At 30.9% G+C, this 144,179-nt stretch overlaps 4 protein-coding genes and 1 pseudogene across 4 annotated transcripts; 4 read left to right on the top strand and 1 right to left on the bottom strand.

Moving 5' to 3' along the window:
• Positions 1-37,688: 37,688 nt before the first annotated feature.
• Positions 37,689-38,815, top strand: LOC129905799 (uncharacterized). Its single transcript, XM_055981365.1, has 2 exons — positions 37,689-38,054; positions 38,115-38,815. Exons 1-2 carry the CDS (start codon positions 37,743-37,745, stop codon positions 38,745-38,747), a joined length of 945 nt encoding a protein of 314 aa, XP_055837340.1. The 5' UTR covers positions 37,689-37,742; the 3' UTR covers positions 38,748-38,815.
• A 4,614-nt stretch (positions 38,816-43,429) lies between these two features.
• On the bottom strand, positions 43,430-44,433 carry LOC129921536 (mitochondrial import inner membrane translocase subunit Tim21). Its single transcript, XM_056003411.1, has 3 exons — positions 43,955-44,433; positions 43,716-43,898; positions 43,430-43,665 (listed from the first exon to the last, which is right to left on the bottom strand). Exons 1-3 carry the CDS (start codon positions 44,291-44,293, stop codon positions 43,534-43,536), a joined length of 654 nt encoding a protein of 217 aa, XP_055859386.1. The 5' UTR covers positions 44,294-44,433; the 3' UTR covers positions 43,430-43,533.
• Positions 44,434-47,488: 3,055 nt separating this feature from the next.
• Positions 47,489-131,477, top strand: LOC129907743 (uncharacterized). The gene is given in 6 exon segments (XM_055984093.1): positions 47,489-48,703; positions 111,032-111,168; positions 111,350-111,469; positions 125,529-125,693; positions 125,756-125,910; positions 129,629-131,477. Coding segments are annotated over 6 exon segments (2,613 nt in total). The 5' UTR covers positions 47,489-48,500; the 3' UTR covers positions 131,462-131,477.
• LOC129907744 (40S ribosomal protein S11-like) lies at positions 60,631-61,097 on the top strand (annotated as a pseudogene).
• LOC129906761 (uncharacterized) lies at positions 131,462-131,941 on the top strand (the record flags this gene model as incomplete). Its single annotated transcript, XM_055982661.1, has 1 exon — positions 131,462-131,941. A coding segment is annotated over one exon (480 nt), but the record flags the coding sequence as incomplete, so codon positions are not given.
• Positions 131,942-144,179: the final 12,238 nt, after the last annotated feature.

Below are 144,179 nucleotides of genomic sequence, written 5' to 3'. Positions count from 1 at the left end.
TATTTGGTGGTAGTGATGCTCTCGTGAAAATTTGCCACTTCAACAACTCCTTGGAGGCATCAGCCCATCTCCATGCTCCATCTTCTCACCCTATCCCTATGGCGAATTGATGCGCTCCGCAGAATATCAAACAGGGTGAAAGGATGAAAATGGAAGTTTTCGCAGCTTCTTTTCTCCCTTGGTGCTTTATCGGGTGTTGGTTTTTTTTTTGTTTTTTTTTTTGTTCTATTTTATTTCAGTTCGTTTTCTCAGTTCGCTTCGGTTTGCTTTTGCTGCTCACAGGGCATTATCGATTTTTTTTTGTAAGGTTTTTCATCTCACAAGGATACCCATTTTTTATACTTTGTGTTTTTCATGTTTTAGCACAGAGAAGAGGTTACACCTTTAAATCTAGTTTTAAGGGACAAAAGAATTTAAAACTAAGTAGGTTGTAAGTTTTTTCTATACCAAGCCAAATAAGTTTATTGGATGAGTTTTGGTGAGGTTTTTTTTTCGTTTTTTTTTTTTTTGCTTGTCCTGCTTGTGCAAGTTTTTAGGAAGATTTACAGAATATAGATTGGGAAAGTTTTTCTTGCTTTCGAATTTTAGCGAGGGCGGATATGGATGCAATATCTACTATCGAGGAAATTGCGAGGGGAGTTTTGGGGATGGATGGAAGTTTTTAAAAAAGTTTTATAAATTTTGCAGAAAAAAAAGAGAGATGGGAATTTTATTTCTATGCAAGATTTTTATTAAAAGTTTATGATGAACACAGATCGAAAGAATATAAAAGGAGTTCTTTTTTTTTAATGGATATAGGAAAGAAGTGGAAGGAAGTTAGGGATGCATTTTCGCATACTAATTTAAAGAAATTATTTGAAAGTTTTTAAGTTTTAATTTCCGGATGGACTTTTGATTAAGTTTTAAATAAAACGCTTAAAATGGGGAAAAAGAAAACTCTATAACAGAAAATAGATTTGTTTGTCTGCGCTTTTTACCGACTTCCAAAAAGGAGGAGGTATTCAATTCGCCTGTATTTTTTTTTTTTTTTTTTTTATGTTTGTTACCACATAACTTTGGACTGAGTGAACCAATTTTGATAATTCTTTTTGTATTGGAAAGCTGGTGGCTGCAATTTGGTCCCATTTAAATTTCGTTCAGTTAAAGCCATAGGAACTATTAGAAAAACCATAAAACCCAGTTTTGATCCATGGAAGTAGGTTTTGTTTTTTGATAAAAAAGATTATTTTCAATTTTTGAAGAATGAAATAGAATTTCGGGAACGCAAATGGTGAGATTTGTAAACATCACCACTCTTGTTTTGCGCTGTATTTCTTTGTTATAACAATGATCTTCTAACAAAAAAAAAAAAAAAAGAAACACAAAAATTCTCACAAAATTTACACCTTTCAGAAAACGTTTTGCCAATCAAATATAATTTCGACACGAAACAGCCACCGTCATCATCACTTGTGGCTACATTTTAAATTGATCTTTGATATTTCGATACCGATACCTGTAATTATCCTAATTTCTTTAGTTCATCTCCATTTTATCATATGCGGTCTGTCTGGAAGGGTATAAATTAGACAGAGAAAATTTAAATCCTCACCTTTTTTTATCGAAAATATATTATAATGATCTTAATTCAACTTAAAAACACGAGGGATCTTTCACCATATGCATGAATGTGTTTAACCCATTCAATGAGATTCTTTGAATAAATCATCAAAGGATCATATATTTTGTTTTGTGTGGGGAGAGATTAAATTAAAGAATCGAATGGTAGCAGACTCAATTAATTTTGTGTAAATGAACCTGACACGCAAGAAAATGTCAATACATATTGAAAAGAATCTACACGTTACAGATCGAGTTCAGAAAAATAATTTTCAAGTTCTAAAAAAAATCATTTCTACCTATATCGGTGGTTTGTAAAATAAAACATCTTGGTAAATAAAACAAATGATTTTTTAGGCAAAGAATGAATAAATGAATTTTAAGAACATAGGTTCCATTCTTGTTGGGCCTATCTATAGAAAGTCCAGAAAATTTTCCCTAGACTTGACACACTTTCGATGTTTTTCTATCCTCAGCTCTTATAAATATTAAATTGAAATATTTTTGTATTATCTTTCAATAAAATTCTTGTTAGAAATTAATATAAAAAGATTAAGTTTTAATATGCAATATATGGAATTCAATACATTTGGTATTAAATTCTAATATAAACTGTATTATTTTTTAATACAACTATATTAAATTTTAATACATTTTGTATTAACTAAAAAATTTAATATTTGTCATGTATTAAATTCTAATACATTTCTGGTGTAGACCTTTATGTAACCCAAAAAGTATTAAAAAATACTCCAGAATTGTAATGGAAATATTTTCAAAAATCATCTTAATTAAATTTTAATTATTACCTATCAAGGAACAAATAGACGACAAATTGGCATAACGTGACTTCAGCCACAATAGCGAAATATTTCACAAAGTGTATCAATTACAATCTGAATCCATTATTTACTAGCATAGTTACTTGATGATGATAATAATGAACTTAATACTCAAGTATCGGTATACCTACCTAGACCTTTCATGATGCTGATGACCCAACTTGCTCTGACGAACCCACTTTCATTAAATTGAACAACAATGTAATTGTAATTAGAAACACTAAAAACAAACACTTTATAGGTGAAAGACGCATAACCAAGGATATAAAGAAAGAAAGTAGAAGACAAAAAAAAATAACCAAATACCTTTAAGCCCGTGCTGTTGGTCGACCCAATTAATAATAACTCTGTCATTTGATGGGATGCCACCACCGACCGTAACACAACAGTCGGAGCTCTCAGAGGATGACACACGCAGTGGTAATACAAACATATATACAAACAATATAGCCACCATCAGGTTCCAGGATATGGACTCAGGAGTCTCTCGACTCCTGACATTAACTATAAACGGCTAACAGACACACAATTGTACGTGTCTGTATATCTGTAATACACACCAGAATATACAGAAAACAAAGATCTAATTATCCTAATGGGCCCTTTCATTTAGTGGTCCGACAAATTGCTACAAATTGGATTCGACCGACACACCAGGATCATTTGGCGTTTCACAATTTACGTACGCATAGCGGTTTATGGTTGTGTTGTGTCGTCATAGTCACCTATCTCCTGTCCGTCTGTGTCTGTCAGTTTGGTTTTTGGGTGTTTTTTTTTTTTTCTAATGCAAGGACATTCAAGAGGGTAAACATGAAACAAATATATAAAAAAAAAAATAAAATAAAATAAAATAAAATACCTACAACAACGATAAAACAGAAGCAACACAAAAAAAAAATAATAGAAATTATCCTTAGAACACTTAAATGAAACGAACACCTTTGTGCCATTAGAGAGATGGGAGGATGATGACGATGATGATGATGGTGATGGTTGGTTTGGTGTAGGAAAGGAATATTATAACATGCAATCGTAGAAACCACAAACATGAAACCGTTTCACAGAAATGGTAACTCCTTGTTTTTGCTCTTTCAAGTTGAAGTGTTTTTTATATTTTTCTTTTATTGAAAGGTAAAACGGTGGCAGAATTTTACTTGACGTTAGTTTTTTTTTTTTTTTTTTGATACAGGAAACGTTTTTACCGTTGTCGGAATGAAATTTGCAGCAGCACTTTTAATATGCCGACTGCAAAAAAATATAAAATTCATGGCTGATCTCCGATGTAATTGGTCTTATGGCTAGCGAAAATGTTCAAATACTTTATTTCGACAAAAAAAGGAAAAACAGAAAGAAAAATTAGCATTAAATTACATAAGCAAGATGACCAAAACGCAAGGAAGTTCAGATCTGTATTTATTAAAGAAAAAAAAACCGGATTTAATGTCCATTTAAGTTTTCAAATGTTAAAATTTCTTCGGAACAAAACTAACATCCTAAATACACTGGTCAACAAAATTGAACTAGGTATTTTTTTTGCCACAAGAACCAAGATATACTTTTCTAGAGGTTTTTGATATGCTGAACTGGAATCTGAACTCAGAAAAATTTTATTGACCTCCGATTTTGAAATATTACCTTAATAAAATGCAAAAATACGTCATTTCGGCTTTTTTTGAAGTTATGGTTTTAAGTGGGGTAGGTACTTTATTATAAGCAAATTTGTAACGGTCATTATAAGTTTACTTTTTTAAGTTTATTTTTAAATAAGATTTTTTTTTATAAAAAAGACTACTGAAAGTTATTAAAAAAAAAAAAAAACAAACTGAAAACAAACAAAAAAATAATTTTTAAATAAAAAATTAATTTAAATGAATTAAAAACTTTCTATTGTGGTTAAGAAAAGAACAAATAGATAAAATTCACTCAGTTTGTTTATTTTTTTTAATTAGTCTTTTTTATTAAAAAAAAAAACTTATTTTTTTAAGAAAATAAACAGGGATAAGCGCAAAAAACTTTAAACTCATTTATGACTTATAATTGATATGAAAGTGTAAAAATCAACTTAAAAAATACAGAAAATTGTGTTTGATGCAAAATTGCGGAGAAACGGTTGTTTGCAGAAAAAAAACTGTAATAAATTTGATTGGTTGTTACAAAAAATCCTTCGAATCAGACGTAGTTTTGGCAAAGATAACGCCAGTAAAAGAAAAAGAGAGTAAAAACCGTCATAACTCGAAAACGGGACCTAAACGAGAAAATTGCCACTTAAGTTTTTCGACTTAAAATGACCTTAGGAATCCATGGTTTCTATTTTTGGCGGTGACTGTGGGCTACCCTGTATTAATAAAAAGGTCATGTGGAAAGAAATAATTCAGAAGCAGTTCGCCCTATACAGATGTACTTTTCTATAGGTTTTTGATGTGCTGAACTCGAATCCGCAATCAGAAAAATTCTATAAGCCTTCGTTCTTGAAATATTACAGTTATAAAATGCAAAAAACAGGTTTTTTTTATAACGGTAATATTTCAAAAACGGAGGCCAATCAAATTTTTCTGAGTTCAGATTCGAGTTCAGCACATTCAAAAACCACTAGAAAAGTATATCTTGGTTCTTGTGGCAAAAAAAAGTTCAATTTCGATGAGCAGTGTAATTTATGTTGAACATAAACTCTTATTCTCTACTTTTCCCTCTGCGAAAACTGTCACACAAGGATTCATGTTGAACTTAAAGCTTAAGTTTCGATTCAGCAAACGCGATCTAAGAAATATAATTTATTTATTTATATTGTGGTCTCATTTTATAGATAATTATAAATACTATAATTCAAACAAATCAAAAGTTCGTCAGATATATGAACTAATGTCATTTTGCCCCAACCTTGCGATACAAACACGCACTTTGACCGACTATAAAATTTTTTTTTAATCAACTCACGGAATTGTTTTGTATATGATTTTTTAGATAATTTTATTGTTAATAAGTCTTACCTTTGTCAGTTTTTGTTAAAATGAATAACAATGGAGCTATTCAATAAAAACGATACCAATCTCTTTTCCAAGATGGCGACTGTTCCCAACCTCCAATTATCCCAACAAATTGACTTTTATGATAAGGACAACCACCCGAACACATTCCATAAAAAAAATTTTGTCCCGCGAAAAATGCGATTTCATGCCCATATTTTGACTAATTTCCCTGAGCTATTAGTATGCTTTTTGCTTCGAAAAAACACAAAGCGCCTTCAAATTAGTACAAATTTACAGTTTTTGATTTAATTTTTTTTTTAGAAAAGGTAGGTACCTCAAACAATGGATTTTTTTCTTTTTTAAAATGGCTGCTGGCGTCGCACAGTGTGCAATTTTACATATCTAATGGAACTTTATTAAAATTCGAAGTTTTCCGAATATAAATATTTTGATGTATAATGAAAGGTTAAATTCCATACAATGAAATGTTAACAAAGAAACAAAAATTAAAACTGCATGCGGCGTTCTGCAGTGTCATGAAAATAAGTTTAAAATAAGCAAAAATATATTTAAAGTTAGTTGATTTTTTTGAGTGAAACTAATAGTTGTGTATTTTATTATTTATCAAAGCTAGCTGGACAAAAATTTTTTTTTTTATTATTTTTTGGTATTCTATTATGATGTTACCACAAAAAAAATGTGTTGTTAAGTCTTAAAATAGAAGAAAATTTAATTATGTTTCACGACCTTAGGACCTTTATTTCAATTATTTGTTCTGACTTCGTCCAGCGTTTTAAAAATGTATCCGCATGTATCTTTCGCGAAATGATGCTAAGGACCTCGCTCAATATTCTATTTATCAGAATCCGTTAAGGGTTTTTGTGAATAGCTGCGGCCCCCATACAATATTTTTTTTTTTTTTTTTGTTCAAATTTATAGGCCAAAAACGTATTTTCGACATTTTCAAAAATCGTAAATCAGATTTTTGTGAATCCTAAATTACTTTTTTAGACTCCTCATGATAATAATAAGGCAAAAAGATTAAATAAAATTTTTCGATATCTCGCTTCGTTTTGATAAAACTCCCAAAATCGATTGATGTCGGCACTTCCCCATCTATTTTGTACATATGTACTCATATCGGAATTAAAATTAGATATATATATCAGAAAATCAATAAGGCACTTGTAGAAATACATATTTAATATAATTAAACTGGTTTTCATAGCAAAAATTAAGGCTACTTAGAACCACGAATTTAGTTCCGCTAGATTGGGAAAATTGCACACTGTGGCGTCGTTTGATTAAAGTTTAATATTCTTGTATTACAATTTAATACTTTTTATATTAGTTTTTAATAAATTTGTATTAAATTTTAATACAATTATATTAATATGTAGGTAATACAAAAATATTAAAATCTACAAAAAAAAATTAAAAATAATTTTAATATTTTGGAAGTAGGTATTAAAATGTAATATGTTTTGTATTGAAAATTGCTTAAATACAAGAGCTGTATTAAAAACTACTTCAGAATTTTTTAACCGTGTATGATAGCTGTTGCGCTGAGAAATGTATAAAAGCTCTTTCTTTTTTGGAGAAGATCGAAGTCAAGTTCTGATAAAAACTAATCTCAGTCTCTATAAAAGCACTATACAAATATAAAAAAAATACCCCCGTTAGTGTTCTAATAATGTTTTCACAATAATCTCCTCATATGTCGTTAAATTTATAATACCTACCCTTAGCTAACTACCCTTTTTCCACTATTTAATCGCCATAACGAAATTAAGTTAGAAAAATTATCTGCATAACAATTCACAACATGTCAATCCATCTACCCCTTTCTACCAAAAAAAAATCAAAATCATCACACCGCGCCCTCTTTTATCCCCGACAACAATATTTTCGCATGGCATCGTATATTAATGCCACCCCATTCTAACCTCCAGCTAACGGTATAAGTAAACAAAGTATCAATCTTCGATATCAATTCATAATTCATGTTTAACTAATGTTTTTGTGGGTGAAACAATGAAACAGGGGATTGAGAAACCTTGAATCATCTTCACCAAAAAGAGATGAGTTTTTGTTTTCATCCCTTTGGGGTGAATTTCTTTTTGGGTAGAAAAAAAAAACAAACAGAACTATACCTATAAATGTTTTTTTTTTTTTGTTTTTCTTGTATGATATAGCAAACCCAAAGCTTTTCACTAAATTAGCTGTTGTATAGTTGTTGTGTTACATGAGTCTGACATGATATCAAAAGATTGATAAAACCACCCTCGATCATCCCTAATTGGTGTTGAATTAACTTTCGCAACTTGCCATAAAAATAAGAGCGCAGCATCATCAGAACTTTTGTGATGTGATGTCGAGGGGGAGTGAACTCGAACTGTGTATAAGCCAGAGAGATAGGTATAGAGAAGCACTTGTGTGTTGAATGAGCAACGATAGAGGGTGTTTTAACATGTTATTGTGTTTGTCTTCGCTTGCATCCCTTGTTGACTTCAATCTTCGAATTGTTTTTATTGTTTTTTTTTTTTCTCTGCGTTCGAAACAAAAACATAACAGCCCACCCTAATTTAAACACGCGCATTGTTCTTTTTGGAGGTTATATGTTATATCATTACTTAGGGATGATCATTATTAATTTATTATTCTTTACTCACGTTGTGGTGGTGTTTTTGGGAGTAAGTATGCGAGTATAACTCACTTTAGGGGTGAATAATCTATTTTTTTTTGACCGAAGTTTTTGTGTTTTTGTATATCACTCTCTTCATTGTTGAAGATGATACTAATTTTGACACTATACCACCAGATAGATAGATAAATATACTAGAGAAAGTTTACTTTTGCCAATAGGGTGGTGTTCTGAGAAATTATTCTGCTTACAAATTGCTTAACAGTCTTGGGGGTTGAACTGATTGATTTAGATCTATACGAAACATACTGTCAGAAGTGTTGTTTCGTTTTTTTTTTTTTCTTTTGTGATGCTGATTTCTAACGATGTCGTCTGGTTAAAATAAGAAAGTAAATATAGTCCATTGAAATGTTACATTAACCTTCCCCCCCCCCCCCCCCTTGTTAACATTTTTTCTACAACTTTTATTGAAAAAATACTCATGACAATTTTTATAGATCAATTAATTTCCAACAATTTCTCATTTTTCAGAATTCGTTTATATAAAGCTGCTGCAATGGCTTCACAAAAAAAGGTAACAATTTATTTTCGTACTTTTATATGCATATTTTATTTATTTTTTTACTTCAATACAGGCTGATTCAGAAGGAATAATTAGGTTGGATCAAAACAAAAAAAATCGTATATTATAGGCGGGTCCATTCCCTACCGTTTAGCCAGGGGGTAAATTTCCTAAAAAATTGTCTTACTTTTGAAAAAAAAAAAAATTATTTAAAATCAACAGTTACACTTACTTTAACGTTTTACACTTTTTTGTAAAGCCAGAAATCTTTTCTTTTATTCTATTTAAATTAAACCAGTTCCAAAAATAGTTTTTGAACACATAATTTTCAAAAACACATAATTTTCAAAAAATATTTCGAGCTAATTTATTTCAAAAATTTAATGCAATTAAGTACTAATTTAGGTTTCAAAATTCAATGCTGTTATGTGTTTTCAAGCAAAAACAATTGGAGCAATATCGTCACGTGAGTTCTTATTTGTCCTATAGACCATTTTTGCCGAAAATGAGTTATAGATGCCATCTTGTATTTTTGGCCACGCTCTTTCGATTGCTGCAATCAGAATCGTCCTATCTCTTTTAGTTTTCGAGATAAAAAAAATGATTTTGTCCTATAGACAAGAATTTTTTTTTGATGAATTTTATGCTTATTTGTCCTTAATACGTTTTTGTATGCAGTACAACAAATACTGGCTTTATAATTATGCAAAATTTTTGCTTAAATGTCCAATGAAGTCATATATTTCACACAAAATGACTTACGTCCCCATAATAGCTCCTCCTAGGAAGAGGCGAAATACTCAAATTTTGAAGTCATTGCATTGCCAAAATTATCGTTGCTTAATGCTAAGGTAACCATCTCTAATGAAAAAAAGAAGGACATCATTCATATCGTCCCGTTTCTGCGTGAACCACCTATCTACACCGCATATTTTGTTCAGTTTTAAAAAGAAATATACATTTTTCTTGAAATTAAAAGTATGAATTGGATAAAAGGAAATCAAGGTATGTTTAGGACATATTGATTGAGTTGTTTCTAAACTAAAACCCTTGTATAATATTTTCATTTACTTTTTTAAACTCAAATAAAGAATGTATTGAGTTTCGATTTCAATAAAAATATTTGGTTTCCTATATCGATTTTACTACTTTTTTCTCAAACTCAATTAAATCAATATTGAAAAACCCTAACATGTACCTATGGTTGGGAAAATATCTAATCTTTCAAAAAACATAAAAATCACTGTGATTAGGCTCAAAAAAATAAGCAAACCACCACTTTGAAGTTTAAAAACGCTCACCTGAAAAGTTAAGTTTTTGGTTTATAGGACAAATAAGAACTCACGTGACAATATGTTAAAAAAAAATTTTTTTGTTTGAATATTTCTTATAGTTCTGAACATTTTTTCAAATTTGGAAAATTTTCTATCAACTTATTTTTACTTTTACTGAATTTTTCAATAAAACACATCAAAACTACCTGTAATTTATCGATATTTTGTATATGGAAACATTTAGCATTAAGTCGCGTTGGATTAGCATTAAGATGGACTTGAAATATTTTTTTTTTTTTTATTGGAGAATATTTTTTTTTATTTATTTCAAAATTTGATTTTTTTTTTCATGTTAGTCAGGCTAACTGCATTTTTAATTGAACTATTGAATAAATTTGACACATGACGTAGTTACAAAGTAGACATTGTTATGAATAATAAACTCAAATTGCCATTTTTAACAAATTAATCTTAGCAACAACAAAATTGCATCTTCTACAATCTACAGACTTATTAAATACATTTTTGCTGTTTCTTAAGTAAAACTTACTAATAATAAATACCTACAAAAAAATAGTTACTTCAACACTGTTGTTTTGTAGAAAAAACTAAACAATATGCCAAACATAAACTTGTGGTCATGGTCAGTGTTTTTTTTTTTTTTTTTTTTTTTTTTTTGTCATCAATGCCAAAAACCTATCCGATAAATTCATTCCCAACAACCACAAATACTCTACTCTATTATTTTTCAAATACTTTCGCAATTTATCTACAATACCACACGATATAATAAAGAAAAAACACAAAAACAAAACGAAAAAAAAACATCCGTGAACAGTCCACAATTCATAATTCACTCTAATTTAGATCTCTCTATACACAATAGATATACACTTGTGTGCTCAATGTGTATCTATAAAAGGGTTGGTATCCCTTTCAGAGTTATTAAGTCTATTTGCCAAATGCCCGAACATAAAGTTAATCGAAAAAGTTATGAAAACCATCAATGATGCAGGGGATGTAAATGGTAGAAATGTATAGGGAGGTTGTGTTTGACAAAGGTCTAACAAATTGCTTTCATTTTCCACCCCATCGCCCACCGTCACCGTATCCGTATACAATTCGAAAAAGGCTGCTGGTTGATCATTTGAAGAAAGACAAACCGAGCGAGAGGAGGAACAAAAGATGCTAACAACACATGTATTTCTATCACATTACAAAATTTTACAGCATCAACTCTTAAGAGGGTGGGGGTACAACTCTCAATGAAAACCGAAGGAAAACCCAAATGAACAACATGAGCGCAGGAAATGTGCGGTTCAAAACACTTTGCCAACAATATTATTTGTTTCCGTTTCCACTTTCACCATCCATAAGGACCGATATGGTAACGGTGGTGTTGGTGGATTTAAATAACCCGAAGGGTGACTCTGTTTTGTTTGTGTATATAAAACTGAGCACTCTGCCGGATTAAGTTGTGTTGAGATGACATAAAAATTATGCGAATTAGATGACAGTTTATCTTTCGGTGATTTTGACACAAATTGCTTTGGGAAGAGGTTAATTTGTTTGACTTTGACAATCAGATTTATTATCTAAGGGATGATGATTTATTTCTTCGGGGGTAGATATAGGTTTATACATATATAATTATTATTTTCAAACCTTAATAACCGTTTAGAAAGATTACTGTTGAAATATGTTTTTCCCCAAATGACCTTTCTTAAAGGAATCTAATTCTTCTTTCGTTTTTCAAAATGAAAACAGAAAGGCGTAACGAATTATTTGTGGTGGTAGGCAGTGGCTACTGTTCGATTTTTGGACAGAGAATGACTAAAGTGCGCGTGATTTATCGAAACCTTAATCAACTTCAAAGAAAGAAAATAAATAATTAATGCGGCCCAATAATTCATTGCCACCGTATCTCACTGTGACTTGCACACACACACACTTGACTTTAGCTCATTTATTTCACATACCGCACCCATTTGACGTATCCTCAGTGCACAGGCCAGGCACACACTATCCAAATCCAAGTTTTACGCCATACGATTACCATTGAAACATCGACCATCGCCATCACCGTCACCGTTGACGACAATGACTTCGACGACGACGACAACATCACATAGCTTATCGGTTTGCCTCTGACCCTAGGAATAACCGCCAACACGCTCCCAAGCCACCTATATTCCACTGTCAAGAAGAGCCCCCCCAAAAAACAAAATTAAACGAATGAGTTTCTGAGGCAACCCTTTCCACATTTTGGCACATGGATTCGTCCCAAATGCGAGATATGGGGAGGAGGGAGGACTTAGCTTTTTAGATAGGACAAATGAACATTTTGTATCTCATTTCTTTTCGGTGGTTTTAAACAACTGCGGAAGCTCTTGAGAATCAAACTCTAGAGAGCTCATAGAAGAATGAAAAAAAAAAAAAGACCAGACAAAAACCAAACCACAAAGCCACTTTGGAGTGGCTCGGTTTAGAACCCCATTGACAACAAATCAAACAAAATACAACAGCAACAACGTCTATTCCAAACCTATTCCCATCTAAAGGTATAGCCAGCATCACCCGTGAATGACCACAAAAGGAAAAACGATGAAAACACCGCATTAGTCACTGTAGATTCCCTAAAACCCATCTTTTTTTTTTTTGTGTTGGTTGTCCCCTTTTTAGTTCGTTCGGGAATTGTATGAATGGCTTAGGTCTTCGCCTTTATCATCTGGACGACGATGTCGCATTTTGAATCTACAAAATACTCGTATACCACCACGGAAGTTCATATTGGATGTCTGCTGATGTTGGCTTATGGCGTGACATATGCGGCGGTGGCGGTGAACGCGACGGCAGGCAGGTGATATGGTCTGGGTTTTTGATCCCCAGTGGGATCAGCGCATATCTCTTCAATACAACACGCAGTATGAACACTCGAGGTGAAGCGGATGATAACTCTTTTAACGCCGCAATGACTTCCAAGTGCCAAATAATGTGTCACTGATTGTGTGGTCGAAAAGTCGAGGGCAATTAATATCTACATACACACCCGCTCAGGGAATTTGGGATGTCTTTCTCTAGATTTGGTTGTTAGTTTTCTATTTTTATTTGAAAAAAAAAAAAAAAAGATAATAGGAATTTTGAATGAAGTTGGAAATTTTGTTTTTATATATTTTATTAAACTGTCTAGTCTGATTTATTTGATAAGAGTTTTGGAAAAAATTATTTGCGGGTGAAAAGGTTAACATCTGATTTATATGTTTGAAGTTCAGTTATTTTGTATTAACCTCTGTCAGTATTTTGGGAGCTTTCAATTTTTGTTTCAGCAGCTGAGTCGTTTGTTTAAAGGGAAAACATTGATTTTGTATAGATCTTATCTAAATTTAATAACCTCTTTCAAAGTTGAAGTCTTATCTAATAAAAATTGACGTTTTTTTGGGAGGCAGCTAAGTATGCCTCATCCCATCAACAAGTATAGAGTTTTCCTGAATTAATTAATTAAATAATTTTGTTTTTTTTTTATTTTTTTTTTTTTTCACTTCAGAAATTTCCGATGTAGTGAGCTTAGAGCAAGCTACGATCTACAATCAGAGGCTCATCATAAGTGCATGTGTTAGTGGTTAGTAAATAACACATGCACACAAATATATACTACGATACAAAACTAACAATTAACATACATCAAAGATTATAGAATACAAAGATATCGCATCCCATAGAAGTTATCGAAACCAAAAATTTGAAGTGTCGTAGTGTCAACATGTTGCTAGCTGCAAAATGTTGCGAGAGCGAGGGAATTCCTTAAAAAAATGGAATCTCTTTCGTTTTCTTTCTTCTGTTTTTTTTTTTTATTTTGTTTTGCTTCTTACGGCAGCGGTGCCGATGACGATCACTGTGGTGGAGTTTTTTTTTCTTACTTTTTGCCAGTTCATCCACCCAGATCTTCCCTCTTGTGAAAGGATTTTTGCATTCCCGTTTTTTCCTTTTTTTAGATTATTTTTTTTTAATATGAAGACTTTAAGAATTTAATATTTTCTAGAATATTTTTTAGCCGAGGGTGGTTTCTGCTTTTTATTTTTTTGTTCTCTTTTTTTATAGGATGACAACGCACAGGTGCATTGGTTTCAGGTGTGTCTGTGTATGTATCGGCAATCGTCCTTGAAATTGTTGTTTTTTTGTGGTGGAGGATAATTATATAAATTTTTGTTCTTGTTTGATTGCGTCTGGCAAAATCTATAATCTATAATCTTTGCATACATATATTACATTATAAAATTAATACAGACATTGAAAAACAATTACGATAGTGGTGCACTGGTCCGAAAACTTGTTTTCAATCCCACCTTACTTATATTAAAGTCGATATAAGATGTGTTTAAGCAAAGAGTATAAAAGTATTCTATAATCTTTGGTGTAACATAGGGGTCATTAAATTCTTTTGCCCAATGTTTTATAAAACCGAGCATAGAGTTCGCTTTATTTATAATGTAATTGATCCTAAAACGATCAACCCGACAAAGTTGCTGTTGCAAAATGCAAAAATCAAAAACACTCGGAAATCGTTTCCTAGAAAAAGTAATTGTCTGGCATTTAACTGGGTTAAGTGTTAGAACATTTTTTTCACACCAAACACTAAAACTATTAATATCGTTCTGTAAAAGGACGTGATCATCGTTAGATTTAATTATTTTGAATATCTTCATGTCGTCAGCAAATATTAGAATTTCACTCGAACGCATGCATGATGTTACATCATTTATAGCGAGAATGAATAGAAAAGGGCCCAGGTGGCTTCCTTGAGGAACACCTGAGTGAGCAGTGAAAGAGTCTGAAAGACAGTTTCTAAATTTTACCTGATAGGACCTATTAATAAGGTATGATTCTACCCATGAAAAATGGCGGAAACCCAAAAGCCTTAAGTTTAAAAATGATGACATTATGACTAAGCTGATCAAATGCCTTTGAAAAATCTGTGTATACGCAGTCTACTTCCCTACCCTGCTCTAATGCATTTCAACATTTATGAAGAAAGGTGAGCAGGTTTGTAACAATCGATCTTTTTCTTACAAACCCGTGCTGTTGCTCACATATAAGATTTTTACTGAAAAAGGCGATACTCTCACAAACAACTTGTTCAAAGACCTTTGGAATGCAGGATAGTTTTGAAATAGGTCTATAGTTGGTTATCAATGTCCTATCACCTTTTTTAAAAATTGGATTAAGAAATGATTTCTTCCATAGACAAGGAAATTTCCCTGATTTGATGGACAGCTCGAACAAAAAGAGAAGGGGTTGAACTAATGTATTCCTACACTTTTATAAAAGAATTGGGGGAATTCCATCTGGACCAGATAAATGGTCATCTTTTAGCGATGAAAGAAGATCTAAAACTGTGTCATGCTGCACAGGAATATTGTTACAACTTGTTTGGGCATAGGTATGTAGACATTTAAAATAATTTTCATCAACATCAAAAGGTGCATCAACAAAAGAGTTGCGAACATTTTTAGCGAAGGCATTGCAAATATCAGATGGTGTTTGCAACAATAAGTTTTCATGGATGAAATTTGCAGGATAGCCATCAGAGTTTTTCTTCGTGTTGACAAATTTCCAAAACGATTTAGGATCTCCTTTCAGAGAAGAAGCCATTTCGTTTATATAATTAGTATATAGAGTATTTGAGAGAATCTTAAATTCTTCGAAAATTTCAATATAATTGTTGTGATCAGTTAAAGAAAGAGATTTTAAATAGGTTTTCCATGCTCTGTTTCTTTTATTCCTAAGTGTTCGCAGTTCTTTAGTGTACCATGCATGGCTGAAATTACTTTGTTTAGACATTTTGAGAGGGATAGTGTTTTTAACGCTGTTGTTAATAATGCTATAAAAACTTATAACTGCTTCATCAATATTAGTATACGTTGATATAGTATTAATACCAGAATTATTTAAATATTCACACAGCAACTGAAAATTAGCATTTCTGAAGTCAGGAGTATACGAGCAATCGAACGCATTACTGTTTTCAATAATATGATTGCTTATGTCAAGGAAAATATCCAAAGCGGGATGGTAGTGATCTATATTAGTGATTCCTGAACTAGACTCTAGGACAAGAGTACTAATAGCGTCAGAAGAAAAGACCAAATCGAGAATTCGATTTCTTGAGTTTTTAATACAGCTTGTTTGCTGTAAGTCCGCAGTAATAATTTTATCTATAAAAGCAAGTTCAGTTTGTGAAGAAGTCAGAGAAGCTTCTTGACAGGAGCTTTACAATAGCATTTGTACAGAAGCAAAATAATGAGCCAGAATATCACTTTGGGTTTAAGCTTTAAAGGTCAAAATCATGGAGATTGAACATTATCAAAAAATTAACTCTGCTTTATGATTAAAATTGTATGCTTGAAATGTTCGGTATAGCTGTCATTTATCCGTTCATAAATGGACAGAGCCCAAAATAGTTTCTTCTTGAATAATTGCACAACCACAAAAAAATTTTTAAAAAATTTCGGACCTGAGAATGCGACTAGGTAGGTACATTTTTTGGGTCGCTGAAGCTGACTCCGTTTTTGAGATAACCTCAAAAAAAGATGTTTGTTTCAGGGTTTCGGATTCGGTTTCACCGACCCCCGGGTCGGTTTTGCGTGTCCAAAAAATGACAAAAATAAAAGTGCGGAAATTTCGTCAAATTTATTGAAATTAAAAAAAAAAAAATTGTATGGGACGAGGTGTCTACACTGAGGGAAAAACCGCAACGTAAAATGTAATATGTCCAACGTTGATTTAATGTTGAAAAAACTAACATGAAACACTTTTAAAATAAAATTGAAACAACGTAAGAAATTTTTTTATTTTTGTCGGACTTCAGCCTTTTTTCATTTTATCAACCATATTTCCAACAGTGAGATAGCACGTTGGTAAAGCATTCGCCTAGAGACCCAAGAGTTGTAGGTTCGATCCCCAGCGGCTGCCAATTTTTTCTTTTTTTTTTTTTAATTGATATTTTTTTTTTAAATTGAAACAGTAGTTTTTTCCCTCAGTGTATTTAAACTAAAAACCAAAGACAAAACAAAAACCTATTAACTAATATGACACACCTTTTACTTAATGACGGCACTGTAGCTTGCAGGCACTCAGATTTATCTTTGTTGTATTCTTAAGCTCTCCAGTGTGAATCTCTTATTCATGTTTCTTTCCTTGTCAAGTATTATTATCAAAATCAGCGGTGTGTCCATGCTCTGTCATATGCCATATAAATCAAAACTTAATTACATAAAATTAAAAAAAAAAAAATTTCACCTTTTTTTCAAAATTCTGAGTTTGAAAATTTATTTTTCGAAATCTATTTCATTAATAAGCTTTATTTAAAAACATATTAAAATACATAGTTTTCGGATTTAGAAAAAGATACAGCACGTTACTTTTGGTGTAACAGTTGATTGTCTATGATTTTGTTTCCAAATTAAGTAATTTTTTTAGAAAATTGCCCCTCCCGTCTAAATGGTTGGAATGGACGGACACCCCCGTCCCATACAATTTTTGTTGTCTTGACTCAACCTACATGCTTTTAATAGTTGCTAACCTAAAACCCACGTTTCATAGCTTTTGTGTTTATAGTTCTGGTTTTGTAAAACTTCGGTTCTTCATAACTTCGGCTTTTCATAACTTTGACGCTCAAAACTTTGTCGCACAAGATTTTTGTATTCATAACTTCGTCGGTGTCCCTGTTTTCCCGATTATCACTCAAAAATTACGTAATGATCTCCATGTTCCGGAATTTTATAACCGAGTCAAGAAAGTTTTAAAATTGAGCTAATAAAAGCCTTGTACTGCCCTCTCAGAAAATTTCCACGCCCAGAAAGGTAATTTATAAACTATGTACTTTGAGAAAGCAACTTTGTTCTTATGAAACACTTTGTATATTATCGCTTTTCTTCTATTTCATCTCTCCTATGAAGGCTATACAAAATGAAAACAAAAGAGTTGAGAAGCGAACTTGATTTTGAACCGTTTTCCGTTTAAAATGTTTTAATATGCATATTTAAGTTACATGCAAAATATGGATAGCTTCATAATAATATGTGTTTGTTGCAGATATTATTTGCTTGAATATTATATACTTAAATATTTTGAAGTACTCGGTTTCAGCTTGAATTGTCTAAAGCAAACTGGCTTAATTTTTTTTTTTTTTTTTTTTCATTTCACCCTACCTTTTGAATCACTTTTAAACCAAAACAGGGTAAGTTCAAAATGTAAATTTTATTTAACTCATACAAACATTATTTAAAAAAAATATTTTTCAAATGTTTTTTAAGATCTTCATAAACAAAAAGCAAGACAAATGGTCTTTTTTTGAAACTGTATAAAGTAATTTAAAAAAAAAAAAAAAATTGCCATAAATTTACCACAAACACAAAATAATAAAAAAAAAAAAAAAAAAAGAAATCAGCCAACCCCACTGAAAAAAGCAGGAAAATATTGAAACAAATGCTCAAATTATTTAAAATTTGCATATTGATATGCAAACAAATTGTCCTCTCCCATACTCTTCATTTGTTCAGATCGCGTCCTTATTATTATATTGACTCATTTGACACCGACTGTTTGTATATTTTTCACCGCTGCAACTGCTGTTGTGCTATTCATCGTAATCCTTAAATCGTTTTTGTTAAATCAATCAAACAAGGGCGTGCAACATATGGCCGCATGTCCTCTGTACACTAGTTGTGAATATACAAAAAATAAAGTAAATAACGTCTATGAAAACAAACAAACAAAACAAAAGAAAAGAGAAGATGTTTCACAGTGGGAGGAGGTGGTAGATAGATACAGAAAAACAGAATATCGAATCTCATTCCCTTGGGTTTGTTTGAAAAAAAAAAATAAACCAACATCTCTTTAGCAGAGTAGTAACCTGTGGTAGGGGTCGTTTATGGGTTCCATTTTTTTCTTCTTCTTTTTTTTCAAATTCACAAGTGGCACGGAGTGAACCCACAAAATTGAAGAACAATATTCTTTTGCCACCCAACCCAACCGATCTCGTTTATATGTGTGTGCAAAACCCACACAGAGAGCAAACCATTGTGTCCTTACCACCTTTTTTTCTCATTTTTTTCACGAAGGTTGTAATAGAGGATTCAGAATGTGGGTGAAGAGGTGGGTTGAGGAGAGAAGGAAATTTAAAATTGCTCCCCTCGTAATCGGTCCAGGCTTGGTTCAACTCGACTCGGGTATAGTATTTTTACACACATTTTCACCCATGATAAAAACCCATCGTAAAATGGCAGCTTTCGTCCTGGCTGCCACCCACCCTTGTGGATGAAAAATTGCTGAGTTTTCCCGTTGTTTTATTTTTTTCATTTTGTGTCCTTTCTTGGCATCGTCTGTCCTGTGCCGCGCTCCAACCACATTGGATGACATAAAATGGTTTATGTGCGTCTTTGGCAGCGCCCGTCGCCGTGTTGTTGGCGTTGGCGGGCGATTTCCATTGCCATTCTATACCACCGACCGGAATTTTCATCTGTAATTTGTTTCTGTATGTGCAGGCAAGGATATTTGTGTGCGGGTGGTTTTTTTTTTTTCCACCCCTGTGCTAATGCGCAAATAAAAACGGCAAAAAGAGTCTTGTAGCACTCAATTACACGCCCTAGTGACCATGGCGATGTGATGGGGTGGTGGGCTGAGGGTGACCCCATCATCATTGTGATATGGGGGATGTTAGCGCGAGTTTATGCTTCCATATACAGTTTTTAGTTTGAGAGTATTTATTTTTTTTTTCGTGTTTTTGTATTCTTTTCTGGAAATCCAATTTTCTGTTAACGTGTTCAGTTATTATGAGAGCAAGCAAGTTGCCATCTTGTTGATGGGAACAAAAGATACATTCGCTTTTCCCCTTTTTGTGATTGCGGGGGTGCTAACTGGTAAAATGTCAGAGTGGGTTTATATTTTCAGGGTATAGATGTATAGTATATGTGTTGAAGGGAGCGCGAGGTCGAAATGGTTCGGTCGGTTGGTCATGTTCAGGGCCATTGCGGCGGCCTGGGGAAACGAAAAAAAAATAAAAATATTTGCAATTGTAAATAGGTGCTGTTATCTTGGAGGGTAAAGGTTTTTTTTTGGGGATAAATATGTTCATGATGGGGGTTTCAATTGTTGAGTTGAATTTGAAATTAGGTGATAGCGGTTGACACCGTTAATATTATTTTGTTCGCCTTTTCTGACCTTTAAGAAAATCAAATTTTATTTTAAAAAAAAAAGATGTTTTAAGTAAGCCATTGTCAAAATTTAAGTTACTACGTCTAATTTTTAGTGAAATATTTACATAATTACGTTATTTACATTTACATAGTCACAAATCAATAATGCCACAAAATAAATTGTAAATTGTAAACAATATTCGTTTTCAAATGTTAGTCACGTTTTTTGCTCAGCTCTTTTGTTTTTTTTTTCACCCCATAATCTTCAATTTTCCTGACGTATTTTTTTGCGGTATATGTATAACATAATGAGTTTATTGATTAAATAATATATTTAGTGTCATCTCTGATATGTTCATGGACATGAAGGCCAGTTAAATGACGATTTTGGAAAAGAGTCATTACAACGAATCTGTCATCGTTAAAACCAGAAAAAATTTATCGTTAATTCATATTTTCACGAGAAAAAAATATATAAATAGAAGAACCACAATGAAAAAATATTTTAAATTTTCACCGTTGTACATTCAACTATATTTCTTTAAACCTAATCGCTTCTTTCTTCTCGTATAGACTTCATGGGTGATATCTCTGTTGGATGCTCACTTTCAACGTTAATTCTGCGTCTTTGTGATTAGATATAGAACCAAATCTTAAGCATCACATAACAATTTCAGAACTCAATACAAACCATAATAGAACAATATAATCAAATTTGAATTTAAATTTTCTCATTAAGATTATTTCTTGAATGCTCAAAACTGGTCTCTTAGACCATGACAAAATCTTCCAAACAAAAACCACAGATCTTCTCTGTATTTATTGTTATTTCATAACAACTATTATGACTTAAAATTTTTTATATCCAAACAAACCATTAAAATATCTTTGAAAAAAAGTCAAAATTTCAACAACAAAAGATTCGTTAAGTATCTCACACACCGTCAAGTGTTTCTTCAAGCATATTTAGTGAAAGAAGTTTGAAAAAATTCGATGACAACGACCAACAAATAATCAGATCATCCAGTACCTATGTATATGGAATGGGTCAAACAAAAGGTTCCATAAATATCAGACAGGTACATTTTCATTTTAGACCCTAAACGTCACAAACAAAGCGCATACATTCGTGTGGTATGAACGACACCTAAATAACGCACGCACAAGACACCTCAAACTGGTGGAACGAAATCTCCCGCGTCTAATCCGCCTATCATCACCATTCCAACAAGCTTGCGTTTTTCGATCACAAAAATTATGAATGAAAATGCCATTCGATCGAGAGTCTTGAATCGACGAAGAAGCCTGGCTTTATTGAAGATTCATAATTTCATCTTACTCTGAGCCCCCCCAAAGTGTCTCTTGTATAGAACGAAGATGCAAACACAAAACGAAAAACCATTTATAAAGGTATACCTTTGGAACCTGAATCCGTGTTTATAAAGGGCTCATTCAATTCCGGTCCTGAATCTCGGACTATTTCCTCTCCTCTCAAGAAAAAGGGAGATTCTCTGGACAACTGGATTGCAAGTTGCGCGTTGCATGTTCAAAACAACCTGAGGAGGTGTGTAATCTAGTGGACCACCTAGAGTTTTATGTTTATGCTCTCTGGACAATTTTGCCATAAAGAATTGTCAAACAATTCCCCGATCATAAATTGTGTAATAAATATGCTCCAGACGATGGTGTGTTCTCTGCTGTTTGTGTATGTTTGAGCTGGACTTATGAAATATTGAAGTGAGACCACGAACCAGAGAAATCCGGACTTTTGGAGGCTTAGTTATAATTAATATCGGTTTTGAGTGCTACGATCACCACTGGATGCATCTTATTTTATACCCGAAGATAGGGAGAGTTTTGCTTCCTTTAAAAATATACAATGTTCAGATCTGGTTTCAATGTAGATTTACTTATAAATAGAATATACCTACTATATAGTAAGCCAGAGGGACTTGAATAGTGAATTGTGATGTCTGGGGTGGGCTTTTAGTGTGATGCTTGGGGCAAACTACTGTAACCTAATCGGATGTACTCTTGGATGAAATAATGACTGCCATTTTTTTGTGACATTTACACGTTAGAAAGTGTGAAGCAGGACATTTTTTAAACGGTTTTTATAAGACTTAGACATGAAAGGAGATGCAATTAATTTACTTCTTTCTAGACTTAAAAATTACACTATGTTACACTCAAAACATACGCGGGCGGAGACCTATCATGATTTATAGAGCACTGATTACGAAACGTTATTTAAAAACTCCATAACACCCCCAAAATCTGGAGTTAGGGGCAAAAAACGGTTTTTAGGACCTTCACCCATTGAAAAAAATCTAGCTTCGTCAAATTTTTAGATAACAGTTTTAGATAGAAGGAATTTAGACAATAAAAACTATATCTTTCTATGCCTCCTAGTTTTTGAGAAAATTAAAAATAATACAGTCAAATAAGGAGAAAAAAGGGGTAAATCTCGGAATTAATGTTAGTAGAAATTTTTTTTGCTCAATATCTTCCTTTTGCCATTCTATAACATATCTCAAAAATCTAGAAAAATCTCATGTCCGCTTGTCGCGATTTCAAGGTCAAATCGCGAAATGGAGATTTTCAAAATTAGCAAAAATAGGCTATGGTATTATATACACATATGATACATGATTTCAAGGTATTTTTTAATGCTGATTCCAAAAAATCTAAAATCAAGACAATCTGACGTCTCTGGAAAAAGTTATACCTGTTTTTCATCTGTCAACTCATATTATTATAACAGTTGCAAACTTACTGCCGAAAACCCCTTAAAAGTTATGGTAGATGAACCAAATTTTGCATGAAGATTTTAGAATCCATCATTATTAAAAATCAAAACAATCCATTACAAAAAATATATATACCTACGAAATAATAGTATTTTTTGAAGGAGGGGCAAATTTTAGGATATGCACTAAAGAAGCTTCTTGTTCATCTTTGGGATAAGTGGTAATAGGCTAATTTTTTCATTTTAATCTTTGTTTGGATATTCTTTAACTACCCTCAAAAATATAAAAAAATCTCATGTCCGCAAGTCCTAATTTTCCTGGTTTGAAGATAAGGTGCAGATTTTAAAAAATTGAAAAACAACACTTCAGATATTTGTGTCAGATCAACATGAATAAGGTGCATTACTTTTCAGGGATGTTCAGGTTGACTTATTGTGAGTTTTTTTGAATAAGTGTTAAAAAATACCCTTAAATCATGTCGCTTATGTTGGTATACATATACAAATTTAAACTTTTCTTGCTAATTTTTTTAAGTCTGCACCTAACTTAGTTTAACCTCCAAAATTAGGACTTGCGGACATGAGATTTTTTTAGATTTTTGAGGGTAGTTAAAGAATATCCAAACAAAGATTAAAATGAAAAAATTAGCCTATTACCACTTATCCCTAAGATGAACAAGAAGCTTCTTTAGTGCATATCCTAAAATTTGCCCCTCCTTCAAAAAATACCATTATTTCGTAGGTATATATATTTTTTGTAATGGATTGTTTTGATTTTTAATAATGATGGATTCTAAAATCTTCATGCAAAATTTGGTTCATCTACCATAACTTTTAAGGGTTTTTCGGCAGTAAGTTTGCAACTGTTATAATAATATGAGTTGACAGATGAAAAACAGGTATAACTTTTTCCAGAGACGTCAGATTGTCTTGATTTTAGATTTTTTGGAATCAGCATTAAAAAATACCTTGAAATCATGTATTATATGCACAGAGAAAAATAGACCACATAAAATAGAACAAAAACAATAAGATTTCTCTATGGTTTTCATCCAAGAAGGAAACCTTATTAAAACAATCGGGTTTTCCTTATTGTTTTAAAATCTGCAAAAAAATAAAAAAAACGATGACCAGGCCGGGAATCGAACTGGAGACTTCAAATCATTAGTCGCCCACCTTACCACCTGAACCAACCTGCCATGAAAATATTGATCGCGATTTTTGTTCTAGTGCTAAGTTGCAAAAAAAATCAACTTTTCAGTCAAATTTTAATAAGATTTTCTCTATAAAAATAATAAGAAATCTCCTTAAAAAAACCTTATTAATCGTTGATTTTAATAAGATTTCCTTATGAAATGTATGGACGGTAAAACAATATGGCAATCTGTTAGTTTTTAGCGGGTCATATTTTTCTCTGTGTGTGTATATAATACCATAGCCTATTTTTGCTAATTTTGAAAATCTCCATTTCGCGATTTGACCTTGAAACCGCGACAAGCGGACATGAGATTTTTCTAGACTTTTGAGATATGTTATAGAATGGCAAAAGGAAGATATTGAGCAAAAAAAATTTCTACTAACATTCATTCCGAGGTTAAACCCTTATTTGACTGGATTAAAAATAAGAAAACTACTTTTTTTCAGATTTTTCTTTTTTCAAAATACTTTTTTCTAAATTTTTTTTATTTTTCAATTTTTTTCAAAAACTAGTAGGCATAGAAACATAATAGTTCTTATAGTTCGTATTTGTATTAAAATTCACAGACTGAACCAAAATAGTATTCAATGAGTCTGTTTTTTTTTATTTTTGTTTTGTGCCAATTTTTAACTTTGAAATCGATTATTTCAAAAACAATTGTTTGAAATACATATATTGATTTAAAAATAAGAAATAAATGTACAATTCTGCCTTTCGGAAATGTGCCAAAAAAAAACTTTTTTGTACTGACTCTCATAAAAAATACCTCATATAATTTGGAAATAAATATTTTTTTAGAATATATTTGTAAAATAGCATGTTGTTTCTCCGGACTTTGATGTCGAAGTGGGGTAAATGACGAAAAAAATGGAATTTTTGAACTTTGTCACATCTTTTATACATTGTTGAAAAGGTCTAAATGTCTTCTACTTAAAACTGTAAATAAATCTAAAATGGGTACAAATTTGACGAAGCTAAATTTTTTTCAATGGATGAAGGTCCAAAAAACCGTTTTTTGCCACTAACTCCATATTTTGGGGGTATTATGGAGTTTTTTGGAGGTTCGTTCTGTTTTCTGATTCCATGATTTTCCCCCACCTGGGAGTGAGTAACCTTTCTTTGGAAAAATTCCTTCGGACTTAAAAATGGTGTAGGCTGCCAAGTCTATCACCCATAAGAACTGTTCTCGAACTTCTATTCTATTCATATTAACTCCAATCTTGTGGATATCGAAAAGTACAACTTCAGTTAATAATCTTAATTCACCCTGTTTTACAATTTCCATCGCTTCTTAACTTCTCATCCTCCACACTCCTCCCTACCCATTCGATTTGAACTCCTTTCCAAAAAACATAAAAACTAATTTCAAGTGGATTTTCTTCACCACATTAAGCTCAAAGGAACAGACGGCTTGTGCGTCCCACTCCTATTCGACTGCAATCCTTAGCACGTCCAAAACCATGTCCAATAATTCCTTGCCAACTTGCTTCTAAAACCATCCAAACCCAAATCTTCTTCCCCAGCATTAGATAATTAAAAGGACGAATTCACTTTATTACAAGTCAATTTGGTACAATAATCTACCATACCACCATTTCTTCTAACCCCTACCCACTACCAGCCGACACGGAATTAGTTCAAAACCTCGTACTGTTTTCTGCAAATGATTTCCAAAACACATTGACAACATTTTCCTCGGCATTTATCTGTATCCCATGCTCCAAAACACAATTATTATTGTCCTTGTTTCGGCCTCTCTCATGCTTAAACCCGGAAGTGAGAAAGAGAGAGAGGAAGTTTCTAAATGTTAAACTGTGCGGCAATATAGCTATACAAGTATATCGCAAATGTTTTTGAAGAAAATCCTCGAAAGGATTTTCATTTCATTTTTATTCGGAAAATACGAAGTGCTAGGAAATATCCCTAGTTGGGTGTTAGAATCTAAATCTTTGAATCACATTTGCAAGGATTTGCCTCCAACTCCTTTTTGAGCTTTCTCTATATAGTTAGTTATTCAAAAGGAAACGAAATGAATTCCTAGGCAAACGAAGAGAGTAACATTTCCTGATCCACTTTCGGTTTATAATATTCGGTATTTCGCAAGAAAATTATACACAACGCCATCACCATCTAACCATTCACAGCCAAACGACGAGCTAAAGCAGCAGCAAAAAGGAATCCAACAACAGAATCCAGAGGCGAGGAAAAAGGGATCTCGATTCAATTTAAGAGGAATTAAGTGTAAAATTTTACGGTTCCATTTCGAGAAGTCAGAGAGTTTTATGGGAATTCTATTCGATGGGATTAGCAACGGGATTAAGGCATTTCAATATTATAAGGAAACAAAATGGTTGGTAATTTCGACATTGAAATCCTTGAAATGGATGAAATCATTGGGTGGTTGTTGGTTGTTAGATTGTTTTTTTGGAATATACTCGTTTCCGTGTATGTTCGTATAGAAATGTGAAATGTGAGCAGCAAAGTGGGATTACGCACGGAATCCTTTTGGCATCTGAATTATATGTACGATTTCTATGAGTATACTTATGTGTGTTTGGGGTATGACGACGAAGAGAGGAGGGTTTTGTGTTGTTTCTTTCGGATGAAGACGTACGGGTACCTTAATATATTTCAAGGAAAAGTCAGTAGTCACATCTAATTGAAGATTATAAATGGGATTTCATTTGAGGTTTACAAAAATTTTATTTTTCATTTAAAATTCTTGTAGCCCATCAGGCGAATGGTATAAAATATCTGGAACATACATTTTCTGAATCGTAATTAAAAGTTTGTGGACACATAAATGTTCTGAATGGTATTCTAGAATAGGTTCCCTAATCAAGAATTTCTTGTATACATTGTTCCTTGGACTGTAAGTTACAAAAATCAGGACTCGCATCAATTTTATGCCAAAAACTTACCAACTGTACATCTTCTTTAAAGTTGTTTTTGAGCTTTTGAAATTGCATTTTAATAAAAAAAAAGTTACATCGAAGATTTTCATAAAATTTTGCACCTCGTCTCTCACAATGAAACATTTGATACAATTGTTTTCTGAGTCATCGCTATGTGTAGTTATTCAGAAATTAATATACCGCTACTGACTATTTAGTGGAAGCTCTCTCCGTGAACTTGGTAATTAGAAGCAGCGCACAGTAGTCGATTTTGAGTCACTAGGTGGACTTAATTCCTTTGTATGTCTTATTGGCTTTGAATATTATTTTTAATGTAATAACGTCTTAAAAATCGATGAACCCTGGTCTCCCGGTCTTCCCGTGCCTGTTAGCAGTTTTTTCACATTGGCTGCTATATTCATTATCAATGTACAGCTTAAACTATTACACTGGTTTACAAGGGTTTTGTTGCCGAAACAAAAATATACTTTTCTGAAGGTTTTCGGAGTCCTGAACTCGAATCCGAAGTTGAAAAAAAATTATTCAGCTCCCGTTTTTGAAATATTACCGTTAGAAGATGCAAAATTTTTTTTGGGTATTTCGGACCTTATTCTTTTATATAAGGAAAACTGTTTGAACATATTTAGTAACGGTTTTTATAAGAACTGTTTTCCATCTTTCAATGCCTGTTTAAATCTTTCTGATGTCTTTTTTATTGCTCGAGATATCTTTAATGTGAAAAAATATTTCTTTTTCCCAAATTTTTGACAGTTTTCGAGCCCTTTTGACCGTTTTTTATTTATATCTATTTCGTTTTGATAGTTATATTAATCAAATTAACATGAAATATAAATAAAAGCCAGGACTATATTTGTACAAAATTTCAATCATAGTCACATTTTTGAGATAACGGTAAAAAGATGGTCTTTTTTTTGACACGTAATATCTTTTTACATAGACCATTTATAAATTTGATTTATTTTTATTTTGAAAAAAGATAGTATAACCTTTCATTTCATATATCACACATAACAGTTCATGCTCTACAAGCTAGACAATCTTGAACAATGTCCTTCCGTAAAAAAAATGGTACCTGAAAGAGACGAAAAAAATAGTTTGCGGCGGTTTTCGGCACTTAATTTTAGCATCAAATTAAAGGTAATGATTCAAACTACAAAATATAAAAAATTCACGATGGCACTCTTCGGCACTTTTTTTTAATCGTCCAAGAAGTAAAAAACAAACATCTGAAAACTATCAAAAAAAATGCCTTACAACATTCAGTTAATAGAAATAGAATCCGACTTTTTTTTACAAAAAAAAAACAAATTGAATTTAAAAATACATACCACTAGCATTTTCTGACATTTTTTTGTTCAACTCAATTACTCACTTTTATCATAAACTATCACTTTGTAAACACTTGTTAACTCGAGGACGTTAAAATAGAGAGTGAGCAAATCATGAATGATTACATTGAGATGCTTCCCATGAATAAAATAACGGAATCAAAAAATTATTTTTGTTGTTTAAGAATATTTACTTTCGGCCTAACGGTATTTTTTATGCTGACAACAAATTTTTTTTCGACTATTGACCAGCTACGATGTACTTAATCGACCAGTGTGCAGCGTAAGACTATCTGAATCAGATATCCACATCTTCTCGTGTATATCCAAAATCTTTACCACCATGAACAGAGGCTAAGGAATCGGCTACAAAAGATTCATTGAAGAGAGCTTAACCACCAAAAATAACTACATGTAGTACATGGTGGTGCTGAGTGAAGTCAAATTGAAACTCAATTTTAAAGAACTCTGTACAGCACTACAATAACGTACAGGACCAGAAAAGATGTCAAAACATCAAAGCAGAAGCACAAGCATTAAGAAAAAGAAGCAAAGTAACTCCGTTTTACATTTACTATTTTCAAAATCAAAGCTAAGTTTGTACGCCAAAATTTTATAGCCGTATTGTAACATTACAAAAAACTGCAATACTTCGTAAATAGTGTCATGTGCAATGTTTTTCCGGAAGGCTATATCTTTAACAAAGAGCTAATACACCTTAGAAATGAGGAAAACATTGACATCACCAAATCCTAGCGCTAAGGTTTGAGCAAAGAATAGCCCGAACTTTCACTTTAATGACCGATTTTAGAAAAACTAGAGTAAGAAAAACATGCCATTCTAACCATTTCATACTCAGATTCCTGATCAGTGATGTGTTTGTAAAGAGCTCGATTAATTCGTCAATCTTTATTTTCTGTTGTGCTATCTACCGAAGTAATAAGTGAAAAGAGTTTTAATTCTGAGAGAACTTAAAACTATTGGAAGTCATTTTATCCCGACGCTCCGGCTGAAAATTTTTTCCAGCGATTACAACATACTTCCTCGCTATGATCTGGCTCTCTCATTGAACTTGGACCATCCGGGTCACGGTTGCCGGAGTGGGTAGGATCCTACCAAACTGGGTAGGTTTTTTTTGCCTTAGGTAGGTTGGTAGGTTTGAAGTCAATTTGGTAGGTTTTTCCAAGTTCTTTCTCTAAAATAATTTTATTTTTAATAATTGACAAAAAAAATTGTAATTATGTCAAATCTACCCAAAATATTTGTGCCAAACAAATGTGCCCATCTAAACCGAGAGTAATAATATTAAGTAGTGTATGTAAACGCAGTATCCACATTGTTGGTGTCTGAACTCATCCATTTTCATGTTTTGTGTTGACACTAACTTCACATTCTTGATTAGTGATTTCTACAAAATGGCATTACAATTTTATTTTAAAAGTTTTTTTCCAAAAAATTATTTATAAAAAATTGTTTTTTTAAAAAACGGCTCTAACGATTTTGAAATTTTTTTTCTAAAAATGCACGTTTATATATCAATCAAAACTGCATAATTGTTTTGGAGGGCAATTTAATTTCAGATTTTATTTTATTTTTTTAAACGAATTTTATTTTTTTTTTCCAAATTTCTATATAGAAAGTCTTAAAAATTTAAGCAACTTTAACTCCAAGAGCAAGTTCGTGCGACCCAGTCGTGCATTTTATTTTTTAAACAAGAATTTATTCTCTTAAAATCGAAAATTTTCGTTGGGTAGGTTTTTCTTTGAAGTGGTAGGTTTTTTTCGAAACTTTGGTAGGAAATTTGTTATGCGAGTGGCAACCGTGATCCGAGTCACTGCTAGATGGTTTATTGTAATTGAAAATGTTTTCTCTTCGCCTGAGAGGTTGTATGCACGGACGCTATTCCACTCTGCCGGTTAACCCTTTCGAACCCAAGCTTTGAAAATCAATATTAAAAAATGTTTTTTCAGTATTATCGTATCAAAAACGTCACAACTAAAAAATATGAATAGCAAAAAGTTATTTTCTAAAATAATAAATAGCAAAACTAATGTGTTACTCTCATGTTACATGTAAGTAACATGCACTGCCTATGACCACCAAAAAAAAGTCGGACAACTGAGAAAATAACTTTGTATAGAACAATAATATATGCTACTTCTTCTAAGCCAAAAAGCAAAACACTTTGTGGATTAACTTTTTTTATATCTTTTTTTTTCAAAATTATGACCATATAAAAAATTTTTTTTTTTTACAAAAAAAAAGAAAAAATGTGAAATTCTGTTCTTTTTTCGATGAAAAAAAATTAAATGTATGATATTTGACTAAATTTTTGTAATAATCCAGTAACTAGGCATCATTATCTTTCAATTGAGCCATCGAAACCTAAAAAAATATTTAATGGAATATTTTTTACGAATTTTTACAAATATGTTACATGAGAGTAACGCTGGGTCCGAAAGGGTTAAAAATCTATCAATTTTCTAAGTTTTATTGTACACGGTTACTATGGTGTATGCGAAACATTTTTTTTTACAAAATTTTGTTGATGTGTTTCTTTCACTAAAAAAATTATGAAATCAATTGACGTTTTTGGAGGATTTGCTGGTTATAGTAATAAGTAGCCAGTAGAAAATAAACATACCAAGTTATACTAGTATTTGAAAAACTACACAAATTAAAGTATTACAATGTATGCTGCAAGATAATTTTTTACGCACCAGGTAAACGAATCAAACGAACAACTCTTCCTGAATTCCAAGAAAAATTCAAAAAGGTACGACTAAGTGACAACGATTAAGTTCCCGTCGCAATCTTTTGTTAATGCCTGTATACAACTTGACCACCCCAATTTAAAAAAATTAAAAAAAAAAATAAATATTCATAACCAAAATCCAGCAAAAGTAAAAAATAAGAAAAAAAAAATTATAAATGAGCAACAAGTATAGAAGCGCATAGCAATAAAAATTGAAGTGTATGCGAACAAGTTAAGAGGTTTATTGCGTTTGAAAGTGTCGTGTTGAAAAATATGATGGTTCCTTCTGTGCCCCCTGAGGTCTCCACCTCCAACACCAAAGATGATTACTTAGCCGTTAGCTCAGACGACAACGAACAACGTACATTGTCAACGTTCGACGACAACGGCGACGACGACGATGAAGAAGAAGGTGAGACTACAGCAGCAATGCTCAACAGCAATGTGAAACTCCAAACCACCATCATTGCAACAGCAGAAGCAACAGAAACCACAGCAGCAGCTTCATCAGAGATTATAATCGGCCAAGGAGAAGACACACACCACTTCTCCGCCCGACTCAAGTCGTTGTAGTCTATACCCACTGACCATCTCAAGTGTTTTCGAATCGACAAATCGATTGTCCGCGTCTGGCCCGTCATCCTACTTAAAGAGCCACCACTCTAGACCCCAGTGTCACCAACTATCCAACAACAACAACGAAAACAAAAATACATTTATACAACTCGGGACAAATATCCAAACGTCCACATTCACGACTCACGAGCTTATCGGCCATGTTCATCGAAAGTTATTGATTGTCGTTTTTATGAGCGAATTACAAAGATTTTTATAACGTCATTATCTGTCCGATGTGCGATGTCTGATGCCCAGTCCTCCTGATTCCGATCTGAGAACTGAGATGCAGAATATAATAATAATAATAGGGATGGGGTTAAAGGCGGATGAGCTGGGGCACAGTGAGCACCAAACGGATGGTATACGATTATTGGGTGACCAGACCATGCCACCAAGTTAGTGGCAGTAGCTAGGCTCTGATGGTCACTGCGATGATGGTGTGCTGGAGACCATCATATGGAACAGTCATGAATCTTGAAGTGCGTTAATCCGCCAATGTGAGTGAGGGCACAGAGCAGCAGAGTTTTGTGTGTGTGAAATGTCAACTCGATATACACTGCCGATATGCCAGTTCGATTTTAGTCACAAATTTAACGATTAAGACGTGTTAAATTGTTAACAAGTCGGCCATAAGCTTCAAATTTACGATGAGGTGGAGTTGGATCGTTGCCACAAGTTGAATATACTCTTTTGGCGGTCACTATAAGTTTTCTTTTTCTATATAGACAAGTTGACCAAACAATGAAATAATTATATATAAAGACGAAAACCAAAAGAACTTTCCGGTTCTTTTAACGGTTTTTATTTCTCTGCTTTCAAAATCTCAAATAGACATCAAGCGTTTAAGATTATCACTCATGAATCATGTGTCAGTGTTTAAGGCTAAAGTAGCCTTCAAGGTGGCATCTGAGCGATTATACCTGTTGTCTCGTGATCAAAACATCATTTACTATATATGTACATGTCTGATCAGAGAGCTCTCAGATATGGGATTAAACTTTGATGAAAAGAGAGCCTGTGGGTTGATCTTCTAAACGGACTTAGCATTTTTTAAATGTTTATTTGAGATAAATGTGGAATGCAGCATTGATATGTTTGATTTTTTGTTAAGCTTTTAGATACAGATTGACATTTGGAAATGAATATGTGAATGCAATTTAACCAGTATAGATAAAGCAGAGGTTCGGGTTCTCAAAAATAGGATTATATTATGACTGTTCAAATCAAAATTCAGTGAATCAGTGTAAAAAAAAAACACTCGTTTTCAACGATACTTCAATACTGTTAAGGACGTTAGATTGTTTTGATTATCAATTGTTTTGGAATCAGCATTAAAAATAACCTAGAAATCATATATCATGTCTGTTGTACCTACACAGAGAAAAATAGACCACATAAAATAGAACAAAAACAATAAGATTTCTCTATGGTTTTCATCCAAGAAGGAAACCTTATTAAAACAATCGGGTTTTCCTTATTGTTTTAAAATCTGCAAAAAAATAAAAAAAACGATGACCAGGCTGGGATTCGAACTGGAGACTTCAAATCATTAGTCGCCCACCTTACCACCTGAACCAACCTGCCATGAAAATATTGATCGCGATTTTTGTTCTAGTGCTAAGTTGCAAAAAAATCAACTTTTCAGTCAAATTTTAATAAGATTTTCTCTATAAAAATAATAAGAAATCTCCTTAAAAAAACCTTATTAATCGTTGATTTTAATAAGATTTCCTTATGAAATGTATGGACGGTAAAACAATATGGCAATCTGTTAGTTTTTAGCGGGTCATATTTTTCTCTGTATACCTTTATATTATCATATTCTATTTTTGTTAATTTTGTAATTCTTCATTTCGCGGTTTGACTTTGAAAATCGTGACTTACGGATATGAGATTATTCTAGACAAGTTATGGAATGCCCAAACGAAGGTTTTGAGCAATACAAATTTCTATTAGCCTTCATTCCTAGGTTCAACCCTTAGATATTTGTCTGGACTATATACTCTTCTGGCATATTTCTGAGTAGATAGAAGCTTTTGTTCAGTCTATCTCCAAAAAGGGTGATTGGTCATCTCTTTTAAACTATTAACCTCCATACTTTACCTTCTTTTATAATTTAGGTGACTTTGCTTATACAGGGTGTCCCAAAGTCACCGCCCCAAACGAAAACCATGGATTCCTGAGGTCATTTTAAGTCGAAAAACTTAAGAGGTAATTTTCTCGTTTTCGTCCCATTTTCGAGTTACCACGGTTTTTATGATTTTTGTTCTCTTTTCCCTTATCTAGCTTTATCTTTGCCAAACTACGTTTGATTTGAAAAATTTTTTTTACAACCAATCAAGAATTTATTACAGTTTTAGTTTGTCTCAAAACTTTTTTTTCTGCAGACAACCGTTTCTCCACAATTTTGCATCAAACACAATTTTCCTCGTTTTTTAAGTTGTTTTTTACACTTTCATATCATTTAAGTCAAAAAAACACGTTAATGAGTATTAACTTTTTGTGCTTTTTATAAAAGCCCAGTTTATTTTCATAAAAAAAAATAAGTTTTATTTCATAAAAAAGGCTACTGAAATTAATTAAAAAAAATAAACAAACTGAGTGAATTAAAAAAAAATAATTTTTAAATACAAAATTTATTTAAATGAATTAAAACTTTTTCTGAGCTTTATTTATTTGTTCTTTTCTTAACCACAATAGCTCAGAAAAAGTTTTTAATTCATTTAAATTAATTTTTTATTTAAAAATTATTTTTTTTTAATTCACTCAGATTGTTTATTTTTTTTTAATTAATTTCAGTAGCCTTTTTTATGAAATAAAACTTATTTTTTTTATGAAAATAAACTGGGCTTTAATAAAAAGCACAAAAAGTTAATACTCATTAACGTGTTTTTATGACTTAAATGATATGAAAGTGTAAAAAACAACTTAAAAAGCGAGGAAAATTGTGTTTGATGCAAAATTGTGGAGAAACGGTTGTCCGCAGAAAAAAAAGTTTTGAGACAAACTAAAACTGTAATAAATTCTTGTTTGGTTGTAAAAAAAATTTTTCAAATCAAACGTAGTTTGGCAAAGATAAAGCCAGATAAGGGAAAAGAGAACAAAAATCATAAAAACCGTGGTAACTCGAAAATGGGACGAAAACGAGAAAATTACCTCTTAAGTTTTTCGACTTAAAATGACCTCAGGAATCCATGGTTTTCGTTTGGGGCGGTGACTGTGGGACACCCTGTATATTAGATATTTTTTTTTTTATTTCTTTCATCAAATATTATAATACAGTCAAATAAGGTGAAATACCTAACAAAAGCTAACAATAGGTGGCACAACTTGACTAGCTGCGTCATATCCAGAAAAATCTGGCCCACCTATAATAAATCCAAAACATATGACCTAATCTCTAGACCCAGAAAAGATATTAGCAGAATCGTTGCGGTGTGCACAGGACATTGGCCGATAGGGGAACATGCAGCAAAGTTGGGTATACCGCACAATACCTACTGTCGCAGCTGCTTGGACCAGCAAGAAAAAGAAACGGTCTACCATTTCCTATGTCAATGTCCCGCCCTTGCTAGGAATAGAGCACTCTCTCTGGGGAGCGAATTCTTTAATGTCATAGATAACATCTCAGAATCAAAGATCAAAGACTTGATCTCGTTCCTAAATGCAACAAAGTGGATTTAGGACTGCCTAGCACTTGTTTTTCCCTTTTTTAAAACCAATTAAAAAATGTATTTCAAATAAATCCAATTATCACTCACAGGTTTCATAAGTTTTGGTATCAAAACGGCGCATCCGGCGCTAATTGGGTCAATCAAACATGGTTTGCCTTGACCGCCATCTCTACCTACCTACCTAAGGTGAAAAAAGGGGTAAATCTCGGAATGAATGCTAATAGAATTTTTTTTTGCTCAATATCTTCATTTTGGAGTTCTATAACATACTTCAAAAGTCTAGACAAATCTCATGTCAGAAAGTCGCGATTTTGGTCAAAGCGCGAAATTGAGTTTTTTTTTAAATTAGCAATATTAGACAATGGTATTTTATACACATGTGATACATGATTTCAAGGTATTATTTAATGCTGATTCTAAAACCAAGGCATTCTGACGTCACTGAAAAAAGTTATACCTACCTGTTTTTCATCTGCCAACCCATATTATTATAACAGTTGCAAACTTACTACCGAAAAACCCTTAAAAGTTATGGTAGAGGAACCAAATTTTGCATGAAGGTTTCCATATCCAATATCATTAAGAATCAAAACAATGCAATGAAAAAAACATTCATATCTATGAAAAAATGGTATTTTTTGAGAAAAGGGGAAATTTAGGGATATGCACTAAATAACATCCTGATTCAATCTTGAAATTGGTGCTAATAGGCTAATTATTTATTTTCTATATCTAAATCTCGAAAACCCTAAATCCCGAAAGCCCAGAATTATGAAAACCCAGAATCCCGAATGGGATCCCGAAATACTGAAAAATTATATAAAATGAAAAATTTGCGCAAATTTTTAATTTTCGATTTCGGAAAATAATGTGAAACTAAAAAGGAGTCACATAAAACAAAATATATGTAATTGTATAGTTCCGTTAATATCTCTTATTGTGCTTTCAGCAGTGTTATGTTGTGATTGAGTTAAGTGGAAAAAAATCGTTGAACTATAACCAATACAATAATTGTGAGTTTTAATATTGAATTTTATGTTTCAATTAATTTTAGGTTTCAATTAAAGTTTCAGTGAACAGACAATTTTGAAGAGTTTTTTACTTTTTCTGTTTTATTTTCGGGATTTTTGATTTTCAGAATTCTGGGTTTTCGGGATTTTGGATTTTTCGGGATTCTGGGTTTTCTGGATTCAAAATTTCGGGATTGTGTCCGTCTCCTGGTTTCAAATCCGATACCCACAAAATTAACGCTGGCGTTCCACATGACCCACCGTTTTTCTTGTTTTCATCAATGTTCTTTTATAAATAACTTCAAATCCTGTTCTGCTGACGACAGCACTCATAGTTTCTTATACATATTTCCCAAATCTTCCCCCAATTTCTTACTTCACACGTTAAACAAAAACAATACCTACGTAATACTTCTTTCTATCGAGATCATTTTCACTGATCCAAAAATGATTTCCTATTTCGAATTGAGTTCCTCCCATGAAGAAATTTTCTCCTAGTACTTATTAAAGCTAGAAATTCTCATAATTTTATTCTGGTTCTCGAGTCTTGCCTCGGTCGTATGTTCATTGCTTTTTCTTGTAGCTAAAACTCTTAGATTATAATTAAAAAAAATAAGGCAGGCAACTTTCCACGTTCCACGAAACTAGTTTTCATTATTCGGTTTGCAGCGTTTTTTCAGCAAGTCCATCAAAATACGAGGCATGGCGCCGAAATAGTCCAAAGAGAAGGGTCTTAGTGGGAAAACTCCTTGACTTATCTACCAGAGGGACTAGGGTATCGCTGTTTACCAGGTGAAGTTGAGATTATTTGCTGGTAGATAAAGGTTTTGACAAAAACTATGAACGCTGGTGTCGTTTTAACATTTTAAACATCAAATCGATACCAATCATCAATTTCATATCAGTTCAGGTTCAACTCATAAGCTAACAGTTTACCTTGGCAGGAGGTTAGTAGGTACATTATGGTCAGCCAACAAATTTTTGGAATATTTACTACAATTATTCATTTTCATTCATTAATTTCATTACTTTCATTAATTTTATTCGTATTATTCATTTTATTGATAAAATTCATTTTTATTAAAAACTTAACCAACGGATGTGGATTTGATTCTTTGAATTTAAGAAAATTCTCTATAAAATCAAGTCTGACCTCTCTAGTGTGTTTTCAGAAACATAAAATTCTTTTATTCAATACAACCACCAATTTTTAAAAGGTTCTTGTTTCTACTTAACGAAACAGCAACTTGGTTTAAAACTTTACTTTTTGAATATTGTTTTCAAATCTCAACACTTTGGTGCGCTTCGAATGCTTGTTTCCTAGCAACCGTTTTTGCAATACATTTTCAAACAAAATAAAAACAAAAGAAAACTTTCAGTTTTCAGTTCCTTTTCTAACTCTTTGGCAAGTCAACATGAAGTTCATTCCATTGCACACAAAAAACACCGAAATTATGTACAAAAATTCACTTTGCTCTTCAGCAGCATTCTTTGTTTTTGTACTAATTATTTTGTCAGTTATGATTCCGGTCTTATTGGTTTCTATTTTGAGTCCTTATTCGGGAATCTCTGAATCCCGAGTGCTCTATGAACAACCAAAAGTTATGTTCACATTTCAATATTTATTCTTAGGGGAATTAAGTGGTGAAGGGGCAGTGGCATGTAGTACATTTGCCTATTTCAATAGTCGCACTAAAGAGTGGCAACAATATTGCGATAGTGCTAAGGTGAAAGCTCCTTTCTTTGTCTTTGTTTTTTCCATATTTAGACAAATTTTGGTCTTTTAGTTCTCTTCCCAGGACCATAATTATGATTCCCACATGGATACAGCAAACTTCCAACTTCATTTCGATGACTTCGATGAGAATCTTCAAAGTTTCGATTTACTCCTTTTCTTTGAAGCAACTTTGAGGCATAAATGCCAACTAACTCCCCCAGCTGCCTTGATTCATCATCTACAACTCCCAAAGACTGGGTTCTCCAATGGAATCATCAAAATGAAAGGCTACTTAAGACTGAATCAAAATGCTGAATTCATTTGTCCCTTCTATGGGAGGAATGCCAAAACCCACTTTAGAGGCGATGTTCTTCCCAAAAACACCTCCAACATGGAGTATTACCAATTTGAATATATCCAGGAGCTAATCAGACTGAATCCGGCATTTTTCGAATTGGAAATCGCTGAAACTTATTACAAACCAAGTCAAGATGGAGGAGTCACGATTCAACTGCAAATGGACATCGTTCAGGTTCCAGCTAGATACCATCTGAGTGTCTGGGAACGTTGTGGACAATTCTGGCTTTATTTTGCCTCATTCTTTGGAATATCATTCTACATCATGAATAAGACAAAGGACTTTTTGTTTGGGAGACATATCCTTCGCTCCTGGGAAGTGATTCCATGGAAGAAGATTTACTAGATTTGATAAAGTTTTAATGAGAAATAAAGCCGTAGGCCAATACAAAAAAATATTTAAAACAATGGTAACCCTTACAGTTATGATTTATACCTTTTTCAAAAGACATTCAAACTTAATTTCAAATTTTTAGAGGAGTTATTTTGAACAATAGTTTTTTAGTGAAAATTTTGAGTAAAAAACTTAACAAGAACTAATTTAGCGCTATATTTTTAACACTGAAAACTATATCATTGTCATCTAGATTCATAAAATTGAAAATTACGAAAACTTCTTCTTATTAGGTTTTCATTAATAAATTAGTTTATTCTAGTAAGATTAAGATTAAGATTAGGGTGAGAGGTGGGAATAATTCGCCTTATCACTGCGGCCTCTGATGGGCCTATTGTGATGTCCTCTTTTTAGAGTTCACGTAGAAATCCTGAGTTTAGAAAACTTAGTATGTTTTTGGGTGAACTAGCGGCAATGTTTTCCGCTTCGAGATAATACCCTCCGAGGTGACGTCGACGTGTATTGATTAAGCAATTACAGTGACACAATATGTGTTCTGCTGTTTCTTCGTCTTCGTTACACATTCTGCAGGTATCGTCTTGTGTGATGCCCATGGTCTTGAGATGTTTTTTTACTGAGCAGTGTCCAGTAAGGAAGCCTGTGGTTATGCGAATCTGACTCCTGGTGAGTGTGAGGAGTTGTTTCGTTCTGGCGTGGGAGATGTTTGGTATAAATTTTTTGGCTTGTCTGTTACCTTCCGTATGCGTCCAGTAATGATTAGCCATATCTCTTAGCCATTTATTAATGTAATGTTTTGCAGTGCTTGTTGGTATGCCACAGAATGGTCTTGGCATCATGAATGTAGATGCGGAACCTTTTCTGGCTAGTGTGTCTGCTATTTCATTCCCAACGTGACCGCTGTGACCAGGTATCCAAATGAGTTGAACTCTGTTTGTACTGGCAAGCTGGTGTAGAAGTTGTATACAGTCCCATACCAGCTTTGAGGTGACTTCATTGCTCCTAAGAGCTTGGAGTGCCGCCTTGCTGTCAGAGAGAATATAAATTTTTTTGTTTATTACAGCTCTGTTTAAGTTTTCTCTGAGGCAGAGTTCAATTGCGAATATCTCTGCTTGGAATACGGAATTGAAGCTGTCCATGCTCTGGTGCAGATAAGTTTTGGTGTTCATTCCGAATACTCCGGCCCCAACACCTTCATTTGTTTTGGAGCCATCTGTGTACCATACATGAGACTCGCTATTGAAGATGGGTCTGTTCTGTTCCCATTCATGTCGTGAGGGGAATGTGACCTTATAGTTTTGGGTGAAGTTATATCTTGGGAGACAATTGTCTACTAGACATATTTTAAGTAATTCTTCCCTATTTAATTCAGTGAGAATATCAGAGTGGATTATCTTGGAATTAGAGTTATCTTCTGCGATGAGCCTGTAGCCGTTGACCGTTAGTAGCCGTTATTCTAGTAAGTTAAGTACATCAAGTTATTTGAAGTATCTGGATACACATATATTGCGAGAGTAAAATTGATATCAATTTTTCGATGTTTGGCCAAATAATTTCGTTCTTTTTACACACACTCTTCTATTTCCTGTCAAAAATATTTTGAAAACTTGTCGTGTTATTGCAGTTTTCAAAAATGTATAAAAGTTTCCAAAGTTGAAGTTAGAACTGATGATATTACAATTTAAAAGCAACAAAACAGGGCTTTTAAGAGAAAAATAACAAAGAAAAATAAACACATTTTCTCGATTGTTGTTTGTTTATTTTGCTATGAAAACGTCTGTTTTTTTGCATTAAAATTGTAATATTTTTCGTTATAATTTCAACTTTGGAAATTTTAATACATTTTTGAAAACTGCAATAACACGGCAAGTTTTCAAAATAATAAACCAGTGCCACACCATACAAATTTTTTTTCAGGGTATTGCTGTGAAATAAAAGAAGGAAATTGAGTTTTTATAAAACATGGGACTGTTAATTAATTTGGAGCAAAATGGCGTATGAAATAAAAAATGTATTTTGATTAATTAATTATTTCTTATTATTAGGCAATGTTTTAGTGAAAGAATTGTAAAAAACAAAAATCAATTATGAGCGGAGGAAGCAAAATACTGTTGCAAAGTCGGGATTTTTCGAAATTTCACAAAAACTGCACTAAATCGTAAACCGTAAGGATTTGGGATGAACAAATTACCAAATTCTGAGAGCCCTAAAGTTGGCCTATCAGCATATTTCGTTTGATCCATTACTTTTGGGACACCCTGTATATAAATTTTTAGAAACATAAACCATATATGGGTTAGCATGCATCAAGGCGATTTCCAGCAAAAAATTAATAACCCATGTATGGTTTAGTATGCATTCAAGGTTTGTTTTTAAAGTATGTATTTATTACATCGGACTTTCCTTACTCATGGAATTTATTCAAACTAATTTCTTTTATCATTGTTGCAGAAGAACACCTTCCATTTTCTACATATTGTGTGTGTCCGCAAATTTGACATATTGGCGTTTTTGTTTGCCATTCAGGGATATGGTCGATGTTTTCAATTCGAACTGAATTCAACGGCTTTTGCCCTTGGTGGTTGTGAGTGAATTGGAGTTTCGGGATTAGATGGGGTTGGACTTCCGTGACTTGTATATAACTCCCTCAGCTTTGTTTTGTTCCATCTCCGCTTTGATCACCTGCCAAAGTTGAAGGGCATCCTCTTTTTCGTGACATTGTAGGTTTTACAGATTTGCATAAGTGCTCGGAAATGGCTTGTTTGATGTTAAAAAGGGCCAGAATCAGAAGCTAGATCGTTATCACTTCGAAAACCATCACCAGTTTTAGCATTAACACACTTATTTTTTCCATAGAAAGTCTTCGAATTCATTTTACAAAAAAAAAAATCCCACAAAAATCAGTAATGTAAGTCGCCAACGCATGATAACCCATATATGGTGTTTTGGAAAAAACGCAAAAAAAAAGACAAAAATTATTAAAAAAACAAACTTCTTAAACAAGTAATAAAGTATAATAAATTCATACGAAACTTATTTTTAATTGGATGATGAACTTACTTATTTCTTATAAAAAAACACTTGAAAAGTTCACACTTTTATTCACTGATTTGCACTTTAGACATGCTCTTGAAACAATGAGTTTATTTCAGAATCACGACTCTCTTACTGATAATAAAAACCGATTTATTATAAAAAAATATTGACGTAGTTTTATTATAGTTTTTTCTTTTTGACATTTGGTGCAATATAACGGAAAAAAATCGATATGAAATCGATAAACCATATATGGGGTGGTATGCGGTAGAGGGTTATATATTAAAAAAAAAAATAGAGCTCCTAGAAATAAATGAATGTGATATTTACAAAATTTTTAAACGATTTAGTGAATTGCTTAAGCCATTTAGTAAGTTACTAAGTTAAAAATCAGTCTGATTTTTGGCTTAGTAACTTACTAAAATGGCTTTAGAAATTTACTTACCTATTCGTTTAAAAGTTTGCACCAGTTTAATATACATTTTTCTGGAAAATTTGAATATACGCTTAAAATAAGGAAAACTTAAAAATTACTAATTAGTATGAACATTCCCCCAATTATGAAAAATATTTCAAAAACTAGAGCTGCTAGAAAGAAACCAATATTTTGTTTGAGCCTACTGAACCCAAATCTATACAATTTGATATAAATAAACTCCTGCTCAAAATTAAGGCACACTTTTTCTTCTTTAGTTATACCCCTGCATCTTATTTAATATGGCTTTAAAATTATTTGTTGTATTTTTTTGTTTAGCAAGTCAGAAAACTGCTAAACTGCAACAGTATTATCAACCAAAAAAAAAGATAAACCAAATTTAGCAATTCAAGGTCTGAAAACTGATATTAAAATAATTTTTGTTTTTTAAGAAAAAAAAATAAAAAAATGGAAGCACGTAACAGTTCTTTCCAATAATTTTATTCAATACTTGGAATTGTCTCCTCTAGCGCATATGACAACTTGGAGTCATCTGTTCATTCCACGAATTTACTTTTGAAGGTTTTGTTGTAACTTTTCTTTCACTCCAGTATTCTGTTGATCAAGAATGCTTGGAGGCGGATTTCGGCCGCAAATGCATTTTTTTCAACATTTCCTAGACATGTTCTATTGAATATAAATCCAGTTATCTGTGTGGTCAATTCAAAGGTGGCATATTTTAATCTTGAAGATATTCTTAAACCACTCTAGCACGCATTATCGTGCATCAGACTAAACTGTGGACCAAATCTAGGGGTGATTGGAACTGCATGCCGTTCGAGGATATCAGTCAAGTACCTTTAGGTACTTAAAGTAGGTCTAGGAGAGCTCACTAACTTCGTACGTGTTGTAAAGCAGATTTTACTCCATGAAAATTTATGACTCATCTTTAAAAGGCTCGCGGGTTGACAGATAGACTTCAGCATACCGCTCCAAATCTTCCCACACAAACATTTTACTCCATACCTTCAAGCTCAACCAAACCTTAAGCTCACTCCTGTATTATTTGAGAAAATAACCACGATACTATGAGATAAAGTAATAGTACGACTTTTCTGTAAAATAAATATGATGTGCGTTAAATTTGAGCAGGAGTGTAGTTCTAAAAAATTTTAATAAGTTAAAAATTGAAATGACCTTTAACTTCCTACAAAATAAATATAGCTTTGTCGAGTTTTGTTTTTATTTATTCTTAATCTAAGATAACAAAGGAAGGAAGCAGCAGGTAACAATGAAACAGGGTTATAGTTTTCAGTTCTGGGATTTGTTTCACTGGACAAGTTCCATGTTCGAGCCCAGGGCTTGTTTGTCAGACAAACGATTGTCCTCTAAGATTATTGTGGTATGAGGATAATGATCAAGCTGGACAAAAAGGTATCGATAAGTGTAATCTCCTGAGGTCTAAAATGAGAATCAGTTTAATAAGAATTTAAGGAATCTCTTTAGCTTACTTCTTTCATTTCTAAATGCACTGTGGCTTTATTCCTGATTCCTTGAATATAGAATTGCATTCTAATGTGAGGCACTCCGTTGCGTTCGAATTTCGAATGAGCCACATGCTGTCGTCGACCTCGTCGGGATTCCTCGCCGAATCCTTTTATGGGAGCACCTAATGAGTCTTGTACTCGTGGTTCCTACAAAATATTGTATTTATTTGACCTATTTCTTAAACTATTTCAATCTTCCTTACCTCTTTCACCCTCTCTAAAGCTTTTGAGTAAATATTATTTGGACTACTCGATGAGAAGAGTTCTTTGAAAACCGTGTAGAAAAGTGCTCCTGTTACACCGACTCCCAACAGGATAACTCCCATATAGGAAGCAGTTTTAGTATTTTCTTTGATTTTTTCACCCAATGGACGAACATCGGTAGAAACATCAGTTCTATCACTAGATTTGGCTAAAGATCCTGTAGGTTTTTCTTGAGGTTGGGAATAAAAACGTTGTTGGTGTTTGGAGGCGATTGCAGAAGGGCCGATTAGTCGTTTACATTGGACGGATATGTGCCGCAAAACGGCTAGTTGAGACATTGTATTATGTAAATTAATAATAAATTAATTTAATAAACAAATAATAATAAGAAGTTATGTAAAATTTAAAATAAAAGAAAAAGATTTGTTAAAGATTTTTGCCGATAGGTAAGTACATGTCAATGTCAAAAATATGAAGTGACAGTAGATAAGTAATTTTGGCATCACTCAGAAACCTTAGGGTAGAAACAAAATAGAATTGAAGGAAGCGAACTGGTTGATACTAAATCGGTGATGGTGCTTTATACGAGGCGATTTCTAAAATGCGGTGGGACTGTGAGTGGAAAATTGTATAAACTTTTATGTAACAAATTTTACAAACCAAAACTGAGTACTTTGATTGAAATGAGAAATAAAATAAAATAAAATAAAATAAAATAAAATAAAATAAAATAAAATAAAATAAAATAAAATAAAATAAAATAAAATCAAATAAAATCAAATAAAATAAAAAAAAATAAAATAAAATAAAATAAAATAAAATAAAATAAAATAAAATAAAATAAAATAAAATAAAATAAAATAAAATAAAATAAAATAAAATAAAATAAAATAAAATAAAATAAAATAAAATAAAATAAAATAAAATAAAATAAAATAAAATAAAATAAAATAAAATAAATTAAAATAAAATAAAATAAAATAAAATAAAATAAAATAAAATAAAATAAAATAAAATAAAATAAAATAAAATAAAATAAAATAAAATAAAATAAAATAAAATAAAATAAAATAAAATAAAATAAAATAAAATAAAATAAAATAAAATAAAATAAAATAAAATAAAATAAAATAAAATAAAATAAAATAAAATAAAATAAAATAAAATAAAATAAAATAAAATAAATTAAAATAAAATAAAATAAAATAAAATACAATTAAATAAAATACAATAAAATAAAATAAAATAAAATAAAATAAAATAAAATAAAATAAAATAAAATTAAATTAAATAAAATAAAATAAAATAAAATAAAATAAAATAAAATAAAATAAAATAAAATAAAATAAAATAAAATAAAATAAAATAAAATAAAATAAAATAAAATAAAATAAAATAAAATAAAATAAAATAAAATTAAATTAAATTAAATTAAATTAAATAAAATAAAATAAAATAAAATAAAATAAAATAAAATAAAATAAAATAAAATAAAATAAAATAAAATAAAATAAAATAAAATAAAATAAAATAAAATAAAATAAAATAAAATAAAATAAAATAAATTAAAATAAAATAAAATAAAATAAAATAAAATAAAATAAAATAAAATAAAATAAAATAAAATAAAATAAAATAAAATAAAATAAAATAAAATAAAATAAAATAAAATAAAATAAAATAAAATAAAATAAAATAAAATAAAATAAAATAAAATAAAATAAAATAAAATAAAATAAAATAAAATAAAATAAAATAAAATAAAATAAAATAAAATAAAATAAAATAAAATAAAACAAAATAAAATAAGATAAAATGAAATAAAATAAAATAAAATAGGTAAAATAAAATAAAATAAAATAAAATGCGTTTGAAAATTTTCACTTTTTGTACTTTTCCACCTTTTTAGCCAATGTAGTTGATGCCGATTTTTCACGATTCGATTTTAGCCGCACGCCCAACTAGCACAACAGCTTCTGTAAATTGAAATCTCGCAGGTTCTACTTTTTATACAGCTTGTATTGAGCTTAGTTCAGAATTTAACTGCTTATAGAAGTTCGGACTTGTTGAACAACTTCTAATAAGTTGTTTAAATACTATTAAAGAAACTTAAACGAAAAAAGCTTGTTTTTCTTATAAGTCTGTTTAATGAATTTATAGAAGCTTTACAGAAATTACCAAGTTTTGTATTTGATTTTTGGTTTTGATATTAAATAATCTAGCTCGGATACTTTTTGGTTTTGTCATTGAATAATTTAGCTCGGACATTTTTTTGCTATTTGAACTGATTAAATTTTTGATTTCATTAATGAATATACTAGGATGGCAGAGTGGATAGAGTGGTGGACTACCACCAAGCAGATACGAAGTTCGATTCCTGGGTGTGGTAAAAAAATTATATACTTTTATAAATTTATAAATTATAAACTAATGTAATGTTATACATAATATCAGATCAAAAGATAAAAATCATGATTTAAAACCAGTTAAAAAAGAATTCTTTTTTGTTTTTGTAGTATTTTTTTTAAATTTCGATAAGACATGTATTAAAGAGCTATACAAGCTTTTCCGAAGCTATCTTTCAAATCTCAAAGCTTCGGTAGAGCTTCGGTAAAGCTTCGTTTAAGATCCTTACCCGAATAACAATTTTGGTTCTATAAAGCTTTATAGATGCAATTGTTGCTTCTGTAAAGCTTTATAGAAGCAAAATTGTTAGTAGGGTATAGAGGGTCAAATTTGTATAACGTTCTCGTTCTCGTTCTCGTTTTTCTATGCCCAACAACCCTACTAAAGTTTAAAAGAAGCTGAAATGTGGCTTTTGTAATACCTTAACCGAAGCTGAAATGTTAGTTGGGTTTGCGAGGTATCAACACAGCCCCAACAATAGCTTTAAGACTCAACTACATACACTACTTTTGGAAAAAGTACAATAGTGAAAATATTTTTTTTCTGGCTAGTGCAAGTTTTTTTTGGGAAAAAGAGTATACAAATTGTTTTTTAGACCAAAAAATAAGATTACTGTATCATTCGTTTTAATTTGCCAGCCTAAAAAACTATACAAAAATGCGTTTGAAAATGTTCACTTTTGTACTTTTTCACCTTTTTAGCCAATGCCTTTACTTTTCACTTTAGCATTTGAGCCTCGGAAAAACAAAAATGTGCACAAAATAAATCGATAAGATCTCTACGATAAAACACGTTCCATGTAAATCTTAATTTATATGTTAAGAAAATTTGGTATCACTTAGAATGACACTTGTGTTCCACCTCTCATTATATTCCCTTTGTCAAAACCAAACTATACATTCATCTCTTTTTATCCACCTAAAATGTATCATCTCATCTCACTAATATTCCAATCAAAACAAAAAAAAAACATACAAATTCCATTCTGTTCCAATTGTCATGCCTAGGCAGGAGAGCATAAACGATTTTCCAATTTGCTCATGTTTGACAGAATGAAAAGTTGCGCTCAGTCTGAAACACGTCAAACAAAAAAAATATTTTAACTTCAAAAAAATTAACAAAAAAACCAAAAAAAAAAAAATTCGAACAAAGTGATCATCGCAACAAAAACATTTTCAACTCAAAAAAGAAAAAATGTTTTTACAAAAGTGAGACGCGCTATGCAAATATGAATCCAAGTTATATTTGTGTGCCATAAAGTGCAAAGGAGGAGTGTTTTGTTTGTATTAGAGTGTAGGTGGCAAAAACGAAACGAAGTGAATTATAATTTCTAGCCAAAAAAATTATTATCAAAATGCAAATGAATTCTTCTTCCTCTCGAGATTCTTTAGCTAGTTTCTTCGTTGTTCTTGTTGTCGTGGGCTTCTGTTTCTTGTTTTCCAATGGAGAGGAGACCGTTTCCGTAGTTAGATAAGCAACAAAAAAGAAAAAAATATTGTAACAAAAAAAAATTAAGAATTAAATCATCTCAAGAGTATTTTTTTGCGTTCGTAAATGTCTTCTTCTTCCGTCGTCGTTGTTTGTTGTTGTTTTTTTTCTTGTGGCAGCTTTGTCTTCTTCGTGATAAATAAACTAATTGAATGAAAAATACAATTCTTACGTGTCTCTGAATGTTACGCATAATAAAATTAACAAAAATCCATCAAAACAAAAATTATATTTCTTCTTCTTAAGTCGTTGCCGTCGTCCGTTGTTGTCGCACATTTTTATTATCGTGAGCTTCCCCCTAATTCAATAGATACAGAATTTTTTGTTTTCGACATAGACCAATTTTTTTAAAACAAAAACAAAAAAAAGATTCAAGACCTTGGCTTTGGGACTTGCTTCTTTCAAAATAACAAACAAATACTTACTCATTCATCGAGACAATCTTTCAAATACAATCAAAAGAAACGAAAAAGAACTAAATTGATAGCCGGTTGATGGTTGGGGGAAAAAGGAAACCTCTTTTGTGCATTTTTTGAGTATCGTATCAATTCTGTGCACTTTTAAGGCTTTTTGCATTAAAAGAAGGAAGAACAAACAGCTGCTGCAAAAGTTTCTCGCATTACCAAAAAAAACAAATAGAAAACTAACAAAATGGATTGGATTATTAACGATGAATTGGGACTAACAGTAGGTCACTTGGTCGGATGGGCTGCTGCTTCGGCTATGGTTGTTGGTGGTGTTATTCCATATGTGCCACAGTATCGGGAAATTAAGAAAACACAAGACGCTGATGGCTTTTCATTGCATGTTTGTTTTGCACTGTTAATTGCAAATTCCTTAAGGATTCTATTTTGGTAAGTATTTTTGTTTTAAATTAACTTTAATTGAGTTGGGTAAGGGAATACTTATAGGTAAGGGAATACTGATTACTATACTATCGAGGAAATGTATAAAGTGGGAGGGTAGGGAAAGGTGTTTTTAGGTGGGGGGGGGGGGATATTGATCACTATACTATCGAGCACCGGCGGATCCAGGGGGGGCACGGGGGCACGTGCCCCCCCTAGAACTGGTTCATACTTAAAGCAAATCAAATTATAAGAGTTGTTAAAATATATGAATAATAACAGAAAGAACTTGAGTGAAACTCTTGTCTATTGGCTGAAAATGCGAATTTTATTGTTTGTTGATCCACCTCACAAATAAATAAACCACTATTTGTAGGGTAAACACGAATTTTTTTTTCGATTTAAAAAAAAGTGAATTTTCTAAGTGTTTTTTTTAACTTAAAGGTGATTTTGGTGAAAAATTTTGATATGGACATCGACGATTAAGGTATGAATTGTATTCTAAAAAAAATTTAATTGTATATGCAAATCTATTTTTTCATACGGAGGGGTTGAAATACACACTTAAAAAATTAGCACTTTTTTTGTTATTTTTTTTTCTTACGTTAGTGTTTTTAAAATAGTGCAACCCGCCACAACATTGCATAAAATATATATTATTGAACTGCTGGATATATAGAACAATCTTGCATTTCAAGAGTTTGCCCAAGTTTGCACCCCTGAAAATAAAGACCCCTTGAAAAAAAAGCGACCCATACTTATAGACTTTTATAAATATTATTTTATTGAGAAAACTTCTTCAGGGATACCTTTAAAAATATGTAAAGAAATAGTGTTGCAATTTTCAAAAAAATCGGTGCATTAGTTTTGAAGTTATAAAGGACACCGGCTTGAAAACATTAGTTGTGGGGAGAATGATTTAAAGTTTTGAACTCCAAAAAGACCTACAATTTGAACACAATATTCTTGAGATATAAAAAAAATTTATTGCAAATAAAAACAACAAAACTGGGTTTCCCAGAAAAAAAGTACCTATATATGTTTCAGTTTATTTTTTTAATCTTAAGAACTTTAATATTTTTTATTAGAATGAAGTCTTTAGTATTTGACTAAAAACTACGAAGTCATTAAAAAATGGTATAAATATGTCCATAATATTAGAAAATTTTATACAAAATCAATTAAAAAACGAAAACATTTTTTTTTCTACATTTCATCTTTAAAACTTAATTTCCCAAAAACTATTTAATGAAACAACTTGACTCAAAAAATAAAATAAATAACTAACTTTAAGAAAAGTTATAGCAGAGGGTTATACGTGCATTTTATGATTTTTAATATTTTTTTTTCTCCCGGCTAATCGGGAGGTAAGTGGGTAAGCACTTAAGTGGCTTTTACTGTACCAAGAAAATGAAAATTTTTCCTTCCGAATATTTTTTTTTTGTCATTTGGTACCTATTTGATGTGGAAAATGTGCCCAAATATTTTTGGCCAGGTTTTAGACTAAAATACCGCACTGTGCGTCGCACACATGAGTATTCGACCTCAAAATCCCGTCAAAAATATTTTTAATGTTTTTCTTATTGGAATTGGCCTAAAACATTATTTTAAAACTTAGAATGCATTAAAAAGTTACACTAAAAAAAATGTTCGGGTTAATTAAAAAAAAAATTAAGTCTTTTTTCAATTTTATTTAATTCATTATCAGTACTATAACTAATTTTTACATGAAATTTTCAAATATTGTTCATATTTAAGGTTAAAGAAAACAAAAATTTGAAAATAAGTAGTTTTTTTAAGCAACGAAAGGCAATTTGATTAAAAATACCTCAAGACTAAAAAACCCCATTAAAGAAAAAGGTGGAAACATGTGGAAATTTTTTGTATGTGCATGAGATGACAAAGATGTACAGATAAATATATAAGAAAAATGTTTGCCCGATCATACCCGAGACTATAGCAAAAACACTTTTTTTTTCTACCGGAAATTTCCTAAAATTTCACGTTTTTCTATGCACTCTTGTCATTTTAATTTTTAATATACTTTCAATAAAATATATGGAAATTTCTGTATTTACATAAAGTACATACCTTGGACATGCATCAAAAATTTTTCACAATATTATCACAAATCACAATAAAAAAACAGACTGTAGTGTTAATGATTAAAAAACAAAATAAGCTTTTGTGGCCTGAGATTATAAAATCGACTAGATTTAGACTAAGATCTTGGAAATTAGGGGGTCAACAGTTATTATTTGAAACCGGTTTTAATTAGCATGGGTATTGAGGAATGCGAAAAGCAAAAAAAAACGGGACGAATGCAATTTTTTTTTGTTTTCACTTATGACCGGATTTTGGCCGGATCTGTGCGTCGTTAAAATTCGCTGCTTGTCAGTCAGTCGTATGAAACTTCACTTTATTTCTAACCGTTATTGCTGATTTTTTTGCCAATCCGTCCCTTGTGCCCCCCTCAGAAAAAAATCCTGGATCCGCCCTTGCTATCGAGGAAAAGTATTAAATGTGAAGAAATGGGAAGTATTACTCCCTAAAATCACATATTAGCCCTATATCGTGGGCACAAAAAGCCAAAACCACGAATCTGTAAAGTTGTAGTTTTGAGAAAAATGACCTCAAAGTTTTGGAAAATCATGCAAAATCCGGGAAACTCGTGGAACGTACATTGATCTATGATTAGGGTCGATACAGTCAATAGAATGACCGATAACAAGTTAAATGATGCATTAAAGTGAAAACGTCCGTCGAGTTTGCCAACCTGAGAGTTGAAACGCAAGATGTAATTTTTTTTAATTCACTTAGGGCGATTTTGTTCACTATTTCTCAACTTGAAGCAAACTCTCAAGTTAACAAACTTGAGAGTTGACTCAAACTCGAGAGTTAAAACAAAAGTTGAGAATCTATTTTGTTCACTATTTTTTTTTTGACTCTCGAGTTTATAAAACAAAAGTTGGCTAACTTTCAGTTTTAAAAATATCCCTAGGATATTTGTGAGAGCTGAAACAAATACTGCCAATTCAATGTCATTTATATCAATGTCATTTATATTTTGTGCATTTTTTGTGTTTCAAATGTGAAATTTGTTTTAACAATCATTTAAAATCGGCATTTAACTTTATTTTGTTTTATTTTAACTCGAATTTTGAGCAAATAATTTTCTTTTTGCAAAAGTTTGAATGTGCCTTTTGTCAACAAAAATTCTGAAGCTATATGTGTATGTATATGTGTGTAAATACAAAACGGCGGGAAATGTTAATGATTCATTTGATGAATTATAATTATTTAAACTAATGTTTTGATATTAAATGTAAAGTGCAACCATGAGTGATGTTCGCCTAGATTTTTATTATTTGATTGCTTAATAAATTTGTTTAAAACAAAAATTTATAATAAAACATGAAATTTTTCTATGCAAAACCTCAAGTTTGCTTCATAACTTCTACTTTTTCCGGAAGTCGAGAAAACTGGAAGTTGATAAACTCTCGAGTTGAAAATCGAAAGTTATAAACGTCAACTTTTAGTGAACAAAAGCAAATTCGAAAGTTGAAGATAAAAATCCTCAAGTTATGTTCAACTTCTAGTGAACAAAATCGCCCTTATTATTTTCTCAACTCTCCAGTTGAAGATCTAAAGTTGGCCAAATTCAAATATGAAAAATATCCCTTTGATATTTATGAAATATGGAACAAAAACTGTCATTTATTTTAACTAAAATTTAAATCTGTCATATCGATAGCATATTTGTATTCTATTTTGTGTTTAATTTGTTAAATTGTGAAAATATCAAATTATTATGACGCTTTTGAAATAAAGCTAAAGAAGAGCACAAAAATTTTCTTGTAAAACTTCTAGTTTCTTCAGCCAACTTCTACTTTTTCCAAGAGTTGAGAAATCAAAAGTTGAAAACGTCAACTTGGAGTGAATAAAATCGAATTCAAGTTATGTTTAACTTCGAGTGAAAAAAATGACACTTAGTTGTTTGAAAAGTAATATTTAATTATATTCGGTTTAAATTCTAAAAAACTGCGAATGTCAATGAACGTTTTTGTTCAAGGTCATGATTTCTGAGATTTTACTGACTATGATGATATTATTTATTCAAAAAAACAAACCTGACGAAATAAGGACAATGTCATTTCATATGACTTATGACATGCATACGATAGCAATGGTGAATTCTAGAGAGCTGGTTTGTGCGGCCTTGTGACCTTATTTTTGTGGAATTTTTGAGTAAGGTTTTGGTCAAAGAAGACAAATTGTGATCAGTGATGGTTTTGGTCATGATGGTCTGAACCTATCTCGGTCAAATGCCTTCATCAACTTAGTATCTAGTGTAATGGTGTTTTTATTGGCCCAGCAGGACAGTTGTCCTCGTAACGGCCTGTGATGCTGACGGCCGCTTTAATTGACTCAGACTGCCATTCAAAAACGCAGAGCCAAGAGCTAAATATGTGCGTCAGAGGACCCACTGAGTAAGTTTTAGCTCAAAAGGATGCATTTGAGGGCCTTTGAGTTGTATTAGAGCTATTAAATGCGTTAGTTGGCATCAGTAAAACAACACTTTAATTTTCGGAAAATAAGTAGATAGATCGTTGACTTAAAACTAGAAATCCTATGCGTAAAGATTAATAACAAACTAAAACTATACTATGCTTTTAAATGATCTTTAACATCAAGAAGAGAATTTATTAATGTCAAATTGTATTCAGAAAAATAGCCTGTTTTTACTAGCGCCCAAATAAGATAATTTCGCAAATGAGGTCAGTTCAGATTTCAAATTCAATTTTTTTTTCTATAGAATTTGACATTCGAAATGAGATAATTTGCGTAATCATCTCTTTTGACCTCTAGTAAAAACAGGCTATAAGATAACGTGAAAGCCTAGTGATTTACAACTCTCATCCATTTTTGTGTGCGTGTAAATAACACTGGTCAACAAAATTGAACATTTTTTGCTACAAGAACCAAGATATACTTTAATAGAGGTTTTTGATGTGCAATGTGCTCAACTCGAATCTGAAGTCAGAAAAATATTACCGTTACAAATTTATTTATAATGAATAACCCCACATAAAAACATAACCCGAAAACAGCCAAAATGACGTTTATCGGCGTTTTCTAACGGTAATTTTTCGAGTTCAGCGCACCAAAAACCTATAGAAAAGTGTTTTTTGGTTCTTGTGGCAAAAACATTGTTGAGCAGTGTAAATTTCAACAATGGCAGGGACCATTAGTTTACCGCCGAGTTCGATTTCAGAGAAGCACTTTTTCATGACAGTGATACACTTGAAGGCTTTGTTAACAACACATTTTGATGGAAACGGTCACTATTTCCCATTCAATGCTAGTTCTGGTCCTCTCTAATGACGCCGTCTTGTTTGGCTAATCAATGATTTAACTTAGCCCCTTAAAAAAGACTATAACCGTTAAATCTAATGTCCATGTCGATAGGGCCAGTTTACGATACAACATCTTCATAGAATTGTCTTTTTAATAAATCGATATTTACATTCGCTTTATAGCTTGTGACTTCACATTGTTGAATCCACATAACGAACATATAAAAAATGTCCAGTCGATGGAATTGACCACATAATAACATTGCAATATATCTATGATGCGATGTCCATTGAATGTGAAGTGTTTGTAATTTTCAGTTACAAGAAAAAAGGTCCAATGACACTACAATACAGTTATTTTTTATGATAACGAAGAAAAATAACTTGAACTTTAAAATTGAGTTATTTTTTATGGATGAAGTGGTGATGTTTCCTTCAACCACATGAGGGTTTTAACCTGAATAAAGTACTTTTCATTACGATTCTTCACTGAGGATGATTTTTCGATGAAATAAGTGATGTTCTTCCAAGGTTATTAAATTCTATTGTAACAACGTACGTCCATTGGATTGAGTTAAATTTAAATTATTGAAGAGCAAGAAAAGACTCATTTTCAAAATTTGCCATAGTGTGGTCTTAACGATGTCTTATTCTTGATTCCACGTACGCCTGAAGAGTAACAATGTTCCGGGCATTTGGATCTTTGTCTCACTGCCACTGGAACAAGCAGTGGTTTTTTTAATTGTTTAACTACTAGAACTAGAATTAGAGTAGCAACCGAAAAAATTGAGATTAATGCTCAAATTTCAAATAAGTAAGTAATAAGTCACTTTCAGCTCCTGTATGTAACCTAATCTAACCTTCCCCATTAGCTCAAATTTCAAATAACCATTTAAAATTAAAGTTAAGACATTACTTCAAGCAACTATATTAAGTGACTTGCTACACAATTTTCTGTCTAGATGCATGCATGAATCATAAAAGCACACTCAATCTTTATTATTGGATAAAAGCACACCTTCGTTGTTAACTACAGAATAAACAATGACTATTGTAAACTTTGTTGTTAATATTATTTACGTCAATGCAAAATATTTCTTAAGCTCTATATCTAAAATTATTTTTTCTGGTTGACGACCTCCACCTTTTGTGTTCTTTTGATCTCAGAATTTATTGAAAAAACTACGCAACCACCCTACCTATCGATTCAATGCTATTTCATAAACAATCTATCTTTCTCTTTGATTGTCTTCAACTTCTTGTCTTGTTTCTTTGTTAAATCTTAATATAGAACTCTGGTTTAGCCAGATGACCTTGATCAGACCATCATTTCATTCCATTTCTTGTTTATTTATTTTTTTCTTTTTGATAAATTGAAGGTTGTCGATGAGTCATAATTAAGTTGATTTATTCATCCGTGATGCTTGTTAATTGGTATCTAAACGAGTTTCTTGTAACCAATTTTTGTGTTCATGTCGTGCTATTTATTAACTTCCGATTAGATATAATTTTATCATGGAATTTATGTTTTGATACGTGTCTCTTTGATGCAACTAAATTGACATTTTGTGGTTTGTTTTCATTGAATTTACTTGAAAATAACATCAAACCAAAAAAGTATTCAGTATTTTGGCAAATATCCATACTGCCAATTAATATTTCTTTGAAGAATATCATCCGAGGGTAATATGTAAATTTTCTATTTAGCAGTCAATGAATGTAACGAAATGAGATTTCCTATGTTTACTCGTACATACATATGACTGGATTGGTTGTAAAGCCTAATTATTATTACGTAAATATTTGGCATTTGTTTTATTCAAGAATGCAATTTTACAATATTTGTTTATAGAACATAAAATAAAGTCTGAGGTTGCAATACTATGAAACGTGGTATTTGGGACAGATATTAAATATTTATCACTATGCTTTTATGAATCTAGTAAACATACACATTGTACGATAAAGGGGGAACAAATTTCGAATAGTGTCAAAACACTTTTTATTGATTTACATGATTTACAGGAAAAAAAATAATGGTTGTAGAATCTTATTCTTTCACCATTCCGAATACTGAACCAAATATCTTCAACGCTATAAAGAAGGAACAAGAACTTCAACTTTTTGAAGCTATTTGTTTTAGTACGTCGAAGAAAACTCTGGCCATCTTTTATGCTCTTAGCAGTTCGGTTGTTTTTCCTGTGTAACCTTACAAATTCGACAATCGGCCCTTTACAAACATTTATCCGGTGCTCTCCTATCGGCCAATGCCATGTAATTTTAGCTATTACACTGCCTATATCTTATAGCTTTCTATATCAGTTTTTGTCTTGAGTGAGGTTTATCTTCCTTCATATTTTGCAATCTGTGAGACTATTCTATCTTCGGTTTCATAATATATAAGTTCTATATGCCCTTCAAGATTCGCAAGGAGATGTCCACTTTTTCGACATGAAAGCCTGAACCTTCTTTATGGCTACTTAATCGGCACATTCGTTGCCTGGAATTTCAATATGCGCTGGTCTGGTACCCATACTAGGATGATTTTCATTCTATCTTTCTGTTTATTGACTATTTTTGTGTCGAACATCCATTAAAAGCTTTGATAGCTCATTGGATATATTTCGATTACACTGGTCAACAAAATTGAACTTTTTTTCCCCACAAGAACCAAGATAATACTTTTCTAGAGGTTTTTGATGTGCTGAACTGGCAATAAAATTTAATTTGGTTGGCCAGTGCTGTTTTTGAGTCAAAGACCTGCTTTAATTTTAAATATCTCAGGCAGTAAAAGAGATATCAGAAAGATTTAAACATTTTTTGGAAGAATAAAACTATTTCTTATAGGCACCGTTCTCTTTATAATCATGATCTGTCTACATCTACATGGTAATCTCTAAGCAGCAACTAAAAATAAGTAAGCAGCCGCTACTAGCTGGCGAAGCTGATTGAGATTGTTCCTGGTTTCACGGCTATATCCATACCTAATAGTATTTATGTCTGGTGATACTTTGTCTATTATTTTTAATTTTACTAGAATTTAGTTTGGGAGACATGTCGTTCCCAAGTTAGACTACTACCAAGTTCAACATGTGTTTTTTAGTTGCCCTGCTGTCTTCATCAAACGGAAACTTCCTCTGAGATATTCGTTAGAAGTTCTGCGGGGTTCGATTAACGGATTAACTTGCTAAATATATTTTTTTTGGGATCATGCAAAAGGTAAAAAAGGTTTATACTCGGTCATTTCAAATGAATGTTGGTTTGAACTTAAATTTCACACATTGTTAAATTTAGTTTCAAACTTTATGTTTCAGATATTGACTTTGAAGACCTTTAGATACAACCTACATACACAGATGAAATATTGTGGATCGACTGGATTGGAGCAACTATCACAAAATTCTCAAATTTCAACTGAGCTGAGTGGGTAGTTAAAACTTGTTGTAGTCAAATTTAGCACAATAAAATTTAAAAAAAAAATATTTCGAGATGAATTCTCAAACTACAAAATTTAGAATTTAAATTCAAATGTCAAGGTTGCACATGAGGCTTATCGCAAATAGCTTATCAGCACACTTTGAACTTTTTTTTTAATAATTTGAAAGAATTTCTCTAAACAGAAACAGCAATTGATTTTTATTTTAAATAAGGTTTTTGTTTGAAGAGGTGTTATCTAAGCTCTTTTCATAAACAGACTTTTGTTTGTCAATCATCTGTTTTTGCTTTGAAATACATTTATTTCAATAGCGGAAACATATTTTATTATTTATTTTTATTCTGCACAAAAGCCTTTCAGTTTTTTATTTAAACAATATGCCTTACCACTTATTATTTTTTAAAGTTATCACTAAATACAAACAAACAAATATCGTCGTCAGTAAATGTATGTAAGTGGCCTTATCAATCCAGACGCTGATAACGATAACCACAAGATTCCATTCTATCTTTACGCTATTCATAAATATTTAGCAAGGTATTAGCAAACTGGATCATTAGATTATACCTTATCATCGACATGTTGTCAAACTTCAAATAACCATATCATTAAATTATTTTTTTTTAACAAACAAATAAAACTGTACAGAAACCCTAGTTATTATTCAATTATATGGTCAATGTCCTCTCAGTTTTATTTGCAATTGGCATGCATCTCGAAGAACAAATTGAAAAACGAAAAACGTTTTAAAATCTCCTCGCCAGCCAACAAAATTCCACACCACACATGTTCGAATACATAAATGCTATTGCCTGATTCCTTGTATGGAATTTTTGTTCTGCTGCTGTGTTGTAGTTATCATTGACTTTGGGCTTGATGTGTTGTTATTCAAGTGCTCTACCGGTTGACCCTGGCGCTTAAAATAATGTCTGTGTTTGGTGTTTTTTTTTTTTTTTGTTATCTGAATTATGAATTACCCCCAGCTTGCTCTGGGTTTTATGGGGAACGAAGAACATAGAAAAATAGTAAATCGGATTTACAATCAATAAATTGGTAATTTTTCCTACACACGTCTGCTCTTCTCTAAATTGGTGACCACTGTCGTTCCACACGTCATATACCTACCACCACCATTCATGATGACTTCAGTGCATGTAGGGGATGTAAAGGCATATTTCCAATTATGTCAACAGCGGTTGGCGTCATTTAATTTATATACCGCTTGCGCTTATGAACAATAACGTAAACTAGCGACAATGGACATTCCTTCGTCCAATTTAATAGGCATTTCTATACTCTCTAATGTTCGTTAATCTAATTTCCAAAATAGAATTTCATGCTGGGTGTGTGTAGAAGAGTAGTAGAGAGAATTGAGAGGGGAAAAATATTGTCTGACCTGCGTTTTGGCATTCACACATTTGACGAGGTATTCGCAAAATATTTGATTAAATTAAACCATTTGTTGTAGACTTTGTGCTACAGAGGGAGCCAGGAGCAGATGTATTTGTGTGTGATTGGAAATTATTTACACATCAATGAGCTAATTTTGCGCAACTAAGCCAATACAAAAAGCTAGAAAGAGCGTGATTGGAGAATATTTTTTTTTTGTGGATTCGAGTTCAATGATGGTTGAGAGGGTGATATTATTGATTTTTTGTTGCTGTTTTTGTATATTTGAAAATAAATCAAAATACAGATTTAACGATTAGTTAGTTAATTAGGTTTGTGGTTTACTGGGTAAATAAATACACATTTGGGGATTTATGAGTGTGGTTTTAAATAAAATAGAAAATGCATTAAGTTGAGTAGTTATGAAATATTATGAAATTAAAATAAATGCAATGAATAACGGCTGGAAAAGACCTAGGTTAAGTACCCACAACATCTGATTGCAACTGGGAGAATTCAAAATAATACACTCGATTTCACTTGATTGTGAACACTTGTTTTCAATTAAACTCCAAATCTGCGCAAAAGCCTACCGATAGTAGTTTACGAATGCTTTATTTTGTTTGAGAACATACTTCCTCAAAATGATTCGATAATTTGCTATATTTTATATCTTCGATGCCGAGTTGCAGAAGTGTGAGTTGAGTTTGCAGCTTGGTTCGCGAACTCGTTTCCCAAAATATCAAAACGACGTCAACATAAGTTTGATCTTAGTTTTAATTAGCATGTCTCTGATCTTGCTAATTGTACTAGAATCATGTCTTGTGTCTAGTATTGCCCTTAAAGCAGAAAAATTGTCGGAACAGATAGTCCATTTGCCTCGAGTATGTGAGAATTGTTCAACGGGTTTGTAGATGGCTTACGTTTGAAGACAAGGTTTCCTTGTTTCCTTAAACGATTCTTGATCAATCGTGCGAATGCAAAAGACCGTGCGTCGCGGTCGGTATATACAAAAGACCATCCTTTCCCAGTAAGGTCGTAGAAAGTTCATAAAAAAGCTATTTGCTGGTTGTTACTTTGCGAAATTCATTTAGTTTTTGCAGGATGGAGGATGTACACTGGCCGAAAAAATTCTTCGTACGATTTACAAATTTCAATTTTTCAATTTCCAATATTTTTAAATATTGTAAATTTATATTTGTCTTAAGCCAACGTGAAATGCTATTTATTCATTTACTGTGCTCCTCTTTTAACTATTATAGTTTGTAACTAAGTGCTCTTTAAGGGATACGACAAACAGAGTTTTTATTTTTCGTACGAAGAATTATGTCGGCCAGTGTATGTATTTAGGTTAGGTGTGTATATTCTAAATAGTAAAAGGTTCATGTTTCCAAAGTGTTGGGCATTAGTAAGGTGTTGTGTATAGCTGAGGAGATTCTTCTTTGTCGTTTGTGACTCATTGCTAATGCTACAGATTTGTCAATTATCCAGTCATTATCATGACGGTGAGCTTCAGTAGGTAGACGTGCTTCAGCGAGGATATTTTGATTATGAATTCCAGAATTCCAGTAAAAATCCCTATGCTATTCCTTGGAGATTGTTGATAAGTGGGTTTCAATTGTATTTTTTTTTTTTTTTGTAGATTTAGGGCTTGAGCCATAAATAGCAAAGCGCAGTCAATCTTACTTTAATTTTATGTATTTGAAAATTTTAGGACTGACACATTCGCTTATTTTGTTAACATAAGTGAATGCCTCCTTTCCATCAATATGGCCAATCAGAACGAGAAAGCCTTCCAAAAACAGTTTGGTATCAACCTAAACCGTTAGAACAAGCCTGGCTTGGCCAAGAAGAAGTCACTTCGTCGCTGCCGAGAAATTGGCTTGAGCTTCAAGACCCCACGTGATGCTATCGATGGAACTTACATTGACAAGAAATGCCCCTTCTCCGGTAATGTGAAAATGCAAAATGCAAAGGACCATCGTTATCCGTAGGGATTATCTGCACTTTGTTCGCAAATACAGTCGTTTTGAGAAGCGTCATAGGAACATGAGTGTCCATTGTTCACCAACCTTCAGGGATGTTGAAGCAGGAGACATTGTTACCATTGGTGAATGCCAGCCATTGTCGAAGACTGTGCGTTTCAACGTGCTTAAATGCTCGAAGGGACAGGGAGCCAAGAAGAGCTTTAAGAAGTTTTAAAAAAAGTTAACATTTGATTTAAAATATGTGAATAACTGAAACACTTTGTCATTTATTTGAAACCATTTAAAGAAAATGACGTTCTGTAAAGAAAAAACTGTATGGTAAGGAGTTTCAAAACTCCATCAATGTTATGATGATTTATTAAAACAATGCAACGAGAGTGAGTTATTTATTTCTGAAGTTTAGGTAGGGAAAGTTTTGGAATGCTAAAAAAAAGAACTTAACATAGAATCACCAATACTAAACTAATATTTGTTTAGATTAAGCTTTGTTATTTTGAAATGTTGAAGCTTCAACAACGAATAACGCATACAAATTATTCTGGATAAAACATTTTTAATAAATATTCATTGAAAAATATATAAAACGGATTTTCTTCTGCAAAAGACACTCGAATGTTCAAGTGTTATACCAAAATCACCTGAAATAAAAAAAAAAGTCCATTAGTGTTACTTTTTAATTTAACTTTCCCAATAATGTAAAATCATGCTGCACCTGAAACGAGTGAAAAACATTTGTATACAAAAAGTTTCATGCATCAAAAACAGGTAGTTCTTTTTTAAAAGGAACCTTGAAGAACTTTTATTTCATCCAATTATTTATCTTTTTTTTGATCCGAATCGAATATTTTGTACCTTACATATGTGTACCTTAACCAAACCACCCTGCATGAAACTATTCAACTAGAATTGCAAAACAAAAAATAAATCAATAAATTGAATGGGATTACATTCAACTCTTACCTACATCAATTTCACGTCCGTTCGTCTATAATATTCAAGTAAGCTCCAAAGAACAATTAAAACTACATACATACATGTACAGAGAAATGCCAATTTTAGCACTTTGTTCAGCATGAGCAGTTTTTAAACAAAAGTCAGTTGGTGAGTTTGTTGTTTTGTAGTTTTATTTTGCTTTTTTTTTTTTGCAAAACCAAAAAGTGAACAAATTCACACATGTTAAGCTAAGCCTGGGTGAGATATTAATAAATAATAATAAATTGAGATCAAGGTTAAATGATTGTACTCGTATAATAGAAATATGTTTGTATTTTTGAAATAGTTTCATTCTCATTACAATAATATTAATTGTTGGGAACTTTTTTTTTATTTCTGATATAATAGAAGGGTAATTTTAAATTGGTAACAAAATCACCTTGAAAATATACAAGTACACCTAAACGAAGGATATATTTTTGAATTTATATTTTGCTTTTAGGCAGTCATAATTTGAATTTGCTAAGTCCATAAGTTTAGAACTTAATTATAGATAATGGAAAATTGTTTTAGCAAGAAATCTATCTTTAAACATAAACAAAACAATAAAAAAATTAAATGTACTTCTTTGCAAAACAAATTCCCCTTTTTTGCGAATAATTCCCAATTTTGTTTTATTTCTTGCCATTTTATGGCCATTATTTTTTGTTAATTGTTTTTATAAATATTAACAGGACTTGTTTCTCCATATAAAAAAGGTGAATGAAATGAAGAATCCATAGGCGGGGGGAACATAGTAAGAAAAATTCATAAATGAGTTTTTAATGAAAAAAATTGTTATTCTTTAAACTTTCCTTAGTTAACCGAGTTATATTTTTTAATAATTCATTCGTAACTTTCAACTATTTGAAACAAGTAGATAATTTATTTTCAATGAGTATTTTTTTTTTTTTTTCATTAATAACTTCTATCTTCACAACGTCCATAAAGACAAGAATATAGCATTTTCTCTGACGTTATTGTACTTAAATTAAAAAGTCAGTGCGCGATTAATAAACTGCAAATATTATTGATTTAAATGCAAAGAAGAAAGCTTTGTCAAGTAATGAATATTTAAATATTCCATAAGGGATACAGAAGATAACCATTATATTCACATTCTATAAATAGATCGAGTATGAATCGAATGCTCAAGGCTTCTTCTTTCTTTCAACATTTACCTTCTTTAATTCTTTTCGAAGAAAAAAAAAAAAAATAATTTCTTTTCTTCTTTTCATTTCTTGAAACATAATATTCTTTTCTTTCAGCACGTTATATAGCTAACGTAAACGCAAAATTGCGTAGAGAATATAAGAAGTATAAAAGTTAAGCTAAGGGATTATCCTTTTCGACATCCTTTTTCTATGAGAAAAGATATGAATAAACAATGAACTTGGCATAACAAGAATTCTTGTTGAATTTTCTATGTGCAGCTATAAAAAGAAAAAAAAATTCCAACATCGGATGTAAAAATGTATAATATATTTTTCCTTGGGATGTAACTGACCTTCAAATCCAACCATGAATAATTAAATTTTAATGAAGTTGAATATTATGTTGAGTCATCTTAGTCATTGTTTTTTTTTTTTTTTTATTGGTTTCTTTTTAACCTAAACCTACCTTTTGGGGCAATGAAAACTTTGATTGATAACTTTAGGAACTAATCTTATCTATGTCATTCTTGAGCAAAAAAAAAGTTTAGTTTATGTTTCTAATAAAAGCTTATCTTTGTTTAAGGTGATTTTAATTTTTCAACAAAAACAACTGATGTTTAATGTTTTTGGAAAATTACAGGATAAACATAATTGGAATGTTTCTATTAGACTTGTGGGGAACATTTTGTATTGGTTAATATTGTGTATCTGTTAGAGTTAAGGCTCCGTGGATAAATAAATAAAAAAGACATTTATCATAACAGTTCTTTGAACCAAACTTTTTTAATCAATATTTATTACGAGTTTTATTGGAATACGTTTTTTTGAGGAAAATGTAGTTGCTGATAAATTTATCGAATGGTCAATCAAATTTTTTCGATATACCTCAGAGGTATATATTGGGGGCCCTTTTATGCTCAAGTTATGTTAATGAGCTTCACACTATAAAAAAAAACTCCTTCTCCCATCATTCGCTAATGTCGTTCAGCTAATTGAGCATAGTGTTTTACGTATCAAAGAAGTGGTCACAGTCGCTCGACAATATCATCTTTTTACCAGTTACAAAACATAGGTACATTTCTCTGTCTATTTGTATGGTGCCTATTTTTGACATCTATAAAAAATTTCAAGAGATAGAAACTAATTTGCTGTAAAAAAAATAAACAAAAGTCTAATTGTTATGTTAATTTGCCAAATTTCATCAACTTGAAAACAAAACTCATTGCAAGTGATTTGATCAAAAACTTTTACAAACTGCAAATTGCAAATGAACAAGCTCTTTACTTCAACACTTTTCGTGTAATTGATAACTTTCACTTAAAACTCATCAAAGTTTTGGAAGTAGCTTCTCTCTCAGTTGATAAATTTTTAAGATTTTAATTTATGTTTGGAAATTCTTTGATCTAGGTAGGTACTTATTCTTATCCTTAAACTTATATTTACCTTCTTAACTCTAATTCTAAAGCCTCTTTCTTTAATAATCAAATTAATTTTTCAAACTTCAAAAACTTAAGTACGAATATTTCAATAAATCAAAAAAGAAAAAAAAAGGGGAAAAGTTTACTCCTTCGTTACAGGAAGGAGACCCACAAACAACCTACAACGACGTTCTTTTGAAAATAAATTTCCTTTTTAATTTATTCCATCAAAAAGAATATAAAAAAACAAAAAAGACTATAAAGAAAGCAAACCCATTTCCAACTATCCTCAATTGCAATGGCACACATTTTTTTTTTTGCTTGCTCATAATAGGTAATCCATGGTTCAGTAAAACTGTAAAGTAGTTGGAGTTGCAATATAAAAAAGGACTCAATAATGGCACTGTAACTTGTCCTTTTTATATTTTTCTTTATTTTTCCTTAGTGCACTCACTTTTCTTTTAAGATTCAACCTTTTGCTGACATTTTACTTAGTTTTTTATTTCTTCGCCTTTTTCGTGCCAGTGCATTTTCAGGCAGGCAGGAATGGTGAAATAGGTTTTTTGTAAAACAGCACAGTAACCTAGTGTCCTTTGGATCGAATAAAAAAAGGATAGTTCGACAACGAAACACAATGATAACAGGAACTCAGCAGCAGAGCGTTGCGTGGTAGCGTTTTATATTTTGTATAGGAAGTGTCAAACGGATATATCACTATAGTCTAGTTTTATTTTTTGCCCTGATAGCTGGGGTTTGGTTTAAAGGTTTTGTGAAAAAGCTTTTTTAGGTTCGTCGATCCGGAGTGCTATTAAGCTTGTATTTTTGTTTAGCTAATGTTATTCCGGTATAAGTGGCGTTCCTATGTTTTCCTTCTTTTCGGTTTAATGTGTGCCTTTTTAATCATTGGTCATTAGAATGTGCCAGAAGGAGGATTGGCAGAATATTGTATGATATACACACAATCCTTTGGAAAAAGGACACGCTATATATCGTGTCAACGGGAAATTCTTTCTGTGTGTTTTAAATTTCCCTTCCCTCAAAATAAATCAAAACAAATTGTCTTTTCGACCAAAAAATCCAATACTATTAATGAAAAAACTTACAACAAAAAACTCATGTATGAAAAATATCAAACGAAATGTGTAAATAGGGATAAAACAATTGGATTTTCTTGACTACAGCTTGTTCTCTTTTGCCAGCGGCTAAAGTGCAGCAAATTCTTTCGGTTGGGTAAACTTAATGCAGCTTTATGCCAACATAAAATCATCGTCTATGATGGCCGAGCTATTATTAGAATTCTTTATCTCAATGTCAATGTGAGAAACTGTGTCATAATTTGTCCCGGTTGATGGTTGGTTAGACAGAAATTCCTCTAACATAATACCTCAAAACGTGAGTTTAAAGGAGAAAAAAAAAATAAAATGCGAGAACATGTTTTTACCGCGTTTTGAATATGGTTTGTGCACCATGGAATGGTGCATAATAATTATACACACTGCTTCTGACATCATAAAAACAGGTACTAGTGGTTTAGTTATTATTATAATTTTTTTTTTTACTTTTTTTTCTTGCGTCAACGACGTCGTCGTCGGGGATATGGAAGCAACCAATTAAATGCAACTTGTTTCAAGTGCACTTTCAATGTTAACCATTGGATGGGAGATTATTTCTTGAACTTGAGTTTAACTTTCAAATCGATGAATAATCATAATTGGAAATTTCCTTAAAAAGTCTCTGAGGGTCATAACTCATAAGAGCTTGCAAATAATGTTTCATTCAAGACTTTTGTTGTAGAGTGTGTTCTTGAGAATATCTTGGGTAGTATATTATAAAGAATTGCTAGAAATAATTTATTTCAATTGCCATCAAGAAGGTTATTAGCATATATTGATTTTGGAAAAAAATGATATAAAAAAAATTCTGTGTAGAGGAAACTATTGAGATAGGTTTTCATAGAAGGGAAGGTAGGGTTCTTGTTTGGTTTAACAGATGAATATTTTTGTATGTCTTTGTAATAAAAAACATAAAAATAAAATGAAAAAAAAAAAAAAATAATAAAAGGAGATTTGAAAAGTTTTGAAGGGTTTTAAATCTCGTAGGGCCGAAGTTTGTGTTATAAAAAAAAGATAGTTAGTGTTACAACAACAACTTTCCAATCGTTTTCAAATAGTAGCATATTCAATAGGTTACTTGAAGAAGATTTGAAATAAAAAATAGCAAATCAAAAGTAGCAGTTCCAATGTTTGAGATCAAATGCAGTTGAATCTGGGAGAAAAATTATAGAATGTAGCCAAGAGTGAAACTCGAAACCACACCTCTAAGTGAGCAGTAAAAAATTACATTTTAAGTATTCATTTGATTACAGATTATTTATAGATTCATAGATTTATAGATTTAAATGCTTTAAAAATTCATGTTTAAATAGTTTCAAGCTTGTCTTATATCGTCAACATGAGTTAAAATACAGCAGTGTTCTACCTGGAATCCTTCATTCAGTGATGTTTTTTTCTTCAGTATTTTTTAAAAATTTGGTTCGATAAGCAATCTATTGAAGGAAGTTTGTCGATTGATTCACTGGCCAACAATTTTCGACTTTTTAAAATTTTCCAGAAACGTCGTAGATTTGGGATCAGTAAGCTCAAAAAACATATTGGTTTCTTTCTAGCAGCTCTAGTTTTTGAAATGTTTAATTTTTCATATTTAGGGGAATATTCATGCTAACTTTTAAGTTTTCCCTCTATTTTTTTTTTTAATATTTTAGTTTTCCACATTTTGGGGGTAATTTCGTACTAATTTTAAAGTTAAGCTTATTTTAACTGTTTGTTAACATTTTCCAAAAAATTTTGTATCGAACCTAATGCATTTGGGTCCACTAAGCCTAAAAATCACACAGGTTGCTTTCTAGGAGCTCCATTTACTTAGATATTTTAATTTTTCATATTTTGGGGGTAATTTCATACTATTTTTTTTAGGTTTTTATTATTATAAGCGTTTTTAAAGTTTTGCTTTATTTCGAATGTAATGTATTTTGGGTTAGTAAGTAAAATAAAAATAAAAATTTAAATAAAAAAAAATAGAAAAAAAATTTGTATGAATTTCTATGCCTTTTCATGTATGAATAATTTAAAAACTAGAGCTGCTAGAAAAAAAAACTAATTATGTTTTCGGAATCAGCATCCCAAATTTAGTAAGAAAATTGTGTATTATGATTTAAAAGATATATGGATTGGCCCAGGAAAGAAATAGAGTAGAAGAAAGATGTATGGGCAATTGGAGATAATCGATTACTTTCGGTAGATTTTAGGGGTCTTGACAATACTAAAAAAAGTCTTTCTTTTGGGTCTTGACAATACTAAAAAAAGTCTTTCTTTTTGAAATATTATTCAAATGTCAAATATAGTTTTATCAACTTTCCGTTTTGTAACAAATATCTCGAATTTGGATTCCCATTATGTTCAAAATTATAAAAGTTAATTTCATTAAGTCATTACAGCAGTATAAAATTTGTTTACGGAAAGTAAATCAGTAAATACTGAAATATGCGTAAAAGGACCTTTGAATGTCATAATGTTAATTGTTAGCAAAAGAAATTTAAAATGAACTGTGTTTGAATTTTATTCTATCGCTGATGCAGACTGGTGGTAGTATATTGTATTTCTAATTGTTACTTCCAAAAACATTGCCTGAAATTGCCTATTGCTAAGAACTATAATGAGACAATGACATTTGCAACAGTAAAGATACATTCAGATTGTGTTATTACTTTGGCAACACTCTGTTTTCGATCAGGCGTTAATGTGGACTGGTCTGCTCATTTTTTGAAATTATGTAAGACGTCTGTAAAGGTCTGCTTGCACGCTTCGGTTTGACCTTCCTCAATTCTATTATGCAATTGAAAAAGAGAGATTAGTTTTTAATATTTCTACAAACTTGGCAGTGAAAACTAAAATAAATGAAAAATTAATCTTCGAAACATTTCATTCACATTTAATAACAACTTTTATTGCTAGTAATGAAATTTTCAAAAGCTATTTTTCAATTCAAAATAATTTTCGTTTTCAAAAAACAAAGCAAGACAGTACAATTTCTTTGCAAAAATTAATTCTAAAGTGTGTTTACAAAACTTTTTTTTCTTTTCTTCATGAATTTCTAATGTAATTATTATTTTGCAAGTGAGAAAAATTCAGTATATGTATTTTTATAATTATATGTTTGGATTGCATTTTTAATGACCAATGAAAAAAAAAAAAAAAACAACAACAACATGCAAACACAATTTTTCAACAAGTCTTTTATATTGCTCAATGAAAACCCAATCGATATTATTCACATTGCTGAAGCATTTCATCCACACAACATACGAAAAAAGGATTAAATCGTCAACATCACGCGAGAGTCTTAGAATTATATACAATAACATGATGTGGAATTTTGTTTTATTCTGCTGACGTACAACAAACGAAGCCCTAGAGTATACACTATACAATGAACAAGTACAATGTATGCCACCCCCAAATTTCAGAAACCCAAAGAAAACTTTAACGAACAATTTCCACAACAAAAATAACGAAAAAGTTTTTGTTCTATACGTACTAAAAAGTTTCCAATGGATCGTTTTCATTTTCATTATCGCTAATGATGTTTGAAAGATAAATAAAAATAAGAAACTTTTGAGGCATCATCAAATACATCAAAATCTTTTTCGATATTGTACCATCCCCCCCCCCCCCATTTCACCCCTCAATCTTAGTGAACGAAAAAAATGGCAATTTATTTATTTTTGTGGTGTGGCTCTCTGAATAAATTTATCAAACAAAATCAAATGACAGCCTAATCAGAAGTGGGAAATCAGTATAGTAGGGTGATTGTTTAGTGTTCACCAATTATTTGCGCTAAAACGAATAATGATGGTGACTCTGGTGACAGTGACGTTAAGGCAGGCACATTAGTGAATAATTTTTTCTTTTGCAAAAAGTTGGATGATGAATGTGAAAAACGTTCATTTTTATTTGAATATGTAAACGTTTGAATAAAATATGAGTGAGAAAATGTGCGAGAGATAAGTGAAGTAGATTAATTGTGATTGGCAATGAAAATATTACTTCCAATTAAATAATTACTTTTTAACAAATAATTTTAGCTTTTTAGCAGTCAATGTTAATTTTTTTTAGACACAAATTAAGTAGAAACAGGTTGTGACGTTAAAACAAAGCATTGTATGAATTTAACAATTTAAATTGACTGTTGGCTCAAAAGCATTTATGGGTTCACTATAACACGTGTCAGAATTAACTCGTTTTTAGAACTTCAATGTCGATATAATTTCACTCACTTTCAATGAATTTAGTTTTAAGTCAATGAGCAAATGGTTTGAAACCATCCAGTTTTGACAGGTACTGGTATATGACTTGTTTCAGCTTCTAGTCAAAGAATCCAGTAGAGGTCTCATGAAGAACTGTGGCCAGAACTCATTCATAGTCAGTTAGGTACTGTCGTTGAATTTTGGAAATTATATCATGACCTGTTTGGTTTATTAGTTTTTTTTTTTTTAATATTGGTGTGTTTAACTGTCAAGTACAAATCTACCATCAGGTACACAGAGAAAAATATGACCCGCTAAAAACTAACAGATTGCCATATTGTTTTACCGTCCATACATTTCATAAGGAAATCTTATTAAAATCAACGATTAATAAGGTTTTTTTAAGGAGATTTCTTATTATTTTTATAGAGAAAATCTTATTAAAATTTGACTGAAAAGTTGATTTTTTTTTCAACTTAGCAGTAGAACAAAAATCGCGATCAATATTTTCATGGCAGGTTGGTTCAGGTGGTAAGGTGGGCGACTAATGATTTGAAGTCTCCAGTTCGATTCCCAGCCTGGTCATCGTTTTTTTTTATTTTTTTGCAGATTTTAAAACAATAAGGAAAACCCGATTGTTTTAATAAGGTTTCCTTCTTGGATGAAAACCATAGAAAAATCTTATTGTTTTTGTTCTATTTTATGTGGTCTATTTTTCTCTGTGTATAGATAAAATGGCTTTTTAATAATTCATATTGTCAGACTGGTTCAAATAATTTCTATACATTGTATTTTTCATAGTTATCATTATCTTCGACGAATACTCAAAAATATCGCTTACAATAATATAATGTATATTTGTAAAATAACATCACTTAGGAATTAGCAAAAATTTCCTTGTAAAATTACAAGACTATCTCTTTATATGGGTTTGACCCTTTTTTATAAAATAAAAAAGTTTTTTTTTTTGAAAATTGACAAATTTTAATATTACGATATTTAACTTTGGAATAAGAAATGTTTATTATATAGAGTTATAGAGTATCCCGGAATCTTCTTCTCCATTATTATCGAAGTAACGCTCTATCTGCAAAGTTGAAACCATTTAGCCAAGGTATGCCTCGGCCCTATTTCACCAACTTACAAATTTGTAATTAAAAGTAATTTTCACCATATTTGTGGAAAAACGATAAATTTTGTTTCACGAGTTTCTTGTGATAACAAAATTGTACTTGTAAACTACAATTTTAAATTTGTGAAAAATCCATTTTTTGTTTCACCGTAACTTGTATTTTACAAGTAACAAATTTGTGAGCTCTCAAGTTTCTTGTTGGTTTCTGTTTCACCAAACAAAAAAATTACAAGATTCTATTTATTTGTGACAAATTTCTAAAAGAGTCAAGACGTAGGGTAGGATGGTATAAGAGTGCGCGGTTGATAAGAGTGCGCAAAGCGATTTTCTACGGTTTGAAAGGGAATATAAGACTGAATGCACTAATTTTAGAAAGATCTAAATGAGTTTGATCTGCTGTCAAAATTTCATGTAAATGTGTTTGTAAACAGAGGTGCTAGTTAAGTTTAAGTTTTTTAGCACTTTTTTTTCCAATTTTTCTTGCCAAACAAATTAAATTTTCCGCTTAACAACAAAAAATAACAATAAACAAAGTATGGGACATTGAAAAGTCGACAAAAAGAAACATTTAAGGAACACGTAAGATTGGTCATAAAGTGCATTGTAAAATACATATATATTCTTCGATTACATGTCTGGACGTGTAAGAGTGCGCACCATGATGATGTATAAGAGTGCGCGGGTTAAAAAAGCAGTAAATGTTATCCAAGTTTTCAAAATAACTGGCATTTGTCCATATACCAGCAAACAGCAGCTAGAAAAAGCAATTCCAACCAAAAAGAAACCAAATACAAGTTTTATAAAAAACAAGCGAACGAAAGTAACTAGGAAATATTAAAATTTTCTCGGAACCATTAATCGAAGACTAAATTGATTGTTCCTCATGCAAGGAGTGATGGGTTGAAAAATACTCTGTTTATTTTAAGATAGGCAGTTTTATTTGCGACTTTTGTGCGAACTTACACCTGTACGCAGCTGCGCACTCTTACAAACTAAGCCGCGCACTCTTACACAATAGTGTGTATAAGAGCGCGCAAATGACCTAATGTGGTATTTTGTTTATAACTATTGAATTAATACATTTTTGTTACCAGTTTTAAGTTTTTTTCGTTGCTTTGATTATAAACTAAAAACTATATATAAAAAAAAATAGTTAAATTCTTTTTGTTATTGTTTTATTTGGTGTTTTGTCTAAAATGCGCACTCTTATACCACCTTACCCTATTGATACTGATTTCAATAGTTTTCTTATGGCCCGTATGCATTGCGATTTGGATACGAATATCTTCTAAACGGTTAAAGCAATCAATTTGATGCCAAGGAATTTTTTGTAGAACGTTTAAGCCCCTACAAGAATTCGTCTTGCTAAATTGAAAATAATGAATTTTCAGTGAACTGGAAAATTTTTTAAAATATAAAATGTTTTCATAATTTTTTTTAACTTTGACCTCGAATATCTTTAGAATGGTTAGATTAATGAAAAAAGTTAATAAGACCTTTTTTGTGGAGCAATCAATTTCCAACAAGAATATGTCTTGCGCGTTTGATGATTATAATTTTTCAGTTTGTTACAAAATTAAGACCAAAAAACGAATTTTTAAAGATTTTCTCGATTTTTTTACCTCAAATATCTATTCAACGGTTAGATAAACCAAAAAAGTGTATAAGGCCTTTTTTGTAGAGCGTTCAATTTCCTACAAGAATCTGAAAAGAAATTTGCTAAAAAGTCAATTAATAAAAAAAATATTTTTTTTAGTAGAAGCTTGATGTAAAAATGGAAAATTGCAAAGCGGAGGACCTTCCCATTAATATTAAGAGCTCATATTTGGTGTGTATATTCTAGAGGGGTCTAGCAATCGATTTTTCGGAGTACCAAATCAAAAAAAAAAATTTCGATTTTTTTGACCCACCCTAAACATATATTATAAAATAAATACAATTGAAATAAAAAAAAAAAACTGTATTGCAAGTAAAAAAAAAGTTGATTAAAAATATTTATTGCAATTGAAAACAAAATTGCATTATAAAAAATTTGTATTACAACTGAAAAATTTGTTTGTATAAGAAAAAAATATTTATTTAATATATTATATTATTTATTTTAAAAAAAATGTAATTGAAGCTGAAAAATATTTGCATTGAAAATAAAATTTTTATTGCAAATAAAAATATATTGCACTAAAAAAAAATTTATTGCAAATAAAAAATTGTCAGCACTGAAAAAAAAAATCAATGCAAAATATATGCATTAATTTTTTTTTTAATATTATTTTTTTAATGCAATTTATTTTTCATTTGAATAAGGTTGGCATAATTGCAGTCCTTCGTTTCTTATAATATTTTATAAATTTTCCGCAGTAGGTATTTAGAATTTTGTTTGGCATTTAAAAAATTTTCTTATTTGGTCAAACAAAGATTTTACAGTTTTAGTTATTTAACAATTTTTCGTTTAAAGTTTAAAGCCACATACAAGCTCCAGTTTTAAAAGTTTCAATCCTATTTTTTCATATTCTATATCAACTTATCTTTCATTTGAAACCAATTTTAACCTCTATCCAAATGAGTTAATTAACTCGACAATCACCGCCAAGACTATAAACAGCTTTACAAGTTTGTAAGAAAAACTTGTTGTTTACAAGAAAAAAATATTATTATTGAAACCGTAATTCTACAAACTTGTGGTTTTCAAAAGTTAGTTGTAATTTTTTTTTTCCAATAATCACAAATTTGTGAATTACTTATTTGTAATTTGTGAAACAGAATTCCATTGTACAAATTTGTATTTGTGATCTACAAGTTACAAATTGGTGCTTGTAACTTGTAGTTGGTGAAATAGGGCCCTGGTATTATTTTTAAAATAAATGTTATTTTTTTGTAAATGGGTCCAAAAATTTGTAATATCTTTTTAGATATTTATTTTTAAAGCTTTTCATTCATTCATTTTCTTTAGGAAATCTGTAAAATCAGGTTAAATCTTTATAAAATGTGTTTTTTTGCTTGTTAAGATTTAAGATTTTTCTTCTTATCCAACTTGGCTATCATTTTTGTTTTTTTTTTTCATTAAAAGGGGTCCACATTAAAATAAGGAGATTTTCATTTTTAAGTTTTTTTTTTTTTTTTCGGACTTACCGCGATTTTTATTTGTTTATTAAACGAAATGAATAGATTAAAATTTCCCGACATTTCGACAGGGTTACACTTGTCGTAGCCACGATTTTAATCGCAAGTGGCAATGTCAAACCCATTTTTTTTTTAAATTCTCTTTCATCGAAATGACATGTCTGATTTATTATTATTTCGAGTTTAACTCGAGTCCAAAACTTGCCCTCGAGTACCTCTATCGCAAGTTAAAAAAAAACCGATGGTCCTAGCTGTATTCGAATTCTGACTTCCATCATGAAAGTTCATACACTTATTAATGGGAAATGGAGACCGTTGGCATTGTACGTCAAAAACACTATTCCACACTATTTCACAAGGCAAATGGTTTTCATATTTTCCTTCCCCATTTGAAATTGATTTATTTTGTGAAAACAAAAAAAATTACTGCACACGAATATGAACAAACATGCAAATATAGTAGAATGTTTAATGTACAAAGAAACCAATCATAATAAAATAATTTCATCTTTTAAAACATTAGCTTACAACCTTTGTATAAATATAGACTTTGCCATTTTCGCACAGTCTGAATTGAAAAACAGTCATGCGATCGAAATGAACATGTAAACATGTAACTTATCACCCCAAACCATTTAATAACGATTAACTTCACACTACAATGATGGTTGTTAATCATGCAAACAAAATACAATCAAAAGTTAAATAAATTCCATGATCTTAGTAGGTACCTTTCAAAGTGATTACATTCTTTCACTTGCTTATTTGTCAAACATTGTTGTCTGTTTAAAAACATTCGTCAGCAAAAAATTATTTCTTTTGACAAAAGACCGATAATTTAAAAAAATAGTCACATTTATAAGCTGCGTAAATTTATTAGACATAATTATAAAGCTTTATGTCATTGACTGATATAAAATGCTGCCACGTTTTGTTCGTTTAGGAATAAAATGAATTCATCATTTCGAAAAATTTGCATTTTTACTTACAATTTTGTTTTTTAAATTTTAATTTATGAATCTCCAATTAAATAATGTTTGTTACCCATGTCGGGATTGTATTTAAGATTAACGATCTAATAACAAGGTGTGTAGGTGAATATTGTTCTATGAAAATGACATAATATTCTCAAATTAAACTAAATCGGTCATAGTTCGGTAGTTTTTAGTATTTATTGTTAAAAAATAATTAAAATTAATTAAATAATACTTTTAAAACAACCAATTAGAGATCATATTCAGATAGTGAGCTAAATATTCTAAAAGTTTTGAGGTGAAATTAGAGTAAATTTGAGTAATGTGGACTCCGGCCATAACAAAGGATAGTTTAGACCTACTTAGCTTGAAAAAAAAAAACTGTTTTTGAAGCCCGAAGTATCAATTGTTAACCAACTATCGCTTGAGGTTTTTAGGAATTTTTCGAGAATGTTTGTTTAGCAATTCGTTTACCTACCTATTCGAAATTCAAGTCTTTTTCAATGTCACACCCGTAATGCAATTAAATTAGGCATTAAAATGAAATAAATTATGTTTTCTATTTATTTTATATGAAAATTAAAAAGAACATTATGCGTCTTGAGCTCAAGTTGAATTTTGTAAATGGGTGAATAATTGGGTGTCACACCCGTAACTATGGCAACTCCCAGACTAACTTTCATAGAATTATTATATATTATTATTATTATCATAACTTAAAAACCTATTCGAGAGTTCTCTTCATGTTTTTGTTTACTTGAGTGCTTTCGAAAACATTAAAAATGTATATTCTGAAATACATTTATTAAATTTTAAGCTACACCTTGACAAAAAGGGCAAAACCAACCTAAAATAAGCTTTATCTGTACACAAAACCATGTACACAACAAAGTTTCCACTTGGGTACACACACCTGACCTCAATGCATTGTTTTGAATCCCCACAAAACGGAACAAAGGATAAAAGCAAAACTACATAGTTTTCTGGACAATTAATTCAAATGTTGAAATTCTATACCCGAATAAATTATACCCTTGGCATCATACATAAATCCCTATCCGGAATATAGATGAGTCAAGTAGCGCACACATTAAGTAGGTAATCTCCATCACAAGAACAATTCCAATTCCCAAAACCCGAGACAGCTTCAGTCACGCATAAAGGTCTGCTGAAGCTGCCTGCAGCATCTGAGATGTGGTATTTGCCTATCTGGTATTTTAGTATGATGTGCATGTTCGTTTGCGAAATGTTTAATTAAATATGAACCTTCACAATACCACACTACAAATACACTGCAGCGAACTTACACGTGCGTTTATCTCTTGACTTGTTCGTTTTATTATACAAAGCAGATAGTTCTGTTTGTTTACTTTTCTTTTTTTGTAGTTATCATCGATCAGAACTCGAAGTTCTTTTTTAATTTTTAATCGATATGATTGACAGATGGGATGACACTTTATTTTAAACTTTTTCTAAACACAATTTACAATTTTTATTTCTTTTAAAATTTACGTATTCTCTTGTGACACGGTAGCAGTGATTTTCTAAAACTGAGAAAGTTTTCAATTTAATAAGATTTTTTGTTTTTTTTTTAAGCTCTGCCAGCTTCTTGAAAATGAATTGGTTGGAAAATTGTGTGGGGACTTGAAGTAGGACAAAGTTTTTGTCAAGTGCAATTTGTCGTTAGTTGACGTTTTTTTAGTTATAAACTTTTTCAAGTGCACGTGATTATTCTTTTTAAGTTTTCAGTATTTTTTTTTAAGTGTGCAGTGTACTGTGCAGCTTATGGTGTAAGAGATAGGAAGTGAAAATATGTACTTGATAGCTATGTCACTACTTGCTATGCAAGGTTGATGACAAATTATGTTTGCTCTTTTATTTATTCCAAAGAACAAGACACTAGTTAGAGATTAATCTTGGCACTATAAACAAGACAAAGTTGAATCAGAATTTTTGCGGGGTTGAATGTTACCTTTGGAATCTTTAAATTAAATAGTTCAGAAATGTTTTTATTTTTTAAGTTTTTGCTGATTAAAGTTCTATTTTTAAAGAGGGTTCAAGAAGTAGCTTGTGTTGGTATCAAAGAGATGCGGGTTTCTGCGCTTTCAGCCATTGGCCTTATAGGATAAAAAAAGTAGTAGAGAGGTGCTTAGTCTTATACTCATTTTTGATTTGAAAAAATCAGAACTTTAATATAAAAAAAAACTCACATTCATCTCTTTTAACCTTGAAACGGAATGTATGACAAAACTGCCAAACTTTTACCCGGAAGACCTGTGAAGTTTGAAAGTAGTTGACGATATAACCTTTAAATTGACACCAATATCGTCCTTTAGCTCTTTGAAATGCACAATTCATAAAAAAAAGTCATAGAAAAAAAAAAACATTGAAATCAGTGGGTATTAGGATTTGAATACGAATATTTTCTAAACGTTTAAAGCAATCGATTTTATACTTAGGTTTTTTTTTGCAGAAAGTTTAACTTTCTTTGCTCATTTAATAACAATGACTTCTAAGTAAATTATAAAATACTAGCTAACCCCACCCGCTTCGCTGAGTGCATTTATGAACAAAATCGAACTTTATGGTTCCATTTGGTACACACTTTGCACTTAATCCAATTTTGAATTTCATCTTTAAAACAGTAGAAGATACCTACAAATAAAGTTTGCAAATTCTTCTTCCTCAGATAATACTTCTAATAATAGTGTAAGTGATTTATAGTATTATTTCGCTCATGTCGCTTAGTTTTTTGGAAGATTTAACGGTGAACTTCTTTTTTCACTTTTTTTAAGCTACCACAGCTTCCAATTTCGCCCATGGGCAGTCTTGCCCCCAGTGATATCATATCTGATGTCCTGGATTATTTTTTTTTTTAAATTTATCTTTATGACTTCTTTCGCAGAAAATACTTTTAAATATTGACTTTCTATTATAAAAAAAGAAAAAGTTAAAAATTTTAATTTTTTCACTGCTAATAATACAACTGACTTTTCACAGGAACGATAACAATTTGATGAAAAATCACAAAATTTACCATTATTCTTCGGCACCTCAACTGAACTTGGTAAAACTTAAAGACGTGATCGATCATACTAAAAGGCACGTGTTTTATATTGCAAGTGTTGCCAATTTTACTTTTTTTCATACAACGTAGTACAAAAACGGTCTTGCCCTAGGGCTGCCAGATAAAATAATATTAATGTCGGGACAACAGGTTTTAATAGTCGGGACACCAAACAAACTTATTTCCTACATTTTTGCGGATGGTAAAAATTTCATATTTTGACAGTTTTCTTATTTTTAATGCGGACTTAAAATATAATGGAGTGTGAATAAATTAAGACTAACAGCTTTTTATCTGGAAATTCTAAGCTTTTGGCATTTACCAGATTTCAATTTTCTGAACTCTAACAAAAGTTATAGTTCTTACAAACATCAAGACGCCACAAAATATCTCAAAAACATGTTTTGTAAATTTGGACCGGTAGTTTTACTATTCATTTATACATTGTGATGTTTTGCATGGTAATATCTCAAAAACGTGATGTGATAGAATTTTTTTGACTTCGGATTCGAGCTCAACGCACAAAAAACCATTAGAAAAATATATTTTGATTTCTATTAAAAAAAAACTTTTTGACTAGTGAAATCGAACAAGGCATTCGATTTTTTCTGCCCTGTTCGATTTCACTTGTCAAAAAGTTTTTTCGAATCTGAAGTCAGAAAAATTCTATCACATCACGTTTTTGAAATATTACCATGCCAAAAATTAGAAAAATAGTGTTTGGGACGTTCAAAATTCAATATCTCAAAAACTTCAATATTTTTGAGGTTATAGAAAAAAATTGTTTGAGTAAAAGTTGTAGACATTTGTACTACCTACAACTTTTGCATTTGACTTTTTTCTATAGGACGTCTAATTTTGACAGAAATCGTAAAAAACCATGATTTTTGACACCCAATCCACTTTTTCCACCTCCCACGGGGGCAATTTATTTTTCCCCTGTCATATACCATTTATCCTAAATTTTCTCACCACCCTTATGCTGCTAATAATTTTTTCAACTTTTGCCTTCTGAAAACCGGATTGGCACTGGTCTAAAAGTATAAAAATGTTTTTATGAATTTTTCAAACTTTTACCTCAAATATCTTTCAAACATTTATAAATTAATCTAAAAAACATATAGCGTTTTGGTTACATTTACAAATTATCTAGAAAAATTTCTTACCAGAACTACTTATACTCTTCTGCCTGAGTAAATGCAAATTGCATTGATTTCGTGGAAAGTGCATTCCTTTGAAAATTGCTAGTAAAAAAATAGTGGTACTTTGGCACCTTCAAAGGAACAGAAGTTATGTCTTGCCCTTTTTATCTGGAACCTCCACTTTTTGACTTAAGTATGTGTGAAAAAGAAAAATAATTTCTTATTAAAGAATTTACATAGCTTTAATGCAAAATTTAAGCAGTACATTACGCTTTCAAGTTTTTTACCCTTAACAACAAAAATATAATGACTGTTAAAAATACGCACCTTTTTCTCAAGGACGTTCAAGAAAGTTAAATTAAAAAATAAAATAAGAAACAAACAAATCTACACACGAACTTTTGCCATGCATAGAAAATAAATTGCACGACTGGGGTCGCACGTACTTGCTCTTATGCTTAAAGTAACTACACTTAGGAGCAAAAAAATGGAATCAAATTTTGCGTTCTATAAAAACGGTATTTGGTCGTGAAGTAATCGACATACATGAATGTTAATGGTACCATTGAAAAGCTTGAAACAAAAGCTTTAATTCAATGCTAAGAACTCAAAAATCCGTTCGTTGGTTCCATCCATCCAACATATATGAATTATGTAAGGAAAAAAAAACTGAAATTAAAACACAAATTATCTGGAAAATTTAACATTTAAAAAAAATTAAGTGCAATTCATTGACAGACAACGCTAATACTATCGTTGGAAAAAAAAGACTGAAATTGAAACAGAGAGTATCTGGAAAATTTAACATTAAAACAAAATGAAGTGCAATTTATTGACAGATAGCGGTAACACTATCGTATGCATTTTTATGTTTTTACCAACAATTCAAAGTAAAAAATACAAGCTTTAAAATGAGACCATGAGACTTTGAATAAAAATATTTTATCCATGGCAATTTTTGTTTTTAATATAATATAATTTATTTGATTCCGTTTTTTTGCTCCTAAGTGTATAATGTTAAAGCTTTTCATTCATAAAATTTAAAATTTGATATTTTGAAGAAATTTCATAAGTAGTATAAAAAAATTAAATCTGTTTTTATAATTAATTAAACTCCGTTTTAAATTATCTTAGAAAAATAACAAATATGCCATTTTATTTCTTGTATAAAAAGGTATTTTTAGAAAAAAATTTTCGAAAATTGTAGGAGCCGTTTTTTAAAAAAATAATTTTTTATATATAAAAATTTTTTAACATTTTTCAAAAAAAAAGTTGGTATGCCATTTTGAAGAAATAATTAATTTACACATTAAAACTAAATTTCAAAATTTTTCATTGATTCGTTTTCAAAAAATTGATTTTTCAAAAAAAAATTTTGAAATATTTTTTAAAAAACCAAAAATGCGATTTTTGAAAATTTTCTAAAATTTTAATATTATCTTTACTTACACACTTTTGTATAAAAATTTTCATTTAAATCGGGTCAATGTTGTACGAGATATTCAGAAACGAAAAAACCGTTCTATGACAGGTACCGTTAATAACGGTACAAAAAATATTTTTTTTATTTAAAAAGTTGGCTTTTATGTGTAGTACTACACACAAAAAATTTAATCAAAATCGTTAGAGCCGTTTTTGAAAAAAATTAACTTTTCTATTTCCGTTATATGGCAGGTACCGTTAGTTTTGGTCATAAAAAAAAAATTTCAATTTCCCCTCTAGGGAATCACCAAAAACTGCTAACTACCAAGTTTGAAGAAAATCACTTCACTCGTTTAGGCTGCAGCTCCAGATAGAGACAGACAGACAGACAGACAGACAGAATTGCCGGATCCACTTTTTTGGCATTCTCCATCATCGTAATGTCATGTAAAATTGTTATCTCGAGTTCGATTTTTTTTACGAATCCTAAACTTGCCCTATAGTACCTATATCGCAAGTAAAAATATCACATTTCAAATTCAAGATTATAATAAACTTTTCTTGGATTATTATATTTTTTGTTTTTGTTCATTCCCTGAAGTGTAACATTTATGATATTACGTTAAAGGTCAAATGGATTTTAGAATTCTATCGGCCAACCATAAAATAAAAATTCCATTTCTATTGCCCACATATACGAGTATACTATTTACCGATAGAATTTTTCTCTCAAATATTTTTTTTTGCCTTAAATTTTATGGAAATTTTAATCAAAATGAAAAATACAAAAAAATGAAATATATTCTGCAAATTAATTGCCAAAAGTAGAAAACCTTCCTTCCTCCTAAAAATGAGGCCAGTAAAACTCTCGACTGCTACAAAACAAAAGAAACAAAACAAAAAAATAAAGGCAAATTTTGTTTGCTCTAAAGTGCTGCAGCAGTCAAAGAAAACTTTAATTACGATTAAAACCCCTTTTCCTCTTCCCCACAACACACACATGCTCTGCTCACTGCTCTGCTCTTTGAAGCCTAAAGTGGCGATATCCAGATATTTATATGCTTGGGGATTTAATACCACATCCATTGCTAAGGGAAAAACTAGGTTGTTGGGTACCTATTTAATTTCCTGATATACCTACCAGCTACCACATTTACAAATACTTGTATCTATATCTCTAAACCGAGTTGAGCAAAAGAGTTGTTGAATGGAATATAAAATTTATATTACGAAACATGTCGCTGTTTTTTTTTTTTTTTTTTGCATTTTGTGGAAATTAATATGAAAAATTAATTCATCCCAGTGTGATAATATTGAATAGATAAATTCTAGCTGCGGTGTCAAAAACAGTTTCCGATTTCATTATGTGTACCACATTTGAATATTTCAGTTTTTGTTATGGGTGTGATGATAGTTTTTTGGGGTTGGTGGTTGGGGGATGTATTTAATATTTTTTTGTGTTGAAACTCATGGTGCGTGATCATAGTGAGTTCATTGCGAAATTGTTTTTTTTTTTTTTTTTAAGTTTGTGTCTATGAAATTAATACTCTGAGAGGAGGTTCAGATTACGCGAGTAGATAAAAGTTACGTAATAATTATTACAATATTCTGTCTGCATTATGAAATCATGTTGAGTTTATAGAAATAGAACAATTTTTTTCATTAGAGTGTTTAATTAAAATTATAATATCATGTTTTCTTGGAAACATATTCAAGCTCCAAATAAATAGAATTTTTAATTCAACATGATCACATGCCTCTGTAACATCTTTTAGAATAGTTTTTCATCATACAATTTATAAGTATAATGTAAATTGCAAGCGACTATGCAAATTGGGTAGCAGTAAATATGAAATACTTATGCATCATGTGTTTGAGAGGGTAAATCATTTCAAATTCTTTTTCTACGATTGCAAAATGGGTTCGTTAACTCAAGATTAAGTTGGACTTTTTTCAAGTGAGTAATGCATCTTGTTATTTAAATGAAGCATTAATTGAAACGGTTACCTGGTTGGGTGGTAAACTCTATAGCTGTTAAACTTCAATAAATATATTGTTAACATAAAAATATAAGGGCCCGAGAACTGTTCCTTGAGGCACTAAGAACCAGATCACTCCCAGTTGTATTAACTGGCAGATGTTGTCATTTGTTTTCTGGGCACTGCACATTGATTAAATTTATATTCAAGAAAGAAACACTCAACAAATTGTCGAAAGAAAAAAATATTTTCAACTTAAAAAATGTTTTTGTTTGCGTTTTTGAAAAAAAAAAAAGTTTTAGTACACAGAAAGTTTGTAAAGCACTGTTTTGGTGTAGTTATAAAATATTTGTAGACAATAATTGAATCGAATTTTTAGTTGAATTCCAAGAGTAAGTGTAGAATAAAATAAAAATCAGCTTTTTTCTGAGCCCCCTAGTGTGAAATTACTCAATTTTACATTATTTCATAAAACACGTTTTATAAACATTCTCTGTAGTGAAAATCAAAATTTAGCTAATAAAATTTTAATCAAAAAATTATTTAAAAGAAAAAAATTTGCACCACCCTAATGTAAAATATTTTTTTTTCTTCGATAATTTGGTTAATATAATATCCACTTTGTAGAAGATAACATTTTTTTGAGCAATCCTAATGCGAAAAATTTCAATTTAAACTCATTTGCGCAAATTTTCAGTCAGCGCTCTTTTAAGCGATAAAGCCTACTCTAGTTAGAGTACTCGTTTGGTTCTAAATCCTCGTTTAACTTCTGATTTTCAAACACTTTAAACAACTTTTCTAACTAGAGTGGACACGGAACGTAACGTAGGTAAATTTTTATTTGACCTTTACAAAAAAAAAAAAAAAAAAAAAACAGACAAAATAAACAATTGGCAAAAAAATTATTTAAAAGAAAGTTCAAGCTTTAAGTGGTTTTTATTTTATTGTTTTTATCAAGTGAAAAGATACTGAAATAAAATTAAAACTTAAAAAAAAAAAAAATTGGCCTTGGCTTCACATGACCAATCGCATATTGGATAAATTGTGTGAAGTTGATCTGAAGCATAGTTTTATTGTTTCCGGACATATTTTTTTCAATTAGGTGTATGTGTTCAAATAGGTATGAGAAAAATTTATTCAAAAGAATATTTTTCACTTCTAAAACCAATTTTTTTTTACTTTTATTGCTTTTCATTGACAACTAAAAGCATACTTTAAAAAGATAAACAAGCGCTTTGCTGCTTTTAAAGTTAGATGACATGTTTAACGATAAAGTATACTTTAAATCGTTCGAAAATATCTAAGAGTAGACTCTCGTTTTAAATCTTTAAATCCGAACTCCGTTTTGAAGTAGATTTAGAGTAGGGTTTAAATTCACAAAAATTTGTGCTATTATCTCAAAAAAACACAATTTAAAAATTTCCTATACGTTTAAAAAGCTAAAGTCATGCTTGAAACAAACTTGATCCACAGCTAATCCGGCGAAATCGGAGAGTTTAATTCCTCAACCAAGTCTGACCCACGTTTGTGCAACTGGCCCTTAGTAAAACATTTTGAGTTTTACTTGAAGTCATTAAGTGAATGTGAAATTGATTCTGTAAAGTTTGGACTTTACCCTGGTGAAACCGAAGATATATGCATTTAGAACTGAGGAGCGTTTTTTCAAAACTCAACAAACGCATTTTTTGCGAAAATGAGTTATTGGTATTGAAATTTTTGGCAGGACCAGGCGCACAAGATGACAAAATAAAATTTTTAAAAAAGTTAACAGTTTTAATTTAAAAAAATATTTAAAATCGAACGTTTTTTCAAAACTCAACAAAATTACTGGAGGTTTTTGCAAAACTCAACAAAATTATTGGAGGTTTTTCCAAAACTCAACAAAATGGCTCGTTTTTGCAAAACTCCACAAAGTTTGCTTGTGGTTAAAAAGCAATTATTATTATAATATGGGCTGTTTAGTTTTAATTGTTTATTGGAATATTTATGTACATAATGTTGTAAAAAGTGTAGAGCTATTACTTGAATAATTTTTTTCTCAGAACACATTAGATGTTTGTAAGGGTTGCTCAAACCGACCATCTTTATTGGAGGGTTTGATGTGTATGTATGATTACAAATCTTTTATGGTCCCGTACGCTCGTTTGACAGGTAGATCATTCTTGTTTTTCCTTCCGGGCCTAGATCGCATTTCTTGGAAGATATTTAGTTTTTCATTCATATTTCGTTTCTAGGCTATTGATTATGTAGTTTAGAAAGGAACTAAGACGTTCAGGGGTTTTTATTGCAGGAATCGTTCAATCGGTTATAAAAGAAGATAAAACCGCGGAGTGCTATTAAATGAGAGGGTGGAAACTGAAGATAGGGGTGCAAAAGCCCCCTTTTTGGTTTTTTCAATATACCTCGTAAACCAAGCAAAATTTTGATATATTGCATATAAAACTTTTTGTAGAGAATTAAATTTCCTATTGGAATAATGTTTTTTTAAAAATTGAAAAAAAAATTTCCATACCAAAATAGTCGAAACAATCATAAAAAAAATATCTAAAAAATCGATTTTTTGAGTTTTTTTGCTTTTTTACTTGTATATTTTTTTTTGGTTGAGATAGACATAAACGTTGCTTGAAACAAAAAAAGAAGATTAAATTTCCTTCAAAATGCTGTACTCACTAAATTTTTTCATTGAAAATTAACCGAAGTATGGCTATTTTAATCTATCTTTTTTTTCGCATTTTTAGTTTTACTCAAGTAAAATAGAAACATTTGAGGGGAAAGTACGATAACTTAAGCACCAAGAACTGATAATGAGATTTTGTAGAGGGGTTAAATACAATTATTATTTACTATGGGAGGGGGTCAATGTCCCCCTGTTTTGGCGGGAGGGGCAATTTTCTAAAAAAAATACTTAAAATAAAAAAAAATTATTAAAAAACAACGGCAACACTTACAGTTTTGATTGATACTTTTTTCAAAAGCTAGAATTATAAACTTAATATTAATTTTAAAATGAAGTTATTTTAATCAATTGTTTTTGAAATACCCGATTTCAAAGTCAAAACTTGTGAAAAAAAAAGTTTAAAAATACATTGAGTACAATTTTCACAAAGACTGTGGACCTCAATACGAAATTGATCGACAAAGTAAACTGCCTTAATTGATTTCTTATCAAATCATGAAAATCATAATGTTCCTATGCCTTCTACTTTTTGAGAAAATTGAAAAATAGACAAAATACTTTCTTTATCGGAATCACTCGTTTATTTCAAAAATAATTGATTAAAATAACTTCATTTTAAAATTAATATTAAGTTTATAATTCTAGCTTTTGAAAAAAGTATCAATCAAAACTGTAAGTGTTGCCGTTGTTTTTTAATAATTTTTTTTTAATTTTAAGTATTTTTTTTAGAAAATTGCCCCTCCCTCCAAAACGGGGGGACATTGACCCTCCCTCCCATAGTAAACAATGATTGTATTTAACCCCTCTACAAAATCTCATTATCAGTTCTTGGTGCTTAAGTAATCATACTTTCCCCTCAAATGTTTCTGTTTTACTGAGTAAAACTAAAAATGCGAAAAAAAAGATAGATTAAAATGGCCATACTTCGGTCAATTTTCAATGAAAAAATTTAGTGAGTACAGCATTTTGAAGGAAATTTAATCTTCTTTTTTTGTTTGGAGCAACGTTTATGTCTATCTCAACCCAAAAAAAATGTACAAGTAAAAAAGCAAAAAAACTCAAAAAATCGATTTTTTTTATATTTTTTTTATGATTGTTTCGACTATTTTGGTATGAAAATTTTTTTTTCAATTTTTAAAAAAACATTATTCCAATAGGAAATTTAATTCTCTACAAAAAATTTTGATGTGCAATATATCAAAATTTTGCTTGGTTTACGAGGTATATTGAAAAAACCAAAAAAGGGGCTTTTGCACCCCTATCTTCAGTTTCCACCCTCTCATTTAATAGCACTCCGCGGTTTTATCTTCTTTTATAAATCATTGAACGATTCCTGCAATAAAAACCCGTGAACGTCTTAGTTCCTTATTACCCTGTTTTTTTCGACATAATCAATAGCCTATTCTGTATTTGTCACGTAATCAGTTTTTGGTAGGTGGTTTACATCCCATTTCTGAGAAGTTATTTTTTTTTCATTCATGCTTTGTTTCGAATCTTATGTGTTTTCAAGTAGTCCGTTTTTGGTAGGAATGACTTCAAACCTGAATCATACTCATGCATATACCTAGTTTTTTTTACGAGGGGTAGTCATTCATTGTGTAGGTATGATATATCGCATCCTTTGTTTGCTGGTTTGGTTCAAGCCCGTTATATAAATAAATGTAGTAATTTTTTACTATTCCGGATGATGCCAAGGACTTTTATGAAACTGTTCTCTCCGCAAACGCTAAAGAGTCCACAGAGGATATGGAAAGACACTAGGTATGGCGATTAAAAATAATGTTTTTTTTATTCAATATTTATTTTAGTTAATATTAGTATAAGTTCATTGCAATGTATATATTTCTTTAATAAATAAGCTTTTTAATACTAATTTATCTATTTATTTATTTAAAAGAAAAATAAACGTTTTTGCAAAACTCAACAAAAACCTGTATTTGTTGCGTTTTGAAAAAACGCGGTGTTTTCGTGTTCAAAATACGGACGAATCTTCCCAAATATTGAAATAGCAATCAAGCCTGTCGATTAGCTGTTCAAGAAAGAACAACTCCTCATTTCTACTTTTTGAAAATTCGACTTTGTATTCAAATGGGAAAGAAAAAACCTTCTCCTGAAAAATTTGAAAAATGCACTTGTTGAGTTTTGAAAAACCGCTCCTCAACTGTTCTTGGTATGTAGCCTCCAAGTATTTATAAGTTGCTTATGGACTTGAAGCAAGTTATTGAGGCTGACGCTCAGATCTTACCACTTAGGTAGTAGTCCGAACTCCGAAGAAACCAAAGAAGCAAGCAATAAAGAATACTTAAAAAAAATACTAAACTCACTTTTTTCCAGCACCTAGAGTGGCCTAATCCTCTAAGAAAATGTTTTTTTTTTTTATTAACAAATAAGTTATAATATAGCAATGAGCAAAACAGATTACTTGGTGCGGTATCCTAACCAAAATCATATTTTTATTTTTTGAACAAGAATAACTTTTTGCAACCCATTGAATGAATGAAATGAATACAATCTGTAAAAATAAATCAGAAAACCACGATTCACTTTTTCAGAGAACAACATAGAATTCGCCCTAGGTGAGGTTTTGCATGATAAAATTCTGATTGTTATGGGATAACCTTAATTTGTGAATTTCCTTATGAACCTAAAAGTATTCATTATGCTTTTGGTAATTATCTATTCTATCATTTCTCTGCTCATTTCTTGGTCCATATCCGATCCATTTTCATCCATCCTCTATTTTACAACTGAATTGTAAGAAGACGAAAAAAATCAATACTCCTGATGAAGAAAGTTACTATTATTCCCCTTTATAGCTACAATTTCTTATCTCATTTCTTTTTTTTTCCACAACGATAGGTGCTTATTTACCTCATTATGATTTTCCTTTTCCGTATTATTATCAAAAGTATTATCCTGTAATGAACCTTTTTCAGCAACATGAAGGTTAAAGTTCTTGTTAGCTTCGAAAACGAGAAACTCTTTGTTGAAAATCTGATTTGATCTCTTTTATGTGTGTGTGAGTTGCTTAAAGGACTTAAAGAAGAGAAGGTTTTTATGACGATTGTTGGTAGGACGGAAATGAAAAATAACTGGGCTGTGTCAACAGAAAATAAAGTATACTAAACTTTGTAGGAAAAGGTTAAATTTTAATTAAAATAAGTAAACACTTTTCTTGAGTTAAGGAAAATATTTAAATTAGGACATTTGAATGTTCAAAAACTTAAGTCCTAACCTGGGTCATGCTTTGAATTTAATTAATTTTTCTTTTGATAAATATCTTAAAAGGCAGCTTCCCAAAAAAGCTTTTAATTCAATAACAATTTGCAATTTATTCCCACAACCACCAGCTGAATGCATTTACAAACAACATCAACAAGAGCAATTATTGCAGAAGCGGTTTCTTCAATATAATTGATTCAATTTTTATTGCCTCATTGAAGAGGCAATAAATGAATGTGCATTGAATTAGGTGCTTGACCTACTGTCCCAACACAGTAATGTACAACAAAGTGAAATATCATTTGTATTTTTTTTAATTTGCATCGAATTGTGCAGAGGAACAAAATGATTTTTTTTTTTTTTTACTTTTACAAATCAAGTGGCAGTTTGGAAAGAGGTGTTTTAAATCGTTCTTTGATATTTATCAACTAAAATCGAAATTTATCATGAAATTAATTCTATTCCAATTCTGACGACTTTATCCGTCTTACAATTTCCCGGAATCCCTTTATGCAAGGTTCCCAGCAGAAATGAATATCAAAGTTGAAAGAGAGACAAGGGTTAAATCTTCAAACAGAAATAAATTGCTTCATCTTCCAGGAAATTTCCATCCAACCAAGCTTTCCTTGAGGGAATGGTGATATGATAGTTTTTTTTTCGAAGACTAGCTGGAGGGTCCAAAGTCGGATACCATTTTATTTCCTTTGCAAAGTTTGTAAGAGTTCTTTAAAGGATGAGGATGTTTCCCAGTAACGAGACTAGCAACATCGGCGGCGTACAGTGGGGCGACCTTTATGGGAATGTTGGAATTAATGCTTATTTCACCTCGGTGCACCCCATCGCAAAACAAGCACTTGAAAGTTAACACATTAGTTGTTTTTCAATTGTGATGTAAATAAATTAACAAAAAAGCTTAGTGTTTAACTAGCTGCCATTTTTGCTTAAATAACAGTAAATAACAGTATGACTGAAAATGTAATCGAAAGAGTTGGATGTGAACTTTTTTAAATAAACAAAAATTTTAATATCAATGAAGTAAATTGCTCTTTTTTGAATCAAAAGTGGAGCGTTAAAAATTTGTTAAGTGCAAATTAATTTTTTTTTTTTTAAACGCTTAGTTTAAAGTTAGTTTCCACTCGCTCCCACATCGAGATTTTAGTGTTTCCATTAGAGTGACCGCAACTCCCATAGAAAAAATTTTTTGTCGAATTTTTTTCGGGGGAACCCCATAAAATGTTCCGCCTTTGCAGATTTTTAGATAGCCAAAATTTCAGCTCGATTGGATAGCTCTAAATGGTGCCGACACTCGCTCAAAGTATCAAAAATCTCTGTTTTTTCACTGTTTTTCGAAGAAAATTAGCTCTAGCTCCCAAACAGATCGGGTTATTTTCACTTTTTATATATTTAATTAAAGGTAGTGTTGTTACACATAATTCAGATGCTTAATTTGTTTAGTTTTACTAAAAAAGAAAAATATTGTCATCAATTTAAATTTTCAGTACTTACCACAAAAAGAGCTGAAGTGCAAACTCGATTTAAAATTAAACTTTTTTTTAACTGTTTTATTCTGCGGATAGGGATAGAATGGATGTTTCTCTATCTCTGGGCCCTCGGGTAGCAAAAGTATGAGGTATAGTCGTGGGGTGAAAGAGCTATTAACAATGAAACTTTCTTTGTTATTGGATCAATGTAAGGCATCTGATAGAAATGCTTCTCGCATAATTATAGCTACAATAGAAGCACTAGGGCAAAATCCAATTGACTTTGTAGTTTCAAAATCAAACTTACATTCAACAAGAAAAAACTTTTGCTTGGTTTAATGCCCCAAGAGCTTATCTGGCTCCTAAACAAGATCTTGATCTTTTGCGTAATTGCATTGAATAACGCAAGATAGACAAAGATATTTCAGAGCAGGCAGGTCTGGCGTTCTTTGACCTTACTTTACCAGATGGCGAACAAAATTAGAAACGGCCAACATAATTTTGAAAACCAGTGAAACGGAAACCAACAGAATAGTAAATCCAAAGCTACAGACACATGAAGATGAACAATTTGTCACAGCAGGGTTAAAAAAAATTGTGAACAAAGAAACATTGAACTTTTTCAGCCGATTGAAAATAGACACAAGTTTTCTCAAAGAACCTCCAAATCTTTGGCCCGAAAACCCGCATTTTAAAGAAGGCTTTAAAAAAGTGCAATCACTTAAAGTCGTAAATGATATCACAGAAAGAGGAGTCATTTTAATAACGGATTTTAATAACCTTTTAACTAAAGATGAGGAACAAAAACAATATGTACTTCAAGTAGTCAGTGAGTGCCGAAAATTGTATCCTGATGCTTCCAAAACTACTTTGTAAATCTGTTGATTAAATTTTTTTAGTATTTACTTCATTAATTATGTATAAGAAATGTAACACGATATTATTTTTTTTTGTTTTTTAGGCCGTGTGTGAATTGCGTAAAATAGTTCACATAGTGTAAAATATTTGACACTGTTGAGGTGAATAAAAAATTTTCAGCTGTTAAAAATTTATTGGGCTCTGGGACCTGGTTAAATTTGAGTTAAATTTTTTTTGCAGATGGTTTTGTTTTGTTTTTTTTTTTTTATTAAAATGGAGTTTCATAGCAGAAAAGAGGCAGAGAAAAATATTAAACAATAAGCCATACAGCTGAAATTTTTTTGTTCACCTCAATAGTGTCAAAAATTTTACACAGTGTTAACTATTTAACGCAATTCACACACAGCCTTAGAATTCTGTTAAATGTTTCGTTTTTTTAAATAAAACAGTTTAAAAAAAAGTTTCATTTTAAATCGAGTTTGCACTTCAGCTCTTTTTGAGGTAAGTACTGAAAATTTAAATTGATGACAAAATTTTTTTTTTTGGTAAAACTAAACAAATTTAGCATCTGAATTATGTGTAGCAACACTACCTTTAATTAAATATATAAAAAGTGAAAATAACCCGATCTGTTTGGGAGCTAGAGCTAATTTTCTTCGATCTGCAAAGGCGGAACATTTTATGGGGTTCCCCCGACCAAATTTCGAAAATCGATTTCTTGCGGTCACTCTAGTTTCCATATACCTTGACATATTATCTAAGAAATTCTTAAAAGAACCGGAGCTCAAATGTGCTCCATTTTTTGTTTTTTTTTTTTTAAATACCTCCTCAGGTAATGTTAAAAGGCTTATTAAGATGGTTTTAATTTTTAAAAATTTGTTATTTGTTTGCTCCCACAAACTTATATGGTTGACAAAAAGAAAATAATCATAAAATTTAAAGTCCTCTAACTTAATTCTAACACAGGAACTCAAATTTTGTATGGGAAAAGCATAGAATTTTAATCCTTGAACAGAAATTTTTAAATTCAAGCGAAACTATTTAACCCAAACATTTTAAACTTCTCATACTTTGTTTTAGTATCTAGTAGTAACAAATAGATTTATGTATCTATCTTCCTTATTAATTTCATTCATCTATCTATCTATCAAAACAAAAAGAAGATATAAATAATAAATTGCACGACTGGGGTCGCACGTACTTGCTCTTATGCTTAAAGTAACTATAATGTTAAAGCTTTTTATTCAAGAAATTAAAAATTTGATATTTTGAAGAAATTTCATAAGTAGTATAAAAAAATTAAGTCTGTTTTTATAATTAATTAAACTCCGTTTTAAATTATCTTTAAAAAAAAAAACAAATATGCCATTTTATTTCTTGTATAAAAAGGTATTTTTAGAAAAAATTTTTCGAAAATTGTAGGAGCCGTTTTTTAAAAAAATAGTTTTTTTATATACAGGGTGTCCCACAGTCACCGCCCCAAACGAAAACCATGGATTCCTGAGGTCATTTTAAGTCGAAAAACTTAAGAGGTAATTTTCTCGTTTTCGTCCCGTTTTCGAGTTACCACGGTTTTTATGATTTTTGTTCTCTTTTCCCTTATCTAGCTTTATCTTTGCCAAACTACGTTTGATTTGAAAAATTTTTTTTACAACCAATCAAGAATTTATTACAGTTTTAGTTTGTCTCAAAACTTTTTTTTCTGCGGACAACCGTTTCTCCACAATTTTGCATCAAACACAATTTTCTTCGTTTTTTAAGTTGTTTTTTACACTTTCATATCATTTAAGTCAAAAAAACACGTTAATGAGTATTAATTTTTTGTGCTTTTTATTAAAGTCCAGTTTATTTTTATAAAAAAAAATAAGTTTTATTTCATAAAAAAGGCTACTGAAAGTAATTAAAAAAAAATAAACAAACTGAGTGAATTAAAAAAAAAAATAATTTTTAAATAAAAAATTAATTTAAATGAATTAAAACTTTTTCTGAGCTATTGTGGTTAAGAAAAGAACAAATAAATAAAGCTCAGAAAAAGTTTTAAATCATTTAAATAAATTTTGTATTTAAAAATTATTTTTTTTTTAATTCACTCAGTTTGTTTATTTTTTTTAATTAATTTCAGTAGCCTTTTTTATGAAATAAAACTTATTTTTTTTATGAAAATAAACTGGGCTTTAATAAAAAGCACAAAAAATTAATACTCATTAACGTGTTTTTTTGACTTAAATGATATGAAAGTGTAAAAAACAACTTAAAAAACGAAGAAAATTGTGATTGATGCAAAATTGTGGAGAAACGGTTGTCCGCAGAGAAAAAAGTTTTGAGACAAACTAAAACTGTAATAAATTCTTGATTGGTTGTAAAAAAAATTTTTCAAATCAAACGTAGTTTGGCAAAGATAAAGCCAGATAAGGGAAAAGAGAACAAAAATCATAAAAACCGTGGTAACTCGAAAACGGGACGAAAACGAGAAAATTACCTCTTAAGTTTTTCGACTTAAAATGACCTCAGGAATCCATGGTTTTCGTATGGGGCGGTGACTGTGGGACACCCTGATAAAAATTTTTTTACATTTTTCAAAAAAAAAGTTGGGATGCCATTTTGAAGAAATAATTAATTTAGACATTAAAACTAAATTTCAAAATTTTTCATTAATCCGTTTTCAAAAAATTGATTTTTCAAAAAAAAATTTTGAAATATTTTTTAAAAAACCAAAAATGCGTTTTTTGAAAATTTTCTAAAATTTTAATATTATCTTTACTTACACACTTTTGTATAAAAATTTTCATTTGAATCGGGTTAATGTTGTACGAGATATTCAGAAACGAAAAAAACCGTTCTATGACAGGTACCGTTAATAACGGTACAAAAAATATTTTTTTTATTTAAAAAGTTGGCTCTTATGTGTAGTACTACACACAAAAATTTTAATCAAAATCGTTAGAGCCGTTTTTGAAAAAAATTAACTTTTCTATTTCCGTTATATGGCAGGTACCGTTAGTTTTGGTCATAAAAAAAAAATTTCAATTTCCCCTCTAGGGAATCACCAAAAACTGCTAACTACCAAGTTTGAAGAAAATCACTTCACTCGTTTAGGCTGCAGCTCCAGATAGAGACAGACAGACAGACAGACAGACAGACAGATAGAATTGCCGGACCCACTTTTTTGGCATTTTCCATCATCGTAATGTCATGTAAAATTGTTATCTCGAGTTCGATTTTTTTTACGAATCCTAAACTTGCCCTATAGTACCTATATCGCAAGTAAAAAACGGTTGAAAACAGTCAATAAGTTTGCTTCAGAAAAAATACTTTTCACCGTTATTCGGTGAAAAATCATTTAAAAATTTCAAATTTTTGTAATTTTTAAATTTTGTTCAAGCTTTCAAAAATTCCTAAAAATAAAATACCACACAAAAATACCGGTGCAAAATAGCTGTTTTTCAAAAATTTATATTTAAAAAATTTTTTTTTTTTAATTTTATTTTCATTAGTATAAGTCAAGTATCTGTTAAAAAAAAAATCCCCCATCTACAATAACCACTTTGTCCAAGGTCTGCTCTTTGGGTTGTTTTTAAAAATCTTTCATAATTTAGAAATTTTTCAAAACTTTTTCCAAATTTCTAACAAACTTATCTAACGAATAAAATAAAAATCAGTTTTCTATGACTTACCGTTTAGAAAATTATTTTTCTATTTTATCAAGGCACTTTACCCCTGTTTACACTATTTAATGATTGAATTTTTTAAAATCCTTTCTCAGTGTTCACATTTAAATTATAACCTTTCAAATAAGCTGTAGTACATTTTGTCTTCAGTTGAACTTGACACCATATGACTTGGCCACTTAAGCCTGGTACGCTGCTCGCGCTAAATTTTAGCCAAGATAAAATTCCCATACAAGTTATCGATAATTTGTATGGGACTCATTTTAGCTCGGCTAAAATTATTCAATAAATTGTATGGGAGCTAAAATTTAGCGCGAGCAGCGTACCAGGCTTTAAGAAGAAATTGGGAATCTATAGCACACTACTAACGGCAGTGGCGTACGTTGAGTCGCCGGGGCCCCGGGGTAAGACTAAATTTTGGGGCCCCTTTGATATTTGGGGGCCCCTTAGTTACAAAAAAAAATTACGTATACGCCATACGTTTTTTTTTGTATGGCTTATTTATTTTTAGGTTTATTTGAATGCTTTAATATGATCGTAATGCACTTTGCTATACTTACTTAAAATGTCTCTCATAAAAGTAGTAAACACTTGTACTAGGGGCCCTCAAAATTAAATATTTAGAGACCCCTAAAATAAAATTTTTTTAGCTAAGAATTGATAGTTCTTGGGGCCTCTGTTCTGAAGTAATAAATACATATTTTATTTTCCATCATCAGACATAATTTTTTTTATTTTGGGGCCTCTGAAAAATTATTTTTAGAGCCTCAAAATTAAGTGCTTAGAGGCCCCTAAAATATAATATAATTTTTTTGGAGCCAAGAATTAATAGGTATTGGGACCTCAGTTCTTAAGTAATATTCGGAATGCCACCAACAACGTAATGTTTTTATTTTGGGCCCTGATGTATTTATGTTGGGGCCCCTGAATTTATATTTAATTTTCCATTTGATTGTTTTGAACCACTTTTGAGGATCCTCAAATAATATTTTTTTGCTTTTTTGGGGCCCCTAATGTATTATTTGTGGTGGCAAAGATTTTTCAAGTAATATTTTTTGGGGCCCTAAGATAAAATTATAATTTTTCTTTTAAAAAAGCAGTTTATTTTTTTGGGGCCCCTGGGGTAACCTTTTTTTAAAATCATTATGCATATATTGTGTGGCTACCAATGCATTATACATTACACTGAATGACATAATTTGTCTCCCTGGTTACTTCGTAACTCAATTTATGCTAACAGTTTCCTTCTCTGAATTGTCTGCAGTGGGGGCCCTGGGGTCGGTCGGGGGCCCCGGGGCACCGCCCCACTTGCCACAAGGGAGTGTACGCCCCTGACTAACGGGAAGTGGAACGTGAAGAAAAGCTTCATTGATTTAATTTAATTCAGCCTCCTAAATTCAAAAAATGAATTGATTCCAGTTTCGGGGTATCTTGCCCCATTGTGTGGTGGATGTAATTATTTTGTATCCTCCTGCTTCAAAGCCTATAGTCTAAATAAAAAATGTAATTGCCAAGTAATCGATCAAAAATAAAACTTTATTCATTACTTAGGCTCAGAACTTATCACTTTGTGTCATTATTATGCATCATTATCTTTCAAAATGATACACCAATTGCTTTTTTTTTTAGGAAACCATTTGGTGTGAAGGAATTTATTTTTTCCATTAAAGGTGACATTAAAGAAGTGAATCGAAAAAAAAAAATTGTCTCTTTCCTCTACTTTTTTTTTTTTTTTTGTTAGCTTCCCCAAAAAAAGGCACAATTTCCGAAACATTAATCACGGTTCTTGAACGAGGTGATTTGGGTTTGGAATTTATTTCACTTCTGTCTCGTAGCTCGTAGATAAAAAAAAGAAACTCAAATACAAAACCAACAACGCGCTGTCCCATTTATATTTGACCCGAAAAGGCTAGCGCACCCATATATTAAACGAGGACAGCACAAAAATCGATCCTTTATACTAGGTTTAATATCCTCTCTGCTATAACTGGTAACCCATTAGCTATCTGAAAGTGCTGATAGTGTTTATCTCGTAACCTCCATGCCTTCAACTATATACGTATAAATAGATATGTATAACACTATATTATGACGCAAAAAAAGTACATACATATACTTGGTTGGACTTGCGATGCGAAATATTGATTTTTACCAATCCCACATATCTATAAGCTTTTATCGCTTTAACATAGATTTAGCATTTAGTTTTCTGCTATGTTGTGCTTTGCTGTGATGTGTCTATGTGCCTCCTAACCAACATGCCACATATTCGAACAGTCATCGAATTAAGTGCTGGCTCAAACCAAAACATAATCATTCTCTTGTCATTCAGAACCTCCCTCTTATATACATGATAAAGCAAAGCTGATACATATACATTCCTATACCCTAAGGACAACCCCTTAATTGTTTGGTCATTTCATTTAAGGGGGAATATGAGCTCAAATGTAATTAAGGCTTCAGTTGTTATAAGTGTAAACAATAAATATATTTATATGAGTTATAATCTGAAATCAACAAACACAAAAAATATTTATAGAATTGTTGAGTAAATTCAGTATACTTTCATTTTTATGACCTTTAATTTTATAACCTCATTAGGAGGCACTTTTTTTAGCTAGGAAAAATAATAAAACTTAATTATTAAAAATAACAAATTGTTAAAATTGTTTTGTGATGGATTTGTGCAAGTGATAACAAGTAAGCGCGTCTAAAAGCTTTTGTTTCGTTTTTTATTTGTAGTAACTCACTTCTAGTTTGCATTGCGATAGGTACTTTTTATTTGAATTTTATCAGGTGAATTTTATTGTTAGTTGTCAGAGCACGTTTTAGAATACAGGGTGCTTTTTTTTTGCTAAAAAAACCTATAGAAGATAAAATGTTGAAGAAAGAATGAATTGAAAAAAAAAAGAATTATTTTTTAGTGCTGGAAAAAGTTTTAAACGTATTTTTCTAATACTCAAGCTTTAAAAGGTACCTACGTTCTGGAAACGTCCAACATCTTGAATTATTTAAATGTGTAATTTTAAGGCAATAATATTTTTTATTTGCTTTAAATAGTTTTCACCAGAGTAACAATGAGTAAAAGAGAAAAGAATTTTCTTAAAACCGAATAACCATGTGTCGGAAAAAAAAAACACCCTGTATCAACCATGAAATAAAGTTAACAATGAATTAAGAGGTGGTTGATGTGATAAGATAAATATAAAATGACAGCAAATTTATTGCAATATCGTTTCGCTGCTGTTGAGAAAATATTTGTTTTTTGTTGTGCCAATTTCAGTATAACTTAATGCAAATAAATAAATTTTTTTTGTTAAACAAAACAGCTGTATATGTATCTATTGTTTGAATGGGCAATTTTTGATGTAAAATAATTTCAGGAAATAACAAATTTTGGTCGGAATAAAAATATATATGACACTACACGAACTTAATATCTTATATTGATTTCTGTGAAAGTAGAATTCAAGAGTCAAAAACTATTTGATTCAATTGAATTGACATAGCAAATTCCAGGGATGTTTTTTTTTGAAATCATATTTGTTAATTACGATTGGTCTAGTTTTAATCGAGGCTGGGTCATTTTAGACACTCGCCTTTATTTAGAAAATCTTTTAAGGTTATTGAATTAAGCAAATCGTGGCCCTAACCAAAAACCTGCTCAATAAATGTGCGCATACAGTTCAGTGAGAATTTTGGCTTCAAAAACAACCCTCTCCAGCCTGATTCTAAGTAAGTTGCCTCCACTACGTCTCCCACGTTGTCCAACTAGGTCGCTCTGTCTACATGCTCCAGCAATTGCTTCGATTTCTTTCTACCAAACTGTACAAATAAGTTAGTGTATGCTGAGTAATTTCCAGCACCTTGAAACCGTTCGTCCGTACGTAGACCATACTTTTAAAAGCTTCATTCAGCTACGAGTTATTCCTCAAAAAAATAAATGAAGTAGGTATATTAAAATGATATAATGATGATGCAGATTGTTTTAAAAATCTACGATTTTTCCTCGAATAATCAGGATGCTAAAAGAATGCATTGTTTGAATCAGAATTTGATTATTTTGGTTGACAATTAGTTGATCTTAAATCTCTTGGTATGTTAAAATCGAGTCCTTAATATGATGGCATTTCTCCCCGTTGCGAACGCAATCACTATCCGTTTCCGGAGGTTTTTTCGTGCAGGCTGTGACTTCTGACCTCAAAGTCTTTCCAATATTGGGGTCTAAAAATCTTGGTTAGATCATCTTTCTCCTCGATTGAAAAAATTTTTCAGCAACCGTTCCGTCTGTAAGAAGTGCACATTCATTACATGGCATTAAATAATTTGCTTGTAACGAGGTTCTTTACAGATCCAAGACTCCCTAACTCTACTTGAAAAGTCAACCCAGCCCAATTCAACTCGGTACAACTGATCATAATCATTTCAAATTCAACACAACTCAAATCACTTAATCTCAAAACTGCTCAGTTTGAATAAAATGTATTCAAAATTTTAAGTTGGTACCGGTAGAACCGGGTGATTTTGGCCTGGCGGGTGACTTTGACTTTGACATGGACACTTTTTTAAAAAATTGTTAATATATGAAGGACTTGTTTGATTTTTTCCAAGTTTCTTTGTAAATTCGTATAATTTGATGAATTCAAAAGTGATCATACTAGCTTTATTTAATTAAAATTAGATATTAATTTATACTAAAATTTAGTTTTCTTAAAAATGCTAAAAAAAACACCTGAAAATGTTGGATGGTTTGAACATGTTGCAGAAATAGGATTGCAAAATGACTTTAACTCCGATATGTGTATTGTTTTGCAAGTTGAATTACTTTTATTCTACCCTTGTAACTATTTCATACAAATTAATTTTAATTTGTTTATAAAAAATGCCATATGACTTTGGCCGGCATATCACCCTCTAGACTTTGTTTTTATATATTGGTATATGTTGACAAAACTGATATTTGGCAATATAATTAAAATGTTATCAGATCATACATATCAACATTTGGCAGCTCAACCACTAGACGTAGCCTTCTTTCGGCCTCTTAAAATATTATGGATGAAGACCTTAACAGCGTATAAGATGGCAAACTCGAAAACAAAACAGTGCCGAAAGATGTGTTTCCTAGGCTTCTAAAATAACATTTTACTTCGGCTGCATCTTAAATGTTTATAACGATGAGGTTACAGTGTCATTCCTGCGAAGAGGTGCTGGGTACAGCTTCAGAGAAAAAAGACGTTGCACAAGTCACCAAAAGTGATCTGGAGAAGAAACTTCCTGTTCCAATGGTTGACCGCAGAGAGAGACTATTTTTTTCCATATCCTTTGAAGGATATCAAAATTTATGCTAATTTTAATTTTTTGTTTTTTTTTTTTATCAAATAAAAACCCGCCAATTCTGTGTACGAAAATAAAAAAAAATACCCACATGTTTTAAAAAATCTGCTCTTCCATTTGGGCTGGGTTAGAATGACGTGCTACTTGTAGTTGAACTGGAAATATAGCTAACGTCCTACCGGCCAAAGTCACCCGGAATGGAGGGTGACTTTGGCCACCCATATTTTGGCATTTATCTATAGAACTGTAGGACAGATTTCTTCAAAATTAATCATACCTATAGAATGAGCGAAGTAGGTAAATTGGTTGAAATCTTCATTAAAAAAAAAAATTATTGCAGAAGTTATTCACATTTGAATTTGAAAACGTGCCAAAGTCACCCGGTTTTACGGTAATATTCGTCAGGTTATTCCAAGTTGGTCTATCCGAAAATGAATTGTCTTGGGTTGAATTGAGTCGCGATATTCGTATACCCATCCAACTACTCGTATTTTAACAAAATTCTTTTCGGAATTTCTATTTTTAAATGGTTTAATAAATTGAGGGAGCTTTCGAAGAATTCCAGTTTTGTAATTCGAAAAATATTAAAAAAAAAAAAATGTTATTATAATCTTCTCTTCTTTTATTCTACGTAAACTGTCTTTTTCTGACTTTTTCGGTCATTTCTCATATTTATCGTGATAAATTTTACTAAAAAAACTTCAGATTCAGCACCCGAAAAATATAAAACTTGTTTAGGACTAACAAGCAGTCAAGCATGGCCGTGGCGTAATTTTTTTGTGGAAAAGTCTTCATTATAGTAATGAAAATGATATTTAGGAAGTACTGTTTACTTTTACAACCCAAATCGCTTCCTTCCTCTCATCACTCCCAATAAACCAAATTCAGTCATGTTTAAATAATCTGAAACAAATTTATCTCTTTACCAAAGAAAATACATTTACGTAAACCACTTAGGGTAAGGTGGTATAAGAGTGCGCATTTTAGACAAAATACCAAATAAAACAATAACAAAAAGAATTTAACTACTTTTTTTATATATAGTTTTTAGTTTATAATCAAAGCAACGAGAAAAACTTAAAACTGGAGACAAAAATGTATTAATTCAAAAGTTATAAACAAAATACCACATTAGGAAATTTGCGCACTCTTATACATCCTATTGTGTAAGAGTGCGCGGCTTAGTTTGTAAGAGTGCGCAGCTGCGCACAGGTGTAAGTTCGCACAAAAGTCGCAAATAAAATTGACTATCTTTAAATAAACAGAGTATTTTTCAACCCATCACTCCTTGCATGAGGAACAATCAATTTAGTCTTCGATTAATGGTTCCGAGAAAATTTCAATATTTCCTAGTTACTCTCATTCGCTTGTTTTTTGTAAAACTTTTATTTGGTTTCTTTTTGGTTGGAATTGCTTTTTCTAGCTGCTGTTTGCTGGTATATGGACAAATGCCAGTTATTTTGAAGCCTTGGATAGCATTTACTGCTCTTATAACCCGCGCACTCTTATACATCATCATGGTGCGCACTCTTACACGCTCAGACATGTAATCGAAGAATATATATATATTTCACAATGCACTTTATGACCAGTCTTACGTGTTCCTCAAATGTTTCTTTTTGTCGACTTTTTAATGTCTCATACTTTGTTTATTGTTATTTTTTGTTGTTAAGCGGAAAATTTAATTTGTTTAGCAAGAAATATTGGAAAAAAAAGTGCTAAAAAACTTAAACTTAACTAGCACCTCTGTTTACAAACACATTTGCATGAAATTTTGACAGCAGATCAAACTCATTTAGATCTTTCTAAAATAAGAGCATTCAGTCTTATATTCCCTTTCAAACCGTAGAAAATGGCCTTGCGCACTCTTATCAACCGCGCACTCTTATACCATCCTACCCTACTCATCCAAACTTCCGCAAAATCAACCCACAATTTTTAATATTAAATCACTTACATAAATTGTGATAATATTTAAATTTCCATTAAATAAAATCGTGTGCCATTCAAACACACATTTCCTCCCCTTTTTTTTCCAAGTTTGATTAAACTTTAACATTTGTCGAGCGAGGTTATAAAATATTCGCAAGTTCATCAGTTAAATAAATAATACAAATGAAACTTTTTTTTTGTTTTTATCAAATCCAACCTCCATTGTGTCAAACCTACAATTCCAAAATAAATTTACACAAAAAACAAAATCCCTTGCGAAAAAAATTACCTTTAATAGGACCCTCAACCTCTGCTATTATGTCTGAATTTAACCATCCCATACCTACCTACGATATCCAAATCAATTTCAACTTTCCAAAAAAAAGAAAAAAAAAAACTGAGCACGTTTCAGCCATTGTTGCGTTAGTTATGAAAAAAAAGGTTTTCTTTCGTTTATTTCGGTTGGGGTAGGAAAAAAACGACCTTGAATACAGATTTGACAAATAAAAAGAGAAAAAACTCAACAATAAACGAGAAACTCTCGTACACTCGTTTATTATTTACATCCCTTATTGAAAGGAATCCTTAAAGGTTAAAATGCCATTCCACGCGTTTCCATTTCCACATTGCGATGGTTAATGATGAAAAAACAGAAAGAAGAAAAGATTAGCTCTTTTGGCATTTATGCGCTTTCTTTAAGGAAGGAAATACTATAAAGCAAGAAAGCTACTTTTTCTTAACATGCACAATGTTTCTTCAAGCATCCTATACTCGTAAATTATATCAGACTATTATTACATACGTATGCGATGCCTCTTCCTTCGCTCTCATTTGCAATAACATTTACACATGTTGTTGGTTCTGGTATGTATAAACAGCAAGAATTTGTGGAATGTCAGTCGATAATCCAAGAGCTTAAAGGCTAGGTCAACAACAAATTCAAACTTGGGGAGACCAGGCATTAACCACTCCACATGCATCCATTCCACATCCACCCTCTTTTTGGATCAATAAACCAAGTGTTCACCTCCTTCATTATATTTTATATACAGGGAAAAACCCTCAAGGGGGATGATGATTCTCATTCTATTAAAAGGTGAAACTCAAAACACAACACCAACCTTAACGAAATTCTTGTGTAAACTTTTCAATTTTATAAAACAAACAAGAATTGTTTTAGCTTGAGGTTTTTTATTTTGTTTTGCTTTTTCAATTAGTTGCACTATCATAGGTCGGGTAGGGAAGAATAAGTCGAGTGGAAAATCATAGTTCACCAATCAACATCCCTCCCTTGACGTCCGCCCCTTCTTTAGGTCTCAATCAAGGATAGTGGTTTGCTGTGCGATGTGATGGTTGGAATTTTTCGCGTGATGAATTTTACATAAACTGTCGGTCTTCTCTTTCAGTTTTGAGAAGCATGACTGTTTTGTTATTCAAATCGTTTGAATGGCAGCAGAAGCAAGCAGCAGCTGTAGCAGTGTTGACCTCGCCTGAAGGAAAAGAAAAAGTTTTTAGCAAAATAGAAAGTAGACGATGAGCGTCGTCGCTTGGATAAAGTACACTTAGAGAAATAAACAAACATAAAAAAGAAAATTGGAATAAACAATTGCCTTTGATATAAAATTTATTAAAAGTCCTTTAAATAACACCAGTAAACACAATTTTAACTTTAAAACAGTTCTCGACCCTGTTTATAAATTGTTTTTTGTTTGGGCCGTGAAAAACTGATCTTTTCATTAAATTTTCATGTGTTTCCAAAAATAATTGATATTGACGCATTAAGATTAATAAATCGTCATCTAATCTAGAAATATAATTCTACAAAAGGCCAATTGAACGAAAAATATAAAAAATAAACACATCATCTGTATTTGAATGAACTTGACCATTGAAGACAAAATCGGGAAGATTATTAATAAACAACGAAAACAGCAATGAACCTAGAACTGAACCTTGAGGAATTCCAATTGTAATAAAGGATTTCTCGATACTAACTTCAGTTTCAGCTTCAGTTTAATTTAGTTTTGGTACAGGAATCTTTCCACTCCTCTGAAAAATCACCACTTTATAAGCATAAGTTGAAGATGAGAATGAAGACAGACGGAAAAATAAGACTTACAAATTTCAGCAAAATATGGTCAGAACCAATCGCATCAGATTTCACAGATTTAATTGATTTTAAGATTTCAGAAACACCGTCAGGCAAATCAAAAATACTTTGGGGAGTTTTTGAGCTGGTACAAGGAGGACTCAGAGTATCAAGCATTACTTCAGGACGAAATAGTAACGGAGTTATGAATACCAGAGTTATGCACGACAGAGTTATGCGCGTCAAAGTCCAAGTGAAAAGCCGAAGTTATAAAAAACCGAAGTTATTAAAACCGAAGTTATGAAATACCGAAGTTATGAAAACCGAAGTTATGAAAAACCAGAGCTATCAAACGTGGTTTTTGGGTTGGCAACCATTAAGAGGAACGATATACGGGAGGAATTTACCGAAATACTAGAGCGTTTAGGTTGAATCAAGACAAGAACAAAATTGTATGGAACGTGTGTGTCTATTCTCTCCTGTTAAGCCGGGAGGCGCAATTTTCTAAAAAAAATTGCGTTAATTTGGAAAAAAAATATAAAAAATCAACGTGCTATACCTTTTTGTTACTCCAATTTCTTTCAGATTGTTTCAGCAAGTATGAATAATCGAGCATGAAGTGGTCCTGGTCATTCAACATTTCTTTTTTGAAAAACAAAACACCGTAAAAGTTTGTGCAGGCATACCAGCTTGATAAACGACTAACGTGATCGGCGTTAAATAACTCTTACGACTTCCTTGACGAATACCGGTATCAAGGGTCTTGACTTGCAAATATTCAGCCTTCCTGGGACAATTTATTTGTAGTTGTGTACCTAGGACCTATAACTTCTGAAAACTTATAAAAGTGGGGAAATGGGCATACTTACTTGTTTTTTCTAAAGCTTTTTTTATTACGTGAAACTTATTATCTGGTTTTCGAATATGTGTTCTTTTTTCGTATTATTTTGCGAAACTTTTTTAAAAGCTAATTTCAACATAATTCAGAAAGAGGCCTTCCATGAGAAAGCAAGGTGTTAAAAAATTTTACAGAAATTTCTATTTTGAATATATTAATAAAATAACACTTAGGTTATAATTTCAATTAATTGATTTTGTAAAAATTATTTACACACAAAAAGATTATTCCAAGAATACAAAACCAATAAAATTCTACCATATATTTTAACGTAAATGGTAAATCAGTCAGATGTTGGCCGTTTAATTAAATTTTTGCTGATATATTTTCAAATGCAGAGAAAAGTGATGGGAATGCGAATCTTTAGCGTCTTTCATTCAAAATAAATGCTATTTAATTTATTGACATTATTTGTTTTTTGAATTTGGTTTAGACTTAACCTTAAAAACACTTTTCCTGCAGAGCAATTCGTACGTGTCACACTCGTCACAAAAGTGAATATTTGTTCTGTTAATTCTCTTTTTTTTTTAGATGAAAGCTATGAATGGCTTTGTGTAGAAAACCAATGAATTGAAATGAAAATTTGAAATAAGTTCGCAGAATTTTTGTAAGTACATCAAAATCACTTTTTTCCGACCCGTTACAAAACGAAAAGTTCTGTCCATTTTCCAAAATAATTAAATTTGGCAAATTAACGAATATTAATAATGGTATTGCTTAAATTTTGTACAATTATGAGAATAATTTTAGAGGGAAACAAAAAATTAATTATACAAGTGTTCCACCCGTGACGATGGTATTCCTCGTATGACAATGCATTTGTTTGCTTTTGCAAAAAATTAATTGAAATAAAAAACCATACAATTTTGAAAAAATCCTAAATAAGTCCCAATCTATAATTTAGGAAAATCTGATTCAATATGACAACGAACCATGGACGAAAAAATTATTTTCAATAAATTTCGATTCGAATCCATCATTTTTCTCAGTGTATAATTGCTCCGGGTAAAATTAAAGGATATAGAAAAAAAGAGAAACTATTACATGGTTTTTTTTGCAATTTTTAAGTACTTAATTATAAAAATTGTAGTAAAAAAAAAATAGTTGAAAAAACATTATCACTCAGTTACCCTATTACCCGGTGTAAAATTGGATACCACCTAAAGTGATTAAATTCAAGGATATTATGAATACGAAAATGGATATCTCTTGAAGGAGTTCTTTTTTTTTCAAATTTATTCTTGTTGGCATAGAAACAAGAACCAAAAGAGTAGGAGAAGTTTTTTTTTTTTCGTTGTTAACCAGAGAGAAGCATGTAGAGAATCAAATTTACATATTTGATGTTAAAAAAAAAAACAGAAAATGGAAAAAAAACATAGAAAACGATGTGAGAAAATGTTTGCTATAAAAAAGAAAGGCCTTTCTAATGCCTCCAGATGCGAGATCTATTTTTAGATTAAAAAAAATAGACAATGAAAAAGGTTTATGTACATATCTTGAAAATGAAAACAGTGAATTTTGTTATAAAATTATAAAGGCTCAAGTTTATGGTTACTGTTTCAAAGGAAGATGACTCTCATGACAGTTGTTGTATAGGGCAAAAGATACAAGTCAAAATGTTTTAGAATATGGAAAGCATTTTGTCAAGGTTGGCAAAAAAAAGATAACAAAATACAAAACATCAAAGATGGTTGTTTTTTCATGTGATTATAAAGTTTTTTTTTTTACATAAATTAAAATGAAACCTTTTTTAGGATTTCTCTCAGGAGTCATGGTATTAAGTTTTTTTTCTTTACAAATTGAAACCTTATGGGAGAGGTTAGATGAATTCTTTGTTTTTGTAGGCTTATTTACCCCCAGAATAAATTTACTTCTTTCAAAAGCCTAAAAATATTATTCATAGATTTTTTTTTAGTGAAAATCAATTTTTCATTATTTGAGAAGATGTGAGGAAAAACAACATGAATCCAAACCAATCTTCTCTTTTTACGTATTTAAATTTTCGCCCTTAATTGGACTAAACTTCATAGCCCATTGCTTATCATCTTCAACAAACGAATCTTTGACCCCATATTCAACTTGAGTTGGAAACTTTTTTTAAGTAGATCATCCCACTCCAACACTCATATCCTAAAAAGTTGATTTTTGTCTGTGTTGTGTGGGATTTTATTTGAAAATGCGCAAATCTGTGTCATATCGGTGAGATACATCCAACCTATACTCCGACCAGCCACCAAACACGGTATTGATCACAATGCAGACGACAAGATATGAGATTTTTTGAGTAAAAAAAAAAAAAATCTTTTTTTATGATATGTGGAGCAAAGGAGATGAGATCGAAATGATTTATTTGCTATAGGGGAGGCTTTAAAGAGGTTTAGCAGAGAAGAGCTGTTAGGTTTGTTTTTTATCGTACTTCTATTAGTTACGCAAAGCAGGAGAATACAGCCAGTAGAAGATGCACGACAGACATTCAAATCCACTTAAGTGTCTCCGTTGGATTTATTTTTTTTTTCCTTCTATTTGCTCAGAAATATTTAAAAATGTGTACAGACGTTGTCTCGGTTCATTTGTTTCCATCGTTCACAACTAAGCGAATCGAAAGAATTAGAATATGGTTTTGTGGGTTTGCAAATGTAAAAAAAATTTCAATGGAGAAGAGGGAATTTTATTTGATTTCAATCCATGTTTCGTTTAATAAAAGATTTATGTTTTTTTTTTGTACATGTGTTTATACAGATAAAGCTAGTTTGAGACAGCTTCAATTGAATTGATAAAAAAATAAGATAAAATAAGGAAAAAAAAACATTGATTTTGTTTTGTTTTTTTTTCGATGAGTACCTAAACGAACTTATCATCTATTAGTCATCAATGTTTTTTGGGGGTGATATTTATTAGACACAATCATTTTCCATGATGATAATTACATATTGTTTCAAAGATAAATTTGTAAACTTGTGTAATTTCGTTTCTCTTTTTTATCATTGACTTTTAGGAACTTTTAGTTAACGAAAACATTTGTTCTTATCCTTTACAAAAAATTGTTTATTTTCTAGCTATTCTATACTCTTTTCATTACACAAATTATATAAATAGTTCAGTTTTGGAGATAAAACAGGGAATTTTTGAAAATCAGCTATTTTTTCCAATATTGAAAATATTGATTTGATAATAAAATATTTTCGCTTGATTCGTTGTGTTTTTAAAAAACTCACGATTTAAAAACAAAATGCTGAGTAAACGAAACTTATTAGACCAGTGCCGATGCCTTCAAAAACATTAAAAAGTACAAAAAAATCATAGTAGGATGAAACCCATTGGAAAAGGAGGGGAATATGATAAGAATGAAAGGAAAAATAAATTACGGGCGAGCCGAGTTCGGGAAGTGGGTGGGTTGAGTTTTTAATGGTAAAAAATGGTATATCTCGATTTCCGGCAAAACTACAAATCCTATAGAAAAAAGTTGTATGGCAAAGTTGTAGGTAATAAAAAGATCTAAATTTTTTGTATTAACAATTTTTTCACATAACCTCAAAATTTATGTGAAAAATTAAAAAAACCGAGTTTTTGGTTTTTTATTTTTATCTTTTTCAAAAACAAAAATTTTTCTTACGAAATTTGGTGAAAACTTACCTTATTATGTCCCAAATACACTGTAATTTATTTGATTTAAAATATTAATTTGTTCACCTTATTTTGACTTAATACCAAAAAAAACACCTTAATTTTCAATCGAAAATTCACGTGTCAAAATATCAGCTTTTTTTTAAAAAAGTCGGTGGTTATTTCGTTCGTTAAGATGTCTATTTTCTGATAGTGTAAAAAAAATTTTACATTAGTATACTATAGAACATGTTCTAGTAAAATTCAAAAAATGAAAAAAGCTTGAATTCGAAAAAATTTTGTATCATTGTTTACAATTTTGGCCTATTTATTCAAATTTACACTTTAATTACTCAAAAAACGTAAGATTTCATGTTACATTGATTAATCTTACGTTTTCTGAGTAATTAAAGTGTAAATTTGAATAAATAGGCCAAAATTGTAAACAATGATACAAAATTTTTTCGAATTCAAGCTTTTTTCATTTTTTGAATTTTACTAGAACATGTACTATAGTATACTAATGTAAATTTTTTTTTACACTATCAGAAAATAGGCATTTTAACGAACGAAATGCTCACCGACTTTTTGAAAAAAGCTGATATTTTGACACGTGAATTTTCGATTGAAAATTAGGGTGTTTTTTTGGTATTAAGTCAAAATAAGGTGAACAAATTAATATTTTAAATCAAATAAATTACAGTGTATTTGGGACATAATAAGGTAAGTTTTCACCAAATTTCGTCGAAAAATTTTTGTTTTTTAAAAAGATAAAAATAAAAAACCAAAAACTCGGTTTTTTGAATTTTTCACATAAATTTTGAGGTTATGTGAAAAAATTGTTGATACAAAAGTTGTAGATCTTTTTATTACCTAGAACTTTGCCATACAACTTTTTTCTATAGGATTTGTAGTTTTGCCGGAAATCGAGATATACCATTTTTTACCATTAAAAACTCAACCCACCCACTTCCCGAACTCGTCTCGCCCGTAATTTATTTTTCCTTTCATTCTTATCATATTCCCCTCCTTTTTCAATGGGTTTCATCCTACTATGATTTTTTGTACTTTTTAATTTTTTTGAAGGCATCGGCACTGGTCTATACTCTTTTCATCACACAAATTATATAAATAGTTCAGTTTTGGAGATAAAACAGGGAATTTTTGAAAATCAGCTATTTTTCCAATAATAAAAATATTGATTTGATAAATAAATATTTTCGCTTGATTCGTTGTGTTTTAAAAAAACTCAAGATTTACAAACAAAATGCTGAGTAAACGAACCTTATGGGTTGGGGTCAAAATTCTGCCTGGGTCAAAATTCTGCTTTCAAAATTCGGCTTTACAAAATTCTGCTTTCAAAATTTTGCTTTTCAATTTTTACCGTGTATTTTTTAATTTTTTGCAGAATTTTGCAAAATTATCTCCTCGCTGCTTATTTGATTACTTACTCACTTTGTCAGTTATGTTTATGTTCATTTTTTGTTTGATAAATCAATAAATTAAAAAGTATTCAGAAAAGATGTTAAATGTTAAATAATTTCGAAAAATAATTAGAAATCTTATTAATTTATTAAATAAAAGTATATGTTCGAAAAATTGATAAGAAAGGAATATTTTGTATCTTTCTTTTTAGTTTCTAATAGTTTTCAACGGTTTATAGATGTGAATTATAAGAACGTCAGTCTATGCATTATAACAAATGTTTGGGATAGTTACACAATAAACAGTAAGGAAAAATAGTTAAGTTGCTATGAAAAAAAAACAGAATTGGCAGAATTTTTTTGTTCAAAAAATATGCTGGCAGAATTTTGAAAGGCAGAATAGAAAAAAAGCAGAATTTTGAAAAATAGAATTTTCGTAAAAAAAAAGCTGAATTTTGACCCGATCCCGAACCTTATAAAACAGTTCATGCCTCGAATCCGGCAGTTTTGATTTGAGTGAATTATGTTGGCTAAACGAATAATTTAAACTATTGAACTCGAGCATTAAAAGGTAGGTACTCTAATGCTTCAGTTTTTGTGTATACAGAGTGTCCCACAGTCACCGCCCCAAATGAAAACCATGGATTCCTGAGGTCATTTTAAGTCGAAAAACTTAAGAGGTAATTTTCTCGTTTTCGTCCCGTTTCGAGTTATGACGGTTTTTATGATTTTTGCTCTCTTTTCCCTTAACTGGTTTTATCTTTGTCATACTACTTCTATATCGAAAGATTTTTTTTTACAACCAATCAAGAATTCATTACAGTTTTAGTTTGTCCCAAAATGTTTCTTTCTGCAGACAACCGTTTCTTCGTTTCTTGCAGTTTCATATCATTTTATTCCTTAAAACATGTAAATGAGTATTGATTATTTTCGCTTATAATTAAAGTCCAGTTTATTTTCTTTAAAAAAAATTAGTTTTTTTATCATAAAAAAATCTACTGAAGGTATTCTTAAGATAAAGTAATTTTCTTTTCTTTTCAAATGTTTATTCATGAACTCATCCGAAATATTTTATTGCCAACTCCACGCGAAATTATCGGATGTTTTGCTACAAATTCTGACTTTAGTTAAGTTTTAAAAATATTTAAGAGATCAATTATAATCCATTTAAAAATAGTGGTTAAACTCGAATTTTTATAAAAAAAATTTGTAAGGTTTTTAAAAGCTCTTAATTCTTTTTAAATACATACTTGTTTAAAACAAACTATTTTACAACATTTATTTTTTTCCTTTCAGGTTTTCCAAACGTTATGAGCTTCCTCTTCTTGTCCAGAGTGTTGTAATGAATATCACAATGTTCCTTATGATTCATCTTTGTGTCAAAGTGAAACGAAACAATGCCAATCCAGCGATACGAGAACGTGAATTTGGAGGTTTGTAATAAAATATTTGAAAAGTTATAAGCTTCCATGTACAATAATTGTCAACTTTAAGCAAAAAAAAATATTTTCAAAAACTAGTAGTTTCTTTCTTTTTAAAAATAAAAAGTTTCTCAAAAAAAAAATAAAAAATAAAATTTAAATAGAATCGTATGTATATTATTCGCTTCACAAGGTGATGACCACTGTGATCTTCATCTGCCAAAGGTGATTGGAGATACTGATCCTGGTGCTGGTGCCTCTTCTTCGTCTCCTGATGCATTAAAACGTAGTCGCTCAAGACATTATCTAAGCGGTATGTGTTTAATTTTTTTCCAAACTTGAAGGAGTCTTTCAATTTCAATTTATTTTTTTTTTGTTTCATTCTTCATTCTTTGTTATATTTTTGTTGTTCACTTGTTGTTTCATCGTTGTTCTTTAAACAGGACATTTTAGTCCTTCATTAAATTTACATTTTTGGTTATGGTTATTCGTAAAATAAATTTTGCATGCATTTACTTTGTTTGTAGAGATTTAAATAATTGGGGCTTTTATTGGTTTTTAAAGGACCTTAAAATCATATCATTGTAGAATAGTTATTTAACAATACAATTTAAAATGCCAACTGGACTAAAGAATTCAATTTGGCATGAAGCCAAATTAAATGAGGATCTCAATTATGTATGTCCCAGAGTCTGACCGGACACATTACATTAAATGGTGGAGAGAGAATTGCAAGCAGATAATGTAAAAATCTTCCTTGAGTGTGTCTGACAGAATTCTGGGTTAAGGTAACAATTTTTTTTTCTCTGATTTGTTCTGGAGAAAAAAGAGAAAAAAACTTTTCGAATTTGTGGAAACAAAGAAACTTTTCCCTAAAAAAAAAAGAAAGAAAAATCATCATCATCGTCAGAACCAACATTGCGATTGTGACCTCGTTTGCTTGCAAAAAAAAAAAATGATGCAGCAATTAATATAATTTCAAATAATGTTGCTGCACTTCTTGTTCGTGTATGTTTTTTTTTATGGTTAGGGTTGGTGTTAGGGGAGAGTTTTGAATAATTTGAAATGTTCTCAAAACTAATTAAGCATATCCTTTTATACTTTACTTTTTTTTATTTTATCAGTTTTAATTTCAACTTTGCTTAAGCTTTATATTAAAAATATAGAGAAAAGGAGGATGCTGGGATGAAGTGGTCATTTTTTATATTAAAAATGGTTGGAAACTTGAAGCAAGTTTTTTTTATTATTAATTTATTGATCTTCCTAAAATCATTATGCCGCACAATGTGGAAAACTGATGTTATAAAAAGCTGCTTTTGTTGTTGTTAATACTTGATGTTTGTTTATCCATTAATTTTGTTTTATTTTTGAAAGATGTTGTTTGGTCGTTTATAATTCAAAACAAGTAAGATGTTCCTGAAATTTTAAACAAGGTCAAGAGTTAACAAAATTAACAAAATATAAATAATAAAATGCATGACAGCGTGTATGTTTGTACATACATAAATCGCTGAAGATGGTTTAAAATGTTCAGGTATTAAATGTTGCATCTTGCACAAACGTTTTTCATAACAAAATAACTGCTATCAAGTAATTCAACGAAATACATCTTTAATTTAAAACACTACTGAATTTTTCAGTAAAAAATACAAACATGAACTGAAAAACATGCAGACATATCGTTAAAACTTAAGAAGGGAAATGTACACTAGGGTGTATACTAGACTGGGCCAAAAAAAAAAAAATATTTTTTTTTTTAAAGTTACTTCGAAAATCTTGTTCAGGATGATGGAAAAAAAATTTGGTGAAAATTTGAGCCGTTAAAAAAAATTTTAAGAGGTCTATCATCGGTGTTTTTTATTTTTATACATGATATGATGTTTTACAACAGAACTGCTAGACGATCAAAGTAAAAAAAATTTCTGTTCATTTTTTCTTATATAAAATTAAATTTCCTACAAAAAAGATCTAATTAAAAATTTTCGTCAGACGAGCCGTATTCGAGTAATTAAGCTTTTTAAATCGAAGTGTTTTTTCAATTTGACTATTTCACTTTGGAATTTTGTGATGATCAAATAAGTGAATAGAAAAATAAAACCACGACAAATTCTTATAGGAAATTTAATTCTCTACAAAAAAGGTCTCATAGTAATTTTCCCTTAATTGAGTTCTAAAGAAGTTATTCACGATTTAAATCGAGAAAAAAATTAAAAAATCAATTTTCAATTTCAAAATTTTCTAATTCACTGAAAATTCAATATTTTCAAATAAGCAAGATGTTTTCTTGTAGGGACTTAAACGTTCTATAAAAAGTTCCTTGGCAGCAAATTAATTGCTTTAACCGTTTAGAAGATAATCGTATTCAAATCGCAATGCATACTTGTCATAAGAAAACTATTGAAATCAGTGGGCATTGGTTTTGATACGAATATCTTCTTAACGGTTAAAGCAATTAATTTGCTGCCAAGGAACTTTTTATAGAACGTTTAATTCCCTACAAGAAAACATCTTGCTAATTTGAAAATATTGAATTTTCAGTGAATTAGAAAATTTTGAAATTGAAAATTGATTTTTTAATTTTTTTCTCGATTTAAATCGTGAATAACTTCTTTAGAACTCAATTAAGGGAAAATTACTATGAGACCTTTTTTGTAGAGAATTAAATTTCCTATAAGAATCTGTCGTGGTTTTATTTTTCTATTCACTTATTTGATCATCACAAAATTCCAAAGTGAAATAGTCAAATTGAAAAAACACTTCGATTTAAAAAGCTTAATTACTCCAATACGGCTCGTCTGACGAAAATTTTCAATTAGATCTTTTTTGTAGGAAATTTAATTTTATATAAGAAAAAATGAACAGAAATTTTTTTTACTTTGATCGTCTAGCAGTTCTGTTGTAAAAAATCATATCATGTATAAAAATAAAAAACACCGATGATAGACCTTTAAAAATTTTTTTTAACGGCTCAAATTTTCACTTAATTTTTTTTTCATCATCCTGAACAAGATTTTCGAAGTAACTTTCAAAAAAATAATATTTTTTTTTTTTGGCCCAGTCTATTGTATACGTACTTTTTTTTATGTTTTTTTAGAGACACCTCGATTTATTTAAACAAAGGAAACTAAATCGCGTATTAGCATGACAGACATCAGATAATTAAATTTAAAAGTATAATAAAAATAAAGTGCTCACTAATAGTCTATTTAATAGACCGGAGCACAAGAGCACAACAAAAACAAATTCGTTCAAGAGTTTTTATTGGTGAATATGATTCCTTGGCATAAAAGTATACTCCAGCCAAAAATGCTACCAATTCCATAAGTGCATTTTATAAACTTGCTTTCAACTAAAAAAGTTAAAAATTAAGAAAAAGTGCTAATTTTTAACAAAGTAAATTTCTGTCGTTTCTTAACAAAAAGAAAGAACAATAAAAATTGTATATTATCAAAGGATTTTACCTCAAATTTATTTTATTAGTACAAAGTTTGGACGTGCCAGGTTCATACACCAAATGCCCCTTGATTAAGTAAAAAAAAAATAAAATCCTCAATTTTTTTACTTTTTTTCATTAGTTTTAGGTTAGAATTTTAGTCAAAACTAATTAAAAATTTTTTTAACCATAATAAATTTAATTTGCTATGAAAAGTGTATTTGAACCAGTTGAAAGTGAAACGACCAGTGTTTCCGTTTTCTCAAAACATTTTTCACTCCCGGGGAAATACATCAGTTTAACAATATTTGTAGCGCTAGCAATAGCTACAGAGCAAGAATAGTTACTGGCTTTGAAAGTCAAAACCATTCGATTTGTGTCTTGAATGGCTGTTCGTTCCCCTTTCTCAAAATAATTTTTGATGCAATATAACTTCCGAAAACATTTAAAAGAAAAAAAAAATACGGTACACGTTGGCGTATACGTACTTTTTCATAATGAAAATTTTATTTTTAGTTAAAAATAGTTCTTTTACCTAATGACACAGTTGTAGTCCTTACTTATCACAAAAATGGGAGTCCAAGGGGTTTTCTATTAAAATTAAATGCAATAGAAAAATAACTTTAAACAAAATATTATTTTTAAATTAATTTTTGTTTTTGATGTTGATTTTTCCAAATTCTCCACCAATTAAACTTTTCTGCATTAAGAATTCAAAATGTAATGGTTTGAACAAAATTTAATTTGAATATAAAAAAAAAAAAAAACTTGGCAGAAAAGAACTCTAATCTACTTTTATCTTGCCCATAAAACAAACAACATAAATTAGAACTGAGTTTCTTAGTCAAATGTAAAGCCAAAGCAATCTTTTTTATCATGTCTCTTACATGACAATTCAAGATTTTATGAATCACTTCTTTTCTTATTTATCTACGTAGGTATCATCATTTTTTAGCTTTTTGTTTTTTATACAACTACGCATTTATCCCACCATACGTGTCAGTAATTTATTATAACTTTTATGAGTCTTTTACAGAAGCTCATTAGATTTGGTATGCGTTGGCATTTGCTTTAATTACTTTTTTATAGTTCCATTTTATTCGACTGTTTTGGGCACACGATCAAAGAAAAAAATTCCATCAATTATCCTTTATACAAAAAAGTCACCACACATCACAAAACACCCACACATACATAAATGATGTGGTTCACACACCATCAAGTGTAATTACATGTTTCCATCGCATATCCAAACACCAAACCCCTGCCGGCCGCAAGCACCGTCATAATAATGATTAATTTGAACTTCCATTACTCCTGATGCCCTTAATAGCCCACCCATCTTTCTCTCTATGGTGTTTTATCCAATAAACTGTTTGACTTTTATCCACAAGAGTAATCCATGTTTTGTGTGATGGTTTAAGTAGCGCGGAAGTGCGTGTAATCACCATTTCCGCTAGGGACAACTCACACAATCACATTATACAAGGATAAACTTTTAAATTGCCACGTGTTTGGAAAACAAAGTGTGAAGACATTGTAACAAAGCCACAAGATACAAGACACAAAATGTAAATATCCTGAAAAACATAATCACTTAATCGACAAATATTCAAGTTTTTTTTTTTTTTAAACATTGAGTACTGTCTCGTATCCTTGAAAACCATGCAACAACAAAAAAACGCATTTCACTAACAAATAAGTTCCATTTGCAAAATGTCATTCAACGGATTGCTGTTAGTATTTTTTGTTTTTTGTTTTTGCGGTGCCAGAAACATGTACACATACAAACCAAAGTTTGTGTGTTTAGAATCATCTATAAATGCAGTATAGGTATCCTAGTTTTTGTGACAGGAAGGGAGACTTGTGGGTTGCTGTGTCAATCGTGGTCTTCCATTAGTGTTGCCAGAGGCAACTTCAAAAACACTTGCATGATAAATTACGAAAAAAAAAACCTATCAAACGAAATGACCATGCCAAAAAAATATGTTTGGAATGTAGTCCCCTGACCATTTAAGTTCATTTAGATTTTTGAAATTGCAAAAAATGTATGTTATGAGTCAGGAAATAAAGATTTCCAATATTTCTTTCACTGAGAAATGTAATGGAAAGTTATTGAAAACTACTTTTTTGCTAGAAATAAAGAGTCAAAAAATAAGCTTAAACTAATTTTCTATTGGCACTGCAATTACTTGAGGATTGAATTTCTTTGAACTTACAAACGAAATTAATCCTGCAGTCAAAAGTAAATTTTAATAACTTGTTCTTGCAGTAAAAATTAAATTAATTGACGAACTCACTGCAGTATTTTTTGACATATTTCAGTATCTTAGTTGCTTGATAGTCTTGTTCAGCTTTGTGTTTACAGAAGTTGGTAACTGACTTTAGGACTTAATACTGCAACACTTTATGAATAATGTTTGGTTTGTAAAGAACACTATTCGACTCATTTCATTATTTTTTAAGACAGTTGAAATGGTTGTTTAATATCTAGGTTTTTTATAAAATGTATTATGTTAATTTGAATAAAAGGAAATTTGATCAGTCATTTGTATGGCTTTCCCTTTAAGTCAGTAAATGTTTTAAGGTTTCTTTACATTAAATTAACCCTTTGGCAAATGAAATTCGTTCTTTTGCAAAACAAATTCACCTTTTTGCAAATTCGACTTTTCAAAATTAAATCCATAAGCTAAACAAAGTGCTCCTAATTTTTAGAGTTTGTATAATTTATTTAACATATTTTATGTCTTAAGTTTAAATATTTGAGCTAGAGAATAATTTATTGACTGCATTAGGTAAGCATAAATTCCATCTACTACTTTCCTAACTGAAATCAGAATTAATTGCGTTGAAAAATATCGTGTGAACGTATTTTGTATATTTGATTTTGCTTAGACTCAAAAGTCGGTTGAAAGTCTTTTGTACGTACTTGGTTTCACAAAAGTAGTACCTATGTACATTAGATTAAAATTAATTTACTGCAATATTTTTGACTGGTTTCAGGCATTTAGTCACTTAAGAGTCTTTTATACCGCTTTGATCATACAAAATCAGTTAATATAACTTAAAAGTTAAATTAGGTACTGTAGTGCTTTCTGAAAGGTTCCTATTTTTTTTTTTTAACTGCAGCAAGCAGTTATTTAAGGTGAGTTCATAAATGCAGGACTGCAGCAGTGCTGCAAAAAAGAATTGATAATATTGTTATGGTTACGAGTGAATTTTTACTAATTTAGTACTCGTTCTTAGAAATAAAGTTCTAATACGTTTGGTAAATTTTTTAACAGACAGTTCTTGGCTGAATATATTGTAGTTCTATTTTGCTGAACTGCTGCAGTCCTGCATTTATGAATAAAATGGGACTCAAATATTTAAGAAATAATATGGTAGGTTAAAGACTTGAATTGTATTCAAATAAGATTTTAAACGCTTACTGGATAAAATATAGTAAAATGAGTTCCAACATGAGTGAAAACAAGTACTGCAATTAATGTTGAATTTTACCACTAAAAAAATAATACTTTAAAGTTGACGAATTGTATTAAATAAATTGGATTTACAACTACGACATAATTGACTGAATATATATAGTACATTATACGTTACTTACACTCCGCTTCAACTGAATAAGCACACAAATTTTCAAAGGTATTTTTTCCATTTTTTCCTAAGATTGAGCTTTCTTGTATTATTTGATGATGTTTACAGTAAGCTTGTGATGTTGAGAAACCAAATCAGAAAGAATAATTCTCAAAGTTCCGCTATTTTTTTTTCGTGTTCTCTTACAAAGCGTCCCATATGGAAAAATGCAGTTTTTTTTTGCCTCAACTGAATAGACACACGGTCTTTCAAGGTCAATATCTTCGTTGTTTATGAGAGTTTTGAGGTGTTTGGCATACCAAATCAAAGGTTGAAATGTTCTCAGTGAGATTTTGTCATTTAATTAAAATTAAAAAAAAAAGTAGTAGATTAAAAGCTTTGAAAACTGTCGACAGAGCTAAAATTAATTTGTTAACGGAACTGACCGGGTCTGCTATAGCTACCAAAATTGATCTGCAAGTGTTTCAACACTCCGCAGAGTAATTAACAGCACGGATCATTTTAACCCATTAAAAGTCCAAAAGAAACCAACTTTAAACAAGCAACAAAAAGGTATTCGTTTAGAATTTTCTAGACTCCATATGAGCTGGAAAAATGAGTGACGCAAAGTGGTTTTTTTTCATTTGAAAAAGGTCAATTTTGATGGATTCATAATTGAAGTCATCGGGGCCATCAAAATTGATCCGTGCTGTTAATTACTCTGCGGAGTGTTGAAACACTTGCAGAAACACCAGCTTTTTGTTTGATTTTTGCCCCCAGAGTCAAATGAATTGGAGGCAGATCTCAAAATTTCTCGTCGATTAACTGCTATTTTTGCCGTTTTTTACCTTAATTCATATTTTTCCTGTACGAACTTTTATTTTTGAGGTACGAATAGGCAACACACTAAAACTCCGATCAATTTTGGTAGCTATAGCAGACCCTGTCAGTACTTGTTCCGTTAACAAATTAATTTTAGCTCTGTCGACAGTTTTCAGAGCTTTTAATCTACTACTTTTTTTTTAATTTTAATTAAATGACAAAATCTCACTGAGCACATTTCAACCTTTGATTTGGTTTGCCAAACACCTCAAAACTCTCATAAACAACGAAGATATTGACCTTGAAAGACCGTGTGTCTATTCAGTTGACGCAAAAAAAAAACTGCATTTTTCCATATGGGACGCTTTGTAAGAGAACACGAAAAAAAATAGCTGTACTTTGAGAATTATTCTTTCTGATTTGGTTTCTCAACATCACAAGCTTACTGTAAACATCTTCAAATAATACAAGAAAGCTCAATCTTAGGAAGAAATGGACAAAATACCTTTGAAAATTTGTGTGCTTATTGAGTTGAAGCCGATTTTTTTTTTTTAAGTATATGTAGGTCTGAGTAGAATTATTTTAATTTTTGTGTTAGTCTTCATAAGCTTATTGTATGTAAAAAAATATGCTTTGGTTTCCTCGAGTTGCAAATAGCTCAAGTTATAAGGACAAAAGTATGCTTCAAACGTTTGCTTTAAAAAAAATCTCAACTTAAGTGAGGACCACAAAGAAGCACAGGGCTTTCGAAGCAGCATAATTAGTTTATATAACTGGCATATATCCTATAAAGCAGTTTTCTATGACAATACAAAATTAAACATAATTTTTAATAATAATCAAATTGTAAACATAGCATAGTATCACACAATTTGGTAAAAACAGAGGCCCAAGCCCATGTTGCAAAAACGTGTATTTCTTCGTCCCTGCAGCTTAGACTAGACAGGGTTCTCGAATCGAAAAACTCTGATTTTATCTCAATTAATTATGTGGATCTAAATAAAATGTGGTAATTCCATTAGAAATTAGAGCCATTCCAGCAAGCCTAAGCTACTGATAAAGTTCCAATTCACTTCTTTTCTATTTAAGGAAGAAAATGGTGTTGCTAAAACTTTTGCCTAGAGGCGTTATTCAAAATATGAGCTTCTGACCTCATTAATATTTATTTTTACGAACTTTGAAGACCTGTTAAAAACTGCTTAACTTATAATAATGCTGTCAATTTTTTTAGGGGTCTTCAACAAGATGGCAAAATGTACTAAAATGTAATACATCCAACCCTGAATGTTTAAGGGTACAATTAGAGTAACGGGCCAGAAAATAGCCTAAGGACATGGTAACACTGTAATGTCATCCATTCGTGCTGGTGTGGCTTGAGTGGAGAGAGAGCAAAAAAAAGTTCTAGTACAGTTGCACCAACTTTGTACTGAAATAAAAAGTTTTTTTTTTATTTTGACTTTAACATAAACTTTGTCAAAAAGCCATTTTGCATGCAGTTCAATTCTCTTTCCTTCGTTCATCCTGTCGTCGTGTGTGAATTAAGCTGTTGGTAAGAGGATTTTTTATTTTTTTTTGTTTAAGGTTTTGTTTGTTGAAATCATTCATTTTTTTCTTTCTACTGAGAGTGAATATGTATCGAATAAACAATATACCTTCTATGTACACGAGAGAAAATAAGCTTTTAGTAGAGAAAAGATATTTTTGTAAAGTTTTGTTCTAATATAAAAATTGCAACAAGGGTGCACGAAGGAGAATAGGGTACCTACTATAACAAACACGAAGTGTTCTTTTGAGACTATAAATATAAAAGTACACATATCTATTCTTATTTTATATATGTATAGGAATACTATACCAGTGTATTTGTCAATTGGACTACTTCTAGAGATTTTGTCCTGTTAAGTTGCTACAATGAATAGGGGTTGATGAATTTTAGATGATTTTCTTTGGGTTAATCATTAGGTGAAAATGTAGTTTATGATGAGGGCAAATGACTTCATTAGTGGTTATTCTTGTTTTTCTTTTTCCTCTTCTTAAGAGGATATAACAAGAAAAAAATTATTTTTTTTTCTTTGAAACCCTAAGCAGCGTATATCATATAGAACAAGTGCACCCCTACAAAAAAATATTTTGTTTTCCTTATGTGCACTTTGCAGACATCTTATTCTTCACCGCCACATCTCTAGCATCTTTGAATTCCAGATTTTTGTCTAGAATTTGAAATATTTAGAATGGAAGCTCAGGGGACGCTAACTTATAAATCATAGTATAAGCATAATGAATGAGTCTGTTTATTCCTTGACCTCTGATAATGAATTCAAGAAAAACCTGATCAGAATATATCAGTAATTCAATTTTGAACTATACCCTTCATACAGGTTTTTTTTAAAGTTTACAACGTGAAAAGTTAGCAATAGTTACAAAACACCAAAACTAGAACTCTAAAAATATTGCGCATACACCGTAGTGTACATTTAATTTTTTCTTAAAATTTGATTACCTCATTAGTCACTTTTTAACCCAATATTTGTATATCCCATTGACTTCTTTGTTGACAAAATTCTTAACTTTTGAAACACTTATATAAAAAACTTACCCTCATTTCCTGATATAAGTACAAATATTAAATCATTACTTAACTTGAATTGTTATTTGTAAAACAAAGAAAGAGCAAAATACAATTCTTAACCAGTTATATACATTTAACTGTGTTCATACAAATGTAATAAAAAAAAATAATTACCAAAACAAAGAAAAGTTTATTTTTAAATTTTTAGCGAAATTGATTCTGTGGGCAACCCACCTTCACTTCACTATTAACTAAAAACATCATTGATTACGTTATTTTTAATTAAAATTCTTCATTTTATAATCCTTACGACAAGAATTTTCGTCCTTCGACACAGAAATGAATTGTTCTTTGTTTTATACCATTTTCTATATTATGATGTCAAAAGACAAAAGATGGGACGTAAAAGGGTCCTTCACCCTTGTAGTTTACGAAAGTATATATAGGTACAATAGCCGTTAATTGCAATGACTCTTAAAAGAATGGGGTCACGATGTTGATGTTTATTGTTTTTAAAATGAGATTTTACATGGGTGCGTCATATAATTAAAACGTGTTTTTGAGATATAATTTAAGAAAAGACAAAAAAAAAAAAACAATTATTACGTGATATAAAGAATGAGGAAGTTTCATTTGTTTAATATTATGTAAATATTAAGCCTTGATGAAATAAAAAAAAAATAAGAATTACCTACTATATCCACATATTAATTGGTCACTCGGTAAGGATTTTGAATCCATAATTTTTTTAGTGAAACAATATATGTATTTAAATTTTAATATAAAATATATGAGGAGTTCACATTAATAACACAAGTCAACAACGTTTTTGGTGCCGAGACTAAGATATACTTTTCTAAAGGTTTTTGGTGTGCTGAACTCGAATCTCAAAAACATCCTATCAGCTCCCGTTTTTGAAATAGTACCGTAAGAAGATGCAAAAATAACCACTTTTGAGGTTATGCTTTAATGTAAAGAAATTTGTTTTAAATACAATTTATTACGGTTTCTGTAAGAACTATTTTTCTTCTTTTAAGAATTTTTTAAATCTTTTCGATATCTTTTTTATTGTTCGAGATATCGTCAGTTTTATGGCTTATTGTAATATATCACATTTTCATCTCGTTTTTTGATAAATTAAGCCAAACACACTTACTTCATTTTAAGATATCTCGCGCAATAAAAAAGATATTGCAAAGATTTAAACGGGTCTTGAAAGAACGAAAAAAATTTCTTCAAATTAAGGCATAACACCAAAAGTAGCAAAAAAACGTTTTTTTGCATTTTCTAACAAAAATATTTCAAAAACGTGAACTGCTAGGATATTTTTCAGAAAAGTATATTTTGGTTCATGTGGGGAAAATCTTGTTAACTTCAAAATAAGTCAAAACACGATTTTTTTAACTTTCAAACGGTAATATGTCAAAAACGGGAGCTGTTAGGATATTTCTGACTTCAGATTTGAGTTCAGCACATCAAAAACCTATAGAAAAGTATATTTAAGTGCCCGCACCAAAAAAAAAATTAAATTTTGTAGACCAGTGTAATGCCAAGTCCATTTCTTAATTAGTTAGTTGTTCTGAGGTCCTATAAATAAATCGTTTTTTTTTTTCGTAAATAAAATTAATTTTAATTCTATTTTTTTCAATAATTCTTTTAGTTTCTAAATGCTTATATTAAATTTGCAATAGAATTGACTCATTATTATTCTAAACACCCCATATATCACATTTTTAGCCAAATGAAACGCAATAACAAGACTTATAGATTGCTTCTCTGATGTTTAAAATCACGTATACGTAAAAAGTGTTGGCGCTTTGGTGTCATAATTTTGTTTCGTATTTAAAGTCACAAATTGAGAAAAAGTCAAAAAATTGCAATTTTCGAGCTTTGATAGAGTAATAATACGCTATTTATTTTTTTTTTTATTTGGTATCAAAAGCGCTTAAATATCTCTTTTTTATCTTATAAATTGGTATTTTTAACTATTTTTTTGTTGCGTGGTTTTTGTTTAATTGACATTATTTTTTATGAAAAATCGTTAACTAACTTCCGCCATTATGACATAAATCGATATTTTTGACATTGGCTTCAAGAAAATCTCAAAAATAACCTTTACTCCGGGTTATAATGTATATATGTATGTTTATAATATTCACAAGGAGAAATGGCGATCTCCAACAAAATCTATTATGAAACTAAGAACTCATTTGAAAATCGATTTGATTTGTTTTCCCTCTGGCCCCATCTCTCTTTTAGTAAGATTGAGACCTAAATATTAAAATTACAAAAAAATATATAACTTAAACGATGAAAGCTAGGTATAGCTCCAGCTATAAAAAGGTAGACAGAATTTGTTGAACTACTTTTTTCTTGTAGGTATGATTTTTTATTTTACAAATACTTAACTTTCCTATCAAGGGGCACGGTAGTGCCCAGCCAAGTTCTCTAGCAACTTTGGCACTACACCCTTATTTACAGGAAACAACTCAGGCCATTTTCGACCCCCCTCTAACTTCCACACCAAAGATACTAGAAATTTCAAACTCGCTTCATTTGTTAGGCTGGTCGAAACAAAACTCCTAACAAAATTTCAGCTTGCTACGGTGAGTAGTTTCTGAGATATTGGGATTCGAAAATCTCAAAAACCGTAACTGACTGACTGACTGACTGATTCACTCACTGACAGATCATCAAAATTATGGAGAACTTCCCGTTATCGTAGAAACTTGAAATTTTTCACGGTGATAGGACTTGTGATGTATACAAAGGAAAAAATCGAAAATTTGAGATTTTCAATTCAGGGGGCGTGGCATCAGCCCATTTCCGCTGAATTTTCATCAAATATTATAGAGCACTTCTGATTATCTTAGAATCTTGAAATTTGGTAGAATGGTAGAGTTGGTAGTTTATACAAAGGAAAAAATTTAAAATTTGAGAATTTCAGCCAGGGGGCGTGGCAACCGCCCATTTTCACTGAATTTTCATCAAATATAGAGATTTTCAATTCTACAGCCTTACCTTGCAAAAAGTAGTGAAATCACAACAAAAACATTACTGTTAAAAAAAGAGCCAAGTTCTCCTATGTTGAAATTATGCTGGCACAAAAAGTACTGAGATGTAAAAGTGTACCAAGATCTAAAGTTTGGGTTCAAATTCGTATCAATAAAATTTTGATTGTTTACTTGGCAATTTTTGAAATAACTTTAAAAATCGGAAATTAAAAGAAAAATTGTCAAGAGAACAATCAAAATTTTATTGATACGAATTTGAACCCAAACTTTAGAATTTGGTACACTTTTACATCTCAGTACTTTTTGTGCCAGCATAATTTCAACATAGGAGAACTTGGCTCTTTTTTTAACAGTAATGTTTTTGTTGTGATAGTACCTATCTAGGTAGGTACTTAGGTATATAAGGAAAAAATTAAAGAAATTTGTCAGTCCAAGTAACCATTTATATGGTTAATTTTTTTTAAAAGGCATATATCCCCAGAGATTTAGAGTTCCCTTGTGTCCTCATTATTATTATAGGTTGGGTTTCAATTTGAGAGTGAACTTTTTCATCTGGACAGCTTATCCCGCCTTACATTTTCCCTACACTCTGAAACAATAAATGTTTCCCATTGATAGAATGCAGACCACACAAATATGTAGATAGAACTATAATACTAAATATTCCACATTTTTTAAAGGTTTTTGTTTTACCTTGTCTTGAAAAAAAATGGAAAGGGTATGTAAACTTATTAACATTTTTTCATCAATGAATAGTGCTCTGTGGTGCTTATACATATTTTAAATATCTTATCTTAAACTTAAATTTTGTATTTTGGTTTAGTCATACGAATACGCAATTGTTTTAAGTTACTTTATTCATTCAGCATGCTTTTTTTTGTAATCTACTGGTGCAGGCTTAAAGTAGATTTCAATTTGGAAAACATCAATTAAACTTATTTTCTTCATTTATTTACAGATCTCGACATGAAGTACTTTTGGGCATGGACAGATTTCCAATCATATTTGGATTTTATGTTAGTTGTTTGGGCTGTTGGTGCAGCAATAACATATCTTATGTTGTCAATTGATTGGTTCATGGAGACCGTTGGTTTCTTTGCCGTATTTACCGAGGCTATGTTAGGTATAAGTTCATGATTTTATGACTTTAAAAACAATCATTTAAAACTTTATTTCTTCCTATAGGAGCCCCTCAGTTCTTAAGAAATTTTAAAAATAAATCAACATATGGAATGAGCATACATATGGTAGTGATGTGGACGCTTGGTGATATGTTTAAGACTGTTTATTTTATTTTAAGAAAAGCACCAAACCAATTTTGGATATGTGGTACATTGCAGGTAAATATATAAATTTAAATAACCATTCAAATAAAAATATACCTCATTTATTTAAAAGCTCCATAAAGAAATATAAATATATATTATCCTCCTAAAGAACATTTCTGCATATGCCATAATCTTTCCTAACACATTTGAATGTCACTCGAAAAACTCAACATTCAGTTTCAGTTTGTTCCTGACGACGAATATCCATGCCACTCACATGAAATATTTGTGTAGCACCGGATAAGAGAGAAATCTGCATTGTATGTGTTCACACAGTCTGTATGTGTAAAGACAAAAGAATCTTGCTGAATACACAAATAAAACACAGGAATGAATATAATAAAACTAGATTTTTTAGAAATGTTCAAGGACACTCAAATTTACACAATTTTGTAAAACATTCCACACTTTAACTGTCATTTCGCTTTAAATTTGAATAAAAGCATCGAAGCTCTTTTCGTCAGTTACAGTCACTAATAATAACCCAAAAAGAGTTCAAGTCCGTACTTATCTCTCTCTGTGTGTAGCCCAAGGACATTGTATTAAATCAGCTCCACCAACCAAATAATCGTTCTTTGTAATCCTTCTCCTGATGAAAAGAATTTGTCGCCTAGATAACAAAGTAGTTTACATTCAACACCTCCGCACGACAGAATCCATGCCATTTGGGTGTTATGTAACAAACACACAAGTCCTATGTGTTCAGGAGAGAAAGTTGGAGTAGAGGATAATAATTTCATCTCGTCTTTGTTGAAACTGCTAGTGACAGACAGACGAGCAGGGAGAATTGTATTAGTATCCTAGTTTTATTATATTTTCCTCTGAACAATGTTTGGTTGGTTGGAAAATATTCATTGATATATGCGTTGTCGATTGTCCTTGTCACATATCATCACCATTGAACTAAATGGATAGACTTGCAATCGTATCAAACATATATCAGAATCATCGAGAATCGAGTGAGAGGTAAAGGATATTAATGACGTGGGTTGTGAAGCATCAAACGAATAAAATTTTACTTGCCAAACAACAACAACAGCAAATAAATCACATATGAATGTGACAATGGCTGAAGGACATTTTCATTTATAGTTTCAACTCTCTCTCTCACTTTAGTTTCCTCCCCCCCCCTCGCCACTACACTCACTCTGAACTATTTATATGGTTAAAAGTAATCCTTTTAAAAGTGAAGGATATGATGTGAAGTGTAGTAGTAGTTTTTTGAATAATTATTATCGTCACATAGTTAAAGAGGTGAAGGATGTTTACATTTATTTCCGTTTTAAAAACCATTTGCAGATTTACTGCGAGAAATGTAGAATGGGTAGAAAAGAAAAGTAGTTAACATAGACATTTTAGAGTGATTATGGTGTGATGAAGCTTATATGCTTGGGCTTGAGTGATGTTAAAGTAATGGTGATTAAGCAGTCTACTTAGTATACTTAACAGTTTGGAAAAGTTTACAATTATTTATTAATATTATTTAAAGAAAATAGCTGAAAGTTATTCCGTCTACACACTTCTGAGAGTAATAGGGAATCATATTGTAAAAGTTTTGAAGTGGTACAAGTCTGCAGTTATTTGTTATGGCTTTTTTCTTATATCAGCGATTTCAAATTGTAATTCCTTTTTTCTATATCAAATCTGGTTTTCGTGATTTTCGGATCCTTATGTTAAACCATACGTATTTTTATCATTTTTGTAGAAACACATTTATTTCCTTAAACCATTTAAAACTTTTCTCAAGAATTTGATTTCTTGATCTGGATCCCAGATGCGAGAACCACTCTAGCAACAAAGATTTATTTATTTATTTAATTAATGCGTTAAGAACCAACGTTAAACACTTATTAGGACAGCACAATACGCTTACTGTAAAAAAAATATAAATAAAAACTATCCTACATTGTTACGCACTATCGAGTGTTCCCTTAACATCTTTAATAACAATTCCTGCTATCACAACCACGATTAGCAGATGTAGCGTCCTATTTCACTCTTGATAGTGATTTGCTGACACTATTGTCATTAAAAATCGTATAAGCACCTCCAAATTACAATAAATTTAGAATTAGTAATGTAAAAAAGTCTCAAAAGCCTACTTAAATGACCAAAAAAATATCGATTTGGCGCAAATCCCCAAAAATTTGATCTTTCAGTATGAGTGGATGCTCACCGGTTGGAGTGTAATGAAAACGAATAAATCTAAGTCTATATGGACTTCCTTTTCTCATACCACTGAAGGTTCTGATTTGGTTCGAAGAAAACGTGACAAATTTGTTGATTCTGGCAAGTTGTTAAACCGACGTCAAACTCGCCACGAAACTATAACAGCCATTTTATTTAGCAAGATAAACATTGTTATATGAATAGCTTTGATTAAACTCAAGCATGAAGCCATTCAGAAAATATATAAAATATTTGGGCAAATATTACAAATTCTAATGCGACTAAGCAGATCTGGTCCAAACTAAATTTAAAATATTACATTTCCTAAACGGAAATTTACATAATTTGACGAGTAAGTATGTGTGTGGTTGCATACGGCCTGTCCAGGCACCTAGGCAGGCTAATGGAGTGGCTAAACGAGGCTTCATAGGGTCCTATCGACCTACGATTCGATATAAACGATTGCGAAAAAAAAATTTCTTTTGTCAGCTGATCAGAGATCATTTCAGTCCCTAACGTTTCTGAGTCTGTCTATTATAAATATTACTTTCGATGAGATTGCATATTAGTTTCATTAAAGCTGTTTCAACATGTTCTTTTTTGCAAATTATTTACCCAGAAGTTGCATGGACAAAAAAGAAACCATTCCACACCTTCTCCCAGTCTCCGATGTCATTAGTCGTAAGAAATTTTCTTCTCAGCAATCTAATCATTGCATTTTCAATTTCCTTGGAACATCTAGCCAGGAACCGTTTATTCTAGTTGCAGTTATAACCATGGTTATTTTGTTTGAAATTGTGCATTTATCATATTTAAATTCAACGATCAAAACATTTTTTGAAATATGGCTGTAGGATAGAATGGTTGGACATAACTTCGGGATATATAGAATGTCTTTCACGGTAAAAGTCTCGAATTTGCTTTCTACTAAAATTTCAAAATTAAGGTCTCCTTCTTCTGTGTTCAAGTTATAAGCATCCGCAAGTCTCACTTCTATTTGTCATATGTTCTGAAGCCGCTAAGTTAATGTATTAACTGCTATTCTCAAGACTACCACTTTTCATGAGTAATGCGAAAAACACATGTCTTACGTGGTTGTCTGCAGTTTTACGTTTATTCGACCAATTTTTGGTATAATTTCCTTTTTGTTTAAGTTAAAAACATTTCAATTTAGTCGCTAAACGTTGATTATTCATAATGGCTTGAAGTCTTACTAAAGACAACGATTGGGAAAGTTTTGTTTCCTTGTATTTGGATCTCAGAGCCCAGCCAGCAACAATATCCATTCCTTGGATAAAACAATTCCAACTTAACTAATCAATTTTAAAAAGTATGCCCTGAAAGCGCTTATTGTAGCAAAAGGGGAACATACAAACCTTCAAAAAACGAGGTTTCCTAAGTCTTTAGCTTTAATTTAAAATTCCTACAATATCCACCACTAACCGAGCTCTAAGTTCGTAACCAATTCTTTTATTAGCATTTTATAACATAAAAATAAAACTCAATCCCATTTTGGTTTACAATTTATTCTAACTGTGTCTCTTTTATTTGTATCTTCTAGGTCAGTTTGGACATTGCCATTCTTCTGCAAGTTCACATTTACCGAAAAAATTCACAACCACGCAGCGTTCACCGTGGTGATTAGCAGTTTGCCCCCGATGAACAACAACAACAAACACAACAACAACAAAATCATCCCCAACTTCAATCCAATCAAAAATCCATACCTAACGCAATAACTAGTGGTGATGATCATCTACTGGCCTCACATACTGACGTTCGACATCTAAACGATTACGATAACAGAGCCTTCCAGCACACAATCACCGGTAACAATAACAACAATAACTGCGTTGGTCTCAAGTCCACAGCAGCTGATTCTGCCATCTCAATTCCAGATCCAGATGATCTCAATGCAATCTACGTAGCAGAGCGTACATGTCGCCATCATCGCAACAAACGCCAACGACACAATGCCACCCAAACCCCCGACCTGGGCTATCCCAGTTGGAAACGACATCACACCGGCATGGAATGCTGTGCGAGCAGTTGTTGTTGCTATTGTTGCCACTGCCATTGTCATCCGCACCATCATTGTCATGGGGCCACCACCGCAATCCTTCCTCACAATCAAAGACAGAAAAAACGATTAACAGCGGCAAAGAGACTTCCAGAACTGCCATCGAGCAAACACCAAAAGCTCGCACCAGAGTCTTCCCAATCTTTGTCCAGTCCCGACGATAGAGAGTGCGACCATCATAAGCATCGACATCGCCACCCACAGCGACGACATCACAATCAATGCAGACTTCCAGAAAAAATTCCCACTGGTGGAACAATTGCCATTGAAATCGATGCTGCCACACTCACCGATGACATCAGCTATTGCAGCAGCATAAGCAACAATTCATTTGCCATTGCCATAGCCAATGAAACGACCAACAGCAAGGACATTCTTGTCCATTGCAGCGGTGACAATCATCACCCCTACGAGGAGCAACATCATCGTCGACGAAAAAGTCGACCCCGTAACCATCACTGTGTGCAATCTAGTCATATTGACTCCGTTTGTTCCACCACATCCACAACGGAAGATGAAGTCATTATTGTCCAGCGAAAGTGTAAGCGTGGCAACAACAAATTCATTCCGCGGCAGGACACCCTCGACGGTGCCGCCGATGTCGAAGAGGATGACGACGAAGGGAAGCTGACGACTAGGACGAGAGTGTGCTGCGATCCCAACTGCTGCACACTCAACGAAAATGTAAAAATAAAACGCAAAAAATTCACCAACCGTAACTACTGTAGTAGTTGCAGCAAGTGTAGTAGTTGTAGTTGTTGTCAGCAAGAACTGGATGGTCAGCTGCATAAGGCATGCAGCTTTAGTAGCAGTCTCAGTCACATGGAGGACGATGGCGGCGTCGAAGGTGACGATGAAGTTTGTTCGCGATGCGATGCCAAAGGCGACGACAGTGATGCCGCTGCCGATAGTAGTCAACAGAGTGCTGAAAGCTTCTGTTCATGCAACTCGACCAGTCGCTGTTACTGCAGTTGCAGTTGTGACGAAAGTGATACAATTCGCAAAGAATCTAGCACAACAACTCCGGCTACAATGTCGGATGTCTCGACGCCAGTCGAGGTGCCATTCGGCGCTGGCGCCAGCGTCAACTTTGCCGAAGACGCCTTCAGCATGGCTGGCAAATCGTCGGTGTCGCAATCCGAATACTTCTCGCTGTCCTCGGACAAGCCGCCATCACACAGTGTGGCCTCGTCACCGGCGTCGCCACCAGACTCAGTGATGCCCAGCCCACCGGCATTTCCTCGCAAGCATTGCAAACATTACAGCAAGCACCATCGGCACAAGAGTGACGGAAACTTTGACACGGTCTTATGACGAAGTGTTTCGCTGGTCGCGTGGCCAGCGATAGATGTCAACTCACTGTTGCAGCAAACCATCCGCAAGTCGGCCATTCTCCATGAGACACTTTCCGTCGCACCATCTACTAAACAACCGACGACTGCCGCCGCTGCCGCAGCAGCAGCAGCTTTCTGTGGCAGCAATGACAGTTCCACCCTCACACTCACACCGTCGCTAACGACAATTGCCAAATTTCCACCTTCCACAGAGAACAATGTGGCCACAGCTGTGGCAGTTGCCACCATTCATCCCACTACGAATGTTAATATTGGTGTTAGTACGGTGGTCACAACGGCCACCACTTCCACCAGTTATCATCAGTCGCATGGGATGCATCGCAGCAATATGTTGCCACCACGGTCGTCAGCAACAAAAGCAACAAAACATTCGCCTGTGGCTGCGGCAGAAGCATTTGGGTGTGATCCAATGCTGCGATCCGCTGAAATCATTTTATAGCAGTTTTATTGTGCAATAATAAATTTAATCGCAAATGCAACTGCTCCAGCTTTAGTTGCAGTTGCTGCAATACTGCATCGATGCCATATCCAAGAGTCTCCTTATAAAATTGTCGTCCAACGGACTGAGTGCTGCTACTTACTTCTCGTTCGTGTGTCTTTTTTTTAACTAGTTTCTACTCGTTTAAATAGTTTTTATTATACGCTTTGTTAACAAAAGAACAAAAAAAAATAGAAAAAAAAGATTAACTTTAATTAAAATTTAAATTAATTTTGTTAAATATAAAAAAAAAAAAAATTGAAGGAGGAAGCTTTGTCTAGTCTTTGCAGTCAACTTGATTTAATTTGCAGTTGATTGCAGATATTTCTTGACATTGTCTTTCGTATTTTGTTGTTTTTCGGGGGGAATTAATGTTTTTGAGAGAAAACATATTAAAAATCGCAATTATTTACTTTCTCCAAAATAAAGTTAATCTTTGTGAAAACTAAAATCTTATAAATAATTGTTATAAAAGAAGAACTGAATATAGTTTATTTATTTTTTTTTTTTTTTTAGAAAATCAACAAAAAAAAGAACGAATTTTGTTTTTTTATTTAAGTTTTCTTAATCAACATATCCTTTTTTAGTTAAATTTATGCATTCATTGTAAAAAAACAAAAAATATGTAACTTTTAATTTTTTTAAATACTATTTGTAAATGGGGTTGTTTGATGAGAGAAAACACTTGTAAAAATTGTGTTTGAAAACAAAGTTTAAAAAAAATATAAATATTTAAATTGATATTTTAATTTTCTTTAAATACTCAACAAAATAGATACAAAAAGAAAAACAAAATTATGTAATTTAAAATAAAACAAACAAATATCCTTCTAAGTTTCCATTATTGTTTAAGTTTAATTTACAATTAAAATTTTGTATATTATTTTTCTTTTTTAATTTGTTTTGCAATATTGCATTTTATTTTGAAATGTCCTGTTTTTCTTTTTTAAGATAAAATCAAAATTTTTCAATTTAATTTTGTGTACAAAAAAAAAGATCATCACTATAAATTGTTGTTTTTTTTTTTTAAATTAGAAACAATTTTTATTATTTAAAATTTAAAATAAAACAAAAAACAACTTACTTTTTTATATAAATGTTTATTTTTTCTTATTTGAACTTTCAGTTTCGATTGATTTACCGCAAAGGCTGTTGAATGAGTTTTCATTTTTTCCCTGGATAATTTTTACTTTTTTATCTCCATTCGATTGTTATGACAAAATATGAAAGAATTGGTATATGTAGACCTGGGGAGGAATCGACTAACGCGATAGTCGATAGTTTTTCAATTTTTCACCTAAAATTGTCGATTTTAATTATCATTTCTGATACGATTTCTTATGGTTATAATGTTGATGCAATTTATCAAATATGTAAATTCTATATTATTTTTGCAAAATTCTAAGTTCCATTCTTGTCGCATAGTTTCTGCAAATCAATTCTTGCATATTTTGACGTATGAAGAATTAGTTAAATTTAAAAATTCAAGTGATCTCAACTACACAGCGTTTCGCCCAGGTACGACAGTGGGCTCATCTTAAAATAAAAATAATTTTTATTAATTTTTCTTCGTTATGAAGAATTAGTGCAGTTGTTCCATTCTCCTGTGAATTTGAGAAATATATTTTAGAATTTTCCGTTCCAATCGCATTCGGTTAATTTGTTCAAATTTGAAATGTTGAATGCAAAGCCGAAAACCTAAAACCGTATGTTTATGAAATATTTTATGTGTTTTAATTTCAATTTTATATTTTGTTTTGACCTGTAGTCCATAATTATGCGTTTCGCCCACAAAACAAAAACAAATTCTTGTTTACGTTTTCTTCTTCTTTTTTTTTAACATCTCCCTCAAAACTTAGGGCATGTGTGAATTGGGTTAAATATTTAGACGAGGATAAATTTTTGACACTATTGAGGTGAAAAAATACATTTTCAGCTGTAAAGAAAACAACAAAAAAAACTCAATGGGGTCACTATGGCGTATGTGTAACATTTTTCTTTGAAAACTTTCACGACTTATATTTTTTTTATAAATAGATTTTCGGGGCAGTCGAGTTGTTTTGGCTTTGATTTTATAAGTTTTTAAGTTTCCACCATCGAAAAATAGCCTAAACGCATATATGCTATAAGATTGGATTGGTTTTTTAAATGATGATGCTCTTTTTTTTTTTAACATACATAACCACATCATGGACCAAGGAACATCATGAACTATGTGGATGTGTGTGCAATTATAAAATGATTGTTAAATGTGAAATTCTGGCATATCCTAAAAGTTGTGCCTCCAGCAAAGTTTAGATGCTACATTGAATAGGGGTTGATTCTGAGTAAAAAAAAAAACTCAGTTTGCGAAGTGTGTTGTGTTTAGTCTGTTGGGCATCCGTAATATTGAAAAAAAAAATGTGATTGACCACTACCATCCATTCAAATTTCATGCACATTTTCGTTTGCAATAATTGAATGGACAAGAAAAAGAATTCGTCACTGCAGTGAAATATTTGTTGTGTTTAATTTAATATATTTTAATGTTTTTTCTGATTTGTGGATTTATTTTTTATTTTGTATGACCTTTTTCCAGACTTTTATATAGATTTGAGATTATTCTTGTTTTTCTACCACTTTCAAAAAAGAACTTCTAACCAAGGATTAACAATGATAGCACTTATTTACCTCTGAGAACAACTCGTATTACCTCATTGTAAATATTTTATTATTATACATCATCTTATAAGATTAGTTTTGTCCTGAGTTATGATGTACAGAAAAAAAAAATACTAAATGTTTGTATAATTGTTAATATTAAGTGTTTTTTCTTAGGTTTTTGTTAGTTAATTAATTATAATTATAATCTGTTTTTATAGAAAAAGTTAAATTTGATATTAAAATTTTATATAAAATATATTTTTATCTTATTTTAGAACTTTTTAATTAGCAATGAGAGATTCCAAAATAAATCACACAAATTAACAGACTTTATCTAAAGAAAAAAAAAAAAAAAAAAAAACCATAGGAAGAAGAACATAACACCACATCAAGTGGAATTAGTTAAAGTTTAAATTTAAAAACTTATTCATAATAAGAAAAAAAATTCAAGTTACAAGAAAAAAAAAAACCAAAAAACTATATTTCCAATTGGAATTAAAAAAATGTTAAATATAAATAAGAAAAACAAAGCAAACAAATGTCACTATATCAGTAGTTTTTAGCAAAAAATGCATGAATCTGTATAAGATTTAAATTGATTAAAAAAAAAGAAATTCATAAAGTGATTAGAGAAAATAGAAAAGTCCTGACTATTTAAAATAATTCCAAAAATTATATTATGTATACATATTTTAAAGAAAAAAAATATAAGAAAATCGTATGGAACTTTGCAAGGTTATCATGCAAAAAGCTTTATATTTTTATGGTGACTAGATTAGGACAAAATTTACTCAACCTTTTTATTTATAATTTTTTTGTCCGGGCGTTTAATTATCTTCTTAAAGGATCGTGAAAATTTAGATTTAGGAAGATTAACAATTTGTTCACCATGACGTATACGTACTTTTTATATTTTTTTAATAAATTTTTGTCAATCGATTTTCCAAGTTTCGAAAATGCTTGTATTATCCAATGATCGTCCGACTGCCTTCCATCAAGATGCTTTCTATTCTAGAGGAAGAAAGACAAGGGCCATATTAAGGCTCTTGAACAAATTCAATGAAATTTAACTCTTTTTGCCAGTTCCACTTCGAGGATGAATTTCTATTATAACTGTTTTAATTTCAAACAATATAAAAAAGCAAAAACTTTGGATTTATGAATACAAATATTTTTAAAATCCTTCTTAATTGAGAACTAGTCGTATACTAACAAGCTATTTTAATTGATTTCAACAATAATTTTTTTTATAAATAAAATAAAATTCTATTTACAAAAATGTTTCTCTTCATAAATACATTAGTTCTAGTCACCCATAAAAAATTAAGCTTTTCTATAAAAGGGTTTCAAGTTACGTGTAGGCAATACAAAAACAAAATTCACTTTAGAAAGTTTATTTATTAAAACTTAAAAAAAAAAAGAATAAAACTAAAACGAAATTAGAAAAGAAAAATAAACCATATTTACTAAAATTTCATTCATTCATTTAAAATGTTGCCTTTTTATTATAACCTTTAAAAGTATATTATACCTTTACCTACTTGAGAAAAAAAACTACCTTTTAAATCTTATAGATCACGTATAACGTCTTATAAAATAAAGTACTTGATTTTGAAAACTATATAAAACTAAAAAAAGAAAAAAAAAAACAAAATTCAAGCAATAGTAATTTTTAGGAGACCTATTTTCTCCATTTAAATAAAATTTTAAATTAATAAATGTAACACAGATACAAAAATAAAACAATTATATATCAATATATAAGACCATACTCCGCCATTATTGTAATTTTTTAGAATAGTGTGATACAAACAAAACAGCAATTATTTGATTGATATATAAATGTACTTAAATAAAAAAAAATATCCATACAACAACAACAACTTCTTAACACACATTTTAAATTAAATTTATATTAATAAATAGTTCATTGTGTAGAACTGTTTTAAACAGAACAAAAAATAAGGAAATATATATGAAAAAAAAAGAATTGTAGATTTATTCGAAAAAACATGTTTTTATTTATTTTTAGGCCATAAAGTTTTTTTTTTTATACCAACGTTTAAGACGAAAATCATCGATTCTGAAGCATCTTTTTCATAAAATTCACCTTATGTTTAAAATGAATGAAGAATAATCACACTTTCCATTTTGAAGCGCAGACTGCACAAATTTTAACTTTCTACCTCAAAATGGACTGAGTGCATATTCAATGTTGCTCTTACGGCTATATTATTCACTCTGGATTTAGTTTGGATTAAATCCGAATTTCATAAATCCAAGGATTTAATGTTAAAAAATTATGTGATTATTCAATAAATTTGAATAATTTGCATTTAAAAATTTAGATTTAAGATTGGATTTAGCTAGTGAATATTATGGATTTGGATTTATTTTTGACTTTTCAATTTCTTTACATACAGATGTATTTTTTAAACTAGCGAATAATATGACCGTTAGTATATGAGAATGAGAAATTTTCTTTTGGATTAGAAGAACTTTTTGGATAAAAAAAATCCATAAATCTAAACTTGAAAGTACTTCAAAGTAGTTATAATTTTTTTGTTTTCTCTTAATTTTTTCTAATAGAGTAGGGGAGAGTGGGGCACATTTGAACACTTTTTGCTTTCGCAACTGCTTGAACGAAGTATGTTCGTTTTCTTGGTCTGTAAAGTTTACTAACATTGAACAGTAACATTGAACTTCGATTTCAAAATAACATTTGGTTAGTAAGACGAAATATTTATATTCAATTTTGATGTTCAACCAACATAGGCTCTTATGTTCAAAAGTGCCCCATGTGTGGGGCAGTTTTGAACATGGAAGGGGCACTTTTTGAATATCAGTATTAGTTTCGTTGTAATGAATAAATAACACTTAAATTTTTATTAGTTTTTTAATAAGAACATACACAATCTCTAAATTGAGTATTATATCATATTCAAGGAAAATAATAAAAACTCAGAAAAAATAACCTTAAAATTTAAAATATAGTTATCACATTTATTTATTAAATAAATTTTATCTTCTATTACATTTAATAGTTGAAAAGAAAAACAAAAAACAAGAAAAATTCATTAAATAGGTAACTTAGAAAAATGAAATTTATACCATTTATGGTTCTCAGAGTAAAAAAGATTTATTTTGTGGTCAACCTATATTTCTAGACATTAAATGCAAATGCTAACAAAGCGGATGTTCTTGATGTACCAGGAGCGTTAATTGGTGTAGGCAGCTTGACTTTAATTTCTATATCTCTAAAGCGGTATATATTCGAGTTCTCATCGAGATCAGTCTAGTAGAACTTGAAGAATTCAGGCATTTTTAATCTTCAATAACATTGTAGGGGAGAAGGGGGTACATTTGACACTTAGTTTTTAAAGGTCTGTATTTTCGAAAACTGTTAATGTTTTCCAATGTTTTGTTTTGTATTTGATTTATTGACTATTCAAGATTATACTAACAGTAATTTTTTTTGTTTTACATTACAACATTTAAAAAAATTATGTTTTCTAAAAAAAGTCATTTTGTCAAAAGTGCCCCGATCCCGGGGCACTTTTGACTTTAAAAGGGGTATATTTGACAATGGTGGATTAAACCCCACATCGTGTGCATTACATTTTTAAAACTATCAGCGGATCTTACTCGTCTATTATTTAATTAGAAAAAAATAAGTTTTTGGTTTTAAACAATCTAGGTACTAAACAATATAACGAAAAAAATAAATCAAAAAATTTATTTTCTAAAAAGAAGAAGAAAAAACAAAAAACCATAAAATATTTCAAAAAATCTCTCCATTTAAATCTTAATCAAAATTTATCGATGTCGATTTACTTTTAAATAATTTATTAAATAAATAATTCCCCAAAATCAACGTAAAAATGTGCCCAAATTGCAAAAGTCAAAGGTGCCCCGAATGAGCTTCATAACTGTTTTTCTTTTTTTTCAATAACTAATACTATTTTTTTTACAAAGCTGGTTTTAATTTACTTAACTTTAAGCATAGTGCTATCAAAATATTGATTCAGCATTGAAAAAACTTTTAATTAGGTTCAGAAATCGCTTACATACCGGTGGTCAAAAATAAGATCAGAAATACAGAAAACACGTGGTACTCCGCGAAAAGTTAATGAAAGACTGCGAAATTTCGCAAAATTTCTTTAAATCAAACTAAGCTTCTTTCTTCATCCAAACTTTTGTTAATTAAGGGCACGATAATACCGAAAAACGCAAAGTCAAATGTGCCCCGGTGTCAAATGTACCCCCGCTTACCCTACCTACATATTTCCATTTTTTTCTTTAATTTTGCCTACAAATGCTAGTTTCATTATTCTTTTTATAAGAACTTACGATTTATAAATGAAACACACTCAAGTTTCTTTAAAATGTCTGATACAAACTGCTTGGGGTGGTTTTGAACATGTTCAAAAGTGCCCCATCATACTTGTTCAAAACTGCCCCAACTGTGCCAACGACATAAAATGTTGAATAAATATTTAACATTAATATATTCATTTAAAAATTCACCGTGATCAAGTTTAAAACTTATTAACCATTAACAAAAATTGTATTGCGTTTTGAAATCACACACCAAATTTTGTTTAAACTCTTACAACAAAAAACTGAAATAATGAAAACCCACTATAAAAATCACCTTCCACCTATAAATCTGATAACCAGCTAAGATAACCAAGGAAAGTCATTGACGTTAATGGATATGGTGTTGACGGGTTCAAATATCGAAATACTTCTAAAAAAATTGATAAACTAAAATTGTATATACAGTGTTCAAATGTGCCCCGTGTTCAAAACTGCCCCACTCTCCCCTACCTAAATTTTCTAAGGTGCAGAACAAACTCAAGCTCTTTTTACGAAACCTTTTATAAATTGTTTTTCCTCTGAGAATGCAAGTTCAATTAGATGCGCCTGGCCCCCAAACTAAAAGGCAGCGCTACGCTGACGTGACGTGATTACTTAGCCTACAATAAGCCTGGAAATGAATATGATCAACTACAGTTGGGGACTGCTAAGGACAAAAATAAGGATACTACCTGCCTTTCCAGAGAAACTTAACGGCTTGAAATCGAATAGCTTACAACTTAAGATGAAGATGAGTTTTATTTGTGAAACGAATCGGAGTCAAGGAGGAATTCAAATATCCAAGTCAAAAGGGTGTTTTTTCTTGGAATATAGGTACAAAAATATAGATTTTATATGTGCTGCGAAGAGAGAAAGTAGAGAGAGTCTTTTAATAATTGAAACGATGTTTTCAGTTTAAAGGCTTACAGTCAACTGAACTGTGATTTATTAAGTAGAAAGTTAAGAGTATGATCTGTACAGAGAGTAATGCTCTCAGGTTATATTATATAATGAGAGTACGTATAATTTACTGTATACATGAACTTTAATTTTAAGTAGTACATAAGTCATGATCTTTTTAGTGAATCATGATTTTTGACAAAACAACATTCACCATTGGACCATTGCACCAGATAAGATAATGTGTTTTCAGCAATTAATAATCATTTTTGTGAGATTTGTATAGTTAAGATGAATAAATCTTTTTTTGGGCTATTGACCAATGATTAAAAGAGATGTTTTTTTCTTACAGCATCCATTAGGATTGTGTCGATGTCCTGCTCATTTTTCACACTGGGCAAGTTTTCCCGAAGAGTATCTTTCACCTTATCTTCTGCACACTCTACTAATTCTATCTGGTAACCGGAAATGAGACCTTGAACCATCGATGCTTGAGGAGGCAATATTGCCAAAAATAAAAATACTTAAAATATAAAATTTTATGAATTTGAGCTTTTTTTCTTAATTTATGTCTTATTTCTTGTTTTTTTTTTTTTTTTTTATCATGAATTTCTTAATTTTATGTCAATGAATTAAACTTTATCTAAAATCCTTTAATATTCGAAATTATTGCAAAATTTTAATGTGCGTAATTTTTTTTTTTGTAACTCAGTCAGTTTATATTCAGTTTATGTTACATTTAGGGCCAGTTGTACAAATATTTAATCCGTGGTTCAGCAAATTTTATCTTCTGAAATCGGTCTTCTGCAAGGTCCACATATGTAAAAATAGACACATCCATGCTTGAACCGAAGTTGACCCGCAGCTAAGCCGCCGAAATCGGTTGGTTAAATTCCTGATCCGATGCTAAACCACGTTTGTACAACTGGCCCTTATACATTTATGTTGGGTACACATAAAAAAACAAATTTTAACTTAAACTTATTTTAGTATTTATTTTATGAAATAGTTTTCACTGGCCCTAAGTAAATAGACCCGAGCTAAGCGAAAGCTCTATTTAAACCAAAAATAAAACACACATCTCACTTCCAAATTAAAATAGTGCTATGATTTTAAAATCGACTTAGTATGAGATCCGGCACCCTTTTGTAATACTCTGCAGATGCACTTAAATAATATGCACGAAAGGGTCGCAACGTATATACTACTTGCTCTTGCTTTTATAGGAAAAGTTGCTTAGAATATTAAAGCATTTGTGTTATCTGTTTAATTTATCAGTTCGTACGGGTGTTTTCCCAAACGTTTTGAAGTCCTCATATGTTGTACCACTTTTTAAGAACGGTAACAAATGTAACATTGCTAACTACAGAGGAATTATTGTGAAGTTATCCTGCATTCCAAAATTATTTGAATAACTTGTCTTGGGTATAATTGAAGAAAGATACAAAATCATAATTTCACCTAACCAACATGGATTTATGAAGAATAAATCCACTGCGACCAATCTTATGGAGTTTTGCTCGGATGTTATTACGAAGAACCAAAATGGTTGCCAAACTGATGTCGCATACCTGGGACTTCTCCAAAGCATTTGATCGTGTGCATCATAAATTACTTCTAAAAAAACTGAAAATAATTGGATATGATAATAATATGGTTTTTAACTTGGTTAGAGTCTTACCTTCACCAAAGAACACAGTATGTTTGTTTTAAAAATGAAATTTCAAAAAAGATAATAGTGCACTCGGGTGTTCCTCAAGGAAGCCACATTGGTCCTTTTTTATTTTTAATTTGTATCAATGATCTAAATAATATAATAAAACATTCCCATCCACATTTATTAGCTGATGATGTTAAACTACGGTTATCGTTTAAAAACAATGATGAGCATCGTTTATTGCAAGAAGATTTAAATACTGTCTCTACTTGGTGTGATATAAATGATATGGAGCTAAATGTTTCTAAATGTAAATGTATGACTTTTACCCGTAAGAATTCACCTTTTGTAAATACATATCTGTTGTGCGGTCAACCTCTCCAAAGAGTTGATAATATGTGTGATCTTGGGGTCTTAATGGACTCTAAACTTAACTTTAACATGCACATCGACTACATTATTAATAAAGCTAAAAGCCGTCTTGGATTTGTGTGTCGGTTTGCAAATGAATTCAAAGACCCTTATCTATTAAAAACATTATATTGTTCCCTTGTCCGATCGTGTCTTGAGTATTGTAGCTGTGTCTGGAGTCCGAGTTATCGTATTAATATTACCCGTTTAGAATCTGTGCAAAAAAGATTCCTTTTGTACGCACTTCGTAACTTGCCATGGGATGATAACAGACATTTACCATTATACGCCCAGCGATTGAATTTGATCAATCTCCCATCACTTATTCATTGAAGGACTACATCAAGTGTTTTATTTGTTTTTAATATTTTAACTGGTGAAACTGATTCAAATTATCTTTTGTCACAAATATGTATAAACTCTCATTCACGTTCATTAAGATCAGTAGATTTTATATTTATCAAAGATTCAATAGAACGATCTATGGTTCACATGAGCCGTTGTATGCTGCTTGCACATTGTTTAATAAGTGTTTTAATTTAATTGATTTTAATGGTTCAAAAAGTTGTTTAAAAACTAAATTGTATATATATTTGCAATCTCAAAGCTAATAATTATTGTAATTTGTAGCTAAATAAATAAATAAATAAATTTTATTGCCATTTGCTGAATCGAAACTTAAATAATTTATGTTGAACATAAATTCTTGTTTTCTACTTTTTCCTCTGCGCAAACTGTCACATAAGTATTTATGTTGAACTTAAATGCTTATGTTTCGATTCAGCAAAACGGCTCTTAATGTACAATTTCCTTAAAGAATAATTTTTATTTATTAAAAACTGTAAAATTTGTTTTTTAAAATTATTACAAAGACATCTTTTTTAATGTTTTGAACTCCAAACCAAATTATAACAAAGAACTTTTTGAAAAAAGAAGATCCAATAATAATTTTCCTTAATTTTAATATTGAGGTTACTAAAAAGTTGTTGTACCAAAATGTTCGTTGAAATCGGTTAAGTCGTTTATGAGAAAGTACCGTTAATAATGGTCAAAAAAGTTTTTGTTTAATATCAGAAGCATTAAAAATCGTTACACCCGTTTTTTATTTAGAAAAACAACTTTTTTGCATTTTGATTATAATGGCAAGTTCCATTAATTTTGGTCCTAAGAAAAACTTAAATTTTCCGTCTAGGACATTACTAAAAACTCTTAACTTGTTTGAAGCAAATCACTTCAGTAGTTTGAGATAGACCCTAAGGGCCATTTTGTTCACTATTGCTCAACTTGTAGCAAACTCCCAAGTTGACAAACTTGAGAGTTGACTATAACTTGAGAGTTAAAACAAAAGTTGAGAATTGATTTTGTTCACTATCGTTTTCTCAACTCTCGAGTTTGTAAAACAAAAGTTGGTCAACTTTCAGTTTAAAAAATATCCCTAGGATATTTGTGACAGCACAAACAAATACTGCCAGTTCAATGTCATTTTAATCGAAGTTTTTTGTAATTTGTTCGTTTTTGTGTTGAAAATGTCAAATTTGTTTTAAAGAAATTCAATCGGTATTTAAATTTATTTGGTTTGTGTACTTTATAAGTAATAACTTATCTAGTTTTGTCCGATTTTACGTACGCCGCGCCGTTTTTCAAGATATTCAAATGCAAAGCAATCCAATTTCAAAAAAATATTAAGTGCGAATTTTATAATTGAATTTCCTGTAATTGGATAGAAGTGAAAATATTCAAACGTCCGTGAGCCGCGTCCACAGTGATCTAAAGCAGAATTTTTTAACAAGAAAACTAGAAAAATAACTTCTTGCAAACCCATATCATCAAAAAAAATATTGAATATTTTCGTACACAGAATGTTTTTATTTAAAGGTTTTAATAAAATGCATAAGAAAAAAAAATGGTTTTAGTTTTTGTTTTGTTCTTGAATTTTGTTTTATGAATTTGTTCTTTAAATTAGCGGGGCAACATTTTGCATTGATTCCTCTAAAAAGAAAAGGTAATGCCAAAATTGTGTTGCTTTGGATTATTATTTTTGTTTTCACAATAAACAAACAAAATTTTGACAGAAAAATAAAAAAAAAAAAACATTTTGAAGCAAACTCCCAAGTTTGGTCGGCAAACTTCTACTTTTTCCGGAAGTTGAGAAAACCGAAAGTTGATAAAATCTCGAGTTGAAAATCGAAAGTTAAAAACGTCAACTTCGAGTGAATAAAACCAAATTCA

Source organism: Episyrphus balteatus, chromosome 1 (genome assembly GCF_945859705.1).
Source record: "Episyrphus balteatus chromosome 1, idEpiBalt1.1, whole genome shotgun sequence".
Taxonomy (NCBI): domain Eukaryota; kingdom Metazoa; phylum Arthropoda; class Insecta; order Diptera; family Syrphidae; genus Episyrphus; species Episyrphus balteatus.
This window is presented reverse-complemented; position numbering and strand designations above follow the sequence as displayed.

Coding starts and splice junctions, on each gene's coding strand:
- LOC129905799 (XM_055981365.1), top strand. CDS start 37,743: ATGAAGTTCATTCCATTGCACACAAAAAACACCGAAATTATGTACAAA. Junction 38,055..38,114: donor AATATTGCGATAGTGCTAAG/GTGAAAGCTCCT, acceptor TTGGTCTTTTAG/TTCTCTTCCCAGGACCATAA.
- LOC129921536 (XM_056003411.1), bottom strand. CDS start 44,293: ATGTCTCAACTAGCCGTTTTGCGGCACATATCCGTCCAATGTAAACGA. Junction 43,899..43,954: donor CTTTAGAGAGGGTGAAAGAG/GTAAGGAAGATT, acceptor AATATTTTGTAG/GAACCACGAGTACAAGACTC. Junction 43,666..43,715: donor TGCATTTAGAAATGAAAGAA/GTAAGCTAAAGA, acceptor TTCTCATTTTAG/ACCTCAGGAGATTACACTTA.